Source organism: Pelobates fuscus, chromosome 3 (genome assembly GCF_036172605.1).
Source record: "Pelobates fuscus isolate aPelFus1 chromosome 3, aPelFus1.pri, whole genome shotgun sequence".
In the NCBI taxonomy this organism is placed as follows: Eukaryota; Metazoa; Chordata; class Amphibia; order Anura; family Pelobatidae; genus Pelobates; species Pelobates fuscus.
The window spans coordinates 328,044,436-328,188,614 of NC_086319.1; the positions used below are offsets into that span (position 1 = coordinate 328,044,436).

The following is a 144,179-nucleotide window of genomic DNA, read 5'->3' on the forward strand; positions in this document are numbered from 1 at the left end:
CTCGGGCCATAACCCTTCCAGTCAACGAGATAGGACAAGACACCTCTGGATAACTTGGAGTCCATGATAGAACGGACTTCATATTCTTCTTGATCACCCACTACCAAGGGGGGAGGAGGAGTGGATAATTTGGTGTAGCGATTGCAAGTAAGGGGCTTGAGCAGAGACACATGGAAAGTATTCGCAATTCTCATATGAGCCGGTAGTGCCAAAGAATAGGTCACTGGATTAATACGTTGGGTAACTCGAAAGGGACCTATGTATCGAGGGGCAAATTTCATGGACGGGACCTTGAGCTTGATATGTTTTGTGGAGAGCCACACCCTGTCACCCGGATTAGCGCCCCGTTTTTTGTCAGCTTGGACCTTTGCTCGTAATGAGGCTTTTTGCAGAGCTGAATGGACGGAATCCCAGGTATCATGAATCGATTCTAAACGGGTGTTCAAAGCAGGAATTTCCGTGTCTGAGAATTCAGAAGGAAAAACCGCAGGGTGATAACCCTGATTTACAAAGAATGGACTATGATTAGAAGATTCATGAGTGGCGTTGTTCCTGGCGAACTCAGCCATGGGTAAGAGTTCATACCAGTTAGACTGATTGGCATTTATAAAGCAACGTAAATAGGCTTCTAAAGACTGATTCGCCCTCTCTGCTGCTCCATTTGTTTGAGGGTGATACGCTGATGAAAAGGAGAGTTCGATGCCCAATTGTTTACAGAAGGAACGCCAGAACCTAGAAACAAACTGGGTGCCTCTGTCAGAAACTATGCTTTTGGGTACACCGTGCAACCGAAAGATTTCTCTCAAGAATATTTGAACTAGATCCTGAGCAGATGGTAATTTTTTAAGTGGGACAAAATGTGCCATCTTTGTGAATCTATCGATAACCATAAGGACTGTATTAAACCCGTTTGAACTGGGTAGATCCACAATAAAATCCATGGCTAAGTGGGTCCATGGAGCACTAGGTATGGGCAGTGGTTGTAGCAGTCCAGGAGGCGATCTAGGAGGTACTTTAGAAACGGCACATATTTGACATGCCCCAACGTAATTTTTGATATCGTTCCTAAGAGCAGGCCACCAAAACCTCCTGGAGATGGCAGAGAGAGTTTTATGGACTCCAGGATGGCCCGCTGTGAGGTTGTCATGGAACATATCTAGTACCTTCTTTCGGAACTGAGGTGACACATACAGTTTGTCCGGAGGCTTTCCCACAGGTGCCTGAGTTTGATCTGCTATTATGGCACCGAGGAGTGGAGAAGACACTTCGGAAACTGTAGTGGCAATGAGGCATTCAGGAGGTATAATAGGATATACCTCTTGTTCCGGAACTTCCTCTGTCTCAAACTGCCTAGAAAGTGCATCTGCCTTGGTGTTTTTAGTACCAGGCCTATACGTAATTACGAAATTGAATCGGGAGAGGAACAATGACCATCTAGCCTGACGAGAGGATAGTCTCTTAGCGTCCCCAATATAAGCCAAATTCTAATGATCAGTAAAGATCAGAAGTGGCTCTTTGGAACCTTCCAAGAGATGCCTCCATTCTTTAAGGGCAAGTACAATGGCCAAAAGTTCCCTATTCCCTATGTCATAATTCTTCTCGGCAGGTGTGAGTTTGCGAGAGTAAAATCCACAGGGATGTAAAGGCGTATCAGGACTTTCTCTCTGAGACAGAATGGCTCCAACTCCTGTCTCTGACGCATCTACCTCTAGGATAAATGGTTTGGTTGGATCAGGATGGGTCAGGACAGGTGCTGAGGAAAATAAAGATTTTAACCGTTCAAATGCCCCTCTTGCTTCTTTGGGCCAAGATATACAATTTGCTCCTTTTTTTGTTAAACTGGTTATAGGGGAAATCACGGAGGAAAATCCCTTTATGAATTTGCGGTAGTAATTCGCAAACCCTATAAAGCGTTGAGTAGCTTTAAGGCCCTTGGGCAATGGCCACTGTAAGACTGCCTCCAGTTTGCGGGGATCCATCTGGAAACCAGACGGAGATATAACGCATCCAAGGAATTTTATCTCCGTTTGGTCAAACTGGCATTTCTCCAGTTTACAGTAAAGACCGTTCTGTAACAGGGTTTTGAGTACAATTCTCACATGTTCGTGATGTGTCTCTAGGTCTGGGGAATAGATGAGTATGTCGTCCAGATACACTAGAACGAACATGTGAAGGTACTCTCTTAGGACATCGTTAATAAAATCCTGGAATACCGCTGGAGCGTTACATAATCCAAACGGCATAACCAGGTATTCGTAATGTCCCATTCTGGTGTTAAATGCGGTCATCCATTCGTGACCGTCCTTAATTCTGACTAGATTGTATGCACTTTGGAGATCGAGCTTGGTAAAGACTCGAGCTCCTTTCAATCTGTCAAACAGCTCCGATATAAGGGGAATAGGGTAGGCATCTTTTATGGTAATCCTATTCAAACCCCTATAATCGATACAGGGGCGTAGGTCTCCTTCTTTTTTAGAGACAAAGAAGAACCCAGCCCCGGCTGGTGAGGAGGATCTACGGATATGACCCTTTCTGAGAGCATCCTTTATGTATTCTTCCAAACAAAGATTTTCTTGGGGGGACAAGGTGTAAACTCCTCCCTTGGGAGGCATAGTCCCTGGTAATAAATTTATAGTACAGTCATAAGGTCTATGAGGAGGTAACCCTTCTGACTGGACCTTGTTAAATACCTCTTTTAAATCCATATACTGCGGCGGTATTTGTGTGGTCAAGGGAGGTGTAATAGGAACATTAATGGTGCCAATAGGTTGTGGGATTTGCTTCAAGCACACACCTTTGCATCTCTCACCCCAACTCACAATCTCTCCTTCAATCCAATCCAAACGTGGATTGTGTTTCAGGAGCCAAGGGAAACCTAGTATTATCGGACATGTAGGGGAAGATATGATTTGAAAGGTCATTTCTTCAGAGTGGAGAATACCCACTGAGACAGTGATTGGCAGAGTTTCGTGTGTGATGAAAGGCTGGGAAAGAGGCCTTCCATCAATGGCCTCGACTGCTATAGGTTTCTCTTTTTGTCTTAAGGGCAGGAGATGTTTAGCAGAGAACTCTTTGTCTAGGAAATTCTCCGCTGCCCCAGAGTCAATCATAGCCTCACACTGGATAGTAGTCTTCTTAAAAGACAAGGTAACTTTGACAAGGAAACGGTTCTTAGTCAATTTAGGGGACATATACATCACACCTAAGGTCGGTCCCCGTACGTGCCTTAGGTGTGCAAGTTTTCCGGCCGAACCGGGCATGACGATCTTAGATGTCCCTTCTTGCCACAATACATACATAACCCCTCGTTACGTCTGTGTTGTCTCTCTGCCTCAGTGAGTTTAGTGCTACCCAATTGCATGGGTTCAGGTTCTGGAAGAGGCGCTTGGATACTCACCACTGGGTTAGAGAAACGAGGGGCTATAGACAAATTAGAACGTCTGTTACGTTGTTTGTTTTTCTCTCTCTCTCTGAGCCGGTTATCAATGTCTATCATGTAGGCAATAAACTCATTAAGATTAACCGGAAGGTCTCTAGCTGCGGTCTCATCTTGTATACTCTCAGCTAGACCTTCAGAGAAAGCAGTCACCAAACCACTATTAGTCCAATCAACCTCAGACGCCAATGTCCTGAACTCTATGGCATAATCGGCTACAGAACGACTGCCTTGCTTTATTCTCATAAGGGCTTTGGCAGCGTTCTTCTCCCTGCCTTTAGGTTCAAACGTAGCCTTAAAAGCTGTGAGAAAGGCACTGTAATCACGGGCTACTGCGTCACCACTTTCCCATAAGGGGTTAGCCCAGGTTAAGGCTTTTCCGGTTAATTGGTTCATCAGATAGCCTATTTTTGATCTATCTGTTCGGAATGAACCTGGGGAGGCCTCAAAGTGGTATTCAATTTGGTTTAAAAAACCTCTGAATTCTTTAGAATCACCTCCATAACGAGGGGGAGGTGACAGGGTTATGGACGGTGGTTTATGTGGTACAGGTGGCGGAATCACAGGTGGTACAGGAGGGACCTCTAAATAGGCAGTCCTCTGGAGCAAGGTCTGAAATGCCTGGGCAAATTGGTCTAACCTGTGGTCCATATCCTCCACCCTATTTTCACAGGCGATCATATGTTTGCATAGTTCTGCAGGATCCAAGGCCCTGTCGTAATGTCACAGCTAACTATGTGGTCCAGCATGCAGAAACTATGTAAACATATACATAGGTAAGAAAAGGAAAATAACAGGATAGAGCGTAAACCGGACGAAAAAAGATTATTGCGAATCTTGCTGCTGCTGGAAGAGACAATTAGAGTGTTTGTCTCCTCCAACTTCAAAATGAAATTTCAGCACCCACTGAACATATAGCTGAACTGTACCTTCGAGGGCAGCTGGGCTATTAAGCCAGAACTAACTGTCTCAATTCAGTGGTGCTGAAGTAGTTCAACACTGATAAGTGGTCTGTTCAGCGTGTACCTCCTAATGGCAATAGAACTGTTCCTATGGTAGTCAACATGTCTAGCTGAAGCTCAATATTGATTAATGCCGCCTGGGAGGTACAGCACTTATCAGCACGAACAAAAGTGTCCCTAACCTGTGCCTTCAAGGGAACCTTGGCACTAGAATGAAGTGAAATCGAACTATCTGTGCTAGATAAGTGCCGAAAAAATAAGGAAAACTGCAATTCCCGGATTTAGCGAGATTGGGTGAAGGAGGATCCTTTCTATCACCACACAAAAGATCATGAATCAGAATTAAATTTAGAATTCATGTGAACTCCCAACTGTTCTGATATCAGAGGGACATGTCCCGGGTTGGTTTCCTGAGTATTGGCTGGAGCCATATGTTTTTATTTATTTTAAGTTTCTACCACTCTCAAATGAAAGAGTCCACATTGAGCAAGGCAGCAGAGATAAAGAGACCTGGATATGTCCATGGAATGCAATAGAGATATGTGTTTAACATAACACTATTAAAATGAAAAAACATTTACTTACCTGTGGGGTTCTCTTGACTTTGGTATGATATGCACACAATCCCTTTTATGAAATGTATTTTCTATCCACGGTATATTGTCCTTAAAAGGAAAAAATATAATAATTCATTAAAAGGAATGTAGCCTGACAAACCCATTTAACTGTTTTGCAATCGTGTTAATTGAAACATTAAAACAGACCACTTAGAGGCAGCTGTTTAACAGGCTATTGTCCTCTCTAACAGAGAAAGCCAGTATCAGGGGCACTGCAAGTATCATTCAAAAAACAACTAAGCCAACATTGTTCTCATCACAATTAGGCAGATGCTTTATATTTCTGTATATTTTTATTGGGAGCATATCGATTAGGGCAAGGAGATTGGTGGACCCATCAAGATGAACATTCTAGAGAATGGAAGAAGAACTACTGCTACAAAAGAACTGGACAGAAATGTAAAAAGTGCAGGAGTGGACTTCAGGAGAAACAACAAGTGCACATTATGTTACCATGGATGGACTGCTTGACAAAAAGTGTTTGCTCCTTTATGTTATCTGATTCTCTGACTCTAGCTCAGGATAGGGGCGTGTCTCATTGCATTAAATAGGTGCACTAAGGTGGTAAGTAATATTTTTGTATTTCAGGAGTGGCATTGGAATGGAAGATGGTGCTATTTTTATTGAGATATTTTTAGTGAGAGATTACATGCATTATCTCTGGGACGAAATAACCCTATTATACAAACACTTTGTATTATATCTATCAGACACAGTCTTGTGAGATAGAATAGTTGGCCAAAATATTGATCATTTTGAATTAAAAAATAAATAAAAACATTCTATATATCTGTGGTCAGGGACAATAAGCTGAGTGGTGTGGGAATGGTGTAAATCTGCTGTGGTGTGCCAAAACTAACGTTTGGGTAGGCCTGTAAAAAGAGGGTCCACCAAAATTGAATAGCTTGATAAAGGGAGCTGTGGGTGGACTGAAGCAGACAGTATCGGCCCAGAGGAAGGGGAGACCTATGTATTTATAGGCTGGATAACCCTTCCCACAACTGTAGGCTGGGCCTTCCTATTTGTGGTCAGGGACAATAAGCCAAGTTATAGTAGTGGTGGTGTTAGTCGGTTGTGGTGTGCCAAAACCAAAGTTTGGGTAGACCTGTAAAAAGAGGGGAAAAGGTTTTGGCCTTAAAATTGTTCAATAGTCATAGAATGTGTAACAAGCATACTAAATGTGCTGGTGTAATACTGTGAGAAGAGGGTGCATGTGTTGGATTGTAACTGGTGATTTTACTTTGAGAGGATGGAATTAAGGGGTTTAAAGTACGATGCTCTGTGGGAGGGTTAGGAACTCCTGAGTTAGGAGATCCTAACTTCTCCAGTTTGACGTGATTGTTTTTCCCGAGGTGTGATACATACTAAGAAGAAGAGTAAATGTGACGGCCATGCTGGTGATAGTATAACCCTGCATAAACAGGTGGCTTACATAGTGTCGAATGGCAAAGAAATTAGCTAAACGAGGGGAAGGTGGCTTAATTCCAAGTGGCTGTGAGAGGCTTTAGCTATGAATTGGCCAAGGGATGGAGGCCACCAAACAAAGTGGCCGGAAAGTTGGCCTCTTGGTCACAAGTAAGAGATTGAGTGCCTGTGAAAGGAGTTGTGGATTATACGAGGCTTAGGTAAAACCGCAACAGGTCGAGGAGGCCTGAATATGGTTAAATGTGTAATGAGGGGTTCTAGGTTCTTGGGAGTTGAGAGAGAGGATCACATAGGAAAGAATCACGTGGGCCTAACACGGTTGAGAGGAATAGTCAAGCATAGTATGATAGGGTTGTCATAGACCCTTGTAAAGATGTTGTATGTAATTGCCCGAATTAGGGGACAAAATTGTGTAATAGTTGATTGACCGTGGAGGGCAGAGGCGGCTCTCTAATTAGGCGATTTAGGCGGCCGCCTAAGGCCTCGCGCTTGCTGGGGCCTCGCGGCCGCCTAAATCACCTTAGGGCAGACGGAACTGCCGGGTCCTCGGTCCATGACCGAGACCGAGGATCCGACAGTGAGAGGGGGCCCGGCGGCTTGCCCAGTATGCCGCCGGGTGGCCCCTCCACATGGTCTGCCCACAGGGAGAGCCAGCCTCTGATCTGCAGCTCCGCCGAGTGCAGAGCTGCAGATCACATAATGTGGTTCTCGCGAGCACACAGAGCGTTGCCGCGGGTTACCACGGCAACGCTCTGACAGGCTCTCGCGAGAACGAGGTCTGCAGCTCTCGCGGAGCTGCAGACAGAACAGTCATCCCACCGGACCACCAGGGACTGCTGCCACCGGACCACCAGGGAATTTAATTATAAAACAAGGTATTTTAGTGTGTGGAGGCTTGTCACAGCCTCCACACACACTCTTCCCAACACTGCCCACCCAGCCTCACTGCCCCAACACTGCCCACCCAGCCTCACTGCCCCAGCACTGCCCACCCAGCCTCACTGCCCCAACACTGCCCACCCAGCCTCACTGCCCCAACACTGCCCACCCAGCCTCACTGCCCCAGCACTGCCCACCCAGCCTCACTGCCCACCCAGCCTCACTGCCCCAGCACTGCCCACCCAGCCTCACTGCCCCAGCACTGCCCACCCACCCTCACTGCCCCAGCACTGCCCACCCAGCCTCACTGCCCACCCAGCCTCACTGCCCCAGCACTGCCCACCCAGCCTCACTGCCCACCCAGCCTCACTGCCCCAGCACTGCCCACCCAGCCTCACTGCCCCAGCACTGCCCACCCAGCCTCACTGCCCACCCAGCCTCACTGCCCCAGCACTGCCCACCCACCCAGCCTCACTGCCCCAGCACTGCCCACCCACCCTCACTGCCCACCCAGCCTCACTGCCCCAGCACTGCCCACCCAGCCTCACTGCCCACCCAGCCTCACTGCCCCAGCACTGCCCACCCAGCCTCACTGTCCCAACACTGCCCATCCACCCTCACTGCCCCAAAACTGCCCACCCACCCTCACTGCCCACCCAGCCTCACTGTCTCAACACTGCCCCAAAACTGTCCACCTACATACACTGCCCTCCCACCCTCACTGCCCTCCCACCCACACTACCCCAACACTGCCCTCCCACCCCCACTGCCCACCCACATACACTGCCCTGCCCCAACACTGCCCTCCCACGCACACTGCCCTCTCACCCACTCTGCCCTGCCCCCCACATACCCTGTCTCAAACGTGCCCTGCCCCAACATACACTGCCCCGCCATCCACATACTCTGCCCACCACAGACACTGTCCCCCACACTAACCACCACAGACACTGTCCCCCACACTGACCACCACATACACTGCCCCCCACACTGACCACCACAGACACTGTCCCCCACACTGACCACCACATACCCTGTCCCCCACAGTGACCACCACATACCCTGTCCCCCACAGTGACCACCACATACCCTGTCCCCCACAGTGACCACCACATACCCTGTCCCCCACAGTGACCACCACATACCCTGTCCCCCACAGTGACCACCACATACCCTGCCCCCCACAGTGACCACCACATACCCTGCCCCCCACAGTGACCACCACATACCCTGCCCCCCACACTGTCCGCCACACACTCTGCCCCCACACAATTTCTCACACAAAATGCCCTCCACTGTCACACACCCTGCTCTCCCACACTGTTTCCCACACACTCTGCCACCCACATGGTCACACACCCTGCCCCCCTACACTGTCATACACACTGCCCCCTCATGCTGTCACACACCCTGCCCTCACTAAACTGTGTCCCACACACCTTGCCCTCCCAAACTGTAACACACCCTGTGTCCCACACACTATCACACACTGCTCCCCACACTTTCACCATCCTCCACACTGCTACCCCACACTGTCATCTTCTTCCTCACTGTCACCCACTCACACCCTGCCCCCAAAACTGTCACATTCCTCCAGACTGCTCTCTCACCCTGTTACCCTTTCACACACTTGCACCCCATATTGTCAGCCCCCAACACTGTCACCAATACATACAGTCACCCCTCCCACACACTGCCCCTGCACACACTGTCACCCTTTCCAACACTGCATCCCACACTCTCACCTACCCACCGTCACAATTCCACACACATACAGCCACCCCACACACTGTCACCCCCCACATGCTGTCATGCCCCCTTCACCCAGCTTCGCTCACATTAACCTCTCCTAATCTTGTTGCTTTCACCCCCTCCATCCATTCTACAATTACCGGCCCTCGCTCTTCTACACTCACCCTATCACATTAATCCCCCTAATCCTATCACACTCATCTTCTCTCATACTGTCACACTCACCCCCAACCCTGTCACACTCATCCTTTTTCACATTAACCCTTTTCTCGTGGGCCCAACCATGCCACACTCACCCTGTCACGTAATCCTGTCCGGCTCACTTTCCCTTTGCCTTGTCACACTCCCTCCTCCAGCCGTGCAACACGTAACCCATAACCCTGTCAAACTCATCCCCTCTTCACCCTATCACATTAACTTCTCCTATCCTGTCACTCATCCTGCCTAGACATGCCACACTCACCCTGTCACATAACCCTCCCTCATCCTGTCACTCTCACCTCCCCTCGCCCTGTCACCCTTTCTCCTTCAACCGTGCCACACTCACCCCAACAGTGAATACAGAGACTAGCTCTCTGTATCCAGCACTGCAAACCTGTCATACATTATAACTACAGCTCATTATACACACAATTCAACCCCTATATGTTTTTTTTACTATGAGTGTTAGTGGGGGGCCTCATGTTTGAGTTTCGCCTAAGGCCTCATAAAGTCTAGAGCCGCCACTGGTGGAGGGCTTTATGTAACGTATGGTGTGAAGGCCTAGTGGAGGCCACATGTAGAGCTATTGCCATGGAAGGCAGATAGTGCCAAATGTAAGTCTTGAGCTGCCAGGTGGATTATTATTATTATTTATATGATAGACTGTATGAGATGTACGGATTAGGGCATGAATAGAGTAGGTTAATGATACCAAGGTTCTAGAGGTTGTGAAATTAACTGTGAATTTTGTATGGACAGTAGTGATGCTCTGGTGTTCGATCTTGTCAATATGGTATTCAATCTGTATTTTTTTTATATTCATTATTTGTATTTTTTTTTTTACACTGAGTAGTGTACTTACATAGTATAATAGGGCAATATATAATCGCCTGAGTGGCAGGAAGGCCAAAATTAGGTCAAAGTGGTAAGTACACCAATGGGCATATGAAGCTTATGTAGTAAAGGCCTATTAAGGGCCACGTGCTAAGGTATATGAGTAGAAAGCTGAGAGAGCTCATTGCAATTCATGAGTAGTTAGGTGGTCACGTAAGGGCAGCCCCCCTCTGCTAAACTCCAGCCCCCCCTCTAGTAAACTCCAGCCCCCAACCTCAACAAAAAACAGCAAAAATCAAATGTGAGGAAGGCTGAACTTGATGGACACATGTCTCTTTTCAGCCTACGTAACTATGTAACTTTATCCATAAGAGGCCTGTAATGGCAGGACTGTTAATTAAAGATAATGATGAGACATTTGAGTAACATGGTACCACAGATGGAAGGATGGATGGCAGGATTGGTAGGTGGGTGGATGGATGGGTGGGTGGCTGGATGAGTAAATGGATGATGGACAGTACCATAAATGCTAACCACATGTATAGGCCCAAGTTTGAGCCTGACATAAATTTAGACTGTCAGTTGCAACACCTAGCCACATAATTACTAAATACTTTATTCAAGTGAGATAAAAATGAATACTTGTATAGTCTACACAAGGCCAAGACCCGCTTGTTTGGAGTTTAGGTAGTTTGTGTTGATGACCTTTAAACCGGAAATAGATACTTCTGTACTGAACCCGGCAATATCAGCCCACAGAGAGGCCTGTGAATTTATAAGTTGGGTAACCTTTCCCAGAACTACAGGCTCCGCCTACAGACCCAGCCTCTGTTTATATAAATACATATATATATATAAACATACACATGCACAACCCACAATCCAGCAAACATAGGTGGTATGTTTAAATGCCACAGTGCAACTCCAGTCAAGTAATATAAAATGTATCACACAGGAATGCACTCACTGGCCTTGCTCCTAAATGCTTTAAATGCTTTATCAAATAATTTTAGTCCACAAACCAAGACTTTCATCATGACAACCAACAATAGATATACATTTCATTCAAATATACTCAAGTATAAAACTGGTACTCCAGCCCGTCACCATAGAAATCATCACTGGTTAACATGAAGTGCAAGTGGAACACATTCAGGTAATATAAGTAAAAAGAAACAAACATGATATTCAAAGATGTGCATACCAGCAAACCACTTAGATCAGCGAACCAGTGAAAACATTATAGTAATGTTACCAAAGCAGCACGTAGCTAAAAGTAGCAAATAGTAAGAATGTTACATTGTGAAAACACAAAATGTTACCAAAGCTGGTTATACACATAATTAAAACATATCATGTTGTATATCAGGCTTTCCCAACAACACTACTATCACTAAATATCTAACAACTGTCATGCAGCAAGGTAACGTGCTACACGCCTCATATAGAGGTAGAACACCTAAACTGTTAACTAAACTAATATATTACCAGAGTAAAGCAAACAGTAGCACACAGTCAGCAAACATTAAGCACACTTTAGAATATGAACCAGGCATTAAGTCATGTATCTTTTAGGTAAAAATAATAACCTGAAGCTACTCAGTGACACAGTGTCCAGCATAATAATCCAATATGCATCTTTTTAAAGTAATTCCAGATCCCTATCTCCGCCAGATGCCCTATCTCACACACAGCACTCCTCACCAACAGCAACCCTCACCAACAGCAACCCTCACACACACACTGCACCCTCAAACACACACTGCACCCTCACACACTGCACCCTCAAACACAGCACCCCTCACACACAGCACCCCTCACACACAGCAACACACACACAGCAACACTCACACACAGCACCCTCACACACAGCACCCACACACACATCACCCACACACACAGCAACCCTCACACACAGAAACCCTCACACACACACAGCACCATCACACACTGCACCCTCAAACACACACTAGATTTCTAATTCATGCTTTGGGTCCGTCAAACACACACTACATTACCACACTACATTCCTGACATACAAACTCTGGATCCCCTATGCACACACTAGATTCCTACTAAGCAAACACATACTACATTCCCTAAACACACACAACCTCTATAAACACTATGATCCCTGTACACTCTCTCTCACTCTCTAAGGCCCCTAGCCACACATTACTCCACAAACACAACACAACTGAAACCGACCTATTTACACAACATCACACCACAATTATACATGCCAAGCGACTCGACCGGACTCCTCCCACCCCCCCTTGGACCGGTGGGGGTTATCCCGGTCCCCACTGGGCATCCGCCTGTATACAGCCTGGAATAAAGAGATAACTGGGGCCAGCAACAGGAACTATCGAGCCACATGGAGACCAGAACTCTGGGCCCCCCACAACCACCACATATCAGCAGCCTTTGATCACTTTTGGGCACAATTATGGGCTAAACTGGCTGAACGGACACAGACACTAGCAGCCACAGACGTCTCTCAACAGCCCACTGGTCCAACTAAAGCAAAGCCTGAGCACAACCATAAAGTTAAAACTCTGACCTTGAATAAGAGTGGGAGGGGGGCAAAGAGAGCACCTTGACTTAAAAGATGCAGCCCCGCCATCAACCACCATCTATATGGGTCTCAATATGCATGGAGAGGATCTCCCACGAATAACTCAAAGCCGCAGGTACCAACTTAGCACCCTCGGAGGGTTACCACTCAGCAAGGTGGTGCGCAAAGGGTCAAGTCTGGAGACCTGCTCCTGAGGCAGAAAGTAGCTGGTACCACACAGTCACGGTACAGGAAAACATCACAGCTCAGAAAACCCTTTATTGCTCCCCGTCCTATGCAGAGGGTCTGCCGACTTCTGGAATCGGGTGAAAAGGGAAAATTAAAGCAGGGTGGTCTACCTTGTCTGACTTACTAATATGTATTATGACCCTGATGCTTCTAAACTGTTTGCATTGTTTTTGACATATTGTCCTTTTTTTTCCTTCCACCTCAAACGCTTATAACGCTCACTTTTCCTAGCCTAATGCTCGGTCCCAGTGGCAACTTGTCACACATGTCGGCATCATCAACCTGCTAAATTTTGTACAACAGCATATTACTCAGATGACGCTGTGTATAGGTCATTATACCTGCCTTTAATGTTGCACACTCAGCACTCTCCACATAAGTTTACCTATCTTTAATGATCACACCGCATACGACTCAGTGGCCATGCATATTCCTACTTGTCTAAATAGTCAGTAATATTGATGACAAATATTGATAATATTGTGTAACCTACCTACTGACGTATGTTACTATGTTACTGTTCCTAGCCTGTCCTTACAATTTATAAAACTGTGCAGATTTTACGAATGTCATGCTGAGAATATCTTTGCCTGTTTTTATATGCCTGTTACCGCTGTCGTGGCATATTAAGCCTGTTTGTTAACACACGCACAATCAAAATAAAGAATAATAAAAAAAAAGTTTTTAAAGTTTGTGTAATAAATGGTATTATACTATGCTGGATTTTTTTTTTATATCTTGTACTTTCAGTAAGTTAACGTGACCTCAAGTTATGTTTAAAAATATATATTTCTGATTTACACTATCACTGCATTTGTAAGGATACATATTGGTGTGACATATACACAAGTGCTGTGTATCGACATGCATGCGGATTGATAAACTAATTTTATTTTCTATGTGAATCATACTGACGGTGTTTTTTCTTTTTTTAATTAACACACCATCGCTTGCTTGTTTGTGGTAATTTATTACAGAGTTTCTCTTTGGTTTACCAGGGGTGTATTATCGATGGGATAGATCTTATGTGTGGGGAAATTTAATGTTTAATACTGGCTATTGACTGTTGTTTTAGAACCTAAATATATATGTCCACTTAACTTATATAAATTAATGGTTGTCTGTCATTGTCCAATATTTACCAATACCAAGTCCATTATTTCTATACTTATTACATTTTGGATTTTTATATGCCACAAATGTAATCTCTTTTGGTATTCTTAACACGAGTCATTTTTGTTGATAAAATAGCACAAGAGTAAGTATTAAGGAGCCAAAGGCATGGTATGCAAATTATTTTAAAAATCTCATGAACGTAGCTCTTTGAAGACAGATTACATTTATTCTAATAATATCTCTGAATTTACTTAAAATGAAAATACTGCTGCATGACACAGCACTTTATCTGCTATCAACCAATATTCAAATACAGTAAAGCCATCTCACGATTACTATTTGCCAATAAAGTTATTTCAATGTTTATACATCACAGAACAATCCACACAGCAAGTGAACCACTCTTAATATGGCAGCTCTCCTTATTCTATTAGTTTGACAACAGAAAAAATAAACTATTATATAACAAAACTAGATCACATATCAACCTAAAAATACAGTAATGTGTATTCACTACACCAGTAGATGTGAAATATAATAATAATGTACTGCAGGTTTCAGTTAATAAAAATAGGTTTTGTGTTCAGTTATATCTCCCTAATATTTTATTTCCATTGGCATTTCTCCACAATGCACAATATAGTGAATAAGAAAACATCTCTGTTTTACTAAAAATGCAATAAAAGCAATCAGTTACAGCTCACACGAATGAAGCTAAACATGGAAAACATATTAATTACACAACATTAATCATGCAATTGTGTCTGCAGTTTTTTTTTTTTTTTTTTTTTATCTCATACCATTGCCTCAGATGAAGAAGTAACTCTGGTACCTCCTTGTGTTATATGTTATTTTTGCTGTGTTTCTGGCATATTCATAGGTTCCGAACTTCCGAATGTGGATCTCCAGATCTGACTAGTTCAAAGTGGAAAATGACTGCATTCACAGTGGTTCCTTAAAACACCTACATTCGGTGAGCTTAAATTTCATTAGCTAACTTTTAAATTCTGTCATATTCTGCCCATGGGAGTTTCTGCAGGACCAGATGACTTTCGGCCTAAGCTTATTATTTAATAGGTTAAAATCATCAGTTGTCAGAAAGCAAACAAACTGGTCTAACTCAATAAAAAAGGCTTCAGGTATTTGGACAAAAAATAGGAATGTAGATGAAAGTGCATCTTTCTATGAGAAAACTAGAGCTGCTGTGGCTGTGTTTGTGTGCAAAATGTATATTAAGGTAATTAACACCCAAAAGCACTATTATACAAATATTGAAAACTATTAAAAATAAAATCAAAACATGGTTTATGATCTAGTTTTTCCTTTTTTAAGAATCAGTTAAATTGATATTGTGACTTTTTAAGTCACTAAAAGACCTCTCTGTTTAAATAAAGTCATTACAATGCATGAACATATCTGTATGTATTTTGTAACACCTAAACCTTTAAGGTGCTGAGATTTAGTCCTTTGTCCAAACCGTCTTGTAAGAAATTTAGAATATCAGCTACAGTGGGTTCCAAAAAAATTATTTGCTTCTGAGCTACCCAAGATCTAAATACTTCCCATGTCTTGTAATAACAGATTAAGGTAGCGACTTTCCTAGAATTTAAAAGGGTATTAGATACTGCATCAGAAGATCTGAGTTCAGAAGGTTGCTATTTTCAAGAGCCATGCCGCAAGTTTCCGTGACTGGGGTTCTGGATGCACCACTGGGCCATGAATCAACAAATTCCATCTGAGGGGATGTATCAGAGGGTCTTTTTAGCACAGCCCTTGTAACATTGGAAACTAAGGTCACTGCCAATGATACTGCTGTTCTTCATAGTTTTCAGAGGAATGGAAGGGAAGATGAAGGTTTGCATAATTCTCATCTCTGGGATAAGACTTGGTGATCTAAATATCTTGAAAAGTACCTGGGAACCTGAGTGTTTCTGAAAGTCGCCATAAGGTCTGCCTGAGAAATTCCCCACTTCTTTGTTATCAAGAAGAAAATTTACTTGTGAAGACTCCATTCCCCGGGTCTATGAAGGATCTGCTTAGAAAGTCTGCTAGGATATTTTCTTTTCCAGTGAGATATATCGCTTTGGATACGAATCATGGCCCATGAGATAATTGGCTTCATGAGAAGTAGCAGTTTCTTGCTTCTTGTTACTCCCAACAATATGATCTAGGAGTGTGGTATAGCACAATACAAAAAGGCAAACTAGTTTAACCTAGTGCAGCTATTGTGTATAAGCTGCTGTAGCCCCAACAGTAAGCAAACTATATCAATCCAAAGTATTCATCCACAAAGCGCAGCTTAGTTATAGGCAGGGACAGATTAAGAGCCCAGTAGGCCCAGTGCTGACAATTATGAGAGGCCTAATTACAGAATCTTATCGACCAAAAAAAACTAAAACACTCCCAAGCGTCATGTATCTGATGGAGCTGGTGCTGTAGGGAAAGAAAACAGCAGCTATAAGAAATGCTAATCCATAACCCCTAACAGCAGTGTCAAGTGAAGCAGGAAGTCAATGGGCAGGGTAAAAGGGTATGCCACTGACGCAAATCACATAACCTGCCAAAAGGGGCGAACATGCCCAAAAAGGGGGCATGTCTGCCCAAAGCATTGGAAGGCCAGCCTGGAATGTGTGTATGCGTGCAGTGTGTGTATGAGTGCAGTGTGTGTATGAATGCAGTGTGTGTGAATGAGTGCAGTGTGTGTATGAATGCAGTGTGTGTGTATGAATGCAGTGTTATATTATTTATTTATTTTATATTTTATTATTTTTAATATTATTTTATTATTATTATTATTTTTATTTTTTTCTCCCCCCTCCCTGCTTGATACATGGCAGGGAGGGGGGCTCTCACTCCCTGGTGGTCCAGTGGCATTGGCAGTTCAGTGGAGGGGGGCTGTCAGAGAGCGCTTACCTCTCCTGCAACTCCTGTCAGCTCCCTCCTCCTCCGCGCCGGTCCGTTCAGCACCCCTGTCAGCTCCCACTGTAAGTCTTGCGAGAGCCGCACTATGACCCCGCAGCTCTCGCGAGACTTACACTGGGAGCTGACAGAGGTGCTGACCGGACCGGCGCGGAGGAGGAGGGAGCTGACAGGAGCTGCAGGAGAGGCAAGAGCTCTCTGCCAGCCCCCAGTCTGTATTATGGCAATGTAAATTGCCATAATACAGACATTGACTCGAGTATAAGCCGAGTTGGGGTTTATCAGCACAAAAAATGTGCTGAAAAACTCGGCTTATACTCAAGTATATACGGTATATAAGCATATAAAGAAGGCTAAACATCTTTTATGTATATATAGTGAATAAATTCATCTAATATTAAGTATAAGTTTAAATTAGATAGGATGAAAATTAAAACAATACCAGATAATATATTATACAGAAACAAGGCATACATATATATAAAATAAGAGATATTGCACACAGTATATTGCACATAAGCAGGGCATGCATATATATATAGGAGATAAGAAATATTGCACATAGGAGAGGTGTGTAAATAGTTAATAAAATATATACTATAAAAAGAAATAAAAAAACTATATAAAAACTATGATATATTATAAAATATTCAAAAGATCAAATTCGGCATTTAGACCTCTGGGGTGTAGTGTGTCTAAAAAATAGACCCACTCCATTTCTTTTTTTTTTTTAATTCTTTATTTTTGCTGTGCATATGTGTAGTACAGGCAGGTGAGAGGTGCCCCAAGAGCAGTCCTCCAACATTTCCCACGCTCAACATGCGGGGCACAGGATAGACAAGCACAATTTTATATTGATAACATGTATAAACAAACGATTGTATAGTAAGATGCATATGTCAGGGTGAAATATTCAGAGGTGTGACAAAGGTAGAGAACATGACATGTGCAAGTATAATATTAACATGGATATAGCAGGCTAGTAAGCTTCATCTTCTGGTATAGCATGCTAGATTTAAACAGACTGATAGCTTAATTGTATGCTTGCTTGCTTATTGACACGTTTAATTAACATAAGTCAGAGTGTTTAGGTATTAAGTAGCATATAGGTAGGCAGTGAACTGTCCACATGAGTGATAAAAAACATTGCTTGGGGGGGCGGGGCCAGGCCTGGGAGCTGGTCAGCAGCCATTTCTGAGAGCTCCTGTCCTAATACCTGAAAAAACGCTCAAAATCTAGCAAATTACTAATAAGTTACGGGCTGACATGACAGAAACAAGCAGAGGAGTATGCCTGCTTTCGATTGATGCCCGTCTGATACTGATCTCACCTGGGAAAAGGCTTTATTGGAGCCTCGGGCCTACATCCTGCACTAACAATGACCGACCCTGCTCTGGCTGGGGAATGTGGAAAGAGCCTGTATGATCCATCAGAGACACCCAGACTGCTGAATTATAATGAGGATGACAAGCAGTAGCTAATTTGAGACGGCAGGCGCCATGGCCCCGCTCCCACCCCTCAGGTTGGGAGGGAGTTATCCCGGCCTTCTGTTTGCTGTTATCAAGTTTAACAAGTTTCATTTTTTTTTTTTTTTTACATTGATGGCCCTGCATATACCATGAGCCTACCTGCCTCACTAAGCATGAAACAAACACTCTGCGAAGCCTACGTGCTGCACTGACACCTGAGGGACGGAGGGGGCTCTGGGGTGCTGCACGTGGGCAGCGGGGCCTGACATGCTGCCGCCGCGGCACCCATGAGGTCGACTGTCAAGAAGCCGGTGCTCCGGGACTGTGCCACGCCGAGATCGTGGAGCCGTCGCCTCAAGGCTTTGTGGGGGGCCTGGAGGAACTTGTTCCCAGAGCTGGGAGCCCTGGGGTACCGGGAAGCGGAGGCCTCCGGCGGACCGGTGGCTGTGAGGATGGCTGATACCGACCCTGAGCGGCCGGAGATGAGAGAGACAATCGACGGTGTAACGGAGCTCCGTGTACTCCGACCGAGTACCCTCCGTTGATGGATGCTCCTAGCGCTCTCAGAGGACTCCAAGCACTGCAGACGACACCACAACCACCGCAGGCTCCACAACCGCCGTAGCTTTACTGGAGCCGCGCCGTCTTCCGTCCACCCTGGAATGAACCTTCAGCATTCAGGAACGTGTGGGGAAGACCTCTCCTCCTGGAGAGCGTATCCGGAACAAGCTCTTACAAGAGCTAAGTGATTAAGAGCTCAGGGGAATATGCAGCGCATAGCAATCCCCAGTGTGATATAGCAGTTCCCTCCAATAACGAGACACGGCTACGTATTGAGGGTCAGAAGAGGTCTCTGGACTGGAACACCCAGCCTGCTTTTTATTAGGATAAGGTACACACAGGACACTCCCAGGGGGAGGATGAAATTAACCAATAACAGCATAGTACAGCCCACAGGTTCCCTCCCCTCAGATAAACAGTTAAACCAATTATTACATACAATAAAAATACAGTTTTCACATACACACTGTAACTTTAAAACCATACATTCAATTTCAATAAAAGTTACATATTCAGACTCAGCATACATCAGACATAAACACTTCCAAAAATCAGCCAAATCCCTCCAGTGGATCAAAAGTTAGCTGGAGGTCCCTTTATGACCGACCGCAAGCACAATTTCCTGCCCAAAACAGTTCCATAGATTTGGGCTGTGCGGTCGGTCAATTTCATGCGAAAAAACGACTAAGTCCCATTTCGAACGGGACTTAGTCTCTGGAGCTGCAAGTTCAGTATGGGAGAAGGTAAGGGTCAGCGGTGTTCGGCAGAATGTGTAGCCGATTTTAGTTCCACAGAATATTTAGCATACACCGCTGACCGCATTCGAGGAAACCAAGATGGCCGCCGCCACGTGCAATTGACCGGCAGTAACCTCACAGCCTGGGAGGTAAATTGCCTGCACACTTTAGCTTCTGGGTGGTCCGCCTGTGTGGTACTTGGTTCAGTAAGCCCTATTTACTGAACCAAGTGGGAGAGAGCCAGGGGCAAGTTATTTTACAGGTCTGGGGACATAGTCTTAAAGGGACATTGTTCAGCAAAGTCACAATATGTCCCCAGACGGTTCTTAAAGGGCCATACACACCCAATAAATGTTAATAAGTTTTCAGGGGCACAATCTTCCAGGGGCCATAGTCATGAGGCAGGAGGCTGGCAAACATGCTTCTCCACAATCCAGGGAAGCAGGGCAATTTCTCATTTAAAGGGCCAGTTACAAATAGCGATTTGTAACAGACGGCCCTCATCTTACCCGGCTGGAGATTCTGGAGCAAAGTGGGGGTGCAGGAGACGACCGGTGCGTGAACTTTGGAGGGGGGGTCTGGTGCGCCGGTGAATATCCGAGTGCCTGCTGGGCTGTGGAACTCTCGGCAGAAGGCCTGGCATGGCCTGGAGAACTACTGACCCCGGGGCCGCCCGCGGCGGTACCTGTGGCGGGCCCCCTGCCTTGGTGCACCTCACTCACTGCCCCTCCCCCCCCCCCTGTACATGGGACAGGACGCATGCACGGAGGGAAGGACATGATAGCCATGATTATAGCCTTTGACTTATATTCCCTTTCCCGTTTTTATTTTGGCGTGACAGAACGCCTGGAGATACGTGCACCGACCAGACCTAAGGGAGCCGGAGATGAATTCACTCCGAAACTCACACGAGGGCCTACACGTAATCCCTATACCCCCTTACTGACTCCACAGAGAGTCTGGATATTTCTTTCCTACTTACTTACTTATTTTTTACTTTGATACATTTCATTATATCCTTAGGCTATGCTTTCTGGGGCTGACTAATGTTATTAGTTTTTTAGAAATATATGCAGGAACAGGAGTTATAATAATATGTTTATTTAGAATGCCACCATGATTTATGCCATCATTGATCAGATAACTTAACTCAGTATTGCAGTAAATTGCAATGTAAAAATGTGAGGGAACACAGTCTTCTCACAGCTTAAACAATTATGGCATAAATGGTCAATATGAAATACATGATGCTTTACTATGCTGTTTAGATGCAGATATTTAGGCTACTTCTTAAGTTGATGGTTTATGAAATGTTTCCTCAGTAACATATGCAGCAACCGGAACCAGACTGCTAACTCTGCCCATAGTGTGTTATTATCAGTACTTCCTGTGACATATGCAGCTGCCTCCCTGGGAGCCTTACCCTTTTTTTTTTTTCTTGCATAGCAACCTCTCACCTAGATACTCATGCACCACTGGCATACGCTGCCAGTGATATATTTTTAATTTCTATTTAAGTTTAGTTTACTTGGTTTACTTTATTTTTTCACATCAAAAATGCAGACATAAGATTCCAGCAAATATGCTTTATTATGAAGGTTAATCGAAATATGCTATAACTTACTAACTTAGCCTACTAAAGCATTAACTGGTACCATCAGATTGTATAAGCATTAACATAGGGCCTTTATAACTAATACTTAGGCGTATTTAGGCTTAGCTCAAGAATTACGGTAATTGCTACCTGCCCTTAATATTATTGCAGAAACCGGAAAAGCGTCGCTGCACACATATAATTTGTTTTCTTATTATAACCACCATCTTAGACACAGGCATATGCCTCATCTGTGAGAATACCATGTAGAATGTTAGTTATGTATTACGATTATCTTGTCCCACTGTACTTAACTGTAAGCACCTATCATTGACCATTCCTTACTGTTTTGTGTGGACATGTCTGAAATGCACCTTATGAGACTACATACACCATGTTCTGAATAACGTATTGTAACATTCCTGTTATTGAAAAAAAAAAAACGCTTGAATGAAAAAAACAAAAAAACATTGCTTAATGGGATGCACATTTAAAGGTTATGCGTGGGCCAGTGGGGACCGGGATAACCCCCGCCGGTCCAAAGGGGGGGGACAGCTTTAAGTGTAGGTCACACCGTCGGTCCTTGAACCGGGAGAGCGGCCGTCTCCCCTCGGTTCCAGCGCGGGTAGGCCGCAAGCCTCGAGTCGGGCAATTCAGCAGGGGAGAACCTTGCAACGGGTATCCCTGGGTGCTGCGTCGTTCCGTGAGCAAGAAGGTTGCAGTCTGCGGTCTGCAGGAGTGAGTGGACCGGGAGTAATCCCCATGAATTAGAGCAAGGCCTGGGAGCTCTAGCTGAGCACATCCAGGCAGCAAGGCAGTCAAGCTCCGCCCCCCTCCATTTCTTTTTTTTACCCAATTTCTTAATTATATCTCCACCTCTCCAATGTTGCGACAACTTAGTGATACCGATAAACTTTAAGTGATGTGGATCATTATTATGTAATTCAAAGTGAGAAGATACCAAATGACTTTTCAGCCCTTTTTTTTGATATTTCTACAGTGTTCCCCAGTTCTAATTTTTAGGGGTCTTATAGTTCTCCCTACATATTGGAGCCCGCATGGGCATTTCAATAAGTAGATCACGTTTTTACTCATACAAGTGATGGTGTCCTTAATATTATAACTCTTATTTGTATTGTTTGTTCGGTCAATCTTTTTGGTTTTTCTGCAGGCTACACAACAATTACACCTAAAAAAAAAAATCCTTTTTTTATTTTTCATAAAATTATTACATCAGAATTTTTTTGTTTTGTATAATTTTGTGTATGTTGCATTCTTAAATTTGGAGCCCCTCTGAATATAATTTTGGGCTGATCCGGAATAATTTTTCCTAATATTTGATCTTCTTTTAATAAATGTAAATTATTCCTAATTATTTTCTTAATCTGTTTATTCCTATTATTATAGTCTAAAATAATAGGTAATGCAAAATCATTCCCATTACTATTATTGTTCCTTGAGTCTTTATTTTTAATTAAAGTTTCTCTATCTATATTCATTATATTTTCTATAGTTTCATCCAATCTTTCCTTAACGTATCTGGGTGCACCATAACCATTTACCAACTCTAGTTGTGTAGTGGTACTCCTTATGAGGTCAGCTGATTTTCTCATTGGACCTTTCTGCATTCTCTCTCTATCACACCAACTATACATTGTAACTATCTACCTACGGCACTTACCAAGATACGATTTATTTTTATGTTGCCCAGTTGTATAACATACTTACTCTCTGGTTCAACTGCATATATTAGAGAATTATTTGTATCTTGTAATCATTGTATGCAGTATTCAAACGCTTGATGTCATTCTACTGACCACTACCAGCTGTAAACCCCCTATAACAGTATTATATTAAGCTATTTTAATCTCAGTTTCCATGTTAGCAGACGTGTGCTTCTGTTGATTATTCATTAACTATATGTTTACAGATATTTTTTTATTGAGCCATTGCGCTCTTTATCAATTGTTGATTTTATTATTTTCAGGTTTCCACTATTGTTTTAGTGTGGAGCACTTTGGGTGATTGCTAATTGCAATTTTTAAGCAATTAATAAAGACTTTTTTTTCTCTCTTATTTTTTTGTGGTTCGAGTTGTATACCTGCACCTTAGACTCCTATATCTTTTTTTTGAGCTATTAAGTACTTTCTATAAGACTACTCTCCCTGATACCTCTCCATTGGTACACAATGTCCAATTATTTTCTTAGGAAGTAAATTTACACCGGACCAGGATAAAGACAATCAGAAACCCTTATATAAGAAGAACTAAGTTAAGACCGGACTCATACTTCTGAAGAAGCCCTATACGCGTTAAGAAAGAAACTTAAAGTCTACTTTTTTTATATATTTATCTTTTATTTTTATGTATTAATAAAGTTTTTGTTTTATTACTACATTGATTGTTCCTGGTGCATCCTGAATTCTGCTTACTTCCTATATCCTCTGATAAGGATTATACCACCACACACTGTTTATACCAGAGCAAGGCATTGCTCTGGAAATTGTAAGTAGGATACCTTTTTTTATTTATATACCAATCCTTTTATTGTACATACTGTACCATTGGATTTTATTGTTATTTTTTTCTATATACACAACTGTGGAGAATCGGATACCGCACTGTACCATTATCCTTATATCCCAAGACGGGGATTGTACCGTCCAGGCGCTGTACGGCAGAGCTCTTAGTAGCTCTGCAAAGTGTGAGTTAGTCTTTTAACAGTTTATTTATGTACTTATACTATTGACTTATTGCACTATTACTGTTTTGTATTATTTTCTTTTGAGGGTTATATACATACCCATGCCACAGGATTTTCTGTATGTATGTATATATCATAATCACTTCTGATTTATCTTTTACACTATTTTGGCGCGGTTTACCACTTTGTTTTTATATCTTTAATTAATGTCTAAGCTACTTCTATATAATGCTCAATTCAACATCCCTAAATATTTCTAATGGTATTGAATATTTTTCTACAGGAAATTTAAGGGAGAGTTGGGGAGGGAAAGAGACAGGAGAATATAATTGTATCACTATTTATTTTATTTACTTACTTATTTTCTGGGTTTTGTTTTATAAGGTTGTATAGAGGAAAAAAAAAAAGAAGAAAGAGAGGGGAGAGAGAGAATGGAAGAGAGAATTCTTTTTCTGATCAGTATCCCATTGATAATTTCAGAACTAAGTATAGAGGCACTCTGACAGCCCCAAGGCTATCCCTGATGGTAAAGGGATTTTTTATTTTGCTTGTGATGCAGAATTTATGTCTGCATCACAGGACCGGAAGATTGAGTATTAATGAGTCTTGTATGAATGTGTTTTTATATGTGTGTTTTTTTTTTTTGTCTTGGTTTTGATGGATTGTGCTCTGGTGTTCCATGGTATGTGTTCCAATAAAATAGGAGACCTGGAGCCTGGAGGTGGAGACAAGAGTGTTTGATGTCCCTTAAATTTATTACATTAAACTCGCAGGGATTGAATTCTCCAAACAAAAGAGCATATTTATACAACCCGCTAGTCAAAGAAAATATTGAGGTGGCTTTAATTCAAGAGACACACTGGAAATTAAACCAATCTATATTATGAAAATATTGTAGATTTCCTTACTGGAGAAAAATAAATCGGGGGTTACAGTGATTGTCTCTAGTAAAATACAATTTGAATATATACATCATGACTGATAACGAAGGCAGATGTATAATCTTGATTTGCCGCATTAACAACATTATGTATACTTTTGTTAGTTTATATGCACCATCTGAACACTCCGTCAAATTTTTAAATCACTCTATTGAAATCACAGAATTTCTAAAGGCTTATTGGTAATAGGAGGTGATCTAAATAGTATCTGTGATCCTGATAAAGATAGGTCAGTTGAGCTAATCAAATATCGTAAATATGAAAATATTAGATTCAAAGCAATTTTTTTCAAATTCTCTTTTTAAAAGTAATCTTGATGATGTATAGAGGATACATCGTTCAGAGGAAAGAGATTACTCTTTCTATTCATCCCCCCACGGTTCATATTCAAGAATTGACTTTTTTCTGATGCTTGGCTCCACTTTGGGGACAACTAACAACTCCAGGATAGGGAACATCACATGGTCAGAACATGCACCAGCGTTAACTCGTAAAGGCAACAATCAATATGGTTCTCGCTCTAAATGGAAAATGAATGAACTTATATTAAAATCAGAAGAGAGTAAACAAGAACTGATTAAACAGGCCAACAACTTTTTGGAGTTTAATGATAATTGGGAAGTTTAAGATAGTACATTATGGTGCACTTTGAAATGTTTTTTAAGAGTATATCTGATAAAAAGGGGATCCTAGATGAAGAGAAAGGGAGGTAGAGATATCGGTAAACTATATATTTCCCTGGCAAAACTAGAAAGACAGAATAAAGCTATTCCCACAACGACCGTTACAGAGGATATAGAAATTATTCAGGGTAAAATAACAGAAAAATTACAAAAAAATGCAGAGAAATCACCATCACGCCTAAGACGGTATTGGTATTACAACAATAATAGGCCTGCAAAAGAACTAACCATCAAACTAAAAATATATCATCAGCAACCTAGAATAAAACAAATAATATTTGATGGCAATATTTGAATTTCACCAGCACAGATAGGAAAGGCATTTAGCCAATATTATAAATCACTTTGTAATCTACCAGATCTGATGGCTAAAAATGTTGATATGAGATCATTTCTTAATGACCTGCACCTCCCATCCTTATCTCTAAAAAATTAGAGAGTTTGATTCACCCTTTTACTACATCAGAAATATCATTAGCAATAAAGGAAATTAAAAGAAGCAAGGTGCCAGGGCCGGATGGCTTCACAGCTCTATTTTTTTTTGTAAATTCTGGATCCTGTAATCAATCCACTTCTAAGCAGAATGTTTAACTCAATTAGGAAAAATACTGGGTTTCCCTCAGAGATGATTGAGTCCAGTATCTCTCCTATTCTAAAGCCAGGGAAAGATCCGATACTAGTCACCAACTATAGGCCCATTTCCCTTATTAATTTAGATATTTAGCTTTTCTCTAAGATTTGATCTCAGAGACTTAACACAGCGATCCATTAAAGGATAAACAAACAAACAAAAAAAGTGAGTATCTGCGATGAACAGAAGCACATTACAAAAATCTAAAAAATGTTTTATGTTTTTATTTCTGGATCCTTATGTTGGGATGCTCCAATTTAAACAAGATTAAGAAAGGACACATTTGCGAAGAATAAAATTTATTTTCTTTTTTTTTTTAAGATTTAAATGATATATAAAATGTATACAGTATAATAGTTCACCTTTCCCCAGAGACATAAAACATAATTTTAATGTCTAGTTTTGTTCGTGCCTTTATAAGTATTGTATCTATAAGATACACTACAGCATTTTATGTATAGAACGTTTTGATTTGTTCTGTAATTTAAAACTTGCATTTAGTACCTCTAAAAAAAAAAAAAATTAAAAAAATTCTTACAGACATATCCATCTAAACAATAAGAATAATTAAATTACAATTCATTGGCTAAGTTGCATTGCAATGTCCCATAATTTAGGTACCACATAACAATAGAGATTTTTGTACAGAAGTTTAAACATTGAAAAATTGGTACAAGAGTGTTTACATTCTCTTTTGATATACAAGTTGTACAGTTTGAGGTCTTTGGAAGATCTAACTTCTGAAGCTTTTTTAGATATACAAGAAAAAGCACTTATTTATCTCTTTACAAGGCAATTTATAGGAAGTTAAAAAGGTTTTCCTTTCATTTGTACAATAATGAATCTGCCAATCATGGCTTTAATAATGAACTGCTAAAATTGAAATGTATAAAAAAAGATAGCCACTATGCACAGTTAAAAGTTACAACTTATTTCATTTAGGCAACACAACTGCCATGCCCTTGCAGAAGACTTCTGTGTTGTACCACAGACCTATTTATTAATCCGTAGCTATACATACAGGCATGGCTTTACGGGAAAAAAGAACATTTACATTAAAATGAAAAATACTTCTAGCAGCGTGCACATTTGTGCCATATACCCAACTCTGTCAGGATATGTGAATTGTCATGAAGAGTTAGCCTTACGGCTACAACATCAAGCGAATAGAATTGTTGGGTTCTTTGGTGGGAATCTCAGGATCTGTTGATGATTCAGTATTTTCATCCTGAGGGAATATGATTTTATCAGGAGTGTAGTCGTTCCTTTTCAAATCTGGGCAAGCACATATAAAACAAAGAAACACATATTAATGCATTAATGGAGGAATTCTAAACAAAAAAAAGTGTCAGCACTATCCAACCAAGTAGGCTCACATGCATCAAACATGTTTGCATGTACAGTTAATAATGGAGTGGACAATAATTAATAATTAAATTAATCTGCACATAGCTTTTGTGGATGTTATCTAGAAACACTGTAACCCATGGCTCAACAAATCCCAGGTAGCTATGGTGACTAGGAATTTTGCCACCTTAGGCATTGCAAAATGAAAGAGGGCAACGAGTGAGCTGTGAGGTTTTTCTTGCTTTGCTCCCAAAATGTATCTCTAAGAAATTAATTGAGGTGAGTCTCTGGAAGGAGTTTAAGCAGGAAATACTGTTGTTAACAGGTTAATCTCACATGTAAAAATGAGTGTAGGATCCACCGATATGAAGTTACTGTAACGCAGTGGTAGGCGTAACACAATATGGCTTTGTGCTGTAACTGAATCCCTATATTTGTTTGCTAATATATGTGATTTTAAGTAGCCTTGTACAATTTTTGTGTGTGCACGGTTCCCTAATCTGAATTTTGTATCTATTTTGGTCTTTAAAAGGAACACAACACTACTTAGAAATGCATGTACCGGGTGTGCCTCAAACCCGCTTTTTTAATTGCAGCAATGATTGTGTTGAGGGCAGGAGTTAAGTAAGGAATAAGCAATTACTGTTACAAATCATACCCCCAGCCAAAATGTTCACAGCGAAGCATTTTGAAATCCACTGCTACAATTTCAGGATAAAACAGGTTACAGCTACCGTTTCAGGGTAGAACTAGTTTTGCATGGATTTGTTGATTTTTTTTTTTTTTTTAAACATATAATGAAAGGAAATATAAAGCATAAATCAATTTATAGAATAATAGAAAGTTTTCAAAAATAGAAAATATAATAGTTTATAAACGTTATATTCAAACCCTAAATAAACATAAAAATAACAAAATAAAGAGAAATCAATTGTGGCTACCATATAAAAGAGGCAGGTACATCAAACCAGATCAACATTTTACTATGGGCAGTAATAAAGTGCTCAGTAAACAGACAATATGGATTGAATAAAGAGCAGTTGGTATCCTGTGATCCTGTGAAGATACTCCTAAATTTAGTAGCACTAATCAATTGTGATTCATTGAGTCTTACTTAGCTTTCACATGTTTAGGATTGTACTATATTTAGTGGCTGTACGGTACATTTAAAATGAAAACCAATTAAATTGGCAAAAGCTCTCAGCAAATTAATTCTTTTTTCTTTAGATACACTTTTTTTCGTTGATTGTAAACTACAAGAGAGTCTATATTATATAACCGATCTCCGAACCATTCCATTGTGGATACTTTTCTAGAGGTCAGCTATAATTGATTTTTATGTTCTGTCTCAGGGTGCTTTTCTTTAATCTGGTCTCTGTTCCAGACTGCAAAGTGAAGTTTGTGCCTATTTTAAGTCTGTCGTTTGCATGTACTGTGTGCTGGCAACAGATGTAATTTGATTCTGCCCCACAAGCTTGTGCCTGCTCCCAACCCCCTGCAGCCCTCAAGTCTTACTATAACCACAGTTGAATTTTTTTATGCTTCCTCCCTCCCCTCGCCAGCTCACAGCATGTGCGCATGAGCTCTGACCCTCTTTATGAGAAGCCTTTAATTGAACTGCTTAACAGCAGGCGTGACATCAGAAAGTAGGCATGGAAAGCAGTACTGGGTGCTTTGCCAAAAGCTGGATTGCAATTAAATAAAATAAATAAATCTTATTGTATTATTTTTAGTGTATGGAAGAGAGGATCTAAAGAAGAATAATTACCGTTAGAAATAACAAATTTAAAAAAAAAGGTTAGAAGGGTTGGAATAAACCTTTAACTTGAGTGCCACCTAATGGCAAACTATGAACATAGCTCTTTGTTCAGTCTTTGACCCAACATCATTAGAATTCTCCTTATAATAACACCTTTACAAAGTCATATGTCTGGCACAAAATTTTTATAACATTACGCGCCTATAAAAGTTCTCAAAAACTTAAGAAATAGACTTCCACGCATGCCTCAGGGAGGGAATTTTATACTCTGAAAGGTTTTCTAGATCTTTACAATTGGGCATCCCTTACATAAATTGTTACACTTCTCCCTTTTTAACCTACTATCCATTACTCATTTTAACATTAGAACTCACAATCTCGAATAATAGCATATTTAGCCTCTCACCTGGGAGTTTAAGCTTCCGGCAACAAGAATTACATCGATGCTTAGCACGGAAGTTTTTAATGGCATCGTCACCCAGGTTTGCTGGTCCAAACACCAGATCTGATGACCTAAAAAAAAAAAAAAAATAGTTTGATTGTTGGAGAATGTAACAGTTATACAAGTACATTATTGTAATATTTGTTTTACTTACCGCTTTTCTCCAGATTTGATGACTGATGGGTCAGTTAAATTTTCACCAACACCTTTAAAAACACAAATTTAATATTTTGTACTTTAAAAATGTAGTTTTACACTGAATGAACATATGAACAAATTGGAATCAATCACATCTTCATCATTACATTATGCAAAGCAACTGAACACTCAGAGAGATCCATCCTAACCAAAACAAATTATTTTACGGACGCATGTAGTGGATCCTACGTTAATTTGAAGATATCCATTTTGATATGTTTTTCTCTTCTATTTAAGCTTTGGTTTAAAAATATTGCACATTTCTTATAAATACACATTCAAGCTACGTTAATTAAAACAAAGTGAATGACAAGTTCACTTTCAGGTAAAGATCTATACATTTTAATGGCAAAACAGACAGTAAATGTATAGATACGTCAAAAGTTTGCTTGCTTCTTCAAAATGTATGACGGCAAAGAATGGAGAAGCCACAATGGATATACAGAACTGTTTTATTTTCCCCCATTTATGTGGGCCAACGGATGATGTTGATTCACTTAGCTACTGAACCTTATCACTGATCATTCATAAGGTAAAGAGGAGCAATAGTCAACTCAATCTTTATGGGAAATCGCTCTTTTAAATTGATATTTTAAACAACAAATGATCATTGTGATATATAGATTTGTTTGCCAGCCTTAAAAGAATACTTTCATGTTACGAATACAAAGCTGTATTCCTAGCACTATAGTTTCCCAACGCGCCACCCCCCGCCTCGGTTTAAAAAAAAAAATTAAAACACTTACCTTATTCCAGCACTGAGGTCCCTCGGCACAGGCTCTGTCTCCTCTGATGTCTGAGCAGAGTATTAGGCCTTCCCCGTAGGAAAGTAATGAATCAATGCTTTTCCTATGGGGGATTTGAAGACGCTGTCTGAGAGACTCAGACTGCCTCTACTGTCTCACTGTTAGCACTGCAATGTAAACATTGCAGTTTCTATGGATAAGCAAAACGGGATCAGGGGGTGCTACATGATGGTAGTAACACTATATCGTCAGGAATGCATGTTTGTGTTCCTGACCATATAGTCTTCCTTTAATGAGGCCAAAACCAATTCATGCATTAAAGTTTAGTTGGTGCATTGATCGTCACTTTAAGCAAACAAAAGGCTAACAACAAAAATGCATGTTTCCCTGTGCAAACGTATGTGCCTATTCATGCGTGTTCTAGGAAATTAAATAAAATCTAACCTTGCAAATCCAGTACCAGAAGCTCCCCTCTTGTATATTCAAATGTCCAGTGACTAAAAGCCAGCATGGTTTCCTCTAGTATATTGCATGGTATGATCTCATCCCCATTGTTATTGTTGTATTTACGAAACTCTCCAGTCATGCATTCCTCGATGGCAAACCACTGCCCAGCTGAGTGACAATATAAGAGGAAAACTTCTAAGAACCTGCATAATGAAAACACAAAATGTATATTTAGCACAACCAAAAATTAAGTAATTTAACATTTTTGCATAGGTGTATGTGTGCTACATGCAGAAAGGCTTCCCCATCTACGTAGAAAGGCAGCAACCTGTAGTGAGCCAGTGATACATCAAGCATCACCTAGGGAATGAAGCTGTGATTGGACAACGGGATATTTAATTACATTATTAGTCAAAACAAAAAACACTGCCACTTTATATGAAGACACAAGACAGGGGCTGTAACAGTGGCTCTGCATTCTTGCTTTGGTAAACTATAAATAATTGCATGAGTTTCCTGCATACATTTAGTTATTGCATATTGTCCACATACAGTAGCAAGTATAATTTTCTAAGTGTTTTATGTGTTACATGGGTGCCCGCATGCTGTCAGACAAACCATCCTGTTACTAACTCAAGAGGCAGCAATTACCCAGAACACCTGCCTTGCAAAAACTAATCATTGAGCTACTTTAGGAAGTCTGAAAGTCTGAGTGAGGGGAAAAAAAACCAAACAAAAAATCAAACAGGGAGGGCTTCCAAAGGCTACAATATCCACAGATAAAAGATCTGCAGGATTTGCAATCTTTTTTCCCCTCGATATAACCCCCATGAAACAATGCATAATTAAATGAATGCATGCTTTCCTTGGGGGTATATCTACTAAATAGTAATTTATTTTGTATTTTGGCAGTGGAGTGACCCTTTGTGCAATTTTAGAAAAGAATTCAAACTTGCGTCTTTATTGATATCAGAACAGCAAGCTTACATTGCAATGAGTATTCCCACCTTGTGAATAAGGGGGGAATAAAAAAAACCATGAAAAAATGTTGTCCATTCAAAAAGGCTTATGAATGTTGTGCAACTTTCCATAGCAGCGGTTACTGTATTTTAATTAAATGCCTACAGTTGATACAGTGATAAGATCTTATCTTTACCTTGGGGAGTAAGGAATTGATTTTGGTTTCATAGTATTGAAAGCATAGGTCATTTTCTGTGCTGCCCTCTGTTGTTGAATTTCCTAAAACCAAGAGAAAGTGTTAATTTATTGGTGTGCAACAGACTCAAAAAGGGTAGAAAAATGAATTAAATAGAATTTAGTTACTTCTTAAACACTGGCATGTGCTGAATATTATAACATAACTACCTTCTGCCCACATTGCCTCACAGCATACAAACCTAGATTGAGAGGTCCCAGTCATTGTTATGAATAAGGCAATGTATGCAGCACGCATACAGGGTTATTAAAAAGCACTTACACACATTAGCCTAAACTTTGCAACTGTCTTGTCAAAGTAACTGAAAAACAATGTTCCTTTCCGCTACTTCCTCCTAAATTTAGAACCCAATTATCAGTTCTTCACTGCTCCTATTTTAAGTCCATCTTTGGAATAGCCAATAAGTAATTTCCAGAAGGTAACATTTTTATACAGTGTAGGCTTTCAACTGAGCAGTGAGTGCTCTTAGTGTAACTGCTAAATCATTAGCTCACTTACTTTAAGGCAGAGATGAAGAACTGTGTCTTCCTTGTATACCCCTGACCATGTGTTGACAACTTCAGCGAGGAATGACTTTATTATATAGAGATGACCGGCTTTGAGGAGATCATTTTCAGACCACGTACATGCCACTTTTACAGCCCGTCTCAGGCCTCCACCCATCTCTTCTTTACTAAGAAACTCTATCTTGGCAGACAGTCCCTTTTGTGACCAAGAGGACATACTATTGTTCAGGGTGCTTGGGGAGCTTTCTTCCAAACGATATACAGCGACCAGTTCTCCTGTAACGATAACAGAACGCATATTCCGCTTTTTGTAGCATATTTGTTCACGAAATCAGTAAAAGTAACATGTTTTGGGCACATATAATATACACAGAGAGATAGATGAGAGATAGAGACCATGTAATGGAAATTAAGCAAGAGAAATGTAAAAATGTATGATTTACTCAGCCCCAGCTGGAAAAGAGCAGCCTATTTATTTAACTTCTCTTGAGGCTTCAATATGCGCATGAAAGAAAAACTGTGAATCTAGTAAAATATATATATATATCTCACCTTTTACAGGTACTGGAGTAAAGGGAATACTCTGTGACAATCGCATCAAGTTATTTCTCTCAACAGCTAAAAAAGGGAAAGGAAAAAAAACATTAAAGACTTGAAAGCAGACGAATGCAGCATGCATGTTTCAGGGTCCTTCTGAATCATGAAATAACTCACCTGAATAGCAGTAATTAATATCCACAATCGGTTTAAAGGGAGATCCGATACCTAAAACAAATTAAACGTCATTCTGTATGGATGGAATAGCAAAATAGGAACTGGGAAACCCATTGTGTTGCTCATTATGTACTGTATGTTTGGAGCCACAACACTTTCCCCCATTTGAAAATTTGCCTCATTATTGTGTATCTTAGTACTGTACAAGGTACAAACCAGTTGTATCAGCACATTTATATTTCTTTTAATTCCAAATCTTTTTTTCAGAAGAGAAAATCACTTACCTTTTAATGTGTCTACTTCTACAGGTAGTCTGCACAGAAAAACACAATGATTAATTTCTATGAGATAAAAAAGCCTTCCCTTTAAAAACAAAGCAAATATTGGTATACAAACTAAAATAAGGGCCTTGTGCAGTTGTTTCTGGTAGAGCACCGTTTTAAGATGAAAATATTCTGATAAGTACAGTGAGAATTTTCTGAACTGTGTGTTGAATTAAAGTGGAATAGTCACTGTTCTGGAAATGGCATTACCTCATTTCCCAACCTTTTTAAATGCTATTGTATTGTTTACTGGAGAAAATGCAGGTGCAAGTATGAAGAAAAATTAAATAAAACACTAACCTACAATTTCTGCAAAATAACAATTATAACTTAGGCTTTCATATACAATGTGCACTGGACATTTTTACACTTACTTTGGTTTGTGTGAAGTAGAAACGTGAGCTTCTAGCCAATCCTGTTGAGAAATGAAGTCATATTACACAGCAAAATAGCTGATTGACCATGCTAACTAGTCCATAAAAGCAGTGTAGCTGTAAATGATCTACTATACACTTATTAAATACTGGAACTGTGGAATATCTTATCCATACATCACCAAAAAAAAATAAAAAATTAACAGGAAGAATACTTTAAACAGAAAGTCCAAGACATTCTATGTTTTAAAATTAAACCGGGCCTCTCCTGGAATGCGAAATGTTTATCAATCTCTACTGCAAATACTGGACTATCAACACTACAAACCGTCAGAGTTTGCTTTGAGTCTTCCACATTTGTATCCTCCGTCAGAGATGCTCTCCTGCTACTGGTGTGTACTATATGTGAGAGAAAAGATACGCTTAGATCCTGTGACAGCATAGGTAGTGTGTAAGAAGCAGATAGAATCTTTACTTCTGAGAGTTGTGTATGACAGCACATAAAATAAGCTATCACTTACACTGGTCCATGCGCAGAGACTGGGAAAGTGTATTCATTTCCATGAAACCCGCACATGATCTCACTTGCTTCAAGTTCGGGGGAGGAAGTGTTTCAAGCTGTTAATGCGCAAGGAAAATAGTGGCACATGATTTATAGCAAACAATAAAAGATCTTTCAAGGTAAAAATGGGACTGTCTAAAATAGACAATCTTATAATAGTGCTTGATTACACCCTTATTTTCGCTCTCTATACGAAACTGGCTGTGATGTACCATATCGCCGACTGGGTTGGTTAACTTTGAGGCAGCTGCTTACTGCGTTTCTTGCAGCATCTTCCACTAAGCCCTGCTTAATAAGTGTTTTAGGTGGGAGATGCGGACTGTCTACCGGTCTGGAGTGATAAATCCTGGCGGAGTAAATCCAGAGCTCCCTCCTTTGGACAAGTGTGGGTGATCCCAGTTCACACCCTGAGGGCTGTACTACACCAGAACTCCATGACGATTAAGCAGACAAGAAATCTCACCTAAAAAGGCAGATGCCACATGCCTAACTGACTACAGTGGGAGCAAGGTGACCTTTGCTCCAAGCTAGACAAAATATTTGCTGGCTTCTGAGACATGCTGAACCAATGGCTGCAACATCCAGATCAGCGGGAGCGAAATAGCCATTCACCCCACAGATTACCGCTGAACACCCTGCTCCTGCCCAGGGGCATGCTGGGATAGGGTGTCAGCAGCAACATGGTATAACCCATCATCGTACCCTGGTGACCTTATCCCACGTCTTCAAGGGGGACACTAAAGAACTCACCATGCCTATCTCACCAGCCCCACCTTCCTTTATTTGGGCTATTATACCTGCAGAATATGAGAACTGGAGGTGGTCCCAAGCCCAAATAAGCTCAGGAGCACCAAGAATAGATTCTATGAGTCTACCCTTAATGGACCAAAAAAATAAAAAACACCTTTATTATAGGGTATATAGGTTCCCCAGAAAAATAAAGGAAACTTATAAGTAATACTAACACATCTAATAAAGAATAATAAATAATAAGTGGGGGAGATGAGATGGGAGTGAGCAGTTCAATCCTTGTAACCATACAGCTAAAGGTTCCTTTAAATCTCCATATAATCTATATGAGAGGTAAACTGTACCTACTAATAATAATGTAGACTAGGAACACTATATGGAATGAGGATAAAGAATATCTTTTATAGATAGAGCAATTACTTAGTCTGGTATAAGATTACAAATTGATATATAGTTTGAGACATTGAAGTCAAACAAAATATCAGTTATATATACCCAGGAACATCAAAGTCCTATGTGGTATACTGCCGTTTCTTATAGGTAGTAAACTTGAACGAGGTATCTAAGACGTACTGCCTAAAAGGGAGGCTAGTTGCCCCAAAATGCTTGTACCCTGTAGAATATAGCTGCTTGCTAATGGATGATGAAGGCTTGCTTAACAGAAATAATATCTAGGACGTGCTATCTATCTAGGATAGGTCACTAAACGGAATTCTGTAGCGTAGCCTTAAAGCAGGTTGTAAGTAGTAAGCTTAAACGGAGTATCGATGACGTACTGTCTAGAGAGGGGCTAATTGCCCCCCAAAACAACTTTTAACCTGTAGTATATTGCTGCTTGCTAACTGAAGGCTTGCTTAACAGAGCTTATGTCTAGGACGTTTGTCTAGATGTGTTAGTATTACTTATAAGTTTCCTTTATTTTTCTGGGGAAACTATATACCCTATAATAAAGGTGTTTTTTTATTTTTTGTCCATTAAGGGTAGACTCATAGAATCTATTCTTGGTGCTCCTGAGCTTATTTGGGCTTGGGACCACCTCCAGTTCTCATATTTTGTTATGTATCCAAGGGTTAACCCCTACATTAGATTCTCGGGACACACTATAGATCCCATTGATTGGGAATCCAACCATTTTATACTTATTATACCTGCAGGCTGCTATACTAAAATGGGACTACATTTTGATGCTAAAGAGTATCGTCTGAGCTGGGTTTTGGGACACATGCTGACATGTCACCAATCTCCATGTCATGAGTCAATAGAAGTCTACAAAACATTTTTTCTCCTTTATATTATTGCTTTATTAGTGGACCTTTATGTGCTCATATCTGCCTTGTATTATTAACAATATGGGTATTTCTTACCAAACAGATCATCATAGGGACCACCTAGGTAAATTATTGTTGGTCTTGCAATCCAGTTCTTTGTTTTAGCTTTACTCTACGTAATGCTAAAAACCTCCATTTGTTTAAAAATACATAGGGATACGGAAAGAGCGCAAGTAACTTTTTTCTTTGGTTTTTACTATATGTATTTGGGATGTGTACTATGGTAGTTGCTGCCGCCCAGGAGTAATGGGAGTTTGAGCGCAGGACTTGTTTCTTTGTATTTTTTATGCTATGTAACCTCTGGAGAGTTGAGTTGGAACATTTACTAGCCTAATATTTTACTCTATGCCTACCTCTCAGATAGCATGGCAACCATAGCATTATGTGTTTTGTTGTATTTAATTCTTGCTTCTGGGAACATTGCTTCTGCCTCATAAATCTGAGACATTGTTCAGCTGTATACACCACCTTTGGCTGTATGTATTGGCATGACATGTTCCGATGTATACCTGCTCTCAATGAATTGCATTATTCATCAGGTCTTAAAATTACAAACAAAAATAACCCCAATAGTTAATATTTTTTCTTACTGGGCAGAATCGAGCAACAAAATTATAGCATTAATAAATAAACTCAAGAATGTCAATTCATACATACGCAACGAAGGCCAACATCAAATGGCAGCTTTTCATTAAAAAAAATATATATATATATTTGTGGTCGGTTAATATCGTATAGTGAAATACCTTGTGATTGGAATTAAGTCGGTGTGGTGTGCCGGAACCGACGTAGAGGGTAGGCCTGAAAAAGAGGGCCCCCCCGAATGAATTGTATAAGAGGGAGAGGTGGGTGGGGTGAACAGCGTGCGTACGGCAGGTAGGAAGGGGGGGGAGTAGCGTTTATATGGAACGCTAACTCCTCCCACAAATACAGGCCTTACGGCCTTAAAACTTGTGGTCGGTTAATATCGTATAGTGAAATACCTTGTGATTGGAATTAAGTCGGTGTGGTGTGCCGGAACCGACGTAGAGGGTAGGCCTGAAAAAGAGGGCAAAAGGAAATGCCAGAAAAACACACTTATAGCACTATATAAAATCCGTTGTCTTTCTACTCATGCATTGGGAATGTTCCTGTATAATATAGCCGATTCCTAGTGCCTCTAATTGTTTGTTCCGGCGTACTGCTACTGGATGTCGTGCTTATTGAATGGATGTGAAAAATAGGAGCCAGTGGTCCTACTTACTCTAATGACAGGAATGTGAATGTAGAATCGTATTTAGAAGTAGTTAGGGAATGATTAGTAGGTCAGGTGTCTTGATTGTCTGGTTCGAGTTTGAGGTGACGCGGTGTAGTGTTTGTGCCTTCTTACATTCCCTTGGGGAGACATGACTTACCTGTCTGATTAGTTGTGATCGTGGAGTTGTAGGGTTCCCGAACCCTTGTATGGTTTCAGGCACATAGATTTAAGAACTGGTTGTGTGGCGCGAATGCTGTTTTTAGGGAGTCTGATACTGCCCGGTATTCCCATCTGTGTATGAACGTTACTGTAGAGCGATAAACCAATTATCTTTTGATATCTTGTGTAAAAACGGGGTATGGTTTGAAAGGCTTGTCATAAACGTGTATGTTAGTTTGGAATAGTGCGATCGTGTGCGTATGAAGGTTTGAATAAAAGGTGGCAAAAAATGTAGAAAAGACTACAGGGTGATCAGTATGCCTGTGGAAGTCATGCTCCACTGATTTTTGGAAGAATGTCACGATTCTGTTATATGAATCTTAGAGCAAACGAATAATGTTCTAGATGATAACTTGTGTCGAGCCCCAACAGCCGAGTGACCGGAAGGGGATGCTAAAATGCGGATTATGCTTGAGAGATGTGAGTTGGGTGAGGTACGAGACTGAGCGACTCTTGGATAGTCGGTCCTAAGACACGAAAATGCTGCAATCCCTCGTTCGACGTTGCCTATGTAGGACATCCTGAAAAAGAACATGACAACAACAATGAACTCAAATAACAACAATACGGTTAAGTAAAATAGAACTGGCTGGCTAACTAGTGCCGAAGCGAAAAGCTCACTACCCCGTGACAAGTGAGGCCCTGCTAGTAGCCAAGCGGCTGGTGAGAGGCTCTACCTATGTTTTGGGCGTGGGGCTCGAGCCACTAGCGTGGTGGCGGGGTGGCGGCCTCTCGGTGACAGTAAAGATCCAAAAACGTGTGGCCGTGTCAGGTGAGGCCCTAACTATAAACCCGATAGGTGGGTGAATGCGAGGCACTAACTATGATTTAGGCCGAGGGGCGAAAATCTCCGTGTTGAGATTGGGGAGTTGGCCTCGCTGGACCAGCTACGTTGTACAGCTAAGGCCAGCTCCTAACCCTAGATAGCCAGTTCTCTGACCCTAGACGGGGGCTTGATAAGGGGGTAACGTAACGTGTTTGGTAACCCAAGTTGTGGATAATGATAGGTACCCGGAGATTCCCAGACAAAGACAGAGGAAACGAAGGGGGAGGAAGGAGGAAAAAAGAAGAGGAAAGGAACTGAAGTTGAGGGAAGGAAAATAACGTGCCGTACAGCGAAGTACTATAGAGATATAGCCGATAGAACAGTATCGATAGACCCTGAGGGTGCTGAAGATTCTCGTGATGAAACTAAATAAACCTGACAGGAGATGAAAGAAGGTGTTGTGCAGACGGAGAGAGGAGGGTGAAATTAGCAAGGTAGTGAGTAACAAAACGAATGTTACGGGTAGCGAGTACGAATGAAGAGTTGTCGAGTGGAGCCGTGGCCTGATGAGGCAAGGCAGGAATCAAGCCCCCGTACCCCAAAACCCAATCGTGTAACAACGTGGCCTAGTAGAGGCAGTTGTTTGGAAACAAAACGAAGGTAAACCTGATGGAAACAGGTGACAATCGATTGACTAACGGCCAATTGCGTAACAATTGTAGGAAATGTAAACGAAAACACATTTATACCTGTTAGAAACAGGCGACAATAGCGAACCAGTAATTGTCTACTGATAGCAGATGACAACAATAGTAATTGTGAAACTAATGTAACAATTGATTGTCACCTTCAATTACACGTATGAAAAACATTACCTGAAAGTCTTGCCTGTACGGTATAACTTACAGAGCAGTCCCCCAACGAGGGTATTACATGAATTACTACCCTAGCCAAAGCTGGGAGTACTAGGACAGGCAGTCCAATAACAGTGAAAGAATGGTTATCCACATGGTGAAGCGGCTGAATAATATGTAACCTCAGTTATAACATTAATATTTGCGAGCTTACGTAATCGTAATTGAGGCAGGCAATTGTACAGTCAGCTGATCAGTCTGAGTCAACTGTGATTTAAACACCAACGGAATTACCTACAACGTAAGACCACAATAAATAGAAAACATTTGAAGACCTGTTTAAAGCATGTTATTAATGTATCACACCGGTGTTTGGATGCAGCCAAAACAGTGAGACTGATGGTTTACAGAAAATTGCAGAATTGCTAAGGAAAACGCTGAAATTCCAAATATACTGACCGAATAAAGGTTGCAATGTAATAGGTGCAAATGTGAGAAGAAAACTATGGAAGTGGTACCTGCAACAAACATAGTTTCGCATAAATATACAGACACAATTGACAATAAATACCAAAACAAATAGTCTGCTGAAATGTAACCTGATTGCCGGTTTCATACGAACCGTGTTGTCTGTGAGTGTCAAGCGTTCATGAGTCAGACCGTTAGTGAGCTTGATCGCATAAAATATAGGTAGATACCCCACCGTGTAACAACGTGGCCTTGTCGAGGCAGTTGTTTGAAATGTGGACGAAACTTAATTGTACCTGAAAGAAATAGGCGACAATAGCGAACTAGTGATTGTCTAGTGATGACACCTGAAAACAAGCCAGTAACTGATTGGCGATAGAATGCTGTCATGAACCTGAATCAAGGTGTAGTTAAAAAAAAGGAAGGACACCCTACAATCCAGGCCTCTAAACGGAAACAAATTATGCCGAACATGTAAAAAGTAACACCGTTGGTCATACGAGTAGAAAATGGTAGGGAATATTTATTGAGCATTCCGTGATATTACATATAGAATAATAACCAAGGGTCCTGTGCATACAAAAGAGACTAAGGACATGAACTAAAATTCCCCTATAAGGTGACAACCCTAAAATAGTAGTATAGATGGAGGGAAAATGGTGAAGGAATGGAGGGTGTTACAGGAGTTTAGGATGTTGGTTGCGAGATAGTACGTTGATTATAACATGAAACAAGTAGTCGAGTGACGTCGTGGCCTGACGCGGCAAGGTGAGTAAACAACATTTGTATGTTAACAACCCCTGTAAGTTAATTATAAATGAATGGAGTAACAACCGAGTGGTAGTAAATGAATGAAAGGAGGGGATTTTAATCCATGCCCCATATGTTACTGTAAACTGTCCTAATGGTTGACAGAGAGTAATATATTACATACAGCAGTAGTCTTCGTTGTCTAACTTAGACACAAAGTGTAGTAAATGCATGAATTGACTCGATTGACAAACGATATTACCAGACAGTGAAACGTTACACCAGTTAGTGATGGAAAATGGATTAACCCTCAGAATAACTGAACTAAAAATATAACAATTAATCCCTATGAACGCATAATCCAGTGCGGTGTCAGACATTGAGAATTGTCACATGGAAGTGCCAATGTAGATACACCCAAAACAGGACAGGCAAATTCAAAAGGGAATGCTCTCCCACCCACATAGCAATTGCACTATGTCCAAACGTATGCGAAGGAGATAGGCAACAGCCGTCAGCTGGGAAGCATTGATCGCTGTAAAAGAAAGCAATTGCAGCAAACTTGAAAGCAAATCAAATAAAGTTGTATTGAATGAGTAGAAAAAACGTAAAGGTTACATGTATGCAAGGCTGACTCACCTGTCCTAAAGCAGACTCACAAAACAAGATGTATCAGGATATAAGACCACAGCCATAACAAATCACCTTCATAGAACTGGATCTGGTGTAACTCACACCTGGATCCACACACATGACACCCTCTATGTCATCGTCTCACTGTAGATCGTGAATACGCTGCCTCTGATACTCCAGCTGAGGACTATGACTCTTATGATGCACAGCCAGACAACCCTAAATACCATGTATTAATGAACTAATACTGAGGCAGGGAGTCCACGGATCTTAAAACATATGAAACATATTGTCACAAACTGACTGCCTACTAAAAGAACTGCATCCTGAGGCACAGCAGATTATATGGACTGCCACTCTCACAATGCATACAGTTTAATTGTCGACCAGCAAATAGCCCTAGCGCGGCTATTTGCTGGTTACCTTAGCGTTCGTTTGTTCATTGCCCGAGGTGGAGCGGGGGAACTGCAAGAACGCCGGACCGGAAGAGGAGAGGACCGGAAGAGACCAGGACCGGAAGAGGCGAGGACCGAAGGAGCGTGGGCGAGGACCGGAGGAGCGTGAGCGAGGACCGGAAGTTCGGCTGTCACTGAGAGTGAACAGCGTGCGTACGGCAGGTAGGAAGGGGGGGGAGTAGCGTTTATATGGAACGCTAACTCCTCCCACAAATACAGGCCTTACGGCCTTAAAACATATAAAAGTGCTCTATAAAAGGTGTTATCATTACTTTAGATTCCCCTTTAATGTGCATATTTAAATATGAATTGTCATCTTTTGACTTATGTCATTGCAGCACCTTGGCTATAGTATGCAACAGAAAGGAAGAAACCGCTTGTACAAATAAGATTGCAATAGAATAATAAAAAAAATATATATATGATGAACTAAAATGAGCAATATACTTTCTTATATAATGCTGCCTCCTGCCAAGAAAAGATTTAATGGAGCACTCCAAGCAACAAAACCTGCTTGGATTAGGCTGCCTGGAGTGTTCTGGTGCTGTCCCCCATTAAGGTAAAAACGTTTAGGAATGTTTTGACAAACTCGATGCTCCAAGAACACACTCCTCAGGAGCACTGATGATGTGGAATACTTCGACATCATCAGTACCATTTCATCTAATATGGGCGGGGGTGAGTAACAGTGACCTGTGAGCATATTGGCCCAGCACTCACCATCAATGCAGTCTAGTTTAGATGAATTTATCAAGGAGGAGCCTTGACAGACTGGGAAACGTAACTATTTCAGAAAACTGTACGGTCATGCTTCTTAAAGTGTTTAAATACAGAAAAAGAAGTCAACATGGTATCAAATTTTCTACTACAGCATAGAAACTCCTTCATAAGTATGAGAGAAATACAAACTTCACTATTGTCTGTGCATATACGTGAAAGCCAGTGTGGCAGCCAGAAGGAAGAGACAAAAGACATTGCAGATGAACGTCCAGGAGACAATTTCAAGGTCAAACCAATTGAAAATATTGTAACCCTGTAAGGAGTACTAGTACTGGCCTCTAGCACCCATGACTTAACTGAGATGATGAAGTTAAAGGGACAGATTTGTTATTCTTGGTGAGATTTGGTTTTTTTTATATGAAAGTGCTGTGGTTTTTTGAATTGACATGGTTATACATCCTTTTAACCACCATATTATTGATGGCAAAAATAAAAATAAACCATCATATACCCATTACCAGGGTGTCAAACACAAGGCCCGCGGGCCGAATCCGGGCCGCCAGACCTAGTCATGTGGCCCGTGTAGCCGCCGCCGCCCGCCAGCCTTCACCCAGGGTCGGCGCGTCCATAAGGCAGCTCAGGCGGCCGCCTTAGGGCGCACCGGCCCGGTGGCGCAAATGTCCGGGTGACCGGCAGGAGGGAAGCGCACAGCTCCCCTCTCCTGCCGGTCACTTCTTGTAGCGTGGCCGAGCGCCAAGCTGCAGTGCTGCGGACTGTGTGGAGGGGCGGGGATATGAACACGTCATATCCCTGCTCCCTCTGTAGCACACAGCGCAGCTGGCACCCAGCAGGGGCGGAGCTACCGCCGGCCCCCTCACGTCAGCCTGGGAGGAAGTCCTCCCAAGAAGACAGCAGAGGGCAGAGAGGAGGGGGGCTGGGCAGGACCAGCTCCTCCAACTCCCAACTACCTCAGGCAGCACTCTGGATCCCAGGTAAGCCACCCTCCTGAACCTGTCTGTGTGTGTGTGTGTGTGTATGTCTGTCTGTCTGTGTGTGTGTGTGTATGTCTGTCAGTGTGTGTGTGTGTCTGTATGTCAGTCTGTCAGTGTGTGTGTGTCTGTATGTCAGTCTGTCAGTGTGTGTGTGTCTGTATGTCAGTCTGTCAGTGTGTGTGTGTGTCTGTATGTCAGTCTGTCAGTGTGTGTGTGTGTCTGTATGTCAGTCTGTCAGTGTGTGTGTGTCTATATGTCTGTCTGTCAGTGTGTGTGTGTGTCTATGTCTGTCAGTGTGTGTGTGTGTCTATGTCTGTCAGTGTGTGTGTGTGTGTCTATGTCTGTCTGTCAGTGTGTGTGTGTGTGTCTATGTCTGTCTGTCAGTGTGTGTGTGTGTGTGTGTATGTCTGTCTGTCAGTGTGTGTGTGTGTGTGTGTCTATGTCTGTCTGTCAGTGTGTGTGTGTGTGTGTCTATGTCTGTCTGTCAGTGTGTGTGTGTGTCTATGTCTGTCTGTCAGTGTGTGTGTGTGTCTATGTCTGTCTGTCAGTGTGTGTGTGTGTCTATGTCTGTCTGTCTGTCAGTGTGTGTGTGTGTCTATGTCTGTCTGTCTGTCAGTGTGTGTGTCTATGTCTGTCTGGCTGTCAGTGTGTGTGTCTATGTCTGTCTGTCTGTCAGTGTGTGTGTGTCTATGTCTGTCTGTCTGTCAGTGTGTGTGTCTATGTCTGTCTGTCTGTCAGTGTGTGTGTCTATGTCTGTCTGTCTGTCAGTGTGTGTGTCTATGTCTGTCTGTCTGTCAGTGTGTGTGTGTGTCTGTCTGTCTGTCAGTGTGTGTGTCTGTCTGTCTGTCAGTGTGTGTGTCTGTCTGTCTGTCAGTGTGTGTGTCTATGTCTGTCTGTCAGTGTGTGTGTCTATGTCTGTCTGTCAGTGTGTGTGTCTATGTCTGTCTGTCAGTGTGTGTGTCTATGTCTGTCTGTCAGTGTGTGTGTCTATGTCTGTCTGTCAGTGTGTGTGTCTATGTCTGTCTGTCAGTGTGTGTGTCTATGTCTGTCTGTCAGTGTGTGTGTCTATGTCTGTCTGTCAGTGTGTGTGTCTATGTCTGTCTGTCAGTGTGTGTGTCTATGTCTGTCTGTCAGTGTGTGTGTCTATGTCTGTCTGTCAGTGTGTGTGTCTATGTCTGTCTGTCAGTGTGTGTGTCTATGTCTGTCTGTCAGTGTGTGTGTCTATGTCTGTCTGTCAGTGTGTGTGTCTATGTCTGTCTGTCAGTGTGTGTGTCTATGTCTGTCTGTCAGTGTGTGTGTCTATGTCTGTCTGTCAGTGTGTGTGTCTATGTCTGTCTGTCAGTGTGTGTGTCTATGTCTGTCTGTCAGTGTGTGTGTCTATGTCTGTCTGTCAGTGTGTGTGTCTATGTCTGTCTGTCAGTGTGTGTGTCTATGTCTGTCTGTCAGTGTGTGTGTCTATGTCTGTCTGTCAGTGTGTGTGTCTATGTCTGTCTGTCAGTGTGTGTGTCTATGTCTGTCTGTCAGTGTGTGTGTCTATGTCTGTCTGTCAGTGTGTGTGTCTATGTCTGTCTGTCAGTGTGTGTGTCTATGTCTGTCTGTCAGTGTGTGTCTATGTCTGTCTGTCAGTGTGTGTATATGTCTGTCTGTCAGTGTGTGTATATGTCTGTCTGTCAGTGTGTGTATATGTCTGTCTGTCAGTGTGTGTGTGTATGTAATAATTTATGATAATAAAGAGTGGACACATAGTCCTACAGATACAACCGGCCCTTTGAGGGTGACCAAACTGCTGATGCGGCCCCCGATGAATTTGAGTTTGACACCCTTGATCTGGTGTGTACATTGCATTTTTTGTCTATATGTAAAACATTGCCAAGAGTTATTCACAAAACTCCAGATTTTACAAAATTAAATACAAATGTCAACATTTAGCTTAGTAAATTGAAACCATATAGGATTCAACCTTTTTCCCCAGAGATCAGCTATTTTAGCTGAGTATTGCCATTCAGATTTTAATTCAGTACAACAGAGTTTAGTTAATATTGCCTATTGTTTTTCACCATTATTCATTGTATTCCTGGCCGTGCTCTCACACTCGTTCTTCTCACATTTCCTAATTTCCGAAACACAAAGACCTGTTCTGTCTATTTAAAGGAAAGGGAGAACAGGAACATTCAGTAAGAGTTTAGAGCTGGGTGTGTAATAAATCGAAACAGCAGTTTCTCATGGCTGAACAAACATCTTCTGCGCTGTCTCTAAATTCCTGTTTCATAAAACCACACATGACATTTCTACTATAAAATGCAGTTTATTTAAGGTGTTCTTAAACACATTCATTTTTCATGTAAGAAGAGCCTCCCCCCTTTAATCACCAAGAACAACTTACAGCAGTTTCTTTCACATCTTCCTTGTCCAGAGTTGCATGTTCTTTTCTTTTCGGGATCATTAAACTTTCTTTATGACCTTAAAAGATATTGAAAACATTAGAAACTGCAAGTACTAATATGCCATGAAATGACTGAATCAAACATTTTTTTTTAATGATCAGCTTTTACAACTTCTAAATTTGCAAATGCCCTGAATTTGCTCCATTTGGTAGTTTATCAGGTGTATTTACACATTTAACTCTTTGTGATGTCAATATCTATAATTTATGTTGGATAATTTATTCATCAACTAACCACATTACACAAAAATTCTATTTAATTTTTTTTTTAAATGGGTCGCTAAGAAAAGAACAAAAAAAAAAAATCTGCCAGGTGTAGTAGGCCAATTATGTCATCTAAAATTATGCGATCTCACATATGGGAGAAAAAAAAGTCCATAATTCCTACTATAAATATGTATGTAAAATATGCAAAGACAAACATATTTCAGCAAATGTATTAAATTATTTAAAGAAACACTATAGGCTCAGGAATACAAATATATATATTCATGACACTATAGTCCTGAAGTGGCTGTCTAGGGGACCAGCATCCCTCCAATCTCCGTAATAAGATGTTTTCACTCGCCTTCTCCCACGCCTCACTGATCTTGTCAATCCAATGCTTTACCATGGCCAATCAGCATCAAACATTGCATCTTTATGTGAAGCGTTCAGCATCTCCATGCAGAGCATGGAGACATTGAACGCCAGTACTACACACTGTGCAGCACTGGACTAGGAAACACCTATAGTGGCAGTAGTCTGAGTGACTCACTAAAGGTGTTACTAGGCACCAATGCACACAATGCCTTTACTCTGAAAAAGCTAGGTTTACATTGAATTATTGGCTATAGACACCAGAACCACTACATTAAGCTTTAGTGGTTCCAGTGACTATAGTGTCCCTTTAAGAATGTAACATGTACCATGCACATCTAAAATTAGTGGCTCTAACAAGTCATATCTGTCAATATTTGTTTTTATATCTGTCAATATTTTTTTTTTAAATCCTCTAAAAACAATGTTTGCACCTACCAACAAATGCACCATATTCTACAATATTTTCTGTTTCTTTTGAAGTGTTCCTTTGAATGGATTTTTCAAGCATGGGTACAAATTCCAGTTGACTTTTACTAGGCTGATTTGGCGTGCTTACGAAAAACGTAGCGGTAGGAGATTTGAAGCTTGGGACGCTACTGGTTAAATTACCAGGGTTCTGATTATCAGGAAGCAATTCTGAGCCTTGCACGTCCTTCAACAGCTCGGGAGTACAGTCTTCAGCAGAAATTAAGGCACTTCCAGATGGACCAGCCTCTGGGATATTTAATTTTTCTCTCCAAGGTGGAAAAGACATGTGCTCACTTCTCTTTTTGCTTTGGGCATTTCTTTCATCTCTCAGAGATATGTTGAACGGAAAATTACTGTTTGCCTCAGGACTTCCCTGGGGAAAGGAAGATCCAAAGAAATTTCCAACACTTTGTTTTTTCCTCATGGAAGAACGGATGAGGCCATCATCAACTAAGTTTTGGCCCAAATGCTTTGAAATGCTGAGCTCCCGTGTGATCTCATTGTGAACCTTACTAGCCTCTGAAGCTTTCTGCGCAGTGAGAGTTTTTAAAGTATCCACAGTGAGAGCCGACAGATCCTGCAGGTGTCCAATCTGTGAATCCAATGAGTGTAATGAACGCTTGATGTAGTTGACTCTATCACCAACTTCTTTAATTTGAATACACATCTGTTCGACTCTGTAAATACATTAAAAAAAATTTTTTTTTAAAGATAGATATATAAACCAACGCAGTTATTCACTAAACTCCAAATTGCTGAATTTTTTTTAATAAGATAGTACAGTTCTGACTAGCTATTAAACAAAAATCAGCAATAATATAAAGAGTCTCTTAAAGTACAGCGAAGACGTGGAGTGTATATTCTTCAGTTCTTGCTTTGAATCCTCAGTGGTAAATATGAAATACAAAAGCAAAAATAGACCAATAGTGCAGAACCGTTTAAGGAAAGCTGGATCACGAACAACAGAGGTAGAGAAGTGCCAACTCACAATTTAAAGAGCTATGCCCAGCTCTAGGTAAAACAGCATACAGTGGTATTTAATACTCCCCACATGTAGGATATATGTGTTGCGTTGTGTTTTTATAAGAATCCAATAAAAGTAATTTGCACACTTACTTTTATTTGTTGCCGTTTTATCCTGGCTGATTTTTTATCATTTTAAAGATCCAGTACTACAAATCCCTGGTGGGGATTATTCCACCTATGCCTGGTTCATGGAGCAGTGTGGCTGCTCTGAACACTAAGTACGTTTCATTTTACCTTTTTACTGCTGTTTTTTATACGGTAAACACTATGGGCCCTCTCTTGTGATTTTAATTTTATAAGACCGGCACTGCAAGCATCGCTAGAAGGATATCCTACATGTGGGGAGTTTAAATACCACTGTATGCTGTTTTACTCAGAGCTGGTTATAGCTCTCCCATTTGTAAGTTGGCACTCTTAGGACCTCAGTGTTGTCTGTAGTTGCAGTTAACCTACGTTATTGCACCATTGGGTTTTTCCCCCTTTTATGTAATTTATATGCTGACGCTTATCTGGAATGCTGTAAGAAGTCTTGAGGATACACCTCCAAGTGTTAAATACCACTGTATGCTGTTTTACCTAGAGCTGGGCATAGCTCTTTAAATTGTGAGTTGGCACTTCTCTACTTCTATGTTGTTCGTGATCCAGCTTTCCAAAAACGGTTTTGCACTATTGGTCTCTATTTTTGCTTTTGTATTTCATATTTACCACTGAGGATTCAAAGCAAGAACTGAAGAATATACACTCCAGGTCTTCGCTGTACTTTAAGAGACTCTTTATATTATTTTTGTTTATTATCTCTCATTGTCCTACTTAGCGCACCCTGTATTTGTTGTATCTTGTTCTCTCCATTCTTTGAAGGGTTTGAGGGTTACCCTTTCCCTCAGGTGTGCAGCTCTATTCTCTCCTGTGATCAGTACTGTAGCGCTGTTCCTCTCCAATTTTTTGTTTCTGACTAGCTATTGTAGTCTTGCCAGATTAAAATTTCCTCCAATTCAGAGTTAAGTGGACTTTCTTTGAAATCAAACCAATCCGTGTTTATTTATTAATTTGGGAAGTGTCGGTGTGTGTAATTATGAATTTATAGCTCCCATTACTATTTTCCCTCTGCTCTTTACACTTGGCCATACAACAGTAAAACATAAGAAAAACACAAAAACAGAAATTAATCTATTCCCAAAGTGGAAACAGTCTGCATCTCATGCAAGGATTACTGCTATGGCCACATCCACAGAAAAGGAAATATGAATGCATAGAGGTGAATAAGAAACGTGACGTTTAGAGCAATATAATATACTATTTAATAAACAAGCAAGCCACATAAATCTATTTCTGTTGCTCGGGGAAGCCTGAGTAGTATCATGCGTAATTCTCTAAATCTTAGGGAATGAAGAGTACAACAATCAAAGTGTTCTAGAACAACCTATAATTCTAATGAGCAGATGCTGATCTGTCACAGTGCTTCACAACGTGTCAATTTACCATTTTCTAACTTAAATTAAAAAATGGCACACAAATTTTAAAACTATTATATCTTTCGTTTCCAAAGAGTAACAGAGAGAGACTGACAAATTACGGCACAGTGTCAGGGTGAGCTACTACATGCTGTAATGTACAGAGATTAAATTGTTCACCGCTGGCCAGTACAATTACTCTACAACCCCATTCAAACACCCAGTTGATCAGATGTACTAAAGGGTGGACAGTCATTGTATTAGGTTGCTAGATAGTCATGGAGTCACTCCTACATATAAGCCTACAAAAACAGATTGCAGTCTCTTCCTGGTTTCTGCTTACTTCGAAGCAAAAAGGTAAAAGCTAAATATGTGACAGCCAATCAATGCTCTCCAAAACACCAATCAAGAACAGCAATCAAGAGATGCTCCTTCATAGTATTTAAAAAGTAAGCTGCATACCAAACAAATGTAGTGTAATGCTTTTCAAAGAATCAACTATTTAAAAGACACTATTACATTCCTTGAAAGAACAGCGGAAGCAGACATGTAAACAGGATGCACATTTTAGGCCTTTCTGTAGCGTACCTTTCAGATGTAACGCGTATTCTCTCTTCACTTCCCAAGTGAAATCGGTCATCTCTTTCATTGAAATAAATTTCAACACACTGTTCCTCAAAATCATGAAGCTTTTTTTGGTCTTCCTCTGTGAGGAATAATTCTAAATACAAATTACAGATCAAGTCAATGATATACCAGACTCTGTGCAACCTTTCCTACTTAGGTAAGTTAATAAGTTTAATATACAATATAATGTCTCTTCCGATTTTTGCACCATAGCATTTGTTTGTATACGTATTTCATAATGATGTGCAATTTTAGATTGTAAGTTTATACCTTTTAAAATGCATTCAAAAATTGGGGGGGGGGGAGGGGAAATGCAAAATCTCAGGAGGAAATATAAAGAGGAGATTCCTTCAATTTATTCAAATAGAGTTCACTGCAAATAACACTATTAAAAAAAAATATTACAGAGTACCAAGTACAGTCAAGGGTACCGGTAATGCAAAAATAGATAAAACCCATATAATATAAATGATCAATACCATGTTAGACCTATTTACGTTCATAACTAAAATCCAAAAAAGTTTTGAAAAATAAAACACTAACCGAACAAAAAGTCATTTAAAAATAAAAGATAAAAGCTTCCATACGTACTTGGTCCATACGAAGATTTGTCTTTTTTCCTTCTTTTGCACACAAAACAGAATACAGATGCCAAGTGACTAAGAATAATTAGTGGTGGAGGAAGAACGGGTCGTTCATGGTAAGCCATAATAAAATGATATCTCTGGTACTTCCACACAATGTTTGAAATGGCCTTCACTTGTAAGTACACGTTGCTAAGGGGCAAGGAAAATACGTTACATTATTTACACATTAACAGTAGATTTTCATGGCTCTTTACTACAAAGGGAATTCAAAAAAAGTTACACAAAGAAGATACTTACTTAAAGAATGCAATAAGAAGATTAACCATAATGATGTATTGTACAAAGAGGTAGACTGCTTGAAGAAATGGGGTAATCCATGTTCCAGTATTACATAGATCTGCTACTTGCGAGTCATGGGCACAGACTAAAAATTATAAAAAAAAAAAAAAATCACTTAAAAAGCAAAAATTAAGATGCCCATTATATTGCTATTAGTTTACTTATTGACAATGAGAATTTAAAAAATTCAAGATGAAAAATTCCAAACTACCAAGTAGGCTTGAGAAATTACTAAACACCACCTCCTTCCACATGACTGCTAGGAAAGCAACAAAATGAGAAGCCGACCTTGCTCAAAATGATTAGTGCGGCACCTGAGAAATCCTAGTATGTAAGTGCACCCGGACAGGATTATTTACGAAAGGCCAGAGTAGCCAAACAGAGCATAGCTTAGAGAAATTCTCCAGTTAATGCAGTTAAAAACAGAGTTCTGTATACACTTTTAGGTAACATTTATGTGAATTTAAAGTGAAAACTAGAACAGCCTAGCGGGTGGGGGTTTATATTATTATAATTATCGCCATTTTTATAGCGCCAACAGATTCAGTAGCGCTTTATGTTGGTAATAGTTCTAAGAATAAAGAGGATGGAAACTGGTCACCTTCAGCCTAATGTCATTAAACCAGTAAGTTAATAAAAACAGAATATAAGAACTTAACTCAAAATTAGTTTTTACAGTTACAGAACGATTTTTGTATACAATTTGCATATCAGACTGATCCCACCCATAAGGGCAGTACAAATAACTTAAAGCAGCCCAGTGTTTTTGTATCTTTTCTAACCGTGGCTCTCATGTATCTCAAAGAGTTACTCCAACCATCTTGACCATTTCAGTGAAATGTAGTGGTCATGGTGTTAGAAGCCTGCATGCGCAGTTTTTCTGCTGGACTCTCTACATTCAGAGATATTTGCACTCGTGTACCAGGGGACTAGTTACAAACCCAGCACATGTGACTTTGGCAACCTAGAACTCCAGACTGGCTAATGTCAATTCTGTGCATATTTTAGATTTTCGGCATCGTGCTGCCAACATATCCCTTACAGTCAGAGCCCCTACAAGTAGAAGATCACCATCCCCTCTCTCCGACTGTATACTTGAGCCTCCCTGCTTGTATATTGTCTTTTTTGTTTTTATTAAAAATTATGCCCTTGTTGAGCACTCAGAGCAGGCGAAAAATTCCAATCACAGGCTTCTTTATGAGGCCCCTGTTTATGTTCGATAAAAAAAAAAAAAAGGAAGATCCGGGAGCTTTGTTTGGATTGCAGGTAAATTTAAACTATTTTTTAACATTCCAAAGGAGACACCCAATGGCAATGCCTAATAGGGCATTATAATCCAAATAAAGAAAACTTTGTACAAGTACTGGATAAACTCAATAAATAATGTGTTCCCTTCCTTGCTACTTGCCTTTATTTATACTATTTTTATTTCTTGTGCCAAACCTGGGCATAGCCATTTTGTTCTCCCCTGCACATAATGTTTGCGGTTTGCCGTGTGAGAGTCTGGTTTCGCTACTCCCTTATTGGATGTTGTGCACAGTCTGGTAAGTCCAGGGAGCTAGTTTTCGAGTGAATTAGTGGAGAGGTTCTAAATGCTGCAAATGCGAGGGATAGTGCTAAGAGGTCCCTTGTGGGTCAGTGCTAGGTGGCTATATGAACTGCGATTGAGAGAGAGCCTGTGTCGGCGAGCGGCGTCCTCACAGCTCTATGCGCCGCTCGCATCCTTCTCCTCGCCTCCCAGCACAGCATGTATAACGCTGCACACTGGGAGCCCGCACTTTTATGCGAACGCCGGGATCGGTCACGTGACCCGGTGTTAAAGCCACAGTACCATAATTACAGTGGGAGGTGTAAATATCTCCCACGTGTGATTGGATAACTTCCAATCAGAATTAACAATCAGAATTAGCCACAGGATTTATATACTTACCTTTCCTGTCTCTCAGTACCCTGTTGTGGTCTTGTGATACTGGTATTGTAGTCTGCTCATGTTTCTCTCTGGTTACCGATTATTTGGCTTGTTATTCCGATTTTCCTGTATTCCATTCCTTTGACCTCGGCTTGTTTCTCGTTCTCCTGTTTTCTGGCTCCCTTTACTTGGCTTGTCTCCTGACTAGTCTTAGTGTGCTTAACCCAGCCATTCTAAGGACCGGTATTGCACCCTTTACTTTCTGTGACCTGTTAGCGTGTTAGGTTCCCGAATCGTGACAGCCTGAGGAGTAGAAACTAGAAGTGGACTGTCCTCCCCCACTCATGCTGGAGAGGGTGGGAGAAGGGTAAGGTTTGGCTGGGAAGAAAGAGGCATAAGAGAGACATGGAAAATAATTATTTAAAAAAAAAAAAAAAAAAAAGAGGGGGAAGGGGGGAAAAGGTGTGTGTTAGGAAAGGAGTTTTGTCTGCAAGAACTTGCCACTTGCGACCCAGATTTTGTGAAAAGATTTGTGAGCATCATTTATTTTTGCGGTTAGTTTGTCATGGTTGTACATCTCCCTGATTTTACATTTCACTGTGGGGAAAAAAGTAGGTGTGCGTTGATCTTCCCATAGTTTTATTGCCCTTCTCGCTGCCAGGACAATTCTAGCCGTGTGTTTGTTCTCATTTCTGTTGAGGGAATCGATAGGTTTAGAGAGTAGCAATGTCCATAAATCCATAAGGATAGGTTTCATAAGGATTTCTTCTTAAAGTACATGTACTTGAGTCCAGAATGGCTTCAGTCTAGGGCAAAGCCATCAGCAATGTATGTAGGAGCCAGTTTTGCTGCATAGTTTCAAACATAAGTTAGTGGGAAGACACCCCATTTTCTGGAGATGGTATGGCTTGAGGTACCAGATTACGTGTTTTTGCTCTTTATGGATGTTGCACACTGTCAAGTAGCTCAGTGTTTCCCAGATCACCAACCAATCACTCGCCTCTCCCGGTGGACCTAAATCTCTTTCCCAGGCCAAAACTCTGAGTTGTACATATTTAAAAAAAAAAGTCTGTCAAGTCTCGGTTAGGCAGGTCAGAGTATTGTATTACATTGCCCTGGCGGTACAAGTGCAACAACTTCAAAATGTCTATATGGTAAAAGCTATGAAAGTGTTTCAGGGGCCATGCCTGTTGCGGTATATAGGCGTAGCCAGGGACAGGAATAAAGTATGGTAATCTATTTTAAGCTTGTCCAATATGGCTAGGGTGTTGCTGACTGCTGGGGGGGTGTGTGGTGAGACAGTCCGGCTTGGCAAGAGGACGGACATGTATGAGGACAGGAGATCCCACCTCAGTATGTTGTGTTCTAGATTCACCCAGTGCTTCTCGCCCTGTGGGGCATGCTACTGTTGGAGACGTGCTAGCAGGGCCGCATGGTAATACAGAGTGAAATTGGATAGTCCAAACCCTCCATGGTCTTCAGTACGTACATGGTTGAACTACGGATTCTTGAACTACGTTTCTTCCAGACGAATTCGTCCATGGCTGCCTGCAATCTCTTGAAGTCAGAGTTGTGGCTAAAGAGGTGAGGCGGCCGCATATCGATGCCTTATGGGCGTTCCAGGCCGTAGCTGGGGATATTTCATGGGTGGAATTTAGTTTGTAGAAGTGCTTGATAGCAGTGGTAGTTTGCCTGGAATAGCAAGGGGTTGAAGTGCCAAGACCAAGGGCATGCGAGGTTGGGAACGGTGATGTTCATTCATATGTTTGCATGGTCCAACCAGGAAAAATGGAGCAAAAGGAAAATGTATTGGTTCCTATTTGTCCTGTAACAGTAAGGAATCTCTCGGTGGGATCTAGATATTTGTATATCCATGAGGGGGCAGGATAGCCACTCCTTTTGTTGTGGGTTCTGGAGAGTTTGCCAGGTAATAGCGTTTGAAATGCAGATTGACAAGGGAGAAATGTCATCTGTTGGTAAAGTGTGTTTCTTGGCTAGCCCCGCCCATTCTCAACATGAATGCTATACATAAGGAAAACTAGTCCCAAAAGAAAGTAAATGAGCTATATAAAAGCATATAGGGAGCTATATAGAAGCAGATTAAATCAGTTTTTGTGTGTGACTGATCTGCTTCAGTCCCTTAAAGCATATATTTTACCTTTTGGGACATGCCATGATTATGTTTAAATATGATATTGTAATATTCATAATGGAAATCATTAAATGCCTACTCCAGGAAATAGAATAAAAAAACAAGAAAACAAACATATATTTCATTTGAAAGAATTATACTAATATACAGTACTGTATCACTCTAAAAGTAATTTAAAAATTGATATTTTCTCCCCCAAATAAAATTATATATGTGAATCCAGTATGCAACAAATATTCACTGCTACTCTACTAACATGTTGAACCCATTTGGACACCTTACCGTCTATTTCGTAAGCATACACCTCACCAAAGATCATCCAATAAGGTTGGAAAACAATATTCCTGGCTAAGACCCAAGATGACTCTTCGCTGGGATAGAGGATGGCTTGTCTTGGAACGCCAAAACTCAAAAGCACAACAGCCATAATGACAACGATGTAAAACATGTTTGCCACCTGTAATTTTAAGTACACACATAATAAAACCATTTTAGTGCTTTATAAGCGATTAAACCAAGAACTGAATGCACTTTAACCATATGTGAAACACAAAATAAACAAAACATTCAGAGTAAAATTCTAATTCCTGAGTTATTATGACAGCATGCAATTGTTGCCTCTCTCTTAAACGATAATATATCTATAAGCAGACATCTCTTATTTTCCTACAGAGATTATAGATATAGCCATTAACAAGAAAAAAAATCCCATTCAAGACAAATGTCTAGCCGCTAACAGTTCTAGCCAGGAAATACAAAACATGAAATGAGATTTATATTAAAGTGGTTGTTCACTACACAGGCACTGTGGATAACTGCAAATTTTGGGTAGTATATGGTGGAGGAGCAGGGGCAATCCCCAATACCTTTATTTAACTGGATTGTGCCTTTGTAAATTGTAGCAGAGATAACCTCAAACTTTAGCAGTGTTTCTCCAATTACGGACAACTGACTTTGTCCTAGTTTTCTCAAAGGAAATGTTCATACAGACAGAAAAGGTTTATTACCCTAAATGTCACATGACAGACAAATGCAATTTGATTGTAAAAATTGCCTGTTTAATCTGAATTTGCCCATTTGGTTATCAAATTTTTTTTTATAGCCAAGTTTGGTTACTAACACAAAGGCCCGTTTTAATATACTGTATATACTAGAGTATAAGCCGAGTTTTTCAGCACAGTTTTTGTGCTGAAAAACCCCAACTCGGCTTATACTCGAGTCAATGTCTGTATTATGGCAATTTACATTGCCATAATACAGACAGGGGCTGTGGGGGCTGCAGAGCGTTTACTTACCTCTCCTGCAGCTCCTGTCAGCTCCCTTCTCCTCCGCGACGGTCCGTTCAGCACCTCTGTCAGCTCCCAGTGTAAGTCTCGCGAGAGCCGCGGGGTCATAGTGCGGCTCTCGCAAGACTTACACTGTGAGCTGACAGAGGAGCTGCACGGACCGGCGCGGAGGAGAAGGGAGCAGACAGGAGCTGCAGGAGAGGTAAGTTACAGCTCTGCCAGCCCCCTCCCCCCCCCACTGAACTACCAATGCCACTGGACCACCAGGGAAGGAGAGCCCCCCTCCCTGGCCAGCTAGGAAGCAGGGAGGGGGATGAAAACATTTAATACAAATATAAATAAAAAATAAAAAAAATGCCCACCCCCCCACCAAGGCTCTGCAACACACACTGCATTCATACACACACACACACACACACTGCATTCATACACACACACACACACTGCATTCATACACACACACTGCATTCATATACACACTGTAAATAAATATTCAATCAATATAATTTTTTTAGGATCCAATTTTATTTAGAAATTTACCAGTAGCTGCTGCATTTCCCACCCTAGTCTTATACTCTAGTCAATAAGTTTTCCCAGTTTTTGGGGGTAAAATTAGGGGCCTCGGCTTATATTCGGGTCGGCTTATACTCGAGTATATACGGCATTTGGATAAGCATTTCAAATGATTTAATATTTTGAAAAATATTTCAATATTTAGATTTTTATATTTTCATATTTTACGAAAATCACTTACAAAACATATCTATAAAATCCAAGTAGCAATTTGAGCAAAGGTATATTAAAAAAAAAAAAGAAAAAATAACTTTCAACGTACCATTTTTCCAATCATCATCACGTATGGTCCAGCTTGCTGATTTACAGCCAAGAAGTCCAACAATCTAACGTACCAAAAAACTATATTGACACAGTATGTTAATCTCCCAGCCACAAGAATTTTGGAGATATCATCTTTGGTATCTTCATTAAATTCTGGATCTTGCAAAAACTTGCTATATGCTCCAAGTCTTAATCCACAACCAACAAAGAAAGTGATAATACCAATGGTGTCTGTGATGTTAAAATAATCCCCAAACCACACTTTGATTTTCTGATTTACTTTTCCAGCTTCTGACATAAATATCTGCAAGATAAAAACCAGTAATGGTGATGTGACTTAACTGTAAAGAAGAGGTAAAGGATGGGAGAGGTAGTGAGGATATAGATGGAATGAAAAGGGTCATACAAGGAAGAAATGCAAGGGCTAGTGGTTTCTGCACAGAAAACTTTAGAGTATAGTTTTATGACCTTCTGTCAACTGTAAACATTAAAAAACATTTTTCCATCATTTTATTTATTCCCCAAGGAAGTGGAGGGTTCATGGCTTATCAAATATTGCACTAATGAAACTACCACAAGGCAGGACACGCAGTGATACAGAAAGAACACTAGAAAGGAACACTAAATCAGGTGATGGTGAGATCAAATAGGAATCCTATATGATTGCTTTTTTTGTCTGCTAAATAATAGTGCAAGCAAAATTATAGCTTAACATTGATTTATACCAACCTCCCGAATCTTTTCAACTGCTGAAGTAAAAATGTATGCAATCACGATCCATTCTTGTACAGAGGGAGCAAATTCCATTTTCACAAGAACTACAAATGTGAAAAGCATGAGGAATCCCAAATATGCCAACTAATAAAAAATATAAAAATACATATACAAATATAAAATAAATAGGTCAAAACAGAACACATTTAATGTAAACATTTTGTAGAGAATAAAATACACACATACACATATATATAATTTTTTTATTATTTACATAATCTCAAAAAAAAATAATATGCTACGGAATTTAGATTTAAAGAAGAAATGTCAATTTTTGTTTGCTGACTGTTCCTGTTTGTGTACATGCTAGTAAATATAACTGAAGGATTTTCTGGGATAAAGTATAGATGAGGTCAAGTAATCTATGTTGGCATTTTCCTGACAAACACACACTCAAGCCAGATATTTTCCCATTTTTCTCTGTGCATTTACGGGACATTTCGCAACTGCATCTAATGCCAGACTTTCTTAGAGCTGCTTTTGCATTTTATGCAAATCAGAAAAAAAGGAAGGTTTCTAGAAAGCAAAACAACACTGCCAGAAATACCTCAGCTACTGGGTCATCTATTCCTCACTGTAAAGGGACACAAAGCAATATATAAAGCAGGGGAGCTCAACTTAGGTCCTGCGGGCCACAAATCAGCCATGAAATAACTGCTAAGAGTATGGTGTAGTAATGTTTTAAAGAGAACCTGAGCCAGTAAAAGCAGAAAAGCTAATTTTTTTTTAACAATCATGCAGGTAGATCATTTAGTGATGCGGCTCTGTTGAAGTTGGTGCCACTTAGACAAGCGCAAAATTTATGTACTGTGTGTACTAACCCCTTCTCTGTGAATGGAGACTCTAGGGAACCTTCAAATAGAAATCATTGAAATAAATGACAATGTGGCTCAGATCTGAACATTACATTTCATGAAACATTTCTCCTAGACTTTTACCAAAAGTATGTTGGAAAGGGAAACTTTGCCAATTTAAGAAAGTATGTGTCAAGAATATTCTCCCTCTTCGGAAGCATGTAAAGTGAGCAGATGTTTTCCAGGTGAAAACAGAGCAAATATTACTGATTGTCATCGGCAACACCACCTCTGATTAGCTAGCACGGTGTCCATGTTCTTTGCGCACACTTATTTTCTCTATTATTCTTTATTCAGGGTTCATAGTGGGTACAGATCGAGTGTTTGATAGAACATAACAATCACTTGCTTAGTGCCAGTTACTCCATTTTATAATTTTGCACTAAGCACCACGGCTGCTACAGCTCAATGTTACTTTGCACAAAGTGCATTGGCATGGTCCCCCTATTTTCTGGCACAGCATTTATAAGTAGTCTGACCAAGCCCTGGCTCTTCTGCATTAAGAATTCCAATGTCGTCCAACTTGGATGACAGTTGAGTGCTGAGATAATCAGCCTCTATCAAAAATGATAAATGCTCTGGGCACAGTCATCTGATTTTATGTTACATATAACAACTCTCATACTCATGCAAACCACACAACATTGTTATACCACATTAGCAACGTGGCCATGTAGCAAGCTCAGTTTTTGGTAAACTGGTTTTATATATGTAACAAAATCAGATGACTGTGCCCAGAGCATTTATCATTTTTGTATGCCACTTTAATTGTAAAATTGTGCTCCGTATCACACAAAACCAATGTGACAATTTCTCAAGTGCAGTTATATATCAAGTGCATATTGAAAATTCCATAATATAACAGTGTTGGTTTTAATCTTGAATAAAAGTAAAATCGCAAACAATTCTGGAACAGATCAGTCCAGAAATGTAACAAGGCATTGAGTTACAATCTATAAATATTTCCTGCAAGTGATATGGTATAGTGCGGATCATGCACATGTAATATAATCATTATACAGGTCTATGAAAGTGTTTTTATAAGTTAAATGTTACAACAGCAAACTTGCAAAATTATCCTACAGGCATTTTTTTTTTTTTTTTTTTTGGTTTGTTTATTTAACCAGACTGTAGATACTTACGGTGTTGAACCAAAATTTCACAATTGGAGCATGGTAAAAAGCATAAAACTTCTGGGCGATTGGAAGCTTTCGGGGTTTTGCCTGAGTCTCAATTTCATGCTTCACATCCAGGTTGTCAAAAACTCGAACTTCCTTAAAAACATTCTAGAAAAAACAAACAAACCAGCAGGTCAACAGGAGTTAGACGTTGCTGATAAAACAGATTGGACACTGTACATTAACTCATTGATTGAACATGAGCCTCAACTCAAAAATAAAGTACTTCTAAAAAAAAAAAATTTTTTTTTTTTTTTTTTTTTAAATACAGTTCCAAACATATATACACATATATACACACACCCTTTTTATTTATTTATAATTTTTTTTTAAGTGCCTTAAAATACTACAGCATGGGGCGGAGGTAATGGCCATACTGAAAGGACGCATCTCCCACACGCTCCGAGCGAAAAACACAGAAAACGGCAATAAACACAGGATTTATCACAGGTAATTACACCAGAATACGCTGTATACCTCTCTGAAGACATGGGGAGCCGCAGCAAAAAATACAAGAAGGACAGACCCCCATCCACAGCCGATATCAGCGATCTTCTGAGAATGGCGCCAGTGTCTGAGTCCTTAACTGATGAAGTGGGTTACGACCTCTGTGTACCCACCAGACCCAGGTACTCACCTCCCAAACAGGTGTGGAAGCCTCCAGTTACCGAAGACACGCCGAGAGGTCTCCTAGACGAGCTGCGCCATAATATAGCAGCAGATATCGTCCAGTTCTGGGAAGAAATCACTGGGGTGTCGGCACGGTTGCACAACACAGAGCTGAATACCTCTGACCACGATACCTGCATAAAGTCTCTGGAAAATCAGCTAATGACTCTACAGCGCACCCAGACACAGGTCCAAGATTGCCTGGAGTCCATGGAGGACAAGAATCGCTGGAAAAACATCAAAATATGCGCCCTACCTGACAACCTTGAGCCAACTGAATTCCCACACTTGTTCCGCAGACTGCTCACTATCCTATTCTCAGAAAAATGAGCCAAGTTGATGTCTCTGGACGGATGGTACAAAATCCCCAAACCAGCTACAGGAACTCAAAGAGCAAGCAGGGACATTATAGTTCGCTTTCAAAAAAGTAAGGATCACCTAGCCTTTATGGCAGCAACCCGTAACAGGTCATCCTTTAACTCTGAGGAACATTCATTAACATTCTTTCCTGACCTAAGCAGTGCCACACTGGAATGGAGATGCACACTGTGACCCTTAACCACAGAACTCTTGGCCCACAAGATTGCCGTACTGCTGGGGTATGCCCAGGAGCCTAATTATATCCAGAGACTCCGGCGACTTAAAATCACAGCTGCAGCGGAGATCACTGAAACGCTACAGAAACTGGGTCTATCCAAGCAGGCTGCCGAAGCGCCAATCCAGCAAACACCATGGACCGCCACTATCAGGGACCCAGAGAGGGTTCGCCCATTCATCCCTGCCCCCTGAGGGGACCCATTCTCAAGCCTGGCGCCGTGAACTGAGCACGAACAACCAGACAGCCTCTGTATAACATGTTCAGTTTTTTTTTTCTTTTGTTTTTACAAGCAGTTTATTTCATTTTCATATGCATGCATAGTTTAACACTCTAATCCTGTGGGGTGTTCCTTTGAACACAAATTTTCGCTCATTTTATTGCTCTCACATGATACATGCACTACCTCCTATGTTCCCCCCTTTATGAGAGAACCACGATGTTATACCTTGCCATATCTAACTAAAGGGGTTATAGCCTCTAGAATCTACGTCCTGCCATGAGTCCCTTCAAGATCATTTCATCCTACTAGAGGCATCTACGACCTTCTCTCCCCAATTAGCACGTCCGTTACTCCTCACACAACAGTTGGGAGAGGGGTGCAATACCGTTCAATTATTGTTTATTCTATTATAATTATTTACTTATGGTTTATTCTACTACATTTCATTCTTTAAAAAAAAAAAAAAAAAAAAAGTTGTCTGTATTCTTCTACATTCAAATGTGCCATACTGTATTATTGTTGGTTGTATATTCCATACAAAAGTGACATGGTGTAATTGTTATCACAGCAGGATGGTGAATAAAGAAAGAATTATAAAAAAAAAAAAAAAATACACCATAACTTTTTCTGAACAGCATAAAATTTATAGGAACTTGCATGCCCTTTTCTTGACATATGGATTCTCCAAAAGAACATTAATAACGGATTCACAGGCATTGTTAATACAGCTTGGCCACCTGTACTGCTGTGCATACTTTAGGGCTTAAACAGAGAAACTGGTTTAGATTACAATCTCCCAGGACGACTACTCAGCAACGTACATTTTTGTGACTTACATCTTAAAGGGACACTCCAAGCTAAGTAAACTATGCTTGTATTGCATGTCTTCCTGGACATAGAGGTTTAAACCTGAATTGCTTGGTAGAAATTGCTGTAACTATAAGCCAGCCTCTTTTGCGTGTGACAAAGTAATCTATACTACCTCTTTGACTGTACAGATGAAAGTCATAAGTACAAAGTGAAAATCCACATCTCCCACCCATTTCTGAGGATCTTAGCCATAGCATCCCAGTTTGAGGCTCAAGCCCATATCAAGCCAGTTGTGGTTGCCATAAGATTATTCAGCACTCGCTCATTTGGCTTTAAGTCCCAAACAAGCATGACAGAATAATACCATTATAAAGCGAGCCAGACATTTTGATCCTAGTCTCATAGAAGTTTACTTATATAAAGTACCGGTATGTATGGATTACAAGCCGTTATGAAGAAAAACTGATATCTTGGAAAATGATGAAAAAGAAAAAGAACCAGATTGCAAAGAAGTAGTGGAGAGGGCGAAACGCGTTGTCACGTAATCACGCACACTCACATCATCACGTGTGTCGGAGAAAGCTCCGCCTCCAGGAAGTGCTTGGGTAAGAGTGTCTGACAGCCTGGGAAATCAGATTAAGCCGGCACGAACTGATAGGACTGGGGACACTATATACTAAGAAGCAAATTGCTGGAGGTGCTTTGTATACTTAATTAAAAAGCTGTGAAATAAAGAATTTCATTTAAATCTCTTGCTGGTGGTGCGCTGAAGGATATTGATGTGCTAAATGCTTCGAGCAGGCGTATCTGCTCTCTACTTGTGAGTGGCATTCCTCATACATTATTAATATAACAATTTATTGACTGTATTACACTATATATTCTCTTTTTTATCTCATTGTAAGTTTTGTATTATCGTGCACTTTTAAAGATATTTTGCACAACAATTTGGATATAATAAATTACACATTGACCCTTTATGATATAGTAAGCACTTTAAATACAGTTGCACGCTCTGTATTGCATTGTGTGTGAAAAACACTTTTGTAGAAGTCTTAAAGACACAGTGCACCTTTATTTTATTTTTTATTTCAGTGATTGTATTTTAGTGGGCTATTTGCAACTCTTTGCACTAAGTTTTGCACAAATTTTATTATATTTCTTATAGCGCCCCTTTTACTCTTATTTTGATGTATTGGCTAGACCATAAGAGCTGCAATTATTTTGTTAGTGCCCTTTTAATACCACAGTTATATTATTTTGTCACCACAGTAACTGAACAACACAACTGTACTACTTCAAACTGACCAAATTCAATCAACCAAAATCCACTCAGACACTTCGTAAACTAAACCAATTCTAAATTAGCAGTGGGTTCTTCACTCAACAGCATCAAACATTTGAATTTGTGTTTTACTAAATATGTACCATGGCAATGTTTTCTGTTGCATGTTGGAAGTTGTTTTCACTGTCATCCATGGTCATTTGATGGGCATCCTGAGACTGTGGTATATGGGACATTTCGGCCTTTGTTTTATATTCCAGCATAAGGATGGTAGGAGGAACCAAAATGCTCAAAATCACCTGAAAAGTAAACCACATGAAAAATGACCAGGCGTACAAAAGAAATACTTGAAATGAGAGTATGCAATTCCTGGTTAAATAGGGAAGTTCTATTTAAGGAATGATGGGATTCTTTTTTAATAACCATAAACCATTATTCGATCTACTTTGATTTAATTGTACATTATCACTGTAATGTGTATTTTGGCCAGGGTACAGCAGCACTAAATATAATATAGATAAATAGTGGACTTTTAATATTTAACATTCATACAAGATGTGCACTAGAATCCCAGTAAATATACCTTATACCAGGAATTCTTCCTCATGTTCAACCTTCCCATCCACATATCAGACAGCAGCATCTGAGTACAGGTATGGGCTACATAAGCGCGAAGACGTGAAGATACAGCAAGCTTGAGGCAAGTTGAATTGCTCCAGTTTTTTAGCTCATAGGTAAGAATCTTCATTGCCATAGTTTCATCCTGTCTGAAAGCTTGATCCAACAGATCAACTGCAAGCTGTCCAAACTCACTAGAGTAAAAAAACAAGGCAAAAGCATGCAAAGAATGAAATGTGGTGATGCTGAATTTGAAGAGAAAAGAAAAACAAAATGTCCTCATTCTGCTCCTAAAAAAATATGAAATTGCCTCCAATCTACAAAGCAAAACTATCAGCATGGTGGGGGAGAGAAGGAGACACAATCCGTTAACATTCTAAACAGACACACACTTTTTTTTTTTTTTTTAAGGATTTTTAAAATCATTTTCTCAGTCTTGGTGCTCATGCTGCCATATGGAATATCCAATATCCCAATTTCTTCCCACTGGGATTTATTCACTTCTTGATGTTGCACTGTTTCAACTCAATAAAATGACACTAAATCAAGTTTCTCTCTATTAGCTCCCTATGCATTACTGAAACAAAGTCAACAAACATTGCATTTGCATCTTATGGTTTGAGAAGTGGTTTACAATGAAGCAAAACATAGGACATCTATGAACTGCTAAGGGCTTGTTTCAAATGTTGGCAAGCTTTACTGATCAGAAGCTGCTCGCTGAAGTGGTTGTCACTAATATTAATCTCACCATTAGCTACTTGGAACCAACTACTGGCAGACAAAACCACTAACAGTTCCTATAGACAATAATGGGAGCCATTGACCGCTAGTTACCAATATGCTCCAAAGTTTGCAGCTACTTTTTACTGGCTGCTTCTATCTCACAGGTTTTAAAAATGTATCTGACAATGTAAAGACAATCATATTAACATTACCACCCTTCACACCTCTACACATGGGGTAATGATGTGCTAGAGGACTCTTGTAAGGCCCTTTCAGGGTATTATTAGGGACACAAGGGACCCTACACCCACTCTCTGCCTCTCCCCCCCTTTAAACATTTTCATGTGCCTCTCACAATCACAGTTCTGAAAAAAGAGTTAATTAGAAATGTATTCAATTGTAGTTATCATAATTTGTGATAATGGAAAGCAAAGTGCATGTAATCCTAAAGTTTACGCAATCTCGTGATCAGTATTCGTAAACTGCAAGATCTGGATGACAAGGCTAGAAACTAGTTGGAGAAGCTTCTAAGGTCTACCAGCTGTTATCAACAGCTCAAGGCAAATATTTAGAGAGAAAAGGTTAGTAATTATCTCTAAGATAGGAGTGCTGTACCTTGAGTGTTCTTTAAACTCCTCTGAAGTCTCATCCACCACATCACTTTGCTTCGCTTCATATGCCATAGAACGACACAGCTTGCAGGCCACCAGGGCTTTTGCCATAGACTCTTCTCCATGTTGCCAGAAGAAAAGAGCCATTTTCTGTCTTTTCATCAGCACCGACCAAACCAACAGTTCATTAAAAGGGTAAGGGAAGCGTTTCATTTCGGGATCATCTATGTCAACAAACTCATCTTTGGACCTCTTCTTTTTCCCATCATCTGCAGATGTATCCTGCAATACATTAAATATTTTCAGGTATGGCATAAAACTGCTATATGACATAGAAGGCCAGGAAAATAGATAAAACATTTAAAAAAAATACTGCATTTTTTCCCAATGTATAATCCTTCCTAACATGTGCAAGATTATCAGGGCTCAACTTCCACTCACCCACACAATTGAAATCTGCATTTTTATAAATTAACCTGATTACACCCCCTGTCTGTCAGACAGCAGGTCCTGTCACTTCCTTGTTTGGTTAGCAAGGTGGAGCTAAACTTAAGAGACCGCAATTTCCCAGAGCACCTGCTTTGGAAAGTATTCTCAGTAAGTTGTAACTTAGCTCACTGAAAAAATGTGCCAGGGAAGAAAGTGAGGGCTTGCAATAGCTGCAGATACTAGATATCTGCTCTCATCCACCAGCCCTCACAGCAGGCTGTTGCTCTGTCTGTTTCTAGACAAATAATACCAAGAGCTTTGCAGAAGAGTACAACTTTTATGCCTGACCAGCAGTGTAAGAATATAATTTTTTAACTTCGCTATTACATAAGATATGTGCAGATACACACATTCTGGGGTTAAATATAATAAAACATATATTCCTTGGGTGGGGAGACACCAAACAATCTCATGGTGTAATAGAAAGTGGAAGTATTCTGCAATTCCTTTTTCAGTTCAATACATTTTGGAGTAAAGTGAATGCAAGAACAAATATATATATATATATATATATATATATATATATATATATATATATATATATATATCCATAGTGATTACTAGGCCTGTCTTTTACAAACATACTTTTCCCCTCGTGTTTTTATGGGGTGTGTCTCACTTGAGAGTATATTGCACTATTATAGGTTATATCACTATTGTTTCATTTACTTTCTTTTGTTCTTAAATAAAGGTTACTTATCAGTACTACTTAGTTCTCGTTTACATTATGAGGCAGTTCCAGGTTTGTACACTTTATGTATATTATTTCTTGGCGTATGTTAAAAGGTTAACCTCTTGTTAGGGTCTGCCTGGGTGGGTCACTTGCCATATCTGACACTTATTCTGTTCTTATTTTAGTAAATACTGGAAATCTTTCTTAATATATATTAATAGCCAGTAAAAATGAATAGCAAAACATTAAATTCAAAGAACGGACCACACATGCCTAATTATCTGTTGGCTAGCTTGAAAACAGAAATAAATATAGAATATATTGTAGGGACAATTGTGTAGCAGCATAATGTCTGACAATATATACACACACGCCACAGACGTACTTTCGGCTTGTAAGGCTGTGCTGTTTTGATGAAGTGATTGTGCCGCATTTTATCTTTTTTATCTGCCCTTGTTCCAAATGAATCATGGTTTTTGCGCATCTGAGGTGTATTGCTTGAAGTATTTCGCCCAGATCTCTAAAATTTGAGAAAACATTACTAAATGAAAAAACACAAACACACAAATGTATAAACGGAAACAAAAAGCAGTTCAATGTAGGCTCTACAAATACAGGGATTTGGCAAATATTCTTTACTTCAAGATAATCTTATCAATTGAACGACAAACTAACCTGTGAGTAAAATATGTAGCAATGTAGTTAGACATACCCGATTTCCTCCATGAATATTATTGTAAATAATCCGAAAACGTTTCCTTGTGTACGTGCACCTATATGTTCCTCCCATCAGGTACTCAATCACAAGTCCCACATCAATCAAGGTAATTTTATAGCCTGGGGGTAGATTTCCCTGAAAACCACAATTTCAAATTTTAAATGAAAACTTGTGTTATTTGTCAGAACTTAATTACATAACATTGGCCATCATACAAGTTTTCAACTGCTGGCTCAAACAACCAAAATACAAACTTTAAAAGTGCACTGCAAGGAAGATATACATGGACAAATTAAAACTAATTACTCTCTGCGCATGTGCAACACTAAATGTTAAGAACATTGCAATAATTAGCAACAAGGTTTTCATTTTGCAATAACCAGCTATATCACACTGAACATGAAAATTTCATGCTACTTATTAATTCCAGTCTAATCAGAAACATACATCTACTTTACTTTGGCTAAGTGAACTAATGGAATAGGTGTTTATTAGAAATGGTTGAACAGATTAGCTACATGAAAATAAGTGAGAAAATTACCTGTTTTACATCTCGAACAAGATGAAACAGAGTTGGGTTAGTAGGACCTTGTTTCTTTAATGGAAAAGAAAAATATCAGTAAACAATGATATGACTGTTAATAGTCTATATAGGCAGTATACATTAAAGGTGAAATTGTTTGATTTTCAGAACTATTCATCTATTTGAAGTTACTTCTGTAAATAGGTTACATGTTCAGGTAAAATTATTCAGTGATAATATGCATATAGGAAAGGAAAATCAATCTAAAAATGTCTGAACTAAATTACAACTGGGAAAAAAAAAAGACTGTATGACTGCATTTAATAAGGGGTACGTTATGTGAACAAAAAAAGTGCTTTCCAATTTTAAAAGTCAAATTAAATTACGTGTAAGTGATAAATATATTGCATTCCAAACTGAGCAAAGCATTTTTACATTAATAAAAACATTTAATTCAGCACGGAATGTTACATCGCATTAACTCCTGTCCCCAGTGCTCCTTGCCGGGTTTGATATAACGGACTGCCAACATGAAAGTCTGCATTTTGAATGTGGCTTAGATGGGAACAATCTCTGGGTGCCTGGGAGAAGTCTACTCTTGCTTTAACTGCATAGTGAGCGGTAAAGATGACTTACTGTGTTGTAAAGTTCCTCCAGCCTGGGTATCGTTAGGAATTTGTGCATGCTCACTCCATTTTCAATCAAAAGCTTGACAAAAGCAACTCTGTCCATTACAAGGGCATCTAACATGGCTTGTTCCAAAGACCCAACCTAATGAGACATTCATTTAAAAAAATTATATATTTATTACCAAAAGCTCACACTCATGCCATCTTTCAGTAAGTTCATTACAAATGAGGTGCATTTTATCGCCCTCGAAAATGATTTCCTCTACCAGTCATGGCTAACCTTTGGCAGTCAGGACACGGATTATGCTTTTTGTTTTACCAAATGCTAAAGAGGCATGAAGTAGCCTCCAATAAAGAACTATTTAAGACGTGCATACAGGTCCTCAGAAACTGTTCTGTACCTAGTGTAGAGAGAATATTCTTCCTTAGTAGATCTGTATGTACTGTAGCAAGAAGAGCTTTCATCAACAGATCTAGTGTAAAGTACCATTATATGTATATTCCTCCTTTCATTAGAATATATATTCTTTAAGTGACAAAACATGGTAAAATAGTTAGACAAACAAAATTAGTTGTCAACATGAGATTTTGGGACATTTGTAAGGCTACATAGGGGAAAAATCTATGCCTTTATATGTCACATTACAAGTTTCCAATGTTAAACTAAAGTACAATAAACTGACTGCTTTTTAAATACCTACCAGCCACTGTTGCCCATAGACAAAAACATGATTTTTTGCTATATCAACCCTGTCCCATGCCAGTGTTAGAACCAGTTGATCCAGAGCAGACGCATTGGTTCCTATTCAACATAAGATATATGAGGAAAAATTACTAAATATTAATGTTAAGCAGTGTTCTTGTCATCAACAAAACATTTTCCTCATAGCTTGTCAAAAAACAATGTTTTCTGTAATGAATACAATAATGTAACTAAATAAGATGACAAAAACTACAATGAAAAAACTAAACCGAAGTTGGCTGTCAAAATTAACAATGATTCTTTCAAGCACAAGTGCACCTCTAAAATATCAGTAAGAGGTAAAACTGTATTGGCTGTAGAATGCCTTGCACATATTACCTGAACATGAATATATACAGTTCTTCGTTAAAGAGACATGCATCCATTGTTACACAAATACCATTCAGAATGAGAATTCGGCACAAAAAAATAATAAAATTGAATACTTTGTAAACGTTAACAAGATATTGCTTATTTGATATTTTTTTTGATGATTTCATTACCCAACTCGGTCTTTTCATTCACCAAGGCAAATGCCAAATATAGGGAAGAAAACCTGTTCCCCAGAGGTTTGAGCAAGCACAACAGCTAACATATTAACTTAGCTGTTTTAACTGTAAGCTCACATTATTTTCAGATATAACAAAATCTGCAGAAACAAATTGAGAAAACAGGCTGAAGTGAAATAAAGATTTAATGGTTATATTCATGCATGCTAAACTTAAGATCACCTTTCAGAAGGGCTGTTAGAATTGCAACATCAATGTCCTGGTGTTCATCAGAGCCAATGTGAAATACAGTAATCTGTAATGTGGGAAAATTAAAAATTGATTGTTTACACTATTTTAAAAGCAAACCCTCATCACATCACATAATTTTGTCTGATTTTTGTAAGACCGAGCACAAAAAGGTGACTTACTAGACATACAGTGTTTAGCCACATCTTTAAAACAGGGCTGCCCAACTTTGGCCACAAAATCTAATTACAACTGGCAAGGGATAATGTAAGCTTCATTCTAAGACATTCTGAGTACATCATCTGGTAAGCCAACGTATGAGTGTACAAGACTAATGGAAACTCTACTTAATAGGCTGGACAGCACTGTTCCAAAAAAGTGGTTTTAAACCTCTACTTTTAGTTAACACAATAATGGGATGAATAAAACCACAAAATTAGATCGCACTACCTAAACTTAGGAAACACACAATATCTGGGTTATGAATGAGTAGATTAGTATTACTAGATCACAAAGTCAGCATGAATATGCAAATGGAAAGCGTGGCTTCAGTCCTCTCTTACTTTGGATGTCTGTCTATAACTGCCAACCAACAATGACCTGATAAAATTATCATTTAAGCAGCTTATAGATTTGTACATTGCTTGGGTGGGAGACCTTTAAAATGAAAAGAAAAAAAAAACTACTAAGACAACACTAAAACAAAGGTACTGTAGACGTTACATTTCATATACACAATATTCTAGGTTGTCAAAAAAGAAAGTTGGCATCAGAGCAAAAACACTGCCACAAAAACTTTTGATTCACAGCTGTAACCTGACTGGTTGGCTTGGAGTCGACGTGTGCCTGCATTTACATCACCCCCTTTGTTTCTCTAGAAGGTTTATTCAATTCTTAAATTAACAGCCAACACGCAAAATGTAATCCATAGTATAAGAGTCTGAAAATGTCTGTGTGATTAGTGGGTTACAGCTGTAGCATAACTCCATTCATGTTTGGCAAATTAAAGGGACACTTCGCTACCAATTTGTCAGATTTCTATTCATGAAAACTTGAATGAAACCAGATTCCTGAATTAAACTGCTTGTCAAATAATTAGAAGCTGCATTGCAGCTTCTGTTAATTTGCCGAATAGCTTTTGTATTTGCATTTCTTAAAATAAATTCTAATATCTAATAAGATACAAACATATGTCAACCAAAGAAACACTACACACAAAACACAGTTAATATGTAGAACAAGACAAGGGACTTTTGTAAATAACTTACAAGTTCCTTGCTCTTCATACACTCCATCACAGTGTGGAAAAGATGAATTGCTTCTGACTGGCTGAAGTTGAAGGTTTTTTTGATTGTTGAAATTATTTCTGAGTCAGCACCCTCTGGAAGGGTCCTGAAAGTAAAATTTCAGTAACTGTCGAGAACAAAATGGTGAACTCCTTCTGCTTTACTCTAAAAACAGTTTTGTCTAACCTTGGCAAACTAGATGTTTCTGAACCCCATTTCCCAAGATGCTCAGTGAGCCGGCTCTAGCTTAGAAACATTTGGGGTACCAAGGGTAGCCATCACTGTACAAAGGCAATTCATACCCATCTTCTTCAGTTTGTTTATGCACGTAAGCCAATATATCAGCAGCTCTTCCAGTTCCTTCACATACTACAACGGGAACAGGTGGACTTTCCTGAAGATAGTTTAGCACAGTGACAATAACATTGGGGTTTCCTTCAAATATCAGTGCAACTACAGGTACACCCTGGCCAATACCTGAAATTAAAATAAAAAAAAACAAAAACCTGTTATGGCAGTCGCTGGAAGATTAGAATATTTAAGCAAGCTTTGTATGAATAACAAATGCAATAGGTGATTTAAAAGCAAGACAAACAGAAGGTTATCGAGCACAGTAGAATCCATTTTAATAACAATATGGATGTTTACGCACAAAGTACCATAAGAAGGAAGAACTTACGTGCATGTATACGCTGCAAGTTTATAGTTTTTTCCAACTCCCTCCTTAAGTGCACTTCTGCTCCGTCCTTCCCAACTGTGCCATCATCCACCAATATGAAGTGAGAATGCATGTTATTCAGGACATTCAGTTTGCTCAGAGGGTTAAGCAGAGTTTGGTATGGAGCAGTAACCTAGAAATGACAAAAACATTTGTAAGTCTTTTTTTTTTTTAATACAATTTTTATAGGATTATAAAACAAATTATACACTCCGAAATTATGACATGGCACTTTTAAGACCCACTGTGACAGATGACTTGCGAGGGATATGATGAAAGAGATACTACTTTGCAATTAAATGTATTGTATTGAAAATAGCTCTCATGATCAATGTAAAATCGTTATAAATTTCAAGAAGGACAAGCAGTGAAATTGTTGGCACAAAAAAACAGAATCCGCAGAAACATCCCACTGTTCAACTTTTAGAGTGATGCAGCCCCATAAATCTTTACTGACTGCATGCCAGAAGTGTTCAAATTGAAGCTGACACAATCCTCTTAAAAATTCTAAAGTACTGAAAATAAAATTGCACTTTTTAAAAAAAAAATTACTTCTATTAATGAAAAATAAATACAAGTTTAGTTGCAGATCAGCTGATAAATAACTTCACTTTAACCCCTTAAGGACCAAACTTCTGGAATAAAAGGGAATCATGCCATGTCACACACGGTCATGTGTCCTTAAGGGGTTAAAGGACTTCTGTCATGCCAAAAACCTTTGTTAAATGAAGTAAATGTAAAAAATAAAAACATCCCTACCTTTAGTACACGATAGGATCCCTCAGACATATATGTGCACCTTGCGTCAGACAGTTTCTATGGTGTCCCCTGCTTCTGTGCATAGAGTGATGCAAGGAAGATCATAGAGACTAACGGTTGATTCTCAAACACTGTATGATCCAATGTGTATTTTCATTATTTAAAAAAGAAATAAATATGAAAGGCTTGTTATATTAATATGTTTAAGGTGACAGATGTCCTGCAACTTAGTGATAGGTAACCATTACCACTGCAGATGTTTGTGAACTACATTCCAGATCACATTAAGCCAGCGTATTGGATAATGAGCATAACAATATTATGATTGCATTATGGCTGGGTGGCAACATGGGAAATGTTCTTCACAAACATCCATATTGCCAACTATCATATTGATAGCCATCACTACAGTAAACCCTTTAAAGCTTGAGATATTTAACTTACATCTCTTCCAATTAGATCATTACGGTTTTCAATTAATCCCCAAGGAGCTATACCAATTGTGCATATCTTTCGGGATGATCTCGATGCGTGCTCTTTAAGTGCATCTCCAACATGTTTTGCAACTCCTGTGTAAAAATAAATAAATATATATATATATATATATATATACACACATACACATAATAATATATATATATAAAATTATACATAATAATATATATAATATATACATAATAATATATATATAAAATTACTACATAATTTAGTTTCCGGAGAGAAATTTTAAAATTTGCAAACCTAAAACCACAGTCTCAAATGACTTTACATTTATTTTATAGATACTGTATCCAGGGCACTGTACAATGGATTAGCAGTTATGCACAAGTTAGGTGTTTTAGACTGTATAGTATTTAGATATAAAAGGCCATTGATAAATGAGTCCTACCTGCAAACATAAAATTAGCATATGTAATTTTGAATGTTTAATATGGAATGTATACTGTGTATTGATATGTATTGCTTACCATATTTAAAATTAATATACTACAAATATAAAATAAATAAAATCTGTAGCAAATTTAAAAGATCGCCCCAGGCTTCAGGTATTTTTCTCCACATGCACGTCCCAACTGGCTTCCTGATTGGAAGATCTACTATGTATTAAACACCAACTAGAAATCAGTGTAATCTGAACTGCTGACTTGACTCTGCCCACGGCCAATCACAGTCCTTCAAACACATACTATGGTAAAGGAGAGCAAACAAGAGACCCATGATTGGCTGTTGGCCCCGGCCATATCTGTAATTTCACTCACACTGAGCTCTCATTGGCTGAGAATAGGTTAAGCGGGGGCAGAGTTACAATACAGAAAGCAACATTTTTATAATTTTTTCTCTTTTCAATGCAAAAACTACAGATATTTGAATGTGTAGAAAAAGTCAAAATGTGTAGGAGGCGAAAAAACAATGAAGCAGGGTTGGTGCCTTGAGAATGACAAGAATGTACTTTTTATACAAATTAATTAGCAAGATGACCTTGAATGCTTACAATGAGAATTGAAAACCAAAATCATCTTGAGTTTTTAGCAATCACCCTTTACATAGATTAACCCCTTAAGGACACATGACATGTGTGACATGTCATGATTCCCTTTTATTCCAGACGTTTGGTCCTTAAGGGGTTAAAACAATTATGAACACTGGATATGATCCCACTTGATGAAGTAGAAATGCAGCAGTTTTCACAAGTATTCAGTCCACATCTTTGATGTGCAGCTTCTTTTCAGCTAATCTGCACTGGAATAACCCCATACTAGATCAAGCACGCAGCATGGTGGTACTAAATTTTAGACAGAATTTGAGCTGACATTTAACATTTGGCTGGTGAAGAACAACTGTGACGACTGCTTGTTTGCTTTGCGAGTTCCATTTATTAGGTTATTAAACTAGGTATTATTCAAACATACAGCCTAGCTATAAAAGAATTGTATTCTGATAAAAGCAGACGTGAGACTCTATTTAAAGAAGAGAAATTTGCCAACCACAATTCGTTAACTATATAAGTGCCTCGAAATGTCTGCATCTTACACAATCAAAGGCCTGATCAATCAATATATTTTTCCTAAAATGTGTGTGTTAGATAATAGATAAAAGTATTTTGAAAAGCCTTTATTAATAATAATAATGTACAGCAACTGATTCTTCTAACAGCTTGTAACTTAGTACTACACATCGTAAATAATTCTATACGTACAACTCTATGCAAGATTTACCAACCTTGATGACACCACATAATGCCACAATATAAAGAGCTTTACCCACTAATTTGCTGCAAAACACTTTTTTATAGGTCTTTTAACATGGTTTAATGGTTAAATTAAAACGGTTAAAAAAAAAAAAAGTCCTATATTTTACCAGCATTAACTCCTCCAGTTATTATCCAGGCTCCTGTGGTCACTGCTGCTTTGATTAGACCTTTGCCAATTAATTGTTTGATGCGTGGGTGAAGCTCAAATTTTTGCGTTCCGCCATGTACGGAAATCAAGAGTTTGGGTAATTCCATTTGCCATTCTTTTAATAGCAGCTGTAGGATGGTTTCGGGCTTAGAGTCAAAAGACAATCTAATATACTGTAGACAAGGATACAAATAAATTGATTAATGCAAAAAATAAATTTATTTATTTTTAAACAGTTGTACCTTGTTTCTAAAACTTGGTTAATGTAAATTAACTATACTGGATGTGTTAAAAGTATGTGGCGGAACCTACAGCTAAATTAGTCTCTTTTGCCCTATTTCGACTATTTTATTTTTTTCAGTTCGGGAGTTAGAGTATGCGAACACCCTCCATTCGTCTCCCGAACAAAGACCACCGCTGTACCACTTTAGAATGTTCACACCAGCAACTTAAGTGCAAAACCGAAAGGGAAGTAATTCATGAATGCTTGCTTGCTTCCCCTGGTTGGCAGCCATTTCATATAACCGAATGCACGTGGTCGTCGAAGGAGTGGCGGACATTTTGACTCCTGAACATGGGCAGCGGCACTTAATCGTCAAGCGCCTGGAACTATTTTAGGCTAGGCACTCGCACGAACCACAGTAAAGGTTAGACCGCTGCCCGTTCTACTTCCCGACCAACGATGCAACAATGTTTGGGAGATGGGAACTACCGAACAGGGGGAGCAGTCGTACCCTGAAATTGGGGGAATCCCTTGCATGGTGTTCACACAAGAATCCCCGAACAGAGACTGGCCAGGACACCCATTTCCCTGGAACTGTTTTAGGCTAACGCATCGTGTTCGGCCGGTGAAACATCTCTGAGGAGATGTTACAAAGCAGAGGCGCAGCGGACCTCCTGCAGTCACTACAGCCCTTGCGGGCCTCACAGAGCATGCACTCAGCGCCTGTGACAGCGAACACGCTGAAAGAAATGCTCACCGACCTCCAAAAAACACTGCAGGCCGATATGGCCACGATCCGGACCGACCTTACAGGCATGGTCTGACGGCTGACAACCGTGGAGACGGTGTCAGAAACCCACGCAAAGTCACTTAAAATTCTAGAAGCGGAGGTGCAAGCCTTAAGGAAGCAACAAACTACTTTGGAGCAACGATTTGCGCAAACAGAAGATGCCAGGCGCCGCACTAACATTAAAGTGCGCGGGCTTTCAGAAGAAATACCTACCACGGAGCTCCCGCACCTTATGAGAAGATTGGTGGAGTCCCTCTTGCAACCCAAACAAGCAAAAAGCATATCATTTGAGGGGGTGTTTCGAATTCCGAAGCCAAGAGGGGCCCCGGAACAAGCATCCAGGGATGTGGTGGTATGCTTCCACTCCCTCAGTTACCCTTACGAGCTCAAAAAGGGTTAACGAGCATTTTTCTGCCTACCACTCCTACTAGATGACGATAGTTTGCAAACACGACCGCTCACGACCCCCCGCCTCTATACCACAATAGCACCTGTGGGATACATCAGAGGCGTAATACATCTTTGGGGCTAAGGGCCAATTGCCACACGTACCCGCATAGCCCACGAGAACTACACACTACCAAGGGCAATGGAACCCTCCACACTGAGCCTACACTGTGCCATACTCACATTTCTAGAACGGCCCCACTAGCTTCCACTCCCCGTGACACTCGCTAAATTTTTATTGGCCTACTGACCTCATGGCAGACCTGTGCGTAGACGACTATGAATCCCACTTATGGGGATTAACACACGTAGGTTACAGACCATACACACGATGGAACACCCATGCGAGATATCCACGGTTATTGACATCTTAGACACCGCGGCACACCAGCCAGACATACACCTTGTGTCATTCAAGCACTGTTAGTATACGCTGGAGTCTTAATGATTGATGAGAAGTAATATCTAAAATGTGCGACACATCATGCCATTACCTAACATGTATATATTCGCTTTTGTATACGCTGTTGTGGCGTCCTGAAACGGTTATGTACCTACCCGCACAACGAAAAATAAAGAATTAAAAAAAAAAAAGAATAACATACCGCTTGCATAAAATCTCACTTTTACTTTACATATATAAAAACTAAAATACATTTAAAAAAAGAGAATCACATGGAACACAGACAAAAAGGTATAAATAAGAAAACAGCAACAACAGAATAACCTGGAAGCTGCTGTACATTAATGTTTAAAATACCTTTGCTCTGTATGAATGAGAACCACCTTGAAAGTTTATAACACCATATGCATCTGTCGGGCTTTCTTCTGTATTATTTTCAACCGACCACTCTTGTGCCTCTTCATTTAAATTTTCACCTAGTTTCAGATCGGAGTATTTCATGGCCACGCTCGCTGTGAAGCATGCATGCTGTCTGACCAAACGGCCGCAGCAGCATCTGTAACAAGGAATAACATATTATGGCTTAATGTGAGCCAAAAACTGTTCTAACATAGTAAAAGTGTTTTAAATTTTAACTTTAAATACTAAAAAAAAAAAAGTTTATTTCGAGGTAAAGAGAATACAGTGAAAAATACATTTCTTCAAAAATAAAAAAAATGGTTAAAAAAGGACAAAAAATTAAAATAAAAGAATACACAGAACTGACAACTTACACAACAAATTTGTAACTGCATTTCTCATGATAAAACCAAGTCAACACAAATCTGCTCTAAACACCTTACTGATAATATGCTTAATTATCTTAGCACCCTAAATCAATAGGGTGTGTGATGAAAATGCAGAATTCTAGAAACAAAGGTAGTTTGTGGAGCTCAGAGCACCATCACTGGAAACTGGTATATCAGCAGACAGAGGCATGCTTCTTTCGGTTTACCCAATGGTATTAAAGGGACTCTATAGTCACCATATAAAAGCAAGAAAGACAGGTCCCCCAGCCTTCCTTCTTGCTTTTATATGAACTTTCATTAATTAAAAAAAAAAATTCGGTGTTTTTATATTAAAAACTTACCTCCGTTCCAGCGCCGAGCTCCCCGCTAGGCCGCGCCCCCTTTTTCGTCAAAATGACGAAATCGCGGGGCCCAATGGGACGGCTTCGCGCTGGACCAATCGCGTTCTTCATAGAGCGGCATTGAATGCCGCCCTATGAAGAACCTGAGCGCTTTACCGCGCATGTGCGCGGAATGCGCGTTCGCGAGCTGAGCTGTCTGACTGACAGCTCAGCTCGCTTTCTAAAATTATCAATAAGGGGGGGGACCTACTGTCCCCCCCCGGCCCCCACCCCTATGCGGCGGGTGGGGGCCCGAAAATTATCAATGAGGGGGGACCTACTGTCCCCCCCGGCCCCCACCCCTGAGCGGCGGGTGGGGGCCCTAAAATTATCAATAAGGGGGGGGACCTACTGTCCCCCCCCCCAGCCCCCACCCCTGTGCGGCGGGTGGGGGCCCTAAAATTATCAATGAGGGGGGGACCTACTGTCCCCCCCCGGCCCCCACCCCTGAGCGGCGGGTGGGGGCCCTACAATTATCAATAAGGGGGGGACCTACTGTCCCCCCCCGGCCCCCACCCCTGAGCGGCGGGTGGGGGCCCTACAATTATCAATAAGGGGGGGACCTACTGTCCCCCCCCGGCCACCACCCCTGTGCGGCGGGTGGGGGCCCTAAAATTATCAATGAGGGGGGACCTACTGCCCCCCCCGGCCCCCACCCCTGAGCGGTGGGTGGGGGCCCTAAAATTATCAATAAGGGGGGGGACCTACTGTCCCCCCCCCGGCCCCCACCCCTGTGCGGCGGGTGGGGGCCCTAAAATTATCAATGAGGGGGGACCTACTGCCCCCCCCGGCCCCCACCCCTGAGCGGCGGGTGGGGGCCCTAAAATTATCAATAAGGGGGGGGACCTACATCGGACGAGAGGCCTTTTTAGGGCCTCTGAACTCGGAAGTCCCTCTGGTGGCCGTCTGATTGACTGCAACAAGAGGTGTTCCAAGCTTCCAATGTAAACACTGCATTTTCTCAGAAAATACAGTGCTTACAAGAAAAACGCTCCGGGTAGCTGTAGCACTCACCTGAACAACCTCATTAAGCTGAAGTTGTTCAGGTGACTATAGTGTCCCTTTAAGCAAGTGATCAGAACCTATACAGTTGGTTCCTTTAGCATCAACTAAACAAAATTTCCACCTGGGTTGCATTCATTTTCATAACAGAATTATAGATTTTTAACATTTTTTGTATGTTGTATATATTTCGTAAAGAACGGGGTTAAAAAAATATTCTAACCTCACAAGTTGCTGGCAAATCTGACATCCTGGAAGGCATCTGTAGAAGAAAGATAAAGATTCAACAGCAAATTGTTACAACGTGTGTACAGGAACTAATACAGTTACAACAGTCAATTCTTCCTCACAAATATAACTAGCCTAACCAATTTATTATATTATAGGATATTGGAAAGCCAAGACACAATGAACATTTATGACACAAAGACATTTATAAATGCAGGATTAAACAGTCAAGTAATATGGAAAGTAAACAGCATTCCAATTACTCATTTGCAAACTTTCCACTATGATCAACACAGAGATAAAAATGTAAAAATAAATAAATAAATACAAATCCACTACCCCATATCATAGGAACACAGTTAAGCATTGCTTGCATAAATAGCTTGACGAAATAGAAATACACAATCATTTGAAACAGAAATACAATAAAATGCTTAATTATCTAATTATTTTGTCCTGTGAGCATTTATCACCTAACTGGAACATGCCAGGCACAATAACCACTAGAGCCGGCTGTAATCTATAACTTGTGAATCATAATCAAAATGATAAACATAAAACATACCTGTGTGGGTCCTTTGAGCTTGGAATTATATAGTTGCATTCCCTCTTGGTGAATGTATTGTCTATCCAAGATTTCTGGGACTGGAAAATAAAAGTGGAGAGATATGCTGTGATTCTGTTGTACACAAAGAAAAAAGTATTTTAGATTGTTTAGAAGAATGGAGAGGGGTAATGATGTTAATTAACAATAACTAGGCCAGAGGCAGGTGATTCAAGATGGACGATCGGGCACCATCTTTGCAATTTTGGAGTTCCACCATTTATAAAGCAGGCACCTAGGACCCCCTGGCACTTAATTGAGATGAAGCTATTATGGTAGCTGCAGATATCCTTTAATGGCTAACTTGAAATGGACATTTTATTTTATGCTGTAGACTATATTATACATGTTCCAAGGTCACGGGCTTGTTCCAGTTTTATATCCATAAAACAAACTACCACTGAAGACATGTATGATTACACCTCTATCATGGATAAGATCTATACAATCAATTTAAAAGGCCCTCTGGCCACATGACCATTCCATATAAATGAAATTGATATGGGGCCTGTGGTCCCTGGGCATTATCTCACCTTGCAGTGTTATATGGCTTTTAAAAGGTTTAGCATCTAAATTAGGTTATTATCCAGTCACGCCGCCTCCCATGCCTCTCCTCAGCTGCTAGACTCATGCATAGGATGACAGCGCCAGTTGTCGCTCACAGGATATCACTGACCACCTAAGTCATTACTTCCATATTAGAGGAGTGAGTTAGGAGACCTCATGATGGGCTTCTGTTTAAGTTTGACACTAAGGTAAGGGACTACAGGTCCCATTACAACCTAATTGAAATGTGGTCATGCAAATTGTGACAGTTTCTGCTTGGGAGTATAACACCACCTAATCTCTAGAAGACTAGGAACCAGGATATGTACGTCCCAGTCTGAGTTTAGAGCCCACCGGCTGCATTGATATAACCTGTGCATTATACATCACGAGGTGCAATCATCATTCTACAAATCCAAGCAATCTTCCACATCTAGCTGTGGAAAATAAAGAGTCCTAACAACTATTTTCCACTTAAACACGTCTTTCCACAAACCAGTTTAAAAAAAATAAAAATATACCAAACAGACTAGTATAGTCATTAAAATAAGCCTATTTTTCAGCAAGTTAGCAATAGTTATCACTTTAAGATCAAGCGATGTCTCAGCAGGGACGTTTTTAACCAGGACATGCAATACGACCTCTAGACCCTCATTGACGGTTACTGATTATATATACTCCATTACATATGTGAACATGTGATCTCAGCAGCCAATCAGAATCTGATTGCCAAGCACCAAGATGGGGCAGCACAATGAACCTGTATAAAAGCACATGCCCACAGTGATAGAAAATGTTAGTTCTAACTAGAAATGTTGCAAGGATCAAAAAAATAAAAAAAAGAACATTTTAAAATCATTACAAAACATTATAGACAGTTTTTAAAATATCTCAGGGTGTTCCACAGAGTTTTCAGATAAATGTGCTATGTTAAGTCACTGTATAAGGAACAATATTTTCTCTGCATATTTCACTAGTCAAACTGCTAGCATCCTCACGGTTTTCAGAGGGAGATGAGCAAATCTCAAAACTCAACAGCAGGTCCATTTAATGGATCAGATGAATAAAACTGATAACACTGCAGCTATTGGCTTATTGATTACTCATGGTTTTTGAAGATTAGGTTTGCACACATCTCCATGCAAAAACCATGAAATGAATGCCCTAAATCGCTTTTTTTATGCAACTTGCTGTTTTATGTTAACCTGGCTCCACGCTGGCTACTGTGAGATCAATACTTTTTGATTAACAATTAAACAAAACACTTTTTATATCTGTTAGTTTGAACAATGAATGTGTATTTAAAAAGGAGAGAATATTTAATTTTGCTACACACCAAGAAAGAAACACACACACACACGTGGCAATGTGTAGTGCAGTTGAAAAATAAATAAAAACATTTTCTATAGAATCGGTGGGGTTTATTCACAAACTGTGAGAGGTGGCTGAAATACCCACCAAAATAGGGTTGAGGGGAAAAAAAAATAATAAAAAACATCAAATCTCAACTACACTAGCCTACACTTCGCAGCTCCTCCCCAATTTAGGGAACAAACCCAATGTATCCCTGGCGAAAAAGCTATAAAACAACATAGTACTTTAGGTGACCCAAAATAAACTCCCATATTTGCTCATGTACTGTAATAAAATATATTTACGTATTGCCGAGGATATGTATTCTGTATAAATAAGAATAATGGAAAAGCACCATTTTAAAATATTACAGCAGAAGTGTGAACTACAATTAAGCAATGTCTAAGCTCCTAATAAGCACTCCTCAAAAAATCCTGGCACTGCCATTTTAGAAAATTGATGTAATTTCAAGTAAAATTATAATGTTGGGATGTGTTTGTTAATGAGTTCATAACCACCTAGACCTCTTAATTTGATAGTGCCAGGTCCCTGGTAAACTTCTAGACAGAAAATGAAATGTTAGGCAGCATTGTAAGTATAACCACTTTAAAGATGCTGAATGTGGAATTATGGACCTATAAATCCTATTATGCCTCACTTACACTCCATAAGACCTAGAAAGAACTGTGCACAGACAAGATGAGCAGCACACATTCCTCTCTTATTTCTCTTCCATTTTGGAAGCAACAGAAGACGGAAAAAAAGTGTATACCTGTGGAACTTAAGCAGAACAAATATTCACAGTGCAAGAGAATACAGAGAATGAACAGCAGCCCAAATAGCTTGCATTTCGTTTGGTCCCCACTCAGTTTAAACTGGGTTTCTCTCATCTTGCTTCATTAAGGGAAAACCTAAAGCATTGGCATATCAGACCGATACCACTCAAAAGGGCAGTACAGATCTAAAATGCAGGCTGACATCCTCTGCACTAGAGACACAGTAACCCCAGTTTTGTTAGTTCTAGTCAATAACCCCCTAGATATAGTGAACAAGGGACCACATCTGGATTACTGTTTTACCCAAGGGAGAGCAGAAATGGACCCTTTCATCACTGTGCCAATACCTCATTGACAAAGTCTAACAAGGCTAAAACTATCATCTTGGGTTGTTATATCTCTTGTGCATTTTGGATCTGGATCAACCTCCTGGGTGTGACTAATCTGATATGCAAATAGCTAAGGTTTTCTTTGTAATGGCACTAGATGAGCTAAAACCATCTTGATAACTAAGCAGGGATCCCCGTAGAGTTGTTGTTTGCTCTCAGTATTCTCTTGTGCCCCGTTTTTATTTGTTTGTTCTACTCTGTTATCACACTCTGTGTAAGACTAATCACCTACAAAGAAAAAGTGCAACAACGTATTTGTTTCTTCAACAGAAGAGCCTATTGCAATATAGACGTAATGTAAACTGCAAAAGTGAGAATAGTGTAGTTCGGCTGATCTCTATGGGGGGTGGGGGAGAATACAAAAATGAAATAAAAGGACAGTATAATCTGTAAAATAAATATTAAAAATGTTTAAAAGGCCAAAGTTTTATTTCTCATTTAAAAAAAAATTAAAAATAAAGTTATACATTTTAACCACCACTCTAGACCATTTTTATTTTAAAACAAAAATCTGTTTAGTTGATAAGACATGCATGTATGCATTGGAGTTATAATTTAAAATAAATTGCAAAAGCTGTAGTTATTAACTGAAGCTTTTGTAAATCCCTCCTCATTTTCCCCAAAAGAGAGTAACAGACTCCAGGGGGAATAAGCCTATCAAAGCTAGAAGCCTCTAAATCTGCGTGAACCAACTACAGCGTACGTCTGATCTGAAGTCTCTGAAGGAGGAGGCAACAAACCTCCATGGCTGCAAGTTCAAGTGCATGATGGGTGTGGTCATTAAAAGGGGAACTTTTCATGTATGTTAATCGGGGTGTGGAAATGTAAAAACAAATAAACCTACATACCCAAGGAACCAAGATACTTGTCTTGCCACACGATTTCAATTAGAAAGTTTGGTGACCTTGCTAGGAACAGGACATTGTCAGGGTTATTCATTAAACTGAAACATTTTCACAAATCAAAACCAAATGGAAAAACCCTTTATCTTCGCTAGTAACAACTGGCTATTTTTGTTCATTTTTGCCATACTGATATTATCAAAAAATTGGAAGTGAGAGTATGCCGGCTGTATGTGGGTGCACACGACAGCTGTATGTAGTGTGGGAGTGTGTACACACGCCTGTCGCATATATAGTGTGTGTGTGTGGTTCCCTATCCCACCACTTTTCCTGATAAAATATCTTGGATGCCTGGTGGAATAGAGCATGTGACCTGCACCTACAGCAGGTGCAGACCATAGTAAATACCCAGCTCTCATTGAGTCAGAGCTCAGGTGCCAGGATTCCCAGCCATCTCTCCCCAGCCATTAGTGAGCATGGGACCTCGATGGAGCGATTACTGTGGTTTGCACCCCATGGAGTTGCAGAACAAACAATGTTTCCCCCTGTAATGGACCATCTCAGGCTTACCAGCAGCAACTCTGCACCTTGCCTGTGGCAGGGCTAAAGGCAAAAAGACTGCAAGTTCCAGGTGTCGGACAACAAAAATTCATATTTTCTCCCTTTAATAGCCATTGCCCACTCTTGTCATCCAAAACAAGCAGCATTAAAAACACAAAACCAAATATGTCCCATTCACTACCTTTACAGCCCAAACATTTAGACATGCCATGAGCCCCAAAACAGTTCTTAATCCTGGAGGGGTGAGAACTGATCAAAGCTATTTATGTTATTAATGATGAAAACTAATACATCACATCAGAAAATAAGTAGATTTAAGAGAAGAATTTTTTTTTTTTAAATTCTTTTTTTTTTTTAAATCTCGTGCAGATGTGCATATGGTAGTAAAGGATATTTTTTCCCCCCCATATTTTAGATCAAAAACTTAAATGTTTTGGTACACAGTGTAGATTCTCTCTCACACCGCTTTATGCATTTAAACAATTAACTAATTTAGAGAGGAAAGTTGACTAAACAGGCATAGGTGTCAGTGCATCCTCAAAATAAATGTAAGTGTACAAAATGTTTTACAAAATTAACAAAACGTTCAATCCATTTATCTATAATGGTTGTGTTTAGCTTTGAACTCAATTAAAACATTAGCCATGCTCAGAACCTCTGACCTCTGAAGCCAGTCTAACAGAGGACGGGTACAATCTTCAAAAAAGAATAGAAATCATTGACACAATTACTCTTAAAAGTGCCATCGTGTGTGCTACATATACAGCAAAATATTATAATTACTTCTAGAGAATTACATTAATAATCAATCAGCAAAATATTACCACTAAACAAATAAATGCAATCTTACATGGAACTGACCTTCAGCTCATAAAACACACAAAAAAAACAAAAAAAACAAATAGGAATAAATAAAAAAATTCTACAAAGAAAAAGGTAATTCCCTAAAATAAGTATTATTCAAAGGAATACTTGATTTTTAAAGCCACAGAAAAAAAAAGAAAGAAATCTTTGCAAATTTTTTGTCTTAACACTTGATTTTCTAAAAAACAAACCTCCATGTATTCTAACTGACAATACTAAAAATAGGGACATGAAAAATTAGAACACAAATAAAATTATATTACCTTTTCAAGATACAGTGTTGCCCTAAATGTATCCTTCAATTCCATGAGTAAAAGGTATTTGTGAAACATAAAAGTACATCTAGATACTCTTCACTCAGATTATAATTTCATGTTTTCAGTTGTGCAGGTCTAAACAAGAATAAACCCAAAGCACAATCAGAGAAAGCAAGGGTATTTAAAAAAAAAAAAAAAAAAAAAAAAGGGACCGATTCGTCATGTGTACCATGCAAATAATAGTAAGTGATAAGTTTTTCCTGTAATTTTCATAAAATACATAAGAAAAAGTAGGGAATCTTCGTTAAGATTCTGGATTTAGTCGACAATCAAAATTTACCCACAATTCTCAGCAAAATCCATCCCACAAAAGGGTAAAAAAAAAATAAAAAAATAATCATACATTAGGGCAGATGAGAACAAAATGGCTGCTTCCAGGTATTGAGATCTGGCACAAGGAATAAAAAAAAAAAATATATATATATATATATATATATATATATATATATATATATATATATAAGCAATTGGGAGAATAGAATCATTAACCCCTTACAGACATTAAAACATTCTAAGCTCCCCTAAAAATACTGAGTTTTAATAATGTTAGGACGGCAAGTAATATAGCCCCGCTTGAACATGAGGCAAAGGATATGTATGGAAGGCAATATTCGTATAAATAAAATAAGACCACACAATAACCACAGACAATGTTTCATTACTTTTCAACGGGCATGGCCGTGGTGTTTATTCAAAGCTTAAGGGGCTTACAACCATAACCATATAACATATGGTTCACCAATTTTCTAAACTTAACTTTATTAACCACCAAATAGCCAGTCAGTCTTGCCTAACCTGACCGCGTTTTATTTCCCGCTCTTTTTCTGCTTGCAACTTTCAATCAATCCCATGCCAGCTCCAGCCCCCAAAAATAGCCGTGTCATCAATTCCGCCCAGATACCTGTCTAACTGACCAACTACCACAAGATGTAAAATTCCTCACATTCAAATCCTAGAAAAAACAGATTAACTCCTTCATTGCCACCATACATATATGCCACAGTGATTAGTGCCTGTGGCTTCTTAACGAATTAAAATAAATACCTGAAGCTCCCCTCTGTCAACTAGGGCCATATTTTGTGGCCCCAGACTGAAAGATAAGCTTCATGCAGTGCTCAAAGTGAGTCTGCACAAGCCCCTTTAAATTATTTAAATAATTTTGGCTGAATAATCACATTCAGCCAAGGTGACAATCAGCATGCACCCAGACAGAGTAAATGAGAGTGAGTGGCTATGCTGGAGTTCTTCCTCTCAAGCTGTAGTTCCGCTGTACTATGTGAGCGGAGAAATCCTTCTGCTGATCTAAGTACTGATGTCAGCAGAATTCAGGTAAGTGATAGACAAGGGTAACGGTTAATGTTGGGTTAAAATTAATGTAGGTATACAAGTTAGTATAAGTATAGGGTTAGGTAGGGGTAGTGTTGGTATAGTGTTCCATTAAATAAAAATCAGAGTTGATAAAGGACTAATTTAAGTTCTTTTTCTTTAGATGCACTTTATAGGCAGGAGAAGAGCACCCCCCAGCATGAAACACCACACTGAGGTAACAAAGTTTAGACAGGGTGAATGGGACAGCATTTATTATCATTAAAGAAGAATTGCTGCAACTCCAAAAGATCAGATAATGCAGATACGCTGGAATGTATTTTCTCTTTTCATATATTTCAATCGATGTATAAATAAAAAGTAATAGAAATGTTTCCTTGGTGCTGGACTCTTCCCAATTGAAATCATTTGCACACATGGTAATTCCAAACAGTCCACAAGGAAAACGATATGAAAAAATTGCACATTTAGAAAAAAATAGGAACACATGGCATCACACTGAAACAGGAGGAGGAGGAGGAGAGTCCCCCACCTGGCGCTGGAAAAAAAGGGGACATTTAACCCCTTCAACCCCCTAGAGCCCAGCGGGAGGGGGGCCCTGAGGGTGGGGGCACCCTCAGGGCACTATAGTGCCAGGAAAAGGAGTATGTTTTCCTGGCACTATAGTGGTCCCTTAAGTTAGTGTAAATTGGATGTATTTACTACACATTTTAAAAGCAGGTGTTTTAACTCCAACAACAGAAATCAACTTATATAAACTACACACTGTTGTTCGGCCTTATTTATGTACGGTTTGTACTTATATGTGACCCCAAGTATAGCTGCACTGCATTACCGTCACCATATTTGCAAGACTTATCGTATCAATAACAAAACAAAGAAAATAATAAAATCAATGTTAATAGCTCCCAATTGATTCCTCTTCTGCAACTGTCATTAGTCTAATACTATCCTTAACTTTTTGTGTCATTTTACCCCACTCCCTCTAGCATGTAAGCTCATTGAGCAGGGCCCTCAACCCCTCTGTTACCGTGTGTCCAAATTGTCTGGTTACAATTACATGTCTGTTCGTCCACCCATTGAAAAGCGCTGCTGAATTTGACGGCGCTCTATAAATATCATAATAATCAACAAATTTAATTGAACAATTTTAAAATTGCATGGAAGAGAAAATGTGGCTTTGGTAAACTCATGTATTTTCACAATACAGAGATAGATATAAAATTGAAATAGATATGGTACATAGACACACTGAGTATATTTGAAGAATACAGAAACTGCACATTTTATTATGCACACGGTTTAAAAATAAACTGCCCCTCACGTTTTGTACTAGACTGAAGTGCATGTGACATGTCACAGGTCTGCCTTTGCTTAGCACAAAAGAGTTTAAGCAATAGCTTAAAGGCAGAAATTCCTTGCCACCAAATATCCTTATCTCACAATCTACACTCACATAGTGGAAACTAAAAAAAAAAAAATGTAAAAGTTCAAAAGAGAAGGAAGGAAAAAAAAGAAGAAAAAGTTTATCCAGTTCTGTAATCTACAACAACATGCTGAAAAATGTTTAGCAAAATTAAGGATTTTTTTATTTTAGTTACATATACATACATTTCAGCCGTTTCTACTATTTAAATGTACAAAGTGTAGATTATATATTTATAGAATACTGCGATTGTATCCACCTGCAAGTTTGTATATATTACTTCTCAAACGAGATACACCTGACATCCTTATTTAATAACCTCATTCAATTCACACAAAAATAAATAAGTATAAAACCTTTTCAATAATAAGGAATTAAAGTGCATTAACACATACTGTTCGAATCAGTAAAAAGAAATACTCTAGGTCCTATCATAAAACTTAAAGGGGAGCTGTCTCTTGAGGATTTTTAAGGTGTTTATCCCAATTAATTAACACATATGTACTTGTGAGGTGTGAGAAAAAAAAAAAATTATAGCACTTACCTTCCCAGCAGCTCTCTTCAGCTCCCCTATCACTCGTGGCCTGTGTGCCGTGCAGAGCGTTGCCATGGAAACCCGTGGCAACGATCTGACGGCTGTGGGACAAGCGAGATTTAGACAGGGGAGCTGAAGGGTGCTGCTGGGATGTTAAGTAAGTGCTTGCTGGGCTGATACCGATATTGCTGAAAATACAGAATATCGGCCGATAAGATCTGCCAGACCGATAATCGGTCGATCCCTAATACACATACATACACACCTATATATAAATAAAACTCAATGCCTCTTCATTGTTCAACTTGGTGCCTCCATTTTAGGTCCCTGATAATCATGTATTTCTCCTTCACATTTGCAATGTGTGTTCTGGCTGTGCCTGGACTGAGCTGGATTGTGAGGTCATTTGTTAATTCTATTACCTAAATTTAATGAATGAAAATGGAGCATGACATTAAAATGTAATATGTTATGGTAAGGCTATATTAAAAGGGGCACTCTAATCAGCATAACCACTGAATGTAAGTATGTGTGTTCTTCACAGTACACAGATACCAGTGTGAATTTAATTCGACCTGTGAGGCATTGCTTGGGTTAATGCAGCTAATCATTGCCATCCAACAAAAACAGAGGATTGCAGCCAGAGACTAATAGTAATATTGCAAAGAATGCCCCTTCTAAAAAATAAAATAAGACATTTTAGAAACCTCTGATGATGGAAAAGTAATTTCACTCAGGAACGTCGGCATTAGCAACATCCAAGCAGGAGGCCAGGCCACGTAAAGATCCAGAACCATTGTTATGGTCAAACTACTCAAATATTGTTTAACCAAGGATCAGGGACAGTGCCTGCAGTCTAATAGTGCCATAATCGGTATACTGGCATACAGTGATTATGTTCTCGTGACTGACCTATTAAAAAGTGGACATTTGACAAAAATTAAAATAGCTCAATCTTCAAATTACCTTTTTATTTAAACATACAACTATCAAAATTAATGGTTGACGTCAACACATGATTGCTTTGCTTGAGCTTAAATAGATAAATATTAAGAATATGTCCAATATGGCTGTTAAAGAGTCAACTATTTCCTAAATGATTACGATTTCCAAATATAAAAGAGACACATACATGTACAACAGTACCAAGTAACCTGATGGTGGTGCAGAACATCTAAGCACAACACGCTTAAAAGTTTAAAAAAGAAAAAAAAAGTCAACAAAAAGGCCTGCTTATTTCCACAATTACCAGGATACGCCAAAAAAAATAAAATAGATCATCTATTATCAGGGGCTAATAGAAAGACACAAAGATAGATTTAGAAATCATTTAAACAAAGATCATATGTAAATAATTCAAACTGGTCAGTGTTGATTTACAGGATGATATTGCATTAGTGATGCCAAAGACTGCTTAGCCATCTTGTGTAGCATAAAGGTCTGGAGACATGAATTAATATTCTATGTCAATACCACACAATGTACAGTGAAAGCATCTACTAAACATGTTAATCCTTTGCTGCTATTTGGCAAAAACTTCATTTTCATCATGTAATATTCAGATATCAACAGCCTAAAACATGTTTTGCTTATTATTTCCACTAAGTGGCCCAAAGTGGATCTTAACTCGTGACAAGCCACAGGGTCTTAAAATAAACCACTTTTTTTTTTCTCTAAACCACATATATCTACTGGTTTTTCAAAGTAAATGAGATACACAATTTAAAATTTAAATAGTTTGTCATCCTCAGGAAGATGCAAGTAATATCCTGGGAAACGATTATATTATATCTCTGACTTGATGAAGAAATAGAGTTACCGTAATAACTATTAAAGGACCACTATAGTGCCAGGAAAACACACTTGTTTTCCTGGCACTATAGTGCCCTGAGGGTGCCCCCACCCTTAGGGTCCCCCTCCCACCGGGCTCTAGAGGGTGGAAGGGGTTAAACTTGCCTCTTTCTCCAGCGCCGGGTGGGGAGCTCTCCTTCTCCTCTCCTCCCTCTTCTTCAGTCACCGGCTGAATGCGCGGCAAGAGCCGTGCACGCATTCAGCCAGTCTCATAGGAAAGCATTATCAATGCTTTCCTATGGACGCTGGTGTCTTCTCACTGTGAAAATCACAGTGAGAAGCGCGGAAGCTCCTCTAGCGGCTGTCAGTGAGACAGCCACTAGAGGATGGATTAACCCATAGGTAAACATAGCAGTTTCTATGAAACTGCTATGTTCACAGAAAAAAGGGGTTAATTCTAGCTGGACCTGGCACCCAGACCACTTCATTAAGCTGGTCCTTTAAGGTCTACATAACAGATACAGATAAACAAAGATACATCTCAAGCATTGTTTATTTGATCCAAAATTCGGAGAGTTGCACAGCCTCTTAAATTGACTGAAAGAAAATGGTATTACGAGTCTTGAGTCAAAGTCACACCATCACAAATGTAATACTTACACAGATCAGCTATGCACAGTTTCCAAACTGAAGTCTTCCATTCCAGATCACCTTCATGAAGTCGAGATTTGTAGACAGTTTACTAATTTGTAAGTTACATTTTACAGAATTAGGATAATTTAATACCTCCATAACCAACTGCAAAGTTGCCAAGTCACAAAAGGGTTTCCTTTTCATTTCAATATTTGGTTGCATTGAACGTGGTTCTAACTACAAAACTCTTGCACTGTAAAGGGCAGAGGGACAAACATCACTTGTTTTGGACAGGCTATACATGTGCAATAAAAAATGGCCATCTTTCTCTACCTATTCCAGATCCTCCAGTTAGATAAAGACTTCTCTTACACCATAAAAACCATACATCCTGGGGGGCGGAGCCTGACTAGCAAGAGGAGCGGACGTGTGTGCCCTGGGCTCCTGCTATGAACGCAAATAAAACAGGTTTTATCCGAGGAAAAACGAAGACTAAACCCACTGACAGGCAATACAGATCCCAGAGGGGACACAGCGATATACCCCAAGACCTTCCTAAACTGCCAAGTCACGGAAGACCGGAGGGACACCGATGCGGCCTACTAAACCGACCGGAGCTGGGGAGAGGCGGATGATCTCCCTGCCTCCTGGTAAACGAGAACACACAATCTCCTACCCACCCACCCCCCCCCTCCCCACCCCCTTTGGGTCTTCCCGGTCCCCACTCGACTGCCTTACTCAAACAACTCGATAGGCTAACCTTGCACGGGGTCCAAGTACCTGAGGAGACCCTACCTAAAATGGTGACTACCACATGGCCGGCAGAGACGGCATGCGAACAACGCGAACCAGCCCTTCGCTCTGTGGACCGCATGTTACAGCGGCTAAATGAGCATTTCCACCAGTTATGGATAAACTTGGAGACCGACATAATCTCTATACCGCTCCAGCCTCGAAATGACAGACAGGGTGACAGGCGACAGAGGGAGTGGAGGACCCCCTCGGGCCTAACTTACCTTGACAATGTAAATTGTAATAAACTGAACAAACAAACACTGATGGTGTTTGTTCATCTGAAGTTTCTATTAATTCCTTTGTCTTTCTGACGAATTAAGGAATATACGAAATTCCCGTCTGATTTCGGACAATAGTGAATGCCCAAGTATTTAACTGGGCATGCGTGGGAATTTCACAGCGCTATCTAGTGTGGGCAGATGACATGTCCCACAGGGACTTCATCTGCCCACACAAAGATGGCGGCGCCCAGGACCTAGGCCCGGGCATGAAATTAAGATTTTAAAAATTGGTAATATGGGAGGCTTAAGGGCAATTAGATGTAGTGGAGACGGGAGGGGGGGTTAAAAAAACAACTGGATTCGGCATGACAGTGCCGTTCTAAAGGGACTCTCCAGTGCCAGGAAAACAAATCAGTTTTCCTGGCACTGCAGGTCCCCTCTCCCTCCCACCCCCCATCCCATGTTGCTGAAGGGGTTAAAACCCCTTCAGTGACTTACTTGTATCCAGCGCCGATGTCACCCGAAGCTGGTTCAGGATCCGCCCACGCTCCTCCCCCTCCGTCATCCGGCGGGGGAGACCTATTGCGCATGCACGGCCACCGGCGGTGGAGACCTAATGCGCATGGAAAGCATTGAAAAATTATTTTAATGCTTTCATATGGGGATTTCAATGACGCTGGAGGTCCTCACATAGCGTGAGGACGTCCAGCGACGTTATAGCACACTTTGTGTGCTATAAACCAGGAAGTGCCCTCTAGTGGCTGTCTACTAGACAGCCACTAGAGCAGGATTTAACCCTGCAAGGTAAATATTTCAGTTTAGGAAAACTGCAATAATTACACTTGCAGGGTTAAGGGTAGTGGGAGTTGGCACCCAGACCACTCCAATGGGCAGAAGTGGTCTGGGTGCCTGGAGTGTCCCTTTAAGTACATTCTAATATATTTGAAAACATTTAGCCTTAGAATAATAAACCACAAAACAGTCTACACAATATGTAACATTAAGAAAAAGATACTAAATGCTTAGTATTAAAATAGTCTGATAATTGATATTGAACCCGTGAACTAGATAAATCCACTAACAAAGTTGCCTGTTTCTTTCCAGTGATCAAAAGAAATGTTGGCTCTCACAGACGGAGTAAAACAATATGCCGATAATCTTTATCCTGAGGAATTTACAGACTTAACATTCTGAATTCAGAAGTCTAGCTACAGTGATCTAGTGCCAGATCCTCAGGTTTCAACACAATCTGAAATGTTCCAGGAAACAACAGAGCTTCCCCCCCAAAAAAGAAGAATATTACACAACAGAAATATTATTGGTGTGAAGACAAAAATAAAAAAAGAAGATAGAGATGTCTCAGCGGTTAATGCTCTAGTTTTCTCTAGTACCTGTTCAAGCTGCAGGTTCAAGTGACAGCAGAGTCTATTTGGCCTTTTATCCTTCATACGTTAATAAAGGAGAACCATTACAGCAACATTCCATGCACCATAACAAACTATGAATTTAGTCACTTGCAAAACCACAGATCACTGAAACTATAAGCTTGCCACCTCGTTCACAGTCATAGGAGGAAACAGTTTTCCCATGCTTGTAGAAGTGTAACTGAATGCCTTGAGCCTGCAAGGTGAAGGCATTCTAAGCAGGTCCCCACCTCTTCAGTGCATTTACCGGTTTGTCAAATACTTTGAGTAGCTGTATGAATTTATTCCAACCTCCATTGAATTAACAAAAGAATAAGTGTTATTTATGTAAATTTAAAGAACACTTTTGTATTTTCTGTTTCAGTGTGCCTATAAGCTGACCCGAAGATCAACTACAAGATCTATTCTTTGAAAAGCAAAAAGCTGAAAGCAAAGAGTTGAGTGGTGATTAGATTTTTATTTTATTTTTTTATTATTTAAATCTGCATTTGATAAAATGTTTTTGAATGAAAAAAAATCTAATTAATACACATTATAAATCAAAGGTTGTTCAGCATTAATTATGGATTAGTTATGTAGCATGAGGCTGCATATTCCTGTAATATTTACATTTTTGGTAAATGAATACCATTAATCCAACTTAATTGAACTTGTACCTGCAAAGAACATGCACTTTTTCAAAGCAAACAAAAAATGTAATAAAATAAACCTACAAAGTTCAGAAAAATACCTCAATCACATAGTTATTCTACAAATCTATGTGCAAACAACTATAGCTTATCTTAAAGGGTTACTCCAAGTACCATGACCACTTCAATGAACCTCTGCACATACCAGGATATTTTATATTGCGGTCAGAGATGTATCAACCTCCAGCAGTGTAATTAGTGCGTCTGTAGTATGCACGGAACAGGAGTTCCAAGCTACCGAATGTCAGTTCTGTGCATATTCGTTGCATGGTGGGTCATCTATTGGAAGAGGGGGCCAATGAATGACCGGTAAGATAGGCACACTAAGGCTAAGGGGGAGAGGGACACTGCACCCAAACCCCTTCAATGAGATGAAGTGGTGTGGGTGCCCCTTAAAAATATAGAAATGTACCTTTAAAGTTATAAAAATCAGCACAAATTAATCTTTACTGCGACTTTTGTCAAATACGTATTTGTCATGAACTAATGCAGGATACTCTTTAATGTTTTAATAATCGTTATTCCCATTTATACTTTGAGACCAGCTGTACATATCAGTATTTTTATTCCTATAAAAAGTCAGCTGACTCAAGTCATGTAGCACACATACAAAAACACAATTGAATCAATTATAGCCAGATTGTAGGCAAGCAGTCAAAGATGTTCAACACTGATCACTAGAAATGACTCACTTTGTGTGACTCAAAACCTTGGTGACTAATCATACTTCCCACCAAATGTACAATAGGATTACAGAGTGATGTCAAAATACATCACTGCTTTTAGCAGTAAAAAATATTTCAGGAGTAATTAAAGCAAGAAAAGGGGGAATCAATCTGTATTAAAGGTATGCTAAGCACGAGAACCCCTACAGCTTTATGGTTCCCTACTGTTAGGAATACACGTTTGTCAGAAAATTGACCAACAAATATAGTCTCTACAACAGGCTTCCTCAAGCTCTGGCCCTCCAGATGTTACTTCTAATGATCCTCAGCCTATTATATTCATAGAATCATGGGAGTTGTAGTTCAGCAACATCTGGAGGGCTAGAGTTTGGGGAAGCCTGCTCTACAACTTATACTATTCTCATCTCCTCTGTTGAGCCCTTCCTATCACAATATACCAACAAATGGGAGAGTGGACAGTGTACACATCTCAAAACACAATGGAAAAAAAATGCCATTAAAGGAACACTAGTGTCAGGAACACATGTATTCCTGACACTATAGTGTGTATTTAGGTCACCGGCCCCCCTCTGATCATACAAGAACTTGTTTTTACTCATAATTTATCCCATGTCGCACCGCGCGTGTCAGTGTGTATCTGCACATGTATCTGCGCTGTGCCAGTGTGTATCTGCGCTGTGCCAGTGTGTATCTGCGCTGTGCCAGTGTGTATCTGCGCTGTGCCAGTGTGTATCTGCACAGGGAGAGCCTGGGGCAGAGGTGAAGCAGGGAGAGCCTGGGGCAGAGGTGAAGCAGGGAGAGCCTGGGGCAGAGGTGAAGCAGGGAGAGCCTGGGGCAGAGGTGAAGCAGGGAGAGCCTGGGGCAGAGGTGAAGCAGGGAGAGCCTGGGGCAGAGGTGAAGCAGGGAGAGCCTGGGGCAGAGGTGAAGCAGGGAGAGCCTGGGGCAGAGGTGAAGCAGGGAGAGCCTGGGGCAGAGGTGAAGCAGGGAGAGCCTGGGGCAGAGGTGAAGCAGGGAGAGCCTGGGGCAGAGGTGAAGCAGGGAGAGCCTGGGGCAGAGGTGAAGCAGGGAGAGCCTGGGGCAGAGGTGAAGCAGGGAGAGCCTGGGGCAGAGGTGAAGCAGGGAGAGCCTGGGGCAGAGGTGAAGCAGGGAGAGCCTGGGGCAGAGGTGAAGCAGGGAGAGCCTGGGGCAGAGGTGAAGCAGGGAGAGCCTGGGGCAGAGGTGAAGCAGGGAGAGCCTGGGGCAGAGGTGAAGCAGGGAGAGCCTGGGGCAGAGGTGAAGCAGGGAGAGCCTGGGGCAGAGGAGAAGCAGGGAGAGCCTGGGGCAGAGGAGAAGCAGGGAGAGCCTGGGGCAGAGGAGAAGCAGGGAGAGCCTGGGGCAGAGGAGAAGCAGGGAGAGCCTGGGGCAGAGGAGAAGCAGGGAGAGCCTGGGGCAGAGGAGAAGCAGGGAGAGCCTGGGGCAGAGGAGAAGCATGGAGAGCCTGGGGCAGAGGAGAAGCAGGGAGAGCCTGGGGCAGAGGAGAAGCAGGGAGAGCCTGGGGCAGAGGAGAAGCAGGGAGAGCCTGGGGCAGAGGAGAAGCATGGCATGGGGCAGAGGAGAAGCAGAGGGAGCCTGGGGCAGAGGAGAAGCAGGGAGAGCCTGGGGCAGAGGAGAAGCAGGGAGAGCCTGGGGCAGAGGAGAAGCAGGGAGAGCCTGGGGCAGAGGAGAAGCAGGGAGAGCCTGGGGCAGAGGAGAAGCAGGGAGAGCCTGGGGCAGAGGAGAAGCAGGGAGAGCCTGGGGCAGAGGAGAAGCAGGGAGAGCCTGGGGCAGAGGAGAAGCAGGGAGAGCCTGGGGCAGAGGAGAAGCATGGCATGGGGCAGAGGAGAAGCAGAGGGAGCCTGGGGCAGAGGAGAAGCAGGGAGAGCCTGGGGCAGAGGAGAAGCAGGGAGAGCCTGGGGCAGAGGAGAAGCAGGGAGAGCCTGGGGCAGAGGAGAAGCAGGGAGAGCCTGGGGCAGAGGAGAAGCAGGGAGAGCCTGGGGCAGAGGAGAAGCAGGGAGAGCCTGGGGCAGAGGAGAAGCAGGGAGAGCCTGGGGCAGAGGAGAAGCAGGGAGAGCCTGGGGCAGAGGAGAAGCAGGGAGAGCCTGGGGCAGAGGAGAAGCAGGGAGAGCCTGGGGCAGAGGAGAAGCAGGGAGAGCCTGGGGCAGAGGAGAAGCAGGGAGAGCCTGGGGCAGAGGAGAAGCATGGCATGGGGCAGAGGAGAAGCAGAGGGAGCCTGGGGCAGAGGAGAAGCAGGGAGAGCCTGGGGCAGAGGAGAAGCAGGGAGAGCCTGGGGCAGAGGAGAAGCATGGCATGGGGCAGAGGAGAAGCAGAGGGAGCCTGGGGCAGAAAAACTGGAAATCTGGGGCTGAGGAGGAGCGGAGAGCCTGGGGCAGAGGAAAAGAAGCAGGAGGCTGGGGCAGAGGGGGCATGGGGCGGAGGGAGCATGAGGCAGAAAAACAGGGGAGTGTTGGGCAGAGAAAAGCATATAGATTTGAAATAACAGCAACTATACTAATAAACATTTCGCTAATATGAGGGGTACAATTTATGAAAATGGGCTGCCAAGGGGTACTCAGGTGAATAAAGGTTGGGAACCACAGCTCTAACCAACAGAAATAAAACTCTTGGGCCATATGACTACTAAACATGCAGGTAAGCAGGGTATAAAGCTTAACCCAATTATACAGCCAGTCATCTGTCTAGAAAACACCTAAATAATATAATCCCTACTATGCATAAAGAGCTATCCAGTGCTTTTAAAATGTTAGCAAATTAAATCCAAACATAATTATTTAGGTAAAAATAGCTGGAAAAATTAAATCTCCACCTTACACTTTGTCATTCATTTTACAATTCGGATTAATTAAGCTAAATAATAAATGTATCAAAGATCATGTCACAAAAAGGATAAAAAGGATTTAGCTATATGAGCAGAAATTACTTTTCCAAAGAAACATCAACATTTAGTGTAGAGTTAAAGGGACACTATAATCACCAGAACAACTACAGCTTATTGCATTTGTTCTGGTGAGTAGAATCATTACCTTCAGGCTTTTTGTTGTAAACACTCTTTTCAGAGAAAATGCAGCGTTTACATTACAGCCGAGTGATAACTTCACTGGCCACTCCTCAGATAGCTGTTAGAGATCCTTCCTGGGTCATGGCTGCCTAAATGCGTCCAAACATTTTAGGTAAAAAAAAATTTAGGTAGCAATCAGTTGCATACAGCTACCATATCTTCTGTGTATATTTGTACAGCACTTCATTTAATTATGATTTATCACTAGAAAGATTAATCCTCATCTTGACTGATCTTTAACAGGCCTGTCAAATACGCTGGACATTTTATCAGCGATTGAAGATCTCTCTTTACATAAGTCACAGGGCTGATTCATGCTCAGAAACTCGGCAGCAGCTGCCCATTAGACCCCAATTCAGTGTTCTCCGAATTGCACACTACTTGAAGTATCGAATGTCACCCACATTGCAATTTGGGGCAGATGTGCCGCGATACTATGTGCACAAATATACCATTATAATATAGGTATACGTGTATTCATCATCTAGCTTACAGATTTTGATTAGCACTTATTTTTTGGTTCTTTTGTTTTGCTGTACATACAGTTACACTTACTGTAAATTCACTAAAAGTTATTTCACCATTTTTTATTTTTTCCTCCAATTGTTTTATATTTTTCATACTATGAAAAGTTAAATTTTAATGATATTTTGATCCACTAAGGGCACTCATAGCTTGTCTCTTCTTTCCTGTTACTATCCTGGTAGTCCATTGTGGGTTAACTCCATCTTTTGAGTGTCTTTCCTGTAGCTTCCACCTTTTTTTCTTTTCTTTGATTAATATGGTCTAATTAAGGAATGGACAATAATACCTATACTTTGTAAACTGTGTATAAAGTCCACTTAGAAACACTATCTAATTAGAACAACTATGTATCCATTAGTGTGCGGTGGCTAACAGACTCCGTTTTACTGGAAGTTAGGTATCAATTCAAACGTGATACAGTGTATATCACAGTTTATTCCTATGTTTTGGTTCAATTTTTTACAACCTCTACACACTACAGCCACTAATTATTTGTACCTTGATACTCTGGAGGTATCGACTTACTGAACTATTAGATTACTCAAATTTGAGAATACTTATAATAGCTATTAAAATCCTCTTACTACTTGAAGTGGCCTTTGAGACTACTTTACCCAGAATTTTAAAGATGTATTATCACTGTTTATTCACAATGTCACATTTGTTTGGATTTTGTTTTTTCGCATAGAAGCTACTGTTCTAGTTAGGCTCTTTATATTTTAATATCCTAATATACGGCTTTAATAAAGGTTTATACCCCCTACACGAATTTTTACTTTTAAGGAACTTATTTTGGTGAAGTGGGAGTCCGCAAACTTTAAGTGGGTGGTCGTCCCATCCTGCTTTATTTTTCCTCTATACCAAAGGCTTATACCATATTTATGGATACTTAATTCGTTTAGAGGTTCTCATTTATGGAGGAGGGATTCCCCACATATTTGTAAAGGGAGTTATCCTGACTCCATTTAGTAGTTTTTGTTCAATTTACTTTGGGTTCCTATGTAACCGATTAGGAGGAACCAGTGCTGACTAGTGTAGCCCTGTTGTCCCTTCTTGTGTGGTTCAAATGTCATAACATCTACAGCCAGCTTTAGTGGTCATGATGCCAAAAGTTCTACGGCACTCACACAGTAAGAAACCAGACTGTTTCACTAAGGTTTGACAAATTATCTGGATCTTACTGGACCCAGGACCCCACCCATTGGCTGAAGGAGCACAGCTGACAAGCTCAACCAATGAGCACAGTCCTGCATAACTAGAAAGGGCTGAGGCCAGGTGTTAAACCGTGCTAGAATCGGCTATAGTGGTTATGGTGCTTGGAGTGTTCTTTTAACCCCTTAAGGACCAAACTTCTGGAATAAAAGGGAATCATGACATGTCACACATGTCATGTGTCCTTAAGGGATTAAACTAATTTTAGAAGCCTATTAGAAAAAGTTATGACTCAATTCTGGGAGGATAGGCACTTCCCTTTGAAAAATGGTTGGGGTACCATTGGTCTATAGATTTATATGCAATGAAAAAATGCCAGGATATTAGCTGTTTAAAGCAATATATATATATCAGATGTAATTTACAAGGAACATGACATTTTTTTTTAAACAAAATGAACAATTCAAAGCAACAGGTAACAGATGGTTTCTTTGGCAGTCAGAGTGTTAAGTCGGAAGTGTGAATGCTCTAAAAATAAAGTTGCTTATGATCTGGCACGCACATGCACTGTTTAACCGTAACCTGTTCTGTCAGTGCTACAGGGTCGTATCCGGATGCAATCAACAAGTTTCCAGAGGGAGACCGCCAGCTCTCACTTTTCTCAACTACAGGATACAAGAAAGAAAAAAAAAAAAAAAAGGGGGGGGTGGGAGGGGGAGATTTCCAGTCTATAGAATAAAAGATGCAGAGAGGTGGAATCTTAGAGCAATCATATAGTCAATAATGAATATCAAACTTGACAAATATAGCAAATTCGTCAGGTTAGGCAAATCAAGGCTGCACGTACACTGCGTACTACAAAGCAGTAATGTATGCGCTAAAATGCCCTGTAATTCCTCCCATGTGCAGTGAAAAGGCATCATGGCAGGCGATTGGGAGATTTGCGTCTCTGGTGTGTGTCTCAACTGGAATATGAAGCATTTTTATAATGGCACAAGCTTATAATGGCACAAGCCAAAGAAATTGGATGACCAGTATTAGCTCTGTTGATATTTAATTGTGTTTCCTGACTTTGAGATGGAATCAGACACCTTGATAAGAAACGTCAGTTGAACACAGTCATTGTGTTGGGAAAGCATGCCAGACTCTTTTTGGAATGCAGGTCCTTTTTTTGTACGAAAAATTTGAGCCCCATACGTAAACATCAAAAGTCAGAGTTTATTCACTAACATTAAATTGATGATCCATCGTTCACAAATTGAAACGCTCTGCGTCCTCCCTTTTGCTCAGACTGTTTCTGGGTTTCATGACCTGATTAGGCCGCAATGTGTGCAGCATTCTCCCTCAACACCATCAACCGTAAACAGTGCTTCTTCAAAAATTTTAGCTTTCTAGCAAACCCACACACAGTGACTCTTAAACAAAACAATTCAAAATAAATGTAAGGCAGCTTATTCCAGTGGCAACCAAAAAAAGATGAATTGACCCGGTGAACTAAATACCAAAAGCTCTCTCTGCTAGTTTCTCACAACAAAATAAATTATAAAAATTAAAAAACAGAAAAATTTGACGTTTCTCACTAGCATTTAAAATATGGAAAGTTTACCATTAGTAAAGGGTTTTTATGTTTTTCATCATATATTTAAAGGACCACTATCGTCACCCAGACCACTTCAGCTCAATGAAGTTGTCTGGTTGCCAGGTCCCCCAGGTTTTAACCCTGCAGCTGTAAACATAGTTTCAGAGAAACTGCTATGTTTACATTGCAGGGTTAATCCAGCCTCTAGTGGCTGTCTCCCTGACAATGAAAATTTTTTTTTTTTATAAATTAAAAAAAAAAAAATTTGCACTGAGTACGCAGAACGCCCATAGGAAAGCAATGAGTAATGCTGCGCATGCGCATTCTGCTCCACTCGAGAGCTGACGTCGGAGGGGAAGGAGAGGTCACCAGCGCCGAGGGAGCCAAGCGCTGGTTTAAGGTAAGTGGCTGAAGGGGTGTCCTGAGGAATATATAGTGCCAGGAAAACGAGTTTGTGAGGGTCTCACAATTTTGTTAGATCAAAGAAAATTAGGAAATTAAACAACAGCTATAACATTTACTACTTTGTAAACTTGGCATTTCTGTAGAGGAATAAATATGAGTCACATACACTACAGATCTTCAATGAAAGTAACTATAAGAGTGGTCAGTTCTACTCATTGAAAGACAATAAAGGGTTACTCCAACCATATATAGCCCTCTGTAGTATTTATGATGCAAGGAGCACCTTGGTCCGGATTCCAGGGAATAGGGCAAACCATTTCTCAATCGCTTACCCCCTCACCTGAGTTCCTGCCGGTGCTTGCCGGTGGACCATTACTGTTCATTGGCTCAGAAAGTCAATGACTGACATTCTGTGCAATGAAAGTTGCACTAAATTGACAGTAGCCAGCCCAGAACTATATTTCCAGGCTAGCTGATGACGCCCCATGGTATGATGGTATATTATAAAGCATCTGTTTAGAAATACACTGTAAAGATCGGGGAAGGCAACCTTCGGCACTCCAGGTTATCGACTTCAATCTCCCCGGGTGCTTTGCCAGCAATATGGCATATGTAGTACATAACATTTGGAGTGCAGAAGGTTGCCTACCTTGGATAGGTTTATATTTTTTCTATTTCGATTTTGGCTGACCATGTGCCAAAAGAAAGATTAGAGAATTACTATTTTAGGAAAATATTTTTGAATGCCGATAATGTATGTCCACTGTACCTGGCAAAAGGTTAGCTAGAAATCTTTTTTCAGTGCTTGTTCTATATTATAAAATATTATGAATAGATGTATATGGTGCCAACATCCCGCACCACTGTAATACGCGGCCAATTTCTGATGACAGCATCACTTTAACAGTACAACTCCCATCACATCTTAAAGCAATGTAATCCATTACTTAATCAATACAAAAAACTTAAGTGTAGGGGGAGGGTACACTTGGAATATGAGTCATATGCAGAGAAGAATCAATGATAATAGCTGCGTAATCAAATGTTTGGCTTACAATAGCTCTTGCCACCAAAACCAACATAGTCCATTTTCCTTTGTAATTTGAAGAATTTCTTGAAAAATAAAATAAAAAAGCAGCATTTGTTAGGGCTGCATTATCAGCACGCATTGAGTGTGTTGTGACTACCACTACCCTTCCTTCCAAGTATGCATGATTACCCTTGTGAGTAGCAATAGTGCGGCATATTTAAAAAATAACAATAACCCATTGACTGTTACTCAAATTACCAAAAGATGAGAGAAGGCAAATACAAGGAAGGAACTTGTGCATAGCCCAAGGAAGAAGAATGTGCAACTCACACACCATTATGATGATCATTTATACAGTGCCAACTCTTTCTGCAACGCTTTATACACTAGGGATATAGAACAAGTAATTGAAATGCAAAAATAATGTTGGTAGACAAGAGGTAAAGAAGGCCTCACCCAAAATTGCCTTCCGATCTAGGTGAAATCCGCTACAGTACTATTGTTCTATCTGTAGAAAATATAGTATGTTAACCAGAAATACCTGCTACCTAGGAGTGGGTGTAAGCAATGCATACATTCTCCCACTGTTGGCTTCTCATTCAGATTTTGATGAATGAGAAGCCAGTAGAGGAAGGCACCTATTGCAGTATGATTTTTTTTTACTATGGTTACTGTACATGTTCCATAAACCACTTCTTGCACAGAATGAGGTGACAGGTTGCTCCATCATTTTCACTGAAACCACTGGTGGACCAAGACTGACTCACATATGTCAATTATTATTGGTTTCAGCAGATACCAACACCGACGCTGCAGATACTATAGATTTTCAGCAAACCACTTCAAAAAGACATATACCAATGCCTCAAAAATAGAAAATGTGCTGTGCATTTGCCATAATTATGAAATAATACTGGTCAACAACAATCTTGGAGCAGGTGGCACAGTGAGTCAAATGTAAAGACAATAATATCCCTAACAGATTATATTCCCTATTGGAAATTATTTTATCTGTTTGCAGAGCTAACACTGTAGAAATAAAAATTAAAAAAATAAAATTTATAACAGACTTTTCAAAATATTTGAATCCAGTCACAAGTTAATATAGAGCAAATAAGACTCTTCAAATCTTAATAGGAACAATAAAGGCATCTTAATCACTACAGCACACTGTAATGGTTATGGTGTTGGGAATGACCTGGCGCCCTCCCAGGGTACGTAGCCAACCTATTTGAGAACCGTTTGGAAACTTACGTGGGGTCTTCCAAGCACCTGCCTCCACCTTCTCTACATCCAGAAACTACTGCACTGAGCTGGCCCACAGCTGCAGGTAAGTGCTCATTGGCTGAGAGTACTCACCTGACACACTGAGTCAAAGAGTTGGCTCTGCACAGTAAGGTTTTCCTCAATGGCGCTAAAGTAAAGATTCCGGCTCCAAAGGGGGATGCAACCGCAATCTCAAAGAGTTTGACTACTAATCCTGGTAGAACGCCAATGGACTGTAGTTACTACGGTGCTTGGAGTGTTTCTTTACAGATATACACTAACATTACATTCATTTTGTGGCATTAAACCTATAGATCACATTCTAAAAAATTTAATATTATGGAGACCAGAGTAAAACCATGATTTCAGCCAGTCTGTGTTCAGGTGACATCTTAAAATTGTATCTAAAAAAAATGTTTACGTGAACAATTTACACAGTTATTACATTGCCAAGTATGTTGCAACTAACACAAAAGGAAACAATAAAACTTTTAAAGTGTTATCTTGTAAAACTGCAGGAATAACTTATATAAGAAGCTGGGAAACCAGGAAATAACACCCAGATGCCAGGGTAGTCCAAAACATGTATCTGGCATAGTGAGAACATGGAAGCCATGATTAATCCTGTCAAAAATTGTCTGCTGTGAGATATGCAAGCATTGTGTCCTTTTCAAGCCAGCACATTCCAGAGATGTACATTTCTGTATTCACATTGCCCCCAGGTCCGTACCCCACCCATACAGGGTCAGCATACAAAAATACATAGAGATAGAAACACCAGCTGTTCATGCAAGCACTTAAAAGACTGCATGTGTGACCTATGGATTGTCAACACCTCCTGGAAATTAGAAATGCATTTTAGTGGCAACAGTAATATTACATGCACCATATCTCCTGTCCCCAGATCGTGGAAAAATTGTCTCCATAGTCTTCCATTACACAATCCTCTGGCACAGTGAGACAAGACAAGCACTTTGCAATTTAAACAGACCTGCTTGTTTATTCTGTCTTTAGCAGTGACTGCCTGTACAAGAATCCCAAGGACACTAACTTCAGCTTCATAAATGTAACTGGCAATAAATGTTACTAGAGGCAAATAAAACATACTGTAATGCACAAGATAATTTTCTTCTGTGTGCATCAGCAGACTGCTTTATTTCAAGATGATTATCTCAATCTCATTCTTAATAGAAAGCAAGTGAACGTGTTCAAACTTGTGTGTTATATATGCACATTTTTCTAGGGATACTAAAAAAAAACAAAAAAACCCTACCAGCAGGCTCCATTACAGCAGTAGTTCCATACAATGACCTTTTACAATTGCCCATAATGAAAGGTCATCCTTTCTCCAATAGCCCCAAGAAACAGATTTATTCTACTAGTGCATACACTACATAGATGAATGTTAAAAATATATAACTTGCAGTTGATATATTTGTAAAAATGTTAGTGCTGCACCATCCCAACGTGTTTAGTTCCAAGAGAGAACTAAAATATACTGAATGCATTTAATCCTGAACTACAAGTTGCAAATAAATATTTAAGAGCAAAAACTTAATGAATGTAATATTGAGAAGTATACATATCAGAAGAGTTTGGGTTAGTGATGGCGCTAAAAAAAGTTTGGATTACCATCCTCACGATACTCACATTCACTAAACTTCGACAATTTTTCTTCTGGACTGTCACGTTCATGGTGCTCAGCCTCTCTAACCTTTTTACCTTAAAGCTATAGCTGGACAGTCTTTCTCATGATGCTCAGCCTTTTACTTTCAAGCTAGTTCTGGATTGCCATTATCATAAAGCTCAGCCTCTCTGACAGTCAAGCCATTTCTGGACTGTCCTTATCCTGATAAGCCCTTATAACCTTTCGCCCTCAAACTATTAATGTACTGCCATTCTCATGATGCTCATACTTTCTAACCTTTACCAATCAATCTACTCTACGGCCATTCTCATGAAGCTCAGCCTCAGTAACCTTTGCCTTCAAGTGTTTCTGAACTGCCAGTCTCATGAGGCTCAGACTTTCTAACCTCTGACAGCCAGGCTTTTTCTGTACTGTCCTTTTCAAGATGTTCAGCTCTCATAACCTTTTACTCTCAAGCCAATTCTGGACTGCCAGTCTCATGATGCTCAGCCTCTGCAACCTTTGCCTTCAAGCTATTCTGGACTGCCAGTCTCATGATGCTCAGCCTCTGTAACCTTTGCCTTCAAGCTATTTCTGACTGCCAGTCTCATGATGCTCAGCCTCCGTAACCTTTGAGTGAAGCCGTTTCTGGACTGCCAGTCTCATGATGCTCAGCCTCTGTAACCTTTGATTAGAGCAGTTTCTGGACTGCCAGTCTCATGATGCTCAGCCAGCCTACTAATGTTCCACTCCCAGTATTAGAGCAAGCTTTATTGCAGCTGTGCCAGATGGATGCAGTGCCAGAGTGATTCCCAGTGCAGTGAGCAGGGTGAAGCTGGGGCGCCCCATATTAAGGGGGGGTTGTTCCCTCCTGCCCCCGCCCCTCCCGCAGAGATGGGGATCCCGGGCCCCAGCCGCTGCTCCCTTACCATTCTCGTCACCGTGCAGGCTCTGGCAGGTCTCCTCCGGGGCTCTCAGCCATCTATCGGGGCAGCTCAATGTGGGGGCGGATCCCGCAGCCCGTGAAACAAGGTGCCCAGTAGCGTTCGCCGCTCCGGAGCCAGCGGAGGATGAGTCTTTCATAATGGTGCCACACCGGACTGGCGGGGGAGGACGGCGAGCGCTCGGCTTGCCAGTCACGTGGGTCGGTGACGTCAAACGTCAGAGAGCGCTGAGACGAGAGAGAGTGAGCGCGCGCAGCGTGGCGCTCAGGAAGGAGAACGGGGCGGCGCGCGCGGTCGCTGGGGAAGCTGTGGCTCGCGCAGCTCACAGACTCCTCCTCCTCCTCCTCCTCCTCGAGTGGGCGTGGCCGAGGGATGTCAGTTGGAGGTCTGAGTGTGAATGGCTGCGGGCTGTAACATGGAGGGATTCACACTGACAGGGATATCCACTAAACTGACAATTCAAAGTGAATTTCAAATGGAAGCTTAGGGTGGCCGAAAGGGAAGCAGAGCTGAGTTAGATAAATTTCCCAGTACGGCTGCTGTGACCTTAAATTTGAAATTCTCTGTGAATTCTCAGCTTAGTGAATATCCCTGTCAGTGAATAAGCCCTGCAAATAAACATTTCATTAATAATGGCATCTCCTAACTTGACAACTTTTTTTTTTTTTTTTAAATCCTACATACTTGCAGGGTTACTCAATGTGAAATTCAAATTTAAGGTCAAAATAGCCAACCTGGAAATCTTCTCCAAGCCGCCTCAGGCTTCCAGTTTGTACTAATCTGGCCGTAAATCTGAAATTCACCTTCAATTCCTTACTTTAGTAAATGATCCGGCAGGTTTGGTCTGACAGTGTTGGTACAAACTGCTAGGTGCAAACCCGTTTATTGGCAGGAATGTACAAGACCCTCAACCCCTCTGTTCCTGTGTGTCCAACTTGTCTGGTTACAAATACATGTCTGTTCGTCCACCCATTGTAAAGCGCTGCGGAATTTGATGGCGCTATATAAATAATAACATCATTATAATAACATACAAGAGATCACCCATTGAGACTGAAAGGCCAGGCTTCCTTACAGTACAACCATAAAAATATTCTGTACCTAAAGAGGTTGTCTTATCAGATATATGAAGATCTATATTTATTTCATTTGTTTATTTTTTTTCAGAATTAACCCCTTAAGGACGTGCTATGCCGTCCTTGGGGACCCGGCTCTAATTGCCCGTCCCCGCCGTCCTATTTACTTACCCGGTCGCCGGCGATCTCCTTCGTCTGTTCCGGCCCCCCTGGGCCATGTGATCAGGGCCAGCGCCACCTGTAAGGCGACCTAGGCAGCCGCCTAGGGCGCAACTTACCAGGGGGCGCCGGATCCCTGTCCCCGCTGCGCCTCCTCATGCTGCGCCGCCTGAGCGCTTTAGCAAGCCCCAGGCGGCGCAGCACTGCTGCCTGGAGGGCGGCCGGGTTTATGACCGGCAGGAGGAAGCGCAGAGCGCTCCCTCCTGCCGGTCTCTCCATGTAGCGTGGCCGGGCGGCGCGGAACGCGGGACAGGAACCTTTGTTTCCTGTACCCGGCCGCCGGCGGAATGACAGGAAGTGCTCACTCAGTGAGCATTTCCTGTCATTCCGCCGGCGGCCGGGAACAGGAAACAAAGGCTCCTGTCCCGCGTTCCGCGCCGCCCGGCCACGCTACATGGGCAGGAGGGGAGGGTAAGGACCACTAAGGGGGGGAAGGGGGGGGGTTTAAGGACCACTAAGGGGGGGAAGGGGGGTTTAAGGACCACTAAGGGAGGGGGGGGTTAAGGACCACTAAGGGAGAGGGGGGGGTTTAAGGACCACTAAGGGGGGGAGGGTTAAGGACCACCAAGGGAGAGGGGGGGTATAAGGACCACCAAGGGAGGGGGGGGGTATTAGGACCACCAAGGGAGAGGGGGGGTATAAGGACCACTAAGGGAGGGGGGGGTATAAGGACCACTAAGGGAGGGGGGGGTATAAGGACCACTAAGGGGGGGGGGTATAAGGACCACTAAGGGGGGAGGGGTATAAGGACCACTAAGGGAGGGGGGGATAAGGACCACTAAGGGAGGGGGGGATAAGGACCACTATGGGAGGGGGGGGATAAGGACCACTATGGGAGGGAGGGGGGATAAGGAGCACTATGGGAGGGAGGGGGATAAGGACCACTATGGGAGGGAGGGGGGGTAAGGACCACTATGGGAGGGGGGGTAAGGACCACTATGGGAGGTTGGGGGGGATAAGGACCACTAGGGGAGGGGGGATAAGGACCACTAGGGGAGGGGGGATAAGGACCACTAGGGGAGGGGGATAAGGACCACTAGGGGAGGGAGGGAGGGGGGATAAGGACCACTAGGGGAGGGAGGGAGGGGGGATAAGGACCACTATGGGAGGTTGGGGGGGATAAGGACCACTAGGGGAGGGGGGATAAGGACCACTAAGGGGGGAAAGGACCACCAAAGGGGGGTAAGGAGGGAGGACTACTAAGGAGAGGGGAGGAGGGTGATTACCACTAAGGGGGTGGGGGGAGTAGGGGAATGTCTACTAAGGGGTTTGGGAGAGGGAGCACCACTAAGGGGTTTGGGAGAGGGAGGACCACTAAGGGGGGAGGGGGGAGTGAGAAGACCACCAAGGGGGACTGCAGATGGACAGGGGGCCAAGGGAGAGCACTAAGTGACAGAGTGGGAGAACACGGAGGGACAGAAGGGAAGGGGAAATCAATAATTGAGGGGAGAGCACTATGAATTTTTTAAAAAAAAAGAAAGCTGTTCTCATCTCAGTCCCTAACCTACCACACAAACCCTCTCTTTTACACTACACACATACACAATGCATCCCCCCCACACACACACACAGAAACATACAATGCATTCCAACTCACACACAGACACACCCGAAACACACAATTCATCCCTTACGTTCTCTTACATAATTAATGCACTCCTTACAGACACACACTGCATTCAATTACATACACAGAAACAAACCTTGCACCCCTTACACACACACACACACACACACACAGAAACATACAATGCATACCTTACACGCAAACACACACTACATCCCCTATAAACACACTACATCCCTTACACAAATTGCACACATAAAACATCCCCAACTCATGGATGGGCCATGTAGGTGGATTTATGGGTGGGCATTGTAGGCGTATGCCCCCTGGGGGCCCAGACCTTGAGCTGTGTAAGGGGCCCTAAAAAATGGAGCTGCTTCCTGTTCGTTAATTGTTGTGAGCACTGTTAAAAACAGTCACCAGAGAGCCACTTCTACACCAGACCTGTGGAGCCAGACTGAGCCCATCATCAGCCTCTTGTCCTCATCTGGTGGTAAGTAGGCAATCCAATATATTATTAGTGGCACTAATTTCTAATTTACCTCACATTAAATGGATACTATAGTCACCAGAAGCACTACAGCATAATGTAGTGGTTCTGGTGTCTATAGCCTGTGCCTGTAGGCTTTTTAATGTAAACACACTGTCTTTTCAGATAAGACACTTTGTGAAGACTGGCGTTGGCCCATATGGCAGAGCATATGGGCGTGGCATTGTGATGTCACATGGTGGGCTGGACATATGGGGGGGCGGCAACAATTTTTTTGCCTAGGGCGGCAAAAATCCTTGCACCGGCCCTGCATGTGATCACATGGATCACATGGATGGCATAGCCGTCAGTGCCAGCAGGGGGAGTGTCTGTAATGACAGGTACTCCCCCTGCTTCTTGAAAAAAAATGAAAACAGTTTAAAATTAAATTATATATACTTAGATCATTTTAACCCATAATACATATTTTTCCTACCTTCACCTGCTCTTGATATTCCAATTATCTCCAATTTTTAGTTTTCACAGTTTAGCAATGATGTTTTCTCCTCCTTTTTATTTCCTCAGTCTCCCTCAGTATAAAAATCTCTCCTTACACCCACTTCACTCATCCCCCCCATCCACATTTACATATGCCCTTCTCTGCTACACTCCCCCCTTCTCTCATCTCATGCCTTACACTAATTTTTCTACTCTCTCACTCCAACCCACAATCGATCTCATCCTAGACCCCAGGCATACAAACCCCATTGACACCTCCTGTCACTTTCTCTCCTCCTACTTCTAGCAGCTGGTGATGTCTCTCCCAATCCAGGGCCCTTCACCTTCTCTACACACACTAAGAAAACCCGAAACCCCACAAACCTCAATACCCTGCCCTTTACCCTCACTTACCAAAATTCATTGTGCACTCTGGAATGCCCGTTCCATCTGCAGTAACTTAAAATCAACAACCATACACGACTTTTTCGTCTCAAACTCACTCACACTGCTTGCACTTACAGAGACCGGGCTGCCCCCCTCTGATAGCGCTACTCCTGCCTCTTTATGTTTTGGTGGGCTACAATTCTCTCACACTCCCAGACTCAACTGTAAAGGAGGCGGCGTAGGCATCCTTCTCTTCCCTCAATGTACCTTTCAACCAATCATAACTCCCCCTGCCCTATCCTTTTCTCCTTTTGAAGTTCACACTGTCCGCCTATTTAAACCCACTCTTTTAAGAATTGCTAACATCTACCGCCCCCGCCCTTCCCCCCCCCCCCTGCAGGTCCGGCGCTACCTGTAAGGCGGACTAGGCAGCCGCCTAGGGCGCCCCTTGGGAAGGGGCGCCGCCAGGAGCGCCGGCCCCCCTAATGCTGCAGCCGCCCGAGCGCTCTGTAGAGAGCCTCAGGCGGCTGCAGCTTTGCCCGGGCTGGTGCGTCCATGAGGGCGCACCGCCCGGGCGCAGCATGAGGAGAGGGAGGGGGCTGACAGGAGGGAAGCGCTCAGCGCTCCCTCCTGTCACTCCCTCTCTGTAGCGTGACCGAGCGCAGTATAGTCCGCCGGTACAGGGAGCATCTGTCTCCTGTACTCGGACGGACTAACAGGAAGTGAACACTGGTGTTCACTTCCTGTTAGTCCGCCGGGTACAGGAAACAAAAGCTCCCTGTACCCGCGGACCATGATACAGAGCTCGGCCACGCTACTATAGAGGTAGGGGAGGGTGGGGGGAATAAATACAGAGGGGGGGGAGATAAATAAATGGAGAGGGAGGGGAGGAGGAGAAATCAATGAAGAGGGAGGGGGGGGGAGAAATAAATGGAGAGGGGGGGGAGGAGAAATAAATGGAGAGGGAGGGGAGGAGGAGAAATCAATGAAGAGGGGGGCGGGGGGGGGAGAAATAAATTGACAGGGAAGGGGGAGAAATAAATGGACAGGGAGGGGGAGAAATAATTGGACAGGGAGGGGAGGAGGAGAAATCAATGAAGAGGGGGGGGGAGAAATAAATGGACAGGGAGGGGGGAGAAATAAATGGACGGGGGGGGGAATAAATGGACAAGGAGGGGGGGGATAAATGGACAGGGAGGGGGGAAATAAATGGACAGGGAGGGGGGGAAATAAATGGACAGGGAGGGGGGGAAATAAATGGACAGGGAGGGGGAGGACAGGGAGGGGGAATAAATGGACAGGCAGGGTGGGGGGAATAAATGGACAGACAGGGAGGGGGGAATAAATGGACAGGGAGGGGGGGGATAAATGGACAGGGGGGGGAAATAAATGGACAGGGAGGGGGGTAAATAAATGGACAGGGAGGGGGTAAATAAATGGACAGGGAGGGGGAGGGAATAAATGGACAGGAGGGGGAGGGAATAAATGGACAGGGAGGGGGGGGGATAAATGGACAGGCAGGGTGGGGGGAATAAATTGACAGGGAGGGGAATTGACGGGATTAGGAGGGGGAATGAGAGTGGGGAGGGGAGAAGAGAGTGACAACGGGGGAGACGAGAGTGACAAGGGAGGGGGAGAAGAGAGGGACACGCAGGGGAGAAGAGAGTGACAAGGGAGGAGGGGGGAGAAGAGAGGGACAAGAGGGGGGAGAAGAGAGGGACAAGAGGGGGGAGAAGAGAGGGGCAAGGGGGGTTGAGAAGAGAGTGACGAGGGAGGGAGAGGGGGAGAAGAGAGTGACAAGGGAGGGGGGAGAGATTGACATCCATCACACACACACTTGCACACAGAAAAACACACAATGCATTACACACACAGACACACACACACAAGCAATTCAACCCTTACACACAATGCATCCCTTACACACACAGAAACACACAATGCATTCCTTACACACACTCAATGCACCCCTTACAGACGCACACACTGCATCCCGTACATACACAGAAACACTCATTGCAGCCCTTACACATACAAACACAGATTCACACAATGCATTCCTTACACACATATCAGGACATCCCCTACTCCTGTGAACAAACTAATTGGTGGAACATGAAGGTGGACCCTGGGGCCCAGACCTTGAGCTGTGCAAAGGGCCTTAAAAAAAATGGAGCCTTCTTCCTGTTCTCCCAGAACACAAACAGCCTCCAGAGAGCCTGTTCTACACCAGACCAGTGGAGCCAGACTGCAGGTAGAGCCCATCACCATCCTCATCTGATTGTAAGTAGGCAATCTAGTATATTATTTGTGGCACTAATCTCTAATTTACCTCACATTAAAGGGACACTTTAGTCCACAGAACCACTGCAGCTTAATGTAGTGGTTCTGGTGTCTAAAGCCTGTCCCTGCAGGCCTTTTAATGTAAACACGGTGGCACTGCAGCACTTGCGTTAGTTAACATGGGGCATTGTGATGTCATATCGGGGGGGGGATGGGGGGCGGCAAACTTTACTTTTGCCTAGGGCGGCAAAAATCCTTGCACCGGCCCTGCCCCCCTGGTTATCCTAGACTATTCATTGAGCACTTTTCTTCCTGGCTTCCCCACTTCCTCATCTAGCACTCCTTCCCTTATACTTGGGGACATGGGCATAGGAACCGGGGGGGGGGACGCATCCCCCCCAGCAAATCATGCGGTCTGTAGAGAGCCTCAGGCGGCTGCTTCTTTGCCCGGGCTGGTCCGTCCATGAGGGCGCACCGCCTCGGCGCAGCATGAGGAGAGGGGCTGACAGGAGGGAAGCGCTCAGCGCTCCCTCCTGTCACTCCCTCACTGTAGCGTGGCCGAGCCCTGTATGGTCCGAGTGTGCACTTCCTTTTAGTCCGGCCGGGTACAGGAAACAAAAGCTCCCTGTACCTGCGGACCATACAGGGCTCGGCCACGCTACAACAGTGGTAGGGGAGGGGGGAGGAAGAGAGTAGGGAGGGAGGGAGGGGGGGAGAAAAAAGAGAGTGACAAGGGAGGGAGGGGGGGAGAAAAAAGAGAGTGACAAGGGAGGGAGGGGGAGAAAGAGTGACAAGGGAGGGAGGGAGGGGGAGAAAAAAGAGAGTGACAAGGGAGGGAGGGAGGGGGAGAAAAAAGAGAGTGACAAGGGAGGGAGGGGGAGAAAAAAGAGAGTGACGAGGGAGGGAGGGAGGGAGGGAGGGGGAGAAAGAGTGCCAAGGGAGGGAGGGGGAGAAAGAGAGTGACAAGGGAGGGAGGGGGAGAAAGAAAGTGACAAGGGAGGGAGGGGGAGAAAGAAAGTGACAAGGGAGGGAGGGAGGGGAGAAAGAAAGTGACAAGGGAGGGAGAGAGATTGACATCCATCACACACACACACACACAATCACACAATCATGCAACCCTTACACACACAGAAACACACAATGCATTCCTTACACACACTCAATGCACCCTGTACACACACTCAATGCACCTCTTACAGACGCACACACTGCATCCCGTACATACACAGAAACACACCTTGCAGCCCTTACACATACAAACACAGATTCACACAATGCATTCCTTACACACATATCAGGACATCCCCTACACACTCCACCCCCTGTGAACAAACTCATTGGTGGAACATGAAGGTGGACCCTGGGACCCAGACCTTGAGCTGTGTAAAGGGCCCCCAAAAATGGAGCTGCTTCCCGTTCTCCCAGAACATTGATTTTTGTGACCACAGTTACAAACAGCCTCCAGAGAGCCTGTTCTACACCAGACCAGTGGAGCCAGACTGCAGCTAGAGCCCATCATCATCCTCATCTGGTTGTAAGTAGGCAATCTAGCATATTATTCGTGGCACTAATCTCTAATTTACCTCACATTAAAGAAACACTATAGTCCCCAGAACCACTGCAGCTTAATGTAGTGGTTCTGGTGTCTATAGCTTGTCCCTGCAGGCCTTTTAATGTAAACACGGCGGCACTCCAGCACTGGCGTTAGTTAACATGGCAGAAAAATAATTGGAAAGGGTTAGGGGGGCTACTAATAAGGATAGGGGGAGAGGGGGAGGTAGAAAAATAATTGGAAGGGTTTAGGGGGGCTACTAATATGGATGGGAGGAGGGGGGAGGTAGAAAAATTATTGGAAGGGGTTAGGGGAGTACTAATATGAATGGAAGGGGTAGGGTGGGTTCTAATATGCATGGAAGGGGTTAAGGGGTACTAATATGCATGGAAGGGGTTAGGGGGGTACTAATATGCATGGAAGGGGTAGGGGGTTAATATGCGTGAAAGGGGTAGGTGGGGTTCTTTTGTGCATGGAAGGGGTAGGGGTGGTTCTAATATTCATGGGAAGGGTAGGGGTGGTTCTAATCAGGAGGATCCCGGCGCTGTATCCGGGTAAGTAAAACCCCTTCCCTGTAGTGACCCTTTAATGTTATTATTTAATCATTTATATAGCGACTGCAAATTCCGTAGCGCTGTACAATGGGATAAACAACTCCTAGTTTACGGAATAAGAATATACCCGGCGAGTAAAAATGCTATCCCCCCCAGATTTTTTGGGGTTCCTACGCCCATGCTTGGGGATTTTAATATCCCAATCAATAACCCCAATTGCACTGATGCCTCTCGTCTGCTCTCTGTAACCTCCTCCTTTGGCCTTACGCAATGGTCCAATTTAGCAACCCATACAGCAGGAAACACTCTTGATCTTGCCTTCACCAACCTCTGTACTGCCTCTAATCTCTCCAATATTAATTTTCCTCTATCTGACCACCATCTGCTGACTTTTGACATTGGCAAACCTAAGACCCAATTGACACCACCATCTGAACATCACTCTCACAGAAACCTCCAATGTCTTGACCTAGAGCATTTCTCCACTAATCTTAAACCTCACCTGTCCTAGTTCTGCAACCTCCTTCTACAATGTCACCCTCTCCTCTCAACTAGACATCATGGCACCTTGTACATTTAAACGCCGCAGGCCCCCCAAAACAACAACCCTGGCACACCAATCTCACTCGATACCTCCAAAAAGGCTCCAGAACTGCTGAACGCTGTTGGAGAAAGTCTCACTGTGCATCTGACTTTCTCCACTATAAATTTATGCTGAGCTCATACAGCTTGGCTCTTTCCTCTGCGAAAGTTAATTACTTCAATACCCTCATAACCACACTCTCCCGCGAACCCAAACGACTATTTCCCACATTTAACTTTCTTCTTCGCCCTGCTGTTCCTCCTCCACCTACTAACTTGACCGCCTCAGACTTTGCAACTCACTTCACTGACAAGATCTCTACAATCAGAGAAGAGATCTCTCATCTTTCTTCTTCCCCTTACAATACTTCCCCTAACTTCACTCCCTCTGCTGTTCTATGTTCATTCGCACCCGCTACATTGGAAGAGGTTTCTGCTCTGCTCCAGTCCTCCCGCCCTACCACCTGCTCCCTAGATCCAATTCCCTTGCATCTCATCCGTACTCTGTCTTCTTCTCTTTCTCTACCTCTCCCTAAAATTCTCAATCTCTCTTTCTCCTCTGGTATATTTCCATCGCCCTTCAAACATGCAACTGTAACCCCAATTCTAAAGAAGCCCAATCTTGACCCTAACTCCCCATCCAACTATCTTCCTATCTTGCTACTGCCTTTTGCATCCAAGATCCTTGAAAGAATTGTGTATGCGAGATTGACAGACTTCCTCGAGTCCAACTCTCTGCTAGACCCGCTTCAGTCTGGTTTCCGCGCTAACGGCACTGACCAAAGTATCCAATGATCTACTCGCTGCAAAATCTCATGGTCACTACTCTATCCTAATTCTCCTTGACCTGTCTGCGGCTTTTGACACTGTTGATCACCAACAGCTTCTTCTCATCCTCCACAATATCGGTCTACAAGATATTGCTCTCTCCTGGTGCTCCTCCTACCTCTCCCAGCGCTCATTCAGTGTTTCTTTCTCTGGCTCTGCTTCTTCTACCCAACTCCTCTCTGTTGGTGTCCCCCAAGGTTCAGTCCTTGGTTCCCTACTGTTCTCCATCTATACTGCCTCCCTTGGTAAACTCATTAGCTCCTTTGGCTTCCAATATCATTTCTATGCAGATGACACGCAAATCTACCTGTCCTCTCCTGATCTCTCCCTCTCCCTCTTGACTAGTGTCTCTGACTGCCTCTCTGCTGTTTCTAACTGGATGGCTGCCCACTTCCTTAAACTAAACTTGACCAAAACTGAAATTCTAGTTACTCTAGCATATTGTGTTATCTAAACGACTTGTATTAGCCTGAACCATACTACAGCAAACACAGTATGTCTAACTATGTCCAAATCAGCCTGTTGTTAGTTTTGTTTGTATGTTTTCTCAAAACTACGTCTGACTCTAGCGATCCAATCCTCAGTTACCTCAATCACTAACACATATAAGCTAATAATGAGTACTGTTATCCTGTTAATTTTCTTTTACTATTACTTAACATTCTATGTACACTCTCATGCACAAGCAATGCTCCCCTCATATGTTTCTTCTCTACCTGTTTCTCCATGACATGTGCAATATGCTACCATATTTAGAACCAAACGTGAACCTGAACTACTGTTTTTAAATATTATAAAAATGTGCCTGTATATCAAATGCCATAACATGTCATACCAATGTTTACCTATTCTACCGGATGTCGCTGTTGTGGCACACGCCGGCTGTTTGTTCATTCCATGCACAACCAAAATAAAGAATTAAAAAAAAAAAAAAACTGCAATTCTGGTCTTTCCTCCCTCAAGTGTTGTTACTCCTGTGTCTCCCTCCCTCCAAGTCAACGGTGCTACCATCAGCTCCACCACGCAGGCTCGCTCCCTAGGTGTTCTCTTTGACTCCGACCTCTCCTTCAAGCCTCATGTTCAATCTATCGCCAAATCCTGTCATTTCCATCTCAAAAACATTTCGCGCATCCGCCCCTACTTAACGCCAGATGCGACTAAGGTGTTGGTCCATTCCACTGTCCTTTCTCGCCTTGACTACTGTAATCCGCTTCTCAGTGGTCTTACGTGCTCCCAACTTGCGCCATTACAGTCCATAATGAATGTGGCGGCGAGGCTCATCTTCCTGTCCGCCCGCGCCTCCCATGCCTCACCCTTCTGTCAGTCCCTACATTGGCTTCCTATAAAATACTTGATCCTTTTTCGGCTGCTTTTTATTGTTTAGTTATTTACCACTTATATATTTTTTCATTATTATTTATTTTTTATTTTTTATTGCTTTGTGCCTTTTATTATATACTCTTTTTTGGAGGTGAGTGAGGGTTGCTGTGCTCCCATATTCCTGACCCTGGGACACTAAGGACCTGTGTGTTTATTCCATCCAATTACACCGCGGTCTTTTGCGAAGTTACCGACCGCGGTGCATCAACTCGTGAGTAATCCATCAGTTGTAGCTGTGGGTGGTTTGCTACAACTACACCGCGGCCTTTTTTGAAGATCCCGGCCGCGGTGTATATCATCGTTGCTAGACGGATCCCCTTTGAAGTGGGTCGGAAGCCAGCCTGCTGCATAGAACTCCCTCTCTCCCACTTCCTTTTTTTCTTCAATTACCTCGGTGGGGGGCCCACACCGAGGCAGGTACTTTTATTATTGTGCAATTATTATTTTTTTACAGATTTGTTTATTTCTATAGTGTATAATACTGTGTTCTGTGACACAGTTTTATTTCTTGGGCAGCTGTTTGGATATTTTATTTATATTTTGTATCTACAATATAGAGTCGATTGACATATTATTTACTCCTTACTCTATATTGTGTATCTGCAATAGAGAGCTCATTGGTACATCTATGATTATAGTGGGTCCAGGCAGTTATTGTGATTTTTTATGCATGTAGTGTTTGTCTTTATTTATTTTAAATATATTGACAGTATATTTAATGTATAGGAGTTATACCCCAATAAATATAAATATAGTTATTGTAACGGAATGCAGTATATTAGTCCACGATATCCGTTGGTATTCTCAGGAAATCCACAGTCAGAGCAGAAAGCACGGCAATATTCCCCATCCTCCCAATAACCGGACGAAACACAGTTTGGGAGTCAACTAACTCGCTTTATTCACAGACTTCCATATTTATGCAGTTCCCCTTGCAAGGGGTTTCCTTACAGCTGTTACAGGGGATTTCTCCCATCAGGCATTGTAATTATCCCAACAGGCATTGCTACACGAGAGGGATACTCCCACTAAAATGGACGATTAAGTGGATTATCCCCTCGTGGAGCAAAACCGACAATTTATACAGAAATCCATATTTTATACATTTTTGCTCGCTTTTAGACGAATGACCGTTCGGTAGATAGCTGGGGTCGGCGGGCACATTTAGTGAGAATACCGCTCTGATCCCAGCTAAACTAACCGAACGCCGCACAAAATACATTAAAACATTGAGTTCGGTTTAAAAGTACCGAACATCTATGGGGAACAGAATGTACCGAACGCGGAACTCCCGAACGCTCTGGAAGTCCAGCGGTGTTCGGATCATTGAGTAGCCGTTTTCAGTTCCAGGCTCTCGATGACCGAACACCGCTGCAGAGACAAAGGATCCAAGATGGCCGACCGCCGCATGGTCGGTAGCCGAACGGCGGCCACCTAGGAGAGCCCTTAATTACCGATTGCAACATTGTTGCAATCGGTTAATTGGTGCCACACGACTTGTGAATGTGTGGTCTACCTGGGGAGCCCGCATTCGTACGGCGAACGGCTGGAATAGCCGTGTTCCGTCGAACGAATACTTTGTATGCTGGCAGCGTATGGCTGCCAGCATGCGAACGGCCATAACACAGCACTTATACAGGTAAGGACATACAGTATACATTCAGCCTATGGACAACCTGCAATACATATAGTCTAGAAGTGGCTAGTTTTGCCACAATGCTCCCCCAGAACCAAGCCGGCATACACAGTCTGATCCCAACGGATCGGCTTGGGGATGTCCGGGGGAGTACTCACAGATCACTTCTCTAGTTCAGTCTGTCTGGATAACCCGTCAGCGTTACCGTTTTGCTTTCCTGGGCGATAATGGATGGTAAAGTCAAAGGGCTGCAGCGCCAAACTCCAGCGCAGCAGCCGGGCGTTGTCCCCAGATACACGGTTTAGCCACACCAACGGGTTGTGATCTGTGAGGAAAAAGGTTGTCCATACAAATACGGCTGTAACTTTTTAAGGGCCCACACCACGGCCAGGCATTCCTTCTCAATAGCGGCGTAGCTCACTTCACGGGGCAACAACTTGCGGCTTAAGTAGGCTACGGGATGTTCTCCGCCATCGGCTCCCACTTGACTCAGCACTGCCCCCAATCCAAACATTGAAGCGTCTGTGTGGACAAGAAATCTTTTAGTTGGATCAGGAGCAGTTAACACGGGAGCATTAGTTAGGGCGGTCTTGAGTTGTTGGAATGCCTGCTCACACTCTGGGGCCCAGACAACCAGTCGAGGGAGGTTCTTTTTGGTCAGGTCCGTCAGGGGTTTGGCCAGGGTGCTGTAGTCGGGTACAAATTTCCTATAATACCCTGCAGTCCCTAGAAACGCTAGCACCTGGGTTTTGGTCCTGGGGGTAGGCCACTTAGCTACGGCCTCAATTTTGGCTGGCTCGGGTCTCTGCTGCCCACACCCTACTCGGTGTCCCAGATACTGCACCTCGGCCATACCTACGTGGCACTTACTCGGTTTTAAAGTTAACCCGGCTTCCCCAATACGGTCTAAGATCGCCCCTATATGATCTAGGTGATCTTCCCAGGTCTGGCTGAAGATGGCTATGTCATCCAGGTAGGCACAGGCATAGTCCTGGAAGCCGTCCAGTAGCCGATCTACCATCCGCTGAAAAGTAGCCGGAGCGTTTTTCATTCCAAAGGGCATGACCTTAAACTGGTACAGGCCAAACGGAGTGACAAACGCCGACTTGGGGATGGCATCATCGGCTAAAGGAATTTGCCAGTATCCCTTACATAAGTCAATGGTAGTGAGATACTGACCCCGTGCCATCTTATCTAGCAGCTCGTCTATCCGAGGCATCGGGTAGGCATCAGACACTGTCTTGTCATTCAGCCTCCGGTAGTCAACGCAGAATCGGGTAGTGCCATCCTTTTTAGGCACCAGGACTACCGGCGATGCCCAGGGGCTATCTGAGGGTTCGATAACCCCTAGCTGCAGCATTTCATCTAACTCGGCCTTCATATGGGTCCGGACGGATTCCGGAACCCTATATGGCGCCTGTCGCATAGGTAGCTGTCCCGGGGTTTCAACTCGGTGTGTGGCCAGCGGAGTGTACCCAGGTAAATTTGAGAAGGTAGCCCCTTTAGCTACGATCAGCGCCTGTATCTGGGCACGCTCGTGAGGGCTTAGCCGCTCCCCCAGTTGAACTCCCCGGGAAGGCTCTACCGGTTCTTCGGGTTCTAGTAGATCAGGTAGGGGCAAGTTCTCCTGATCTTCTAAGGCGGAGGCACAGATTGCCGTCACATCTTCTATCCTCTCATGGTAGGGTTTGAGCAGGTTTACGTGAAGCATGCGTCTCTTCCCCACCCCTGAGCAGGGGCCGATTACATAGGTAGTGTCGCATCGCTGCTCCACTACCTGGTATGGGCCTTGCCAGATGGCCTGCAGCTTGTCTGTGCGGACAGGTTTTAAAATTAAAACCTTCTGTCCCACTTGAAAGCTGCGGTCCCTGGCTCCCCTATCGTACCAGCGTCGCTGACGTCGCTGAGCCGCCTGGAGGTTGGTGTGCACAACCTGAGTTAGCGCCTCCAGACGATCCCTGAACTCCAGTACATATGATACGATAGGGGTTTCGTTAGCTGTACTCTCCCCCTCCCAGTGTTCCCTAATCAAGTTTAAGGGTCCCCGTACTCTTCTCCCAAACAATAGTTCAAATGGGGAGAACCCGGTTGATTCTTGGGGAACCTCTCTATATGCAAAAAGCAGGTGAGGCAGAAACCTCTCCCAGTCTTTGTGGGTTTCCCCGAACGTCCGAAGCATCTGCTTCAGCGTCCCATTAAACCTTTCACATAGTCCATTGGACTGGGGGTGGTAGGCGGAATTGACTATTGGCTTAATGCCACATACCTTCCACATATGTTGGGTGACCTCGGCCGTAAACTGGGTGCCCCGGTCGGATATTATTTCCTGGGGAAACCCTACCCGGGAAAATACTTTCATTAGGGCTTCAGCTACGGTTTCAGCGTGAATGTTAGGGAGAGCCACAGCTTCGGGGTACCTGGTGGCGTAGTCCACCACGGTTAGAATATACTTTTTACCAGAGGGACTGGGTTTTGGCAGGGGCCCTATTATGTCCACTGCTACCCTGCTGAAGGGTTCGGCAATAATGGGTAGAGGGCATAACTTGGCCTTGTGGCGATCCCCTCGTTTACCTACTCGCTGGCAAACGTCGCAGGAGGTGCAATACTGTCGCACATCCTGTGAGATTCCGGGCCAGAAAAACGCATGCGTCAGGCGGTATCGGGTACGGGTCATCCCTAGGTGTCCTGACAAGGGGATATCGTGAGCAATTCTGAGCAGCTCCTGCCTATACTTCCGCGGTACTACTAACTGTTTGTTAGTCAAGGTGACAGACCCCCCCACGTCCTTGGCCGTGACACGGTACAATAACTCTCTCTCCCACGTGTAATGCTCCCCCTCTAACCCTGTCTGGTCAGCCTGGGCCCGGTCCCTATAGACTTGTAGCGTGGGATCGGTCTGTACTTCAGTGACAAAGGTAGTCGGGGTATCCCAGGATATGGGAGTCGGTTTGGGGTCATGGTCTCTTACCTGAGCCTCAGAGTGTATCGGTGTAGCCGTGGTGCGAGCCTGTTGCCGTGTGGTTACTGGATGGGCTTCTTGGTAGGGGGCCTGTGGAACAAAGGCAGAGGTCATCTGACCCAAATCATTCCCTAGCACAACATCTGCGGGTAAGTTCTGCATTAGTCCCACTTCTACTGTCCCCTCTCCCGCACCCCAGTTCAAATGTACTTTTGCCGTGGGTAGTCGGTATACAGCTCCCCCGGCTACCCGAACAGCCACAGATCCGCCGGTATGCGTGCCCTCCGATACCAAATGGGGTGCTATTAGGGTTAAGGTAGCTCCCGAATCCCTCAGTCCCTGAACTTCGTTCCCCTCAAGGGTTACCAGCTGCCGGTGATGCTGCCGGTTATCGGTGGCTCGGACCGACATTACTTCGTGCAATATACCCAGGGGCTCCTCCGCATGAACACTCCACAAATCCTGAGTGGCTGGTTCCCTCTGGTAATGGTGAGCAGCCGCCCTGGGTGCGGGGTTTGGACGCCCTTGATTCCAGGTGGGCCTGCCGCGATTCTGGGTGCATTCTCGGGCCATATGCCCCCATTGTTTACAGGAATGACACTGTATGTTGGCCCGCCCGTTGTATCTGGAAGGTGGCGGTATCTGTCCTTGTGAGGGACGGAACGGAGTGGCTGTGGGCGCTAGAGATGGTGTAGCGCTAGGTAGTCCTGTGGGTCGGGAGTAGCTTTTGGCTACAGGTCCCTGGTGCCTCCGGGCATCAAAGTGTTGATCGGCCAATCTAGCCGCTTCGGTTAGGGTGAGGGGTTTTCTGTCCCGCACCCATTCTTGAGTCTCCGGTGATAATCCGTTAAAAAATTGCTCCAGCAACATCATCTGACGCAATTCCTCCATGGTGGTGGCGTTGCTGGCCTGTATCCACCCTTGGGAGGCTTGATCCAATTTGTGTGCCCATTCTGCGTGCGAATCTCGCTCTGGTTTGCGTAAGTGTCTGAACTTGCGCCGGTATGCCTCTGGGGTAATGGCATACCTCTCCAAGATTGCGCGTTTTACTTTTTCATAATCTTTGCTGTCCTCACTGGGCACAGCACGGTACGCTTCGGCTGCCCGACCTGCTAGTTTGCTTGCTAGCAGTTGCACCCATACTGACCGTTCTAGCTCATGCAGATCACACAGTCTTTCAAAGTCCTGCAAGTACCCATCTATTTCGTCCTTTTCCTCGCAAAAAGCTCTGAAGGCCTGGTACGGGATCTTGGGCTTTACCGGGTTGTAAAGGGACCCGGGGTTGGACTCGGTTCGAGTCAAGGTGTGTTGCGGGCTGTGTGCCATAACATATTCCTGCACATTTGCCATTACCAGGTTCAACATGGCATCCGATATAGGCTGCGGCAAAAATGCTAGCCTGGTCCTCATCTCTCTTTCATAGAGGGTTTCCTCCATAACTACTGGGGGTGTAGCGCTGCGGGCTTGGTCTCCCTCCATCAGCTCGGCGATTAGGGTAGCCTTGGTTTTGCTGCTGGCTACTTTCCCTCTGGCTTCCAGTAGTTCCTTTAAAGTCTGTCGTTTCAGTATGGTATAATCAATCTCCATACGAATTGCCTTTGCTTTCCTTGTTCGGTAGTTCCAGTTACACGAACTCCTCTTTTCGGCTGTAAGGTTCGGATCCCGTCGCTTGCCACCAATTGTAACGGAATGCAGTATATTAGTCCACGATATCCGTTGGTATTCTCAGGAAATCCACAGTCAGAGCAGAAAGCACGGCAATATTCCCCATCCTCCCAATAACCGGACGAAACACAGTTTGGGAGTCAACTAACTCGCTTTATTCACAGACTTCCATATTTATGCAGTTCCCCTTGCAAGGGGTTTCCTTACAGCTGTTACAGGGGATTTCTCCCATCAGGCATTGTAATTATCCCAACAGGCATTGCTACACGAGAGGGATACTCCCACTAAAATGGACGATTAAGTGGATTATCCCCTCGTGGAGCAAAACCGACAATTTATACAGAAATCCATATTTTATACATTTTTGCTCGCTTTTAGACGAATGACCGTTCGGTAGATAGCTGGGGTCGGCGGGCACATTTAGTGAGAATACCGCTCTGATCCCAGCTAAACTAACCGAACGCCGCACAAAATACATTAAAACATTGAGTTCGGTTTAAAAGTACCGAACATCTATGGGGAACAGAATGTACCGAACGCGGAACTCCCGAACGCTCTGGAAGTCCAGCGGTGTTCGGATCATTGAGTAGCCGTTTTCAGTTCCAGGCTCTCGATGACCGAACACCGCTGCAGAGACAAAGGATCCAAGATGGCCGACCGCCGCATGGTCGGTAGCCGAACGGCGGCCACCTAGGAGAGCCCTTAATTACCGATTGCAACATTGTTGCAATCGGTTAATTGGTGCCACACGACTTGTGAATGTGTGGTCTACCTGGGGAGCCCGCATTCGTACGGCGAACGGCTGGAATAGCCGTGTTCCGTCGAACGAATACTTTGTATGCTGGCAGCGTATGGCTGCCAGCATGCGAACGGCCATAACACAGCACTTATACAGGTAAGGACATACAGTATACATTCAGCCTATGGACAACCTGCAATACATATAGTCTAGAAGTGGCTAGTTTTGCCACAGTTATCATATTTTTCCACATATTTGTTTCTGAGCGCACATACTGTTCTATACCTTGTTGAGCTACCACTCAATTTTAGACGCTTGTGTATGTATGTAGCCGCCAGCCCTTAGTTTTTGTTATTTGATACACCTTGTTTTTATATATTTTCTATAAAATATAGAGCTCAATTTAAAATTCTGGTTCTTGCTTTCAAATCTCTACATAATGCTGCTCCCACCTATCTATCCTCCCTTATAAACAAGTATGTCCCATCTAGGCCCTTACGATCTGCTCAAGACTTACGTCTATCTTCTGTCCGTACTCCCACCTCTGATGCTCGCCTTCAAGATTTCTCGAGGACTGCACCGTTCCTGTGGAACTCGCTTCCCTCCTCCGTTAGATGCTCACCCAGTCACACTCCTTCAAAAAATCGTTAAAAACCCACTTCTTCATAAAAGCGTATCAATTAAACTGTTAAAAGCTCCCAACTGATTCCTCTTCTGCAACTGTCACTAGTCTAATACTATCCTTACCTTTTTGGGTCATTTTACCCCACTCCCTCTAGCATGTAAGCTCATTGAGCAGGGCCCTCAACCCCTCTGTTCCTGTGTGTCCAAAGTGTCTAGTTACAACTACATGTCTATTCGTCCACCCATTGTAAAGCGCTGCGGAATTTGACGGCGCTCTATAAATATCATAATAATAATAATAATAATATATATATATACACATACATACGCATACACTGTCTAAGTGTATTTTAATATTAATATATATATAATTATATAACCAGGGTTTAGGAGCTAGTCAGCACTCAAGGTCTTTAGAAAAATAGAAGTTCTTTATTGAAGATTCCCAATAGTCAACGTTTCAGTTCACGCAGGAACGTTCATCAGGACAAAGTACTTTGAACTGAAACATTGACTATTGGGAATCTTCAATAAAGAACTTCTATTTTTCTAAAGACCTTGAGTGCTGACTGTCTACTAAACCATGGTTTTATGCAGTGCAGTCGAGCTAAGCCTACAAACTATATATATCATTATATATATATATATTAATATCAAAATACAAGTAGAATTATATTGAATATATATATATATATAATTATCATATATATATGTTTATAAATAATATAAAATAAATATGTAAATACATAAAAAATATATATATATATATGTGTAATTTTGTTCTAACTGTATTTTAAAATGTATATATATATTGATATCAAAATACACGTAGAACGAAATAATATGTATATATCTATATACATAAATATATACGTATATATCACTATATCTTGTGTATCTTGTGTATTGTTTATTATATCACTATATATATATACCTATCTATAAATAAAAATAATATTAAAAAAGTATATATATATACACACATATATATATATATTTATATATATATATATATAAAACTTTCCACGTGTCCCGCACTCACTGCTCCCGGTCTTGTTAATGCCTCGGTGCAAACTCCGACCATAAGTATATATAGGTTCTTGTTGAAGTGCACTCACAGGACTCAATAATATTTCTAATCGTGCTATTTATTCAAGCATCAAGTAATACAAAGAAGTGTCAACGTTTCAGTCCTTCCCGGACTTTTTTCAAGAACCTATATATATATATATATATATATATATATAGTGTAAACATATTGTTTGTTGCACGTTGGATTTTTTTTGGATATATGAAAATTGCAGCATTTTTGATAATATATCGTTTTAAACAGTAATTTGGTTCACACTTTTGAACATGGATGAATTTCTGGTACAAGCAGGGGCATATGTAGAACATGCTGAAACCCTTCAATTTACAACAGATGAAGCGGCAAGCATACTTTGGGAACAAACAAGCCAAGGGCTACCTAGCCACATTACTTCTAAGGATGTTTACTTTAAACTTCTACGTCTCCATAAAAAGAGCATTGACTTGGACCTGCATGGATTGTTTTTATCAGACTATTACAAAGCTAAAATGATCCCACGTGGTTTTAGGCTTCTTAATGTTCCAACCATAGGCAGACTTAAAGCCACGGTATGCAGGGATTGGACCTACGTCTTATCCCCTTAAGGACACAACTTCTGGAATAAAAGGGAATCATGACGGAATATATCCGTCATGTGTCCTTAAGGGGTTAAACAAGGCCTCTTTAGATCTCCTGCTTATAGCCATCAAGGATGTTAGGACAGATTTGGCTTAAGTAACAAAAAAAATATTGGATGTTGAAACGGAACAGTCTGAAAATTCAACAGCAGCTTAAGATTGAACTTCTGAAATATAAAAATGAGTTGGTGAAGTTCAAAAAGCAAAAATATGAGAGAGTACAGCAAGACTACCACGACCACCGTGTGTACAGGTGGTTATCTGGTGATCGGCCACCCAGGCCTAGACGCTTTCGCAAAAGAGTGGTACGCCCGAATATCCCCACAATAGATATTGCATCTGGAGAATCGGCGTCAGAAAATGACACTCCGACAAATACGGCACCTTTTTTAGACACAGCCGAGACAGGTACTGTGACCAGGAGCCACATTCGAAGCGAAGAAGGCACAGAACCAGGAGAGGGCGCAAGGGCCAAAATTGTGCCCAGGGGCAAACCACCCTACAGGAGATAACGCCCATCTTTAACCTTTCACACAGACACCTTAGCAGCACGGAAATCAACATACTAAGTAAAGGACTTTCATACGTCCCCACAAGTGGTCCTAACCCATTTCAATGGAGCACTGAACTTTTCCAATTCGGAAGGCACATGAGACTTAAAGATTTTTTCATCACACTGCCAAAGATGCCACTAGACCTACTGACATGGATATTGACAAATTTAGAGTCAAATCAACGTTTGACCCATCAAGTAATAAACATTCCATCAAAACATTTATCTCGTCCACAGCTAAGATGACACAAAATGTCTTTGTGAAGCGCTCTAAAGTATACCATAACATTACTAAACAGGAACGAAGCCTATTGGCGAACTTGGCTAAAGACCATACTATTGTGATCCGCCCGGCGGACAAGGGTGGGGGTATAGTCCTTATGGACTACGCTGACTATGCTGCAGATTTTAGACAGCAACTTCAGGATGGAAACAGTTATTGCCCATTACAGGGTGATCCCACCCTAGATATCCAGAGAGTTATCTTAAGAGCGGGCTACATTGGAATGGAACTCGTTTTTTGAATAAAACATACCCACGCACCCCGATGATTTATAGTATTCCAAAGATACATAAGAATGCCAATAAACCTCCTGGTCGTCCTATAGTGTCAGCCATCGATGGAGCATTAGAACCCATTGCACAATGGCTTGACCACGTTGTTAAAGGACCAGTGGAGTCATTGCATACTTGCGTCAAAGACACACGGACACTTTTGAATAGGATCAAGAGCCTGGAACTGCATCACATTGTACCAGTGTTCATCACAATGGACGTGGCCAGCCTGTACACGGTCATTCCCCACGCTGATGGTATAGAGGCTATGCGACAAGTTCTATGTAATTCTCCAGTATACAGTGGTCCACCCATCGAGTTCGTTTTGGAGTTGCTATCTCTAATCCTCTACAATAAGCACTTTAGATTTGAGGAACAATGGTACCTCCAGGTGGCGAGAACGTCTATGGGGTCGTCGGTAGCCCCAATGTATGCGAATCCGTACATGTATACATATGAAATGGAACACATATTATTGCCATATGGAGATTCTATAATGGGATACTACCGTTATATAGATGACCTCCTTATAATATGCAAGGGCACGCAAGTGGAGGCACAACAAATGGTACATGCATTGAATCATCTTCCATCACCTATCCGGTTTACATCCAATATAAGTGCAGAAAGAGTACAATATCTTGATTTGGAATTATCCTGGGGGCTTAATGGGATAGAGTATTCCCTATACTCCAAGCCTATTGATCGAAACACTCTCCTGCACGCCCACAGTGCACACCCTATAGCACTTAAAAAAATCTATACCCAAGGCACAATTTCAACGGGTCATTCGCAATAATTCAAACCCAGATAGGATGGAATCGCAATTGGATACCATGACTCAAAAATTTGCAAACAGAGGCTATGAAAGCCGGGTACTCCAAGACGCCCTCAGCAAAGCTAAAACAATGATGAACCAAGATAAAGCCCAACCTACACAAAGGATGGTGTTCCCCATGACGTTTCACAATTCTTCACATCAGATATCAACGGTAATCAAAGAAAATTGGAAGATGGTGGCTACTGACGATTTGCTTCCGAAGATTTTTAAAGAACCACCTATGATTTGTTATAGACAAAATAGAAATCTTCGTGACATGTTGGTGCACACAGATCCGCTCGCCAGCTACTCTAAGACAACCAAGAGCAACATACGAGGATGTATTCGATGCCTTGGTTGCGTGACTTGTGGACATATGATTACATCAAAAAAATTCAATCATCCACACACCAATAGAGTTTATGACATTAAGCACACCATCACTTGTAAAACCCCTTTTGTAATATACAAACTCATGTGCCCGTGTGGCCTCTATTATGTGGGAAAAACCGAGACACCTCTTTGTGAACGCATTAGGGGCCACCGTTCTAGTATTAGGTTGGCCTATAGAGATAGACACTCCGATAAACCCGTGGCCAAACACTTTTTGGAAAAGGGACACCCACTATCTTCCCTCAAGTTTGTGGGTATAGACCACATCCCCCTCCCTAAGAGGGGTGGCAATAGAGGCAGAATGCTTCTTCAGAAAGAAGCATTTTGGATATACCGGTTGGATACGGTAGCCCCTAGGGGTTTGAACGAGAATATCCCCTATTACTCGTTTATTTAGCTCCATTACCTTGTACCAGTATGTTTTTGTTTTTATTTAATGATTTTATCTCTAACTTTATATGTATATGTTATCACCCTATTTAGAGGGTCTAATAGGTATTATATGGCTATGACCTTATGTGTTGTGGATCGTTTTGCACATATTTTTTGCACATCTTTTTGCATGATATTGCACTTTATTGTATGGCACGTTATCACTTTAAATAGTACTTTAATTAGCACTTTATAAACAACACGTATATGTCACATAACTGCTCCTTTAAACTTTTGGCACTTTAAGCCACAATGCATGCATTTCTATTATAAACCTTTTTAGGTTCTTAATCACTACATGTAACATCATCCATTAACTTTCATTCACGTTCTCTTGCACACACTTACACAAGGTGGATTTAAATTAAGAAGTAGAGGTACTGTACACATTTTGTTGCCTAGCAACCTCCCCCTGGCCGGTATCCACTATGGCATGTATCATGTGGACATTTGAGGGTGGAGCTTCAGGATAAGTGCTCACGCATACCCGGAAGCATAGCCGACGCTTAGGCGCGGTTGATATGCCGCATCCCTCTCAATGGTTTTGATGGCACTCCATTACGTATAGTAATAGGGGTGGAGCTTGGCGGTCACCTAATGCGCATACCCGGAAGTATACACGGCGGAAGCGCCATTGACACTATGCACCTGGGTGAGTCACTTTTAATTACTGTTATAGCTATATATTGTTATTTACTACATGCATTATGTGTTGTCCTATCATTTTGTCTGACCCTGAGGAAAGTCCCGAGCGGGGACTGAAACGTTGGTCGCAGATTTTAATATGATCTAATAAAACTTTTGAATTTTAAAAGACCGGTGAGCAGCTACTTTTTGGCATTTCTTTGTATCTTTGGAGTCCAGGCTTTGGCACCCGGCTAATGAGGAACTACTAAGCGTGAGTGCATGGGATTTTTTCTATTTTCATATATATATATATATATATATATATATATATATACATATATATATATATATATATATATATGGAACATGGGGGGGGGGGTTATAATGTAACTAAATCCCCATTATTTTTTGCCTAGATAAGGTGTTTTTAAATAAAAAAATTTAAAAAACTAATAAAATCTGTCAACATTGAAGTTGCTGTTTAGTAGATAGGAGAGTGCGCTGGATCTTGTGTATTGTGTATATATATATATATATATATATATATATATATATATATACATACACACACCTATATATATATTAATTCTATGTATATATTTATGTAATAATTTTACATAATTAGGTCATTTTATTCATTACAATTTGCGGGACCTGCCTGACAACCCAGGCTGGAAGTCCAGGGAATTTAATTTGCTAGCACTATGTTTAACCCTGTAACTTTCCAAGACACCATAAAACCTTTACATGGGAGTACTGTTTTACTCAGAAGACTTCGCTGAACACAAATATTAGTGTTCCAAAACAGTAAAATGTATTACAACGATGATATCATCAGTGAAAGTGAAATTTTTTGAATTTTTCACACACAAATGGCTCTTGCACGGACGATATAATTGTTGTGATAAGTTTAACTGTTTTGAAACACTGATATTTGTGTTCAGCGAAGTCTCCTGAGTATAACAGTACCCCTCGTGTACAGGCTTTTTTTGGTGTTTTCAAAAGTTACAAAGTCAAATACAAGGCTTGCATTGCAGTTTTTTTTTTTTTTTTTTAATTCTTTATTTTTTGTGTGCAAGAGTTCACAGGTATGCCGTGGTGCCACAATAGCAGTCACGTGCGCTTTTTCAACATACATTACACATATGGCACATAGAAGGTCTGCACATTTTTATATAATGATAATGATAAGGTAGTTAAGCATGTGGTGCTCCCACTATATTCCCCGCTAGTATATTCAGTTTAAGCTATTGTAGCATAAGAGCAGGTTTAGCTTATTTAGCTTATAATTACGATTTGTTTCACAAGAGATTGTATGATACATGGTTAAAGATATACAGGCTGTAGTCATCTGAGTGTGTGATTTCTAGTGTGTCGTTGGGGAAGGTTGTTTAACTCTGGCTTGGTCTGCCTCGGGCGCCATTCTGGAATGTGTGGAGGTCTGTGGGGTTGGTTGCCTTTGCTACCCTGGACGGGTCTGTATAGTGACTAATGGTTGCGGCTTGTGTGTGTTGTAGTTATCTGCAGTAGTGTGTGTCTGCCGTGGGTAGTGACTTGTGTCACATGTATGTGTTGATTTTGCCTACTGATTGTGCTGGTTTGCTGCTATATATGTCCTAGTGTGTATGTGTCTGCGGGTACCGTCATTTGCAGCGTGTGCAGGGCTGGGACAGTGTTTTAATGTCCATCTTGAGTCCAGGAACAACGTCCATCATGAGCTGGGTCTTAGTCTCGGTAGTAGGCGCCTAGGGCCGCAGAGGACCTGGCTGCAAAGTCCATTTGCGCTTTTCTCAGGGCGGTGGGCACTTCTGGGGGTCTGTTTCTGCTACTTGTGATGTGGGTGCTTCCTTTGAAAGCCGCTGTCCTCCCCATGTACGGGTAACTGTGCATCTCGATGCGGGGTGTCCCCCTGTGTTGCCGGGTCTGCTGTTTCCTAGAATGCAGATTCTGGGCAGCTGCAGTCTGGGAGGGCTCCTGTGGCAAGGTGACGTGGTTGCGCTGGTTCCCCTCGTTTCCCGCCCTTTGCTTTGCGGTTTGCAAGTACTTGCCGGTGTTTGTAGCCGTGTGGTAATTTGCTGACCCGTCGTGAGGGCTTGTGTCGTCTACCAACCGGCTCTTCCGCATGGCGGGCCCTGCAGTACCTGGTGGGTCTTTTTTCTCGTGTCCGCGTGGTTGCGGGCTGTCCACCATTTTGGATTGCCTGTGGGCTGTGCTTTGTGGCCCGGCGTGCATTTGAGCACGGCAAATAGCATTGGTGGTCGCCCGTGGGGACCGGGATAACCCCCACCGGTCCAAAGGGGGGGGGGATCGCAGGACGCCGTTCGGAGACCTGGGGGGAGCGGCCGCCTCCCCCCAGCTCAAGCTCGTGTAGGCCCCAGGCCTTGGTCGGGTTACTCCGGTGCCATACCGTGGCATGATTGGCATCACTGTGTGTGTGTCCATCTTGTGGGCAGTTTGGTTGCAGTTTTGGGTCGATGGCTGCTTGTGGCACTGAGTTGGCTCCGATTCTCTGGCCCAGATCCTGGAGCTCAGACAAAACATGTCTGATCTGTTCAGCAGTCAGGCTCCGCCCCCCTCGTTACAGTTTTTTTACATTGAAATTCGCTAGATTGGTTATGTTGCCTTTGAGACTGTATGGTAGCCCAGGAATGAAAGTAAAGTTTGCCGCCCCCCCATGTGACATCACAATGCCCCACCCATATGATCTGCCATGTTAACTAACACCAGGGCTGCAGTGCCGCCGTGTTTACATTAAAAGGACTGCAGGGACAGGCTATAGACACCAGAACCACTACATTAAGCTGCAGTGGTTCTGGGGACTATAGTGTTTCTTTAATGTGAGGTTAATTAGAGATTAGTGCCACGAATAATATACTAGATTGCCTACTTACAACCAGATGAGGATGATGGGCTCTAGCTGCAGTCTGGCACCACTGGTCTGGTGTAAAACAGGATCTCTGGAGGCTGTTTGTAACTGTGGTCACAAAAATCAATGCTCTGGAAGAACGGGAGGCAGCTCCCTTTTTTGGGCCCTTTACACAGCTCAGGGTCCACCTTCATGTTCCACCAATGAGTTTGTTCACAGGGGGTGGAGTGTGTAGGGGATGTCCTGATATGTGTGTAAGGAATGCATTGTGTGAATCTGTGTTTGTATGTGTAAGGGCTGCAAGGTGTGTTTCTGTGTATGTACGGGATGCAGTGTGTGCGTCTGTAAGGGGTGCATTGAGTGTGTGTGAGGAATGCATTGTGTGTTTCTGTGTGTGTAAGGGTTGCATGATTGTGTGTGTGATGGATGTCAATCTCTTTCTCCCCCTCCCTCCCTTGTCACTCTCTTTCTCCCCCCTCCCTCCCTTGTCACTCTCTTTCTCCCCCTCCCTCCCTTGTCACTCTCTTTCTCCCCCCTCCCTCCCTCCCTCCCCACTCTCTTTCTCCCCCCTCCCTCCCTCCCCACTTTCTTTCTCCCCCATCCCTCCCTCCCCACTTTCTTTCTCCCCCATCCCTCCCTCCCCACTTTCTTTCTCCCCCATCCCTCCCTCCCCACTTTCTTTCTCCCCCCTCCCCACTCTCTTTCTCCCCCTCCCTCCCCACTCTCTTTCTCCCCCCTCCCTCCCCACTCTCTTTCTCCCCCTCCCTCCCCACTCTCTTTCTCCCCCCTCCCTCCCTCCCCACTCTCTTTCTCTCCCTCCCTCCCTCCCCCATCCCTCCCTTGTCACTCTCTTTCTCCCCCCTCCCTCCCTCCCTACTCTCTTTCTCCCCCCCTCCCTCCTCACTCTCTTTCTCCCCCCTCCCTCCCCACTCTCTTTCTCCCCCCTCCCTCCCCCCCACTCTCTTTCTCCCCCTCCCTCCCTTGTCACTCTCTTTCTCCCCCCTCCCTCCCTCCCCACTCTCTTTCTCCCCCCTCCCTCCCTCCCCACTTTCTTTCTCCCCCTTCCCTCCCTCCCCACTTTCTTTCTCCCCCCTCCCCACTCTCTTTCTCCCCCCTCCCCACTGTCTTTCTACCTCTCCCTCCCTCCCCACCCTCTTTCTCCCTCCTCCCCACTCTCTTTCTCCCCCTCCCTCCCCACTCTCTTTCTCCCCCTCCCCCCCTCCCCACTTTCTTTCTCCCCCCCCTCCCCACTCTCTTTCTCCCCACTCCCCACTCTCTTTCTCCCCACTCCCCACTCTCTTTCTCCCCACTTCCCACTCTCTTTCTCCCCCCTCCCCACTCTCTTTCTCTCCCTTCCTCCCTCCCCCATCCCTCCCTTGTCACTCTCCCCCCTCCCTCCCTTGTCACTCTCTCCCCCTCCCTCCCTCCCCACTCTCTTTCTCCCCCCTCCCTCCCTTCCCACTCTCTTTCTCCCCCCTCCCCACTCTCTTTCTCCCCCCTCCCTACTCTCTTTCTCCCCCCTCCCTACTCTCTTTCTCCCCCCTCCCTTTCTCCCCCCTCCCTCCCTCCCCACTCTTTTTCTCTCCCCTCCCTCCCTCCCCACTCTTTTTCTCTCCCCTCCCTCCCCACTAAAATTCTGATTTTCTCCCATTTTTTTACATTTTATTCATATTAAATTAGGTTTCATATCTAAATATTTGATTTAAAATGAAAGCCCTGTTTTCCCTGAATAAAATGATATATATTAAATGTGGGTGTATTTAATATGAAAGAAGTGAATTACGGTTGGACAGACATATAGCGCAAATGCCAGGTTTTGTTTACGTTTTGTTTTGATCACAACGTGTACATTTGGCTCGGTCCTTAAGGGGTTAACAGATCCCTCTCTACATACCTCAAAACAGAATGCACGTGTTATGGTTGATTAAGTATTTCTTACCTGTTCTATGTTAAATTTTGTGTATATTGTGTATTGATATTGTTTTTGTATTTTAATGTACACTAACTGTAACAATGCAATGATTTGTGGACCCACAACATACTTGAAAACAAGAGAAATGTATCTTTCCTCTTGAAATATTTTATAAACAATAATAAATAAATAAATAAATGTGTGCTTTCAATTGATTTCATTAACCCTACAGAAATCGAAATGTCTGCTAAGATTGTTTGTTATTGTCTTTTTTTTTTTTTTTTTTTAAATCAAACAGTGCTGTTAGTAGAAGGATCAACAGTTTTGTGCCTTTCCTATAATTCTAACCTTTTGTACAACCTGCTATATATTAGCCGAATTAACTTGTTTTCTTTTTTTAATGCCCGTATTTCTGGCACTGTCCGAGCTTTAGTAGCATAGGTGATGTTAACAATGTTAATCATTAAAGAAAATCTTTTACAGGGTTACACACCAAAGTGAAAGTTCAAAGTGAATTTCACATTTTAGGCCAAGGTAACCAAACTCGAAACATAGCTGACTTAGAGCATTTTTCCAGTTTGATTATTTTGACCTTAAATTTTTGTTTGAATTCACCTTGAATTCTCACTTTAGTGAATAACAATCTTAGGTTGTTTTTCTTTTTTAATTTTTATTATTATTTTTGACATGCAGGTACAACACCATGGGTAGTAACATTATAACATTATAACATTAAGTAGACAAATGTGCTGCACATATTATATGTATATTTATTTAATTCTTTATTTTATGGACAAGAGAAAGACGTTGACATGTTACATATGACCAAAACGTACATGACATAGTCAGTGAATCCTGTCTAGTTTGTGTTGTAAGAATAACATATGAACATAAACATAAAGAGAACAAAATCATAACTGAGACAAGCCCCAAGAACTTTACGATTCATATACATATAATTTGGGTTAATGCTCAACTATTTTCAAAGAACTTGACCGAGAGATGTCCTAATATTTGGAGCTAGTGATATGAAGTAAAAGAGGTGGGTGGAAAGGGAGGTTAACTTATCTTATGGAAGTTCACAAAAGATTTTTACACAGACCATGTTTTTTGGTAGATGGCTAGCGTATCCCGGACTGTGACAGTGAGCTGATTTACAAGCATATTTTAATTGGGCCCTGACCCCTCTAATCAAGGGCAGATCCTGCTTAAGCCAAAAGTTTTTGTGCACATCTTGGTAGCTGTTATACCGGTCAGGAGAGGAGATATAACAAATGATCTAGCTCCAACGGTGTTTGAAAAACATTGTATAGTAATCTCTTAACTTGGTGCCAAAATCTGCTGACTTTATGGTATTGCCAACACATTTGGATATAGGACCCTCTATGTCCACATCTTCTCTAACAAAGATCACTGGGTGGTTTGCACATTCAGAATAGTTTGACTAGGGTCGTATACCTTAGAAGGGGATTTATGCATTGAATCCTGCAAAGATAATGAGATAGAGATATAAGCTGCTGTTTCCCATATGGCCTTCCATACCTCTTACTCCAACTCTTCTCCCAAGTCGGCCTCTCATCGTCTGATGTATGTTAGGTCTCCCCATTCTCGAGAGTTTGAGCATATGTGAGTGTAGATAGTGGATATGAGTGGTCTCTCTTTCACATACATTTTCAAACATAGAGAATTATTCTCTTTTAGCTGCGGTCTTAACCTCTTACTTAGCTGTAAAGTCCCAGGCTTGTACAAATTAAGAGAAATCTCTTGGGGTCATATGGACCATCTTAGAAAGTACTATATACTATATACACTATTCTCGTGCTATGAGAGAGTCATAATGCACAACCGGGCCCTGAAGACATATGCCCATCGGGTTTGCCCTAAGTGCATGGGCCCCCTTAGCTCTCTGGCCCTGTGGCGGTAGTACCGCCGCTGCACATGGCAGTATGCACATATATATTTATATAATCACTACATATATGTGCACATTTGGAATGCGAGGCCTCCAATGACAGCTGAGCCCATGATAACCGTCATGGTTGTCATGCCCTGATGGCGGCCCTGTCAGCATCCAGTGTGTGTACTTTTTGCACAGAGTACCGGGCTGTCCAAGTTACATGTGCCGGGGATTCAAGTAGTCCCTGGCACAAAAGTGCAGCTTTCTCTCTATATGCAGTACTTGAAGCTGAAACACTGCTCATAGAGATTGGAACACATATCATATGCACATACGGATTGGAACACAGATGCACATACAGATTGGAACACATATCATATGCACATACGGATTGGAACACAGATGCACATACAGATTGGAACACATATCATATGCACATACGGATTGGAACACAGATGCACATACAGATTGGAACACATATCATATGCACATACGGATTGGAACACATATCATATGCACATACGGATTGGAACACAGATGCACATACAGATTGGAACACATATCATATGCACATACGGATTGGAACACAGATGCACATACAGATTGGAACACAGATACATACATATGGATTGGAACACAGATACACATACAGGTTGTTTGCTTGATGGTAGCTGTGTTTAAAACATGTCCATAATTTCCATAATATGTTTTCAAGAGTATAGATATATTGGGTATTAATCTACAAAATAAATTGTAATCAAATGTAATACCAAAATATGTAACTAGGAATTAAATCACTTGGAGATCGTAGATTGAAACAAACATATTATTTGTCAGAAAAATGGAGACATCTTCACTTCTTAAGCTAGCAGACTTATTCATGTCATTCATGTCAGCACAATATGTAATTAGGTATTAAATCACTTGGAGATAGCAGGTCAAAACAAAAACATACTATTTGTAAAAAAAAAAGTGAAGACATCCTCACTTCTTCATCTAGCAGATTCATTCACAGAATATGTACCTCTTAGTATTAAAATGACACCCAACCCACTGAAGTCCAAAACAAAGTTCCAAATGTCTTTACTGTTGTCAGGCCCCCATTGCTTACCTTGTGTTCCTTCATTGTATCTCTCCTCTCTATTCTTGGGGCGCCATGGCAGCACGCCTCAAGGTCAGCTGTGATTCCAGTCCAGCCACTCTGGACATATATTTTAAATTCACTTTTAAGTCACTTTGAATTTTCACTGAAGTAAATATTCTTATGAGGGTCTGTGAATATGCACTACATTATTGCCTACTTGCTGCAATGAGTACCAGGAATAATGGAATACTCAGTAAGCAACTATCCCTCATTGGTAATCATTGAGATTGGTCTAAATACCCATCAATCTGAACATTAATGTTCAGATCCCTATTGTAATTTTACCTCCCTGAGAAAGTAGTTAGGGCTGATGTCAGGGGTGAAAGTCAGTGTTCCAGTAAGGGGCCCTGTCGCTCAATGGAGCCCGCGTCGAGATGAATGCACATAAGGTCTCCAGTGCACCTCTATGAGGAGCATTGGACCAGCGATGAAGGAATCAACGCTTTCTTGAGGACATCGCAGAAAGGTGAGTTGCACAGATGGAGTCTTGGAGCTGGGAAAAGTTAAGTTAAAACCTTTTTTCAGATTTTTTTTTATCGCAAACAAGGTCTCCCTGAATCTAACTTTGTACAGAGACACTATGGCGTTAGGAACACAGGTTTATGAATATTTCATTTTTTCCCCTGATTTTTTTTATTTTTGCCTGAGAAAGTAGGAATTCTCGCATGCTGAGTGCATTTTAGATGCTTGTGCCTTTCCTATTCATTTGATTAAAATGCCATTAATCTGCTGAAAACATAGTTTCACATCATTATTTTCCTGTATATGGTCCTACTGAGCCAATGGGAAAAAGTGAGTGGATTCTACAGTCTTAATGCCGTGTGTGCCAAATTTGAATTAAACTGTTTATTTAGGACATGTTCCACTGAAACTTTTTGGCTATAGAATTGCTGGCCTGTGACCTTTTTCCAAAGACAATGAAAGGCAACAGGATGTAGCAGACATCAAACATGGAAGTAGGAAGTTTCTCTAGATTAGGCAATTAAATACTAACAGTGGAAATCCCCAACATTAAAAAGCTAAAGAGGAGGTAAGGAATATCGTGAAATGATAAAATATATATAACATTAAATTTAAGATAAGGTTTCTCTATATTGAACTTTATATTGTTTAGAAAAGTGATCATCCCTAAACTTATATAGAACCTAAACAGGATATCCCTGAGGTTTGATGCAACTCCACTCTTCAGTCTCAGCTAATTATTGGTGGTCTACAATGCAGGGAAGATCATGGCATTGTTCACTAATGGAAAGTAGAAGATCTGTGCTTTAAGCAGCATAGAACTCTCTTTCCGGTTCCTTTTCAACGAGTTGTTTTACGAGCAGAGAACGTTAGATAATTTATGGCAGAACAGTACAAGCAGAAGTGGTTCAACTTAAGCCACAGAATAAGAAGATCTAAGTGCAAAATTATTAAAAACACACACAAAATTATAAAACACTGGGTCGCCCTGTGCTAACTGAATGGAAGGAGTCCTATCCTATTCTGGTTAAATCTGATACATTTTTGAGAAGGAGTAGGGAAGCACGATCTGGACCTCTTGGGCACAACTGATTTGCTCTACCTTTACACCAACCAAGCTTGGACCTAAGATAACCTATGGGGGAGGAGCTGAGAGTACATATACAGGATGTATGATACTTGCCTTCCTTTTTCATACTAGTGAGGATTCCATTCGTACAGGGCGAGTTTTTGTAATTAATCATTCTATTCAAAATTACCAAGCAAATTAAATTTTTTTTCAATACTTTCATAATGCGTATATTAAAATTCATGTTTTTGACACACTACTGTCCTAGAAAGCGACTGACTGGTTTCCTGTGAACCAAATTCAACAGAGAGAAACATAATTGTATAACTTTTCCTGTCTTGTCAAAGATGGAGTGTTGTCAGATATCCAAAAATAAAATCTATTTAAAACAGTCACAATAAGTGTTTTTCAGAGATATATATTTTTTTGTTGCCCTGTTGTTGTTTTTGTTGTCTGTGAAAAATAGCCAACAGCTTTTCCAAAATATGAAATCCGCATATCCGAGTTTTATATATTTTTTAAACTGTGTCGGTCAAAAGAAGCCAGCAAATACCACTTCATCTATGAGCTCTCTGTGGATTATGGAAGTTATATCATATCGCAGGTGTGCAACATGCACCTGCAGCATAAGGGCAAAATTGGGCAAGTGTACTTAATTCCATTGATTTAAAAGTGTCTTAGCGTGACAGTGTATATGCAGAATGGGTCTTTTCACTCCAACCAACCCTCAGATAATTTTCTGTCATGACAGCTGTCTAAAGGTGTTAATGTATGGATATGTCTAACCATTTTTTGAACTTGCCTACACCAATAACTGCATTATCTGAATACGAGAGAACCGAGCATCTATAGTACACACTCCAAAGGTATATTCATAAAGTTGGAAAACTGTAGAACATGCACATCTATCACAAATTGTATGCCAAAACAGCCAAGCTACAAATGATGTGGCCCAACATTTTAGATTCCCTTGGTGATATTATTATTATTACTATTTTATTATTATTTTATTATTTATATAGCGCCATCAGATTCCGCAGCGCTGTACAATGAGTCCCCACAATTCCCAATATATTAAATATCTGTCTGTTATTTTATAATATGAGCTTATAAATACATAGTCAATTGGGATAAGATTTATATAAATCTGGTGTTTAATATTGGCTTACTACTCCGTACTATTTCAGAAGCTGAAGACACACCTGCTACATCATCATAATAAGCGGATGTGGGAGAGCCTGGACTTACTAGAAAATGACTCCTTTCATTCATTAGGATAGTATCAGCCTGTTACAGCCAGAACAAGCATGAACATTTTAAAGTCACTGGGAACAATACATTTATTTATTTATTAGTAAGGTAAAGCATGTGAAACAAACAGAGCAGCCAACAGATTTATACGCCTGTGAAAGTGGTTCCTCATTCCTGAATTGTGATGTTGAAACCAATCTGCAGCAAAACAATAGATTTATTTATTTGAAGGAAATCTATTAAGCTCATCAGTACATAAAACAGGAAACACAGAGAAAAGGTTGAGTAAATAAGAAAGCTGTTTCTTTAACATTTCAGAAGCCCAAATCAGATCATTGTAAGACTTTTTTTTTTTTCTGATTTTTTTACTTTCTGACTTTAAAATTAAAGTGTAAGTTGTGATGAGTTGATGGCAAGTAGTACAACTTGTGCTACAAATGATGACTTGGTGAAAGGTTCAAACCAGGTTACATTCTAACGCCACTATTTGGTCCAAATTTTACAAGTTCACTCACATACAACAGAAACAATAACTATGAGGCAATAATGAGAGAAATAGGATTTGGAAAATCCTAGAGAATATGTATTAAGTTTTTAACACAGCCCTAAACTAGTGAAGAATTATCGATCATTTGATGAAAAGCACCATAGCCTCTCTTTCAAAGATGGCAGATAGATATAAATCTTAAAGAAATTAGCCGACATTGGTGTAAATTCCAATATTAGTCTATATGTTAACAGCAGCTGATGAGCCATTAATAATGTCAACGCGACAACAATTTCTTAAGTATTTTTGATCTGATGACTCCTACTACATGGGTATGAAATGGGTACCACCAATTAGATCTGCATAGCCAGTTGGTTATGTGGTTCACAATATACATCTGATATGATGTGTACGTTAGATAAATATTTCCTGTCATTATTGATATCATTTCCTGAATTTTCTAATAATAGAAGAAAAACATTTATTATGGTGCAGTCCACATTTTTAGTGGAAACCCTTAGGATTTGCAATGAGATTTACCTAGTTACCTTTTCTACCTCATTATTTTTTTTTTTTATATTTATTAACGATGGTCACAGCATTTTTTTGAGCAAAGGACAATTTTTATACCCTCATGCACTGTTCCATTGCATACACTGTAAACATGTGTCCCTTTATATGTTAGTGGTGGTTACATCATTTCATTGCAGGAACATTTGTATGTATTATTTACTTTTCGGTTACCTTCCCCTTCACCCTTGTGCTAAAGGTCACCAAGTCAGGTTAGAGTTATGCAAAGATCCCAGAAAGTGACGGACCAGCTTCAATTAATGCTGCATTACAAAAATAAAAGAAAGAAAGAGAAAACAGGGTGCAGTAGGTAAAGCTACAAATAGATACATGCAGGGTTATTCAATAAAGTCTGAACAGTAAATATATATTTTTTTCAAATATTCACTTCTTGAAATGATCAATTCACTTGCAAAAAGCATTCAGTTTATCATCGACCGCCACGTGGCTGTTCATAAATAACCAAATAAACTCATCCGAACAAATGTTACAGAATTGGTTGGACAGTCCGAATCCTGACTGCATGTGGCTTTAGCAAATCTGCACAATGGCGATTTTAGTCATTTTCACCGGATTTTGCTTATTCTGACAAAATCAGTGCACTTGATGTCAACTGGAATTGTGTGCGGTTCCTTTTTGATTTTGATCAAATCCGGTGTTTTGTGAATAACACTGATGGAGTGAGGGAGGGCCAAGAAGTTGAGCGGAACTACAATGAGAAAGAGGAGCCAAAGATAAATGATAAGTTCCACAAAACTTTTTATGAGTTTACACTATATAACCCTAGAAATTAGTTCTAAAAAATGTTGATGTTATATCAATTTTAATATGAACACTAACAACTTACTGTTATTAATGTAGACATACACTGTGTACTGTCGGGCAGCAGGATATGTTTGACAAACACACAGACTATGCAGTGAAGCGAGGACAACACATGCTTTGAGTGGTTAAATTTGTAT

The 144,179-nt window shown here is 41.6% G+C and overlaps 2 protein-coding genes across 3 annotated transcripts in view; both read right to left on the reverse strand.

Moving 5' to 3' along the window:
- The window catches only part of LOC134601801 (transient receptor potential cation channel subfamily M member 7-like), a 160,241-nt gene extending 144,201 nt beyond the window's left edge, over positions 1 to 16,040 (reverse strand). The window contains exons 1-2 of the mRNA XM_063446300.1: positions 15,942 to 16,040; positions 4,984 to 5,063 (exon numbers count right to left, since the gene is read on the reverse strand). Coding sequence (XP_063302370.1) covers positions 4,984 to 5,063; positions 15,942 to 16,040 — 179 coding nt within the window. The remainder of the gene's footprint in view (positions 1 to 4,983; positions 5,064 to 15,941) is intronic.
- Positions 16,041 to 26,471: 10,431 nt separating this feature from the next.
- LOC134603235 (transient receptor potential cation channel subfamily M member 7-like) lies at positions 26,472 to 107,690 on the reverse strand. Of its 2 annotated transcripts, XM_063449009.1 has the most exons (39): positions 107,440 to 107,682; positions 80,620 to 80,699; positions 80,050 to 80,088; positions 78,014 to 78,212; positions 75,753 to 75,966; positions 73,839 to 73,963; positions 72,597 to 72,768; positions 72,220 to 72,394; positions 71,900 to 72,023; positions 70,626 to 70,698; positions 69,854 to 69,954; positions 69,160 to 69,294; positions 68,542 to 68,595; positions 67,995 to 68,135; positions 67,668 to 67,802; positions 66,125 to 66,402; positions 64,752 to 64,980; positions 64,312 to 64,467; positions 60,551 to 60,694; positions 58,510 to 58,638; positions 57,779 to 58,084; positions 55,940 to 56,114; positions 51,555 to 51,681; positions 51,262 to 51,446; positions 50,632 to 50,764; positions 47,534 to 48,243; positions 46,457 to 46,533; positions 34,861 to 34,957; positions 34,668 to 34,738; positions 34,340 to 34,380; positions 33,927 to 33,955; positions 33,643 to 33,693; positions 33,481 to 33,546; positions 32,921 to 33,204; positions 32,363 to 32,445; positions 31,204 to 31,409; positions 29,970 to 30,021; positions 29,780 to 29,886; positions 26,472 to 27,542 (listed from the first exon to the last, which is right to left on the reverse strand). In XM_063449009.1, exons 1-39 carry the CDS (start codon positions 107,440 to 107,442, stop codon positions 27,418 to 27,420), a joined length of 5,631 nt encoding a protein of 1,876 aa, XP_063305079.1. In that variant the 5' UTR covers positions 107,443 to 107,682; the 3' UTR covers positions 26,472 to 27,417. The 2 variants fall into 2 exon arrangements, with proteins under 2 accessions (XP_063305079.1, XP_063305080.1); XM_063449010.1 differs by lacking the exons at positions 26,472 to 27,542; positions 29,780 to 29,886; positions 29,970 to 30,021; ... (25 more) ...; positions 69,854 to 69,954; positions 70,626 to 70,698 and adding an exon at positions 71,219 to 71,288 and having other exon boundaries at positions 107,440 to 107,690.
- Positions 107,691 to 144,179: the final 36,489 nt, after the last annotated feature.

Coding starts and splice junctions, on each gene's coding strand:
- LOC134603235 (XM_063449009.1), bottom strand. Junction 78,213..80,049: donor ATTTGCCAGCAACTTGTGAG/GTTAGAATATTT, acceptor TCCTTGTTACAG/ATGCTGCTGCGGCCGTTTGG. Junction 33,956..34,339: donor TCTACTTCACACAAACCAAA/GTAAGTGTAAAA, acceptor TTTTCTGTGCAG/ACTACCTGTAGAAGTAGACA.